The sequence below is a fragment of the Coloeus monedula genome (genome assembly GCF_965178545.1).
Source record: "Coloeus monedula genome assembly, chromosome: W".
Taxonomy (NCBI): Eukaryota; Metazoa; Chordata; class Aves; order Passeriformes; family Corvidae; genus Coloeus; species Coloeus monedula.
This window is the reverse complement of record NC_138821.1, coordinates 26,238,746-26,382,924: the sequence shown is the minus strand read 5'-3', so window position 1 is coordinate 26,382,924 and position 144,179 is coordinate 26,238,746. Positions and strand designations below refer to the sequence as shown.

Here is a 144,179-nt window from a genome sequence, read left to right as displayed (position 1 = left end):
TATCTTATCAAACAAAAAGAGGGAATTGTGGATACAAAAATGCTGCTAGCAAGGATTTTCTTGGTATTTTCTAAGCCCGTGAGAGACTTTTTTCTCTCACAGAAGAGGTAGCAGAGTTATGTAAACAACCAAACACCTGCAGCCTTGAGAAGTCTTGTTTATGGTATAGTAGAAAAATATTTTGACAATGGATGTTTTAGGATTTTAGCCAATCACCCCAAGGGGTGGCTGATCCTTTGTCCAATTAGACTATGAAGAAAAAAGTCTATAAAAGAGTTTGTAAAATAATTAAATAAATAAATCTTGCTGCACAATTCCTGCCTGATGGATCTTCTCTCCTCCTCCCTATGGCTGCGGGACATGGTAATATAACTTAGGACATTTATTTTTTTTTTAATACCTTCCGACCCAAACTGTTCTATAATTTTATAATGCAAAGTCGATAAATAAAGAGGAAGGTTATGGGGAGAAATAAGATAGAATTGGGTTGTGAGCTGTAAAACCTGCCTGCAGAGGCACATGGCAGCACACAGAAGCTTGTCTCCACCGGACCCTGGGGGGAGGAGGTGTCACATGGCAGACTCCTACGGAGAGGAGCCTGCTAGGAGCTGACAGATGGGTGAACAGCAAGTGATCATCCCATAAAAGGAAGTGTATTGCTGATGTGGCGACATGAGATAGGTCACATAGTGAGAATTGCCATCTAAGGAAATACTGTGCCTTAGAAAAGTGTATAAAACCAGCTCATTCCTTTGAATAAATTATTCAGATTCCCTGCCAGTCTGGGTCCGTGATTCAATTGCCAACGGAAGGTGGATGTCCTCAGGACTGGGGTTTTCCAGGCTGAAGGCAAGGATTGTATGACAAAGATCTGGGCAGGTCAGCTGAAAAGGTTGTTGAGTTCCCCTTTGGAGCTTGCATCTATGGATGTCAGACACACAAGGACAACTCCAAAATGTTCTCCAAAACTGGCCCCAAGTGGTGTGATATCTTGATTCAATTCACTTCCAGCAATTCCCATGGCTGTAGAAGGATGGTGTTTTTTGGTTTTTTTCTTAATTAAATTTCATTGATCTTGATGGAATCATTAGTGAGGAAATTATTCCAGGAACATAGTAAAAAGGTCAGAGTCTGTCCCGAAATTTTCTTTTTAAGCAGGAAAGAAATGCAGAAACCTAAAGCAGTGCCTTGGAGAATCAAACCCCTCCTAAGCTCAGTTTAATCCCCTCACTTCAATGATGCTAGTCATGCTGCACTGCAGCCTCAGAAAGCGGACTCATGCTCCATGTTTCCCTGTATAATTGCATTTAAATCTTCATTGCTTCCATGCATGCTTAAGTGTTATTTATATTGGCTTAATGATCCATTGAACAAATATCGTACTTTGGGAAGTCTACTTTGCTTATGAACAATTACAGTTTCTCCAGCGTTCAGTGATGCTAACCACAAGGAAGAGGACTACAGTGCAGAGCTGGCTTGGAGTAGAGGTGTGGGGCTTTTGGGGGTATGGGAAAGGGCTTTTAGCAATATTGACAAAACCCTTTCTGGTTTTGTGTACTTAAAAAAATATTTTGATGACATTCAGAATGTTTTTTTTGTTTGTTTTTTGTTTATTTTAAAAAAGAAATTTCTGTAGGAACCAGAATTAATTTCTACCTGATCGCACTCAAGAGGGGATTCCTACCTGGCAGGATTTACTCAACTGGAGCCAAATCCTGCAAATACTTCTAGAGTTTTGGTGCTGTGGACAGGCTTCAGGCCGTGAAGCATATCCCATGAGCAGACCTCATCTTCCTCATCACAGACACTGTGTATCCAGTTGTGCACATTGAAGCACATTCCATGATGACCATGTGCTTGGCCAAGAACAGAAGATGTGGCCCTGGCCTCTTTGCCAAATAGCCTGGTTCTCAGTTGTCCTCAGCCCTGGGATGGCCATGGGGTGGGAAGGAGCCAACAAATTCCCTCCCAGAAAACTGGAGTTGCACCAGGACCTTGGGAATGGGGACCAACAGGTTTACCCAAATAGGGTCTTTGCAGGCAAAAGGCACAGTGAAAGAAATCCCAATGCAAGGGAAGAGATGGGATTTGCTACCCTTCAAAGGCAGATTTCAGCTAGATTAGCAATGAGATGCAATGAGCAAGGTGGTGCCTTGCAAGCCTATCATTTCAGCACACAATTAATTTAATTAATTTTTACTAATTCAGTTGGGCAGTTGAGTTTATTTTATCCTTCCAGTTTGCTATATGTATTAGGTGAACCAGAAGATATAGGTGGGCAGAGACCATCCCATGGTGAAATGGTGCACAGGGAGGATTTAGGGCCATCAGGGGGACCACAGGGACCTCCCCTGACCCTGGCAGCATTTGGAGCTGTGAGACACCACAAGTGCTGGCAGAAGTTCAGGTCTGCATGAGTGGGAGGACAGTTTTGTGTTCCATCTAATTAGGTTAGCTGGATCTGCCAGAAATGTGTGCTGGCTCTTTCCAAAGTGGTCTCTTGTGTCTTAAGACCTTGTCTTGGGGTGACTATGATGTTGTATCCCACATGTCTGCCCTATGACCAGAAATTAATTTTGTGCCTTTCTATGCCTTTAAACTGAACGAGAGAGGGGGAAGGAAAAACTGAGGGAACTCTTCAAAGCAGTTTGTTTTCAAGGACACAGATAAAATCTCTCTGCGTTCTGCTGCAACGAGAGAGGAGCAGGAGCAAGCACTGCTTGCTTTCCAGCCAGCTTTCGGCTTTCTTTTTCTCCAGAGGGAGATGGAGAGTTGAACTTTTGTTTTCTTGGGACTTCGTTTTTTCCCTTCTTCTTTTTTGGACTGTTTCAACATCAGAACACATCGGGATTTTTCCACTGAGGTGAAGGCCCTGGAGGTGGGCCCACCCCGTCCCAGCTCTGAGGAAGAGGAGAGAGGCTACCTACGGAAGGACTCTGAAATTTTCCCACATTTTCTCTCTACAGCGAGAGGTTCCATTATTTAGCATTATTATTCCTTTCCTGTGTGTTTGTTAAATAAACAGTTTTTATCTCTTTCATTTTCCTCCAAGGAAAATTCATTTTTTCCTGAACCTGGTGGGGGAGGGCTGGTTGTAACCTGCTTTCTCTCAGAGGATATTTTTCCTCCAAATTTGTCCATACCGGCACAGACCTATTATTACCGCAGGCCTGGGCCCTAGGGTATATCACCGTGTCCCGCAGCCGTAGGGAGGAGGAGGAGAGAAGATCTGGCAGACAGGAATTGTGCAGCAAGATTTATTTATTTAATTATTTTACAAACTCTTTTATAGACTTTTTTCTTCATAGTCTAATTGGACAAGTGTGGGAGACAGAGGAGTAGAAACTCCTGCAATTAAAGGAGGCTTTGATTTACAACCCTGGAAGAGACTAGGTCTGGCTTAATTGACAGAGATTTGTGGACTTTAAGCAAAAGGATTACAAACTTGTGTTCCTATCATTATAAGTAAAATTGTACACTGGGTGTTTTGGTGAATGGTTTTAAAATATAATAGTGTGATTTTATATAGTTTAAGTTAAGAATGTAGATGGTATAAGAGAGACATCTGTGTGTACGTGACATGAGAAGTTATTGGTCAAGACATAGCTGCATTGTAGTGAGAAGTGCCACAGGTGATAGGTCATAAATCTAAAACAAAGTGTCATTTTAAGTGCCTATTGGATTAGAAAGTTATAAATTACGATGTAACCCTAAATCTTGTGACTAGTGGCCATTATTCGGAGGTATTGTAAAATCTCATGCCTTGACTGATGCGTTTGTTATTTTAAACAATAAATTTGTGTAATCGCGTAGTCCCATCCCTGAAAGTTATTTCCTCTGACACGTGAACGCACGGGAAATTTGACAAGTGGTGCCTGGTGTGCAGCGGATTTACGGCGCAGAGGTCAGAGTCAAGATGAAGAGGATTCCCCTGGTCGACGTGAGTTGAATTAACCAAACCCTGAAATGAAGGGTGATCCGGCGGAAGCTAAAGCTGAAAGGAAGCTTGACGGAGGGTCGCGAGCCGATTTCTCCCATAGCACGCTGGTAAGGACAACTGCCTTCAACACTGAGTGGAGGCAGGGACTGGGTAGGTTAAGAGATGGGTGAAAACATTTCAAAAGAACAAAGGGATGTTTATAATAAGTTAGATGCCTTACTCAAGTTACATTCTAAGCATCTTCCCAGCAGGGAAGTGAAAAATTTATTGCTTTGGGTTTTCCGTAATTGCCCTGATGTTGACTTTGACCTTCTTCTTACTAAATCAGTTTGGGATGATATTGCAACTAGACTTTACAATCTCGCTTCGAAACGCGATAAGGCGGCAGCTATGTTAATCCCTGCTTGCCAGTTGGTGATAGAATTGTTGAACAGCTCAGTGATTAATGGCGGCTCCGAAATTTTAACTGCGCCATGGGCTCCCTCGGAGTTGCCCCCTCCGGCCGCTTCTGCTATGGCACCCGAAAGGGGAGGATGGTAAAGAGAGGAGGGGGGAGCCCTCAGAAGTGATGTATGGTGCCAGAGGGCAGGAGGCCCCAGAAATTACATCTCAGGAAATGACAGCAAATGAAAAGCAAAGATGGATGCCCCCATGACAGCTTGGAGGGTTGCCAGTAGCACAGCAGATGTGCAGACTCAGGATGAGTGTTTACCATCAGTGGATGAATCTAATTTAAGCCTTCAAGATATGGGTAGGCTTTCCTCTGCTGATAAGCAGAGAGAAATAAATCTTTGGCAAAAGCCTGTCTCCAGCTAGGTGAAAACACCCTAAAGCAAAGATTCTACATTACATGGATGATCTGTTAATCTCAGCACCAACACTGAAGGAGGAAGCTCGTGACAGTGTTGTAACAGAGATTAAAAGGGCTAGACTTGAGATCTCTACGTCGAAAATACAGGAAACTCCACCATGGAAATATTTAGGATGGCAAATGATGGAAAAACCAATAAGGCCACAGAAAATACAGCTTTGACTTAAAGTTCATACTTTACAAGATTTGCAGCAGCTTTTGGGAGAGATAAATTGGATTAGAGTTACTTTAGGGATTACTAATGATGAACTTGCTCCAGTTTTTGACTTGCTAAAGGGAGATTGTGATATTACATCCCCAATAATCCTTACACCTGAAGCTCTAAAGGCACTTGACAGAGTAACAGAGGCTTTTCAGAAAAGACAAGCACATCGTTGTGTAGATTCACAACCATTCTTCCTTGCAGTACTGGGGGGAAAAATGCGATTGTAAGGTCTTATATTTCAATGGGATGCTTCTGCCAAAGATCCTTTATTGATAATAGAATCGGTCTTTTTGCCTTACAGATCTCCAAAAACAATCTTCACAATGATGGAAACGTTAGCTCAGATTATAATGAGGCAGGTCAAGGTTGTTAACTATGGAAGGCAAAGAGTTTGCGATAATTTATTTGCCTCTAAAGAAGCAATATTTTGATTGGGCATTACAAAACTCAGAAGAACTTCAAATTGCATTATTGAATTATCCAGGCACCTGTTCTATTCATTTCCCTAGTCATAAATTATTTCAGGCAAAACTAAGCTTTAGAGAAAGACCACTGTTAAGTGAATTGCCTTTGGATGCTGTGACAATTTTTAGTGATGGATCAGGAAAGACACACAGTTTGGTGGTAACGTGGCAAGACCCAGAAACTAAAACATGGAAACAGAATATTCAAATACTAGAGGGTTCAACCCAGGTAGTAGAACTTGCAGCAGTAGTTAGAGCATTTCAGCTTTTCCCGGAGCCTTTTGATTACAGATTCTGCTTATGTTGCTAATATAGTTAAGAGAATAGAAGCATCAGTTTTGAAGGATGTTAGCAGTAATGCTCTGTATCGTCATCTTAAATATCTTTATACACTTGTGCAAAATAGAACTAATCAATATTTTGTCTCCCATATTAGGGCTCATTCTTCACTCCCAGGATTCCTGGCAGAGGGCAACTCCAGGGCTGATAAGTTAGCAGTTGCCATAGTGAACACCTTGCCAAATATTTTTGAACAAGCAAAGTTGAGTCATGCCTTTTTTCATCAGAATGCACAAGCTCTTATGAGAATGTTTCCAGAGATCAGGCTAGAGCAATTGTAAATACCTGCCCAGATTGCCAACTGGTGCAGCCTCCTGTCTCCATGGGAGCAGTAAATCCTTGAGGGCTACAGAGTTTGCAATTGTGACAAACAGATATCACTAAATATCTGTCCTTTGGAAAATATAAAAATATCCATCTGTCAGTGGATACATTTTCCAATGCAGTTTTTGCTTCTGTACACACAGGAGAGATGGCAAATCATGTGTGTCAGCATTTTTTGCAAGCTTTCACTTCCTTGGGGGTACCTCAAGAAATAAAAACAGATAATGGTCCTGCTTATACAGCCAAGAAGGTAGCCACATTTTTAATGAATTGGGGTGTTTGCCATACTTTTGGCATTCCTTATTCACCCACGAGTCAGGCAATTGCAGAAAGGACACATCATTCCTTGAAACGTATTTTAGATCAGCAAAAGGGAGATCTAGCACAAGCAACACCACAGATGCGATTAAGCAAAGCCTTGTATGTTTATAACTTTTTGAATAGTTCTTCTGCAGAGCCTGATCCTCCAATATTTAGGCATTTCTCTAATAGCACACACACAAGATTAAGAGAAAATCCTTTGGTTCTGATTAGAAATCCAGAAACGGGACAAAGAGAAGGTCCATTCCCATTAATAACCTGGGGTAAAGGATTTGCTTGTGTTTCTACAGGTACGGGACCTAGGTGGCTTCCTGCGAAGAATGTGAAACCATATCACGCGCAGAAAGAAGCTGACAACTCTACGAGTAGAAAAGAGAGCATGCAGATGTGAACTTCGCAGAGACTACAGCCCATACCTGCAATCTTTTGTTTTATTGTTAAAGCTGTAAATTTTAGGTTTTAGGTCAATGTAAGAGTGCATAAGCAAATGTGTTGTAAAGATCTTTTGGCAAATAATCCTCATTTTTTTATTTAAAGAAGGTATAAAATATTTTTGTGCCTCATCATTAGATGAAGTGAAAATAAAATTGGGAAATACAAAAAATATTCTTACAAATTCGTTTAGAGATTGAGATTTGAGAAGGAGTCTTTTGCCAAGAGAACTTTCAAGAAACATGAAATTTAATCAAATGTTAAGTTTGTTTTTATCTGTTTGTCTTGTTTGCTTTCAGTGGTGTAGCTTTGCCAGTCGATCAACCTAAGACCAATGTTTGGGTGACTTTAGCTAATGCTTCAGGGTTGGATACTCTATGTCTGTCTACCACAACTCCAGAAAATCCATTTTCAACTTGTCTAGTCAATGTTCCAATAGAAAATTGGCCAATCCCAGAGAAGATTGACAGGGCCTTACGAGGTACCTTTGCAGGATCAGAAGTTTGGGAATACTATACCCCAGTAAATACATGGGAATGGTGGACTCCCTATCTCCCTAAAACCTCTGATGAACCTGAAGAATTGGAAATCCTTGGTTCTGTAAAAGTAAAATTCTGTGTTGAGTTCCATTCTACAAACACTAATCAATCACTGATGAGAGATGTTTCTCCACATCACCCTAAGAACCACTCTTTTTGGTGTAATAGTACTTTTGTAGTCTCACCTGTACCTAGCTCTATTCCTCTGCAATTACCAAGAGGAATGTTTTTTGTATGTGGAGACAGAGCATGGCCAGCTATCCCTTCAAACATTAAGGGTGGTCCGTGTAATTTGGGAGAGCTTACATTATTTACTCCTAATATGAAGACAATTGCCAACGTGAGACACAAAGATCTACTCCACATCAATATGGACCAGAGTGTAAAGATGATTTTACCCCATGGGGCTATGGAAAAAGGCTTGCAACATCTCTTCTTATGCCACCAGTTGCCTCAGTAGTTGTGTTAAAGCAGTTGGATTGGTTGGGATGTTGGCTGAGTAAACAATCTAATGCCACGTCCCTTGCATTAAGTGGCCTTTTAGCAGATGTCAAAAATGTGAGGCATGCAACTTTGCAATATAGAGCAGCCATTGATTTTATTTGCTGGCCCATGGACATGGATGCAAAGACTTTGAAGGGATGTGCTGCATGAATCTGTCTGACCACTCAGAGTCTATTTATAAGAGCATATAACAACTTAAAGAGGGTGTGTCGAAAATAAGAATCAATGATGGAACTTGGCTGGATGATTTGTTTAGTGCATGGGGTTTAGCATCGTGGGTAAAGAAAAGTCTTAAAACAGGCCTATACATTTTAGCAGTCATAGTTCTCATAATGGTGCCTTATCTGTTTCAATGTGTACAGCGAATGATTGATAAATCCATCAGAGATTTTTTGGTGCAGAAAGGAGGCGGAGATGTGGGAGACAGAGGAGTAGAAACTCCTGCAATTAAAGGAGGCTTTGATTCACAACCCTGGAAGAGACAGAGATTTAAAGATTTCAAGTAAAAAGATTACAAGCCTGTGTTCCTATAAGTAAAATTGCACACTGGGTGTTTTGGTGGAGGGTTTTAAAATATAATAGTGTGATTTTATATAGTTTAAGAATGTAGATGGTATAAGAGAGACATCTGTGTGTACGTGACATGAGAAGTTATTGGTCAAGACATAGCTGCATTGCAGTGAGAGGTGCCACAGGTGATAGGTCATAAATCCAAAACAAAGTGTCGTTTTAAGTGCCTATTGGATTAGAAAGTTATAAATTACAATGTAACCTTAAATCTTGTGACTAGTCACCATTATTCGGAGGTATTGCAAAATCTCACTCCTTGACTGATGCATTTGTTATTTTAAACAATAAAATCGTGTAATCATGTAGTCCCATGCCTGAAAGTTATTTCCTCTGACACGTGAACGCGTGGTAAATTTGACAGACAAGGATCAGCCACCCCTTGGGGTGATTGGCTAAAATCCTAAAACATCCATTGTCAAAATATTTTTCTACTATACCATAAACAAGACTTCTCAAGGCTGCAGGTGTTTGGTTGTTTACATAACTCTACCTCTTCTGTGAGAGAGAAAAGTCTCTCACGGGCTTAGAAAATACCAAGAAAATCCTTGCTAGCAGTATTTTTGTATCCACGATTCCCCCTTTTTTGTTTGATAAGATAACAACTCTACTATTAATCCTAAATAGAAATTTACATCAGTTATTAATTCTAAATATGTCCTTAAGGCTTTAACTATCTGACTCCATAACAAGAAATTCAAAGTTCAGTCTCTGCTTGTGGAAGGACCATCCCAGTCTCTGCTTGTAGAAGGACCATCTGCCTGATGGTTGACATCTTGGTCATCATCAGAAGAGTCATTAGGCTGATGATCTACATTCTGGTCGCCATTTGGATGGTTGGCGTTCTGGTCATCATTTGGAGGTGTCCTGTTCTGCCTCTGGTGCCGTAGGTCAGGGCGAATGCATTTTGCAGGTAGCCACCGTACCCAAGTATCTGTGGAAATGCAAGCATACCCACGACCCCAAACGATAAGCTCATGCTGGTCTTCCCACTAGTTAGTAAGTAAATTCCATACCCAGGCTTTTGCCCGGGGCAGTTGTGTCTCGCCTGAAGACTGCAATGAGAGAAAATTATTCAGAATAACAGGATTATTTGAATTTTGTGGTACTGTAAGGTGATTAATTGTATACAAAGCTTTTTCTAGTTGGCTTCAGTAACCAAATTCAAAGGTTCCTGTGAGAATCATTGAAAAGCAATGATAACAGGACTTAATTCAACTAACTGAACAGAGCCTGACTCGGATTGGTGTGTTAGCCACCGCAAAGGCAGTGTAGGATACTGTGCGTCCTTACGCACAGTGACCCCTGCTAAAAATTTGTCCCGATCCGTACCCCCCAAGCTGCCAACACATCCCGTCCCCAAAGGTTAAGGGAAGTGGTAGTAACATAAGGCCTAATTGTCGCTGTGTGCCCCTCTGAGTCCTTCACCACCACAGGCTGTTCGCTTAAATAGCTCTGTGTGGTTACTCCTACTCCTGTGATGACTAATCCCACAGGGGATAAAGACCATGAGGGAGGCCACGCAGAGAAGGAGATGATAGTTACATCAGCACCCGTATCAATCAAACCTTGAAGCTGAGTCCGGGGTGGACGGGCGTTCAGCAGGATCCAGGTACATGTCATCTGTGGCCTTTGGTCAGAAATGTCTGCAGTCCAGAAGGCCTGCGGAAGTCCCGTAGATCCACTGCCGTTATCTTTGTGAGTTTGTTGTTCTATCCTGGGGACACAAGACTTAAAAGGCACTAATTTAGCAAGGCAGGTCTTTTCAGGAATAGTTACAGGGGGTTTTTGCATGGAGACCATAGCACAAATCTGACCTTTAAAGACAGCGTCCATAACTCCTGAGTGCTCTAAGATTCCTTGATGGGCAACATCAGGTTTTCCCACCAGCATTGCACTGGATCCCTGGGGTAGGGGTCCATATGCATCCAAGGGAACCTTATAAATACTGCTAGAGTCTAAGACGACTGCAGCTGCGGTATGGACGTCAAAACCGTCTGATCCCTGGATGCCGTTTCTAGGGTGGCTGAGTAGGCCTGTGCCTGTACCTGTGCCACTCTCTGGGGGAGCAACTGCATCGGAGAGCAATTCCCCCTCCTTGCACCCCGGCGGAAGTTTCCTGACAAAGGCCGTCCCTCGGCATGAGTTTGGGATCTACAATAGTCCGAGCAATGCCCTGGCCTGCCACACCTCTTGCACTGGGGGATCGGTGTGTTTTCTTTTTGGCTCGGATTAGGCTGCTTCTGTTTTTTCACCTGTTTTGGTTGCTTTGGTTCACAATCAGAAGATGCGTGAACAGGCTGCAGGAATGCTGACAAAGCAGACCTTTTCTGGTTCCCAGATCCCACCTTAGTGCAGGCTTCGACCGTGTCTATTACCTCAGGGTGTCCTGGTAAGGTATGTATGATTTTTCTGCACTCTTCATTTGCGTTCTCTCTCACTAACTGCCTTAACAACAACTGTCTTAACCCGTCATCCTCAACCTGCTTCTCGAGAGAAGCAGCGACTTTTCCTACAAAAGAGAGGAATGACTCTGATCTCCCTTGAACTATTTCAGTATATCGCTTTCTAGGCGCAGACAACTCTATGGTTTTTAACAGGGCAGCCATGCCGACCTGTTGAGCTTGCTGCAGGATGCTAAAGTACCCTGTAGGCTGGGATCGGAGAAGGGACCAGTCCCCATCAAAGCATCTGTTCCCACTGTCCGTCTAGGATCGGCAGCAGGGAGCTGCATATTCCCTAATGCAGCCTTGTCGGCCAGCTTTCTCCGGGTTTTCTCCAAAACTGTAAATTGTATAGGTTGAAATAGAATTTGACCTAAGTGTCTGATATCAAATGGAGCAAGCAAATCTGTATTTATCACCCTTATTATCTGCATAACCTCAGCAGAACCTAGCCCGTGTTGTGTCACCTTGGATTGCAGATCGTGTCCAACCTTCCAAGCAATCACCTCATGCTTGCCATGCTCCCCTGAATTTGGGAGAGCGTTATACACTGGGAAAGCTTGGATCTCCCCTTTTGGGGAGTCACTACCATCCTGAACTTCTGGCATAGCCTGTGGATGGAGTGTAACAGCTTCCCGATTACCCCCAGTATCCTCAAATCTATTTGGCATTCTAAGTGTTTCCAATAATTTCCAATCTCCCTCCTCCAATGCTTGCATTTTAACTGACTCTAAGAAGCGATTGTAGTGGGTCGGACACAGTGTTACTGTGCAGTCCTGAAAGGTCCAGGGGCGAGACTGGAGCAGCCTTTTCCTTCGCTGCCCGGCTACGGCAGCTTTTCGCCCCGGGGCCAGAACCTCATCTGCCTCACTTCCTGATGAGGAATCATCAGGCAAAGGCAACTCTGAGATGCTGTGAGCGAACAGAGGTGGGCGGAGAGGGGCACATTGGCTAGGTTGGCTAGGGGCAGAACAGACAGCACAGACTACAGCTGCGTGCGCTCAAGTTTGAACAGCAGCCTCTTTACGGGATGCCGTCTCGGGCGGTTCTGACCTAACTGGTACTGGAGCTGCTGTAGCTGTCTCCGGCGCTGCAGCCATGCCCGGCGCTGCACCCGTCTCTTGCTCTGTGGCAGCGTTCAGCGCCGTCGCTGAGGGTTCCGGGTTTGCCGGCGCTGCTGGCTCCTGTGCAGCAGTCGCGCCAGCGCTCGGCACTGCTGCCGAAACTGCTGCCATTTCTCACTCCCCGGCCACGTTCAGCACCCCCGCTTCTGGGTTTTTCCGCGGCAGGGCTACTTCGGGGTTCGGCACTGGCCGCGCCGCTTCCTGGTTCAGAGCCGTGCCGCCCGTGGGAGACGCGGGCCCGGCGCACCCTGCATGGCGGGGTGCCTCTGGCATCTGCAGCAGCTGCTTTTGCAATCTGAACAGTTCCTCCAGCTGCCGTGATATGTTCCGTAACTCTGTCAGCAAAGGCAGATACTGTATTAAAAGGTCGACAGCTCGGTTCTGCAACTGCGCAGAATAGTCCAGCGCCAAGGAGGGCAGCGGACCACACCCAGGTAGTCTTGGTGCAGTCACGCCTGGGGCTACGCCGGCCAAGAAGGTAGATCCGGGTGGTTTTGGCTCTGCTGGCGCATACACAAACGGGCTAGGAGCCGCCATGGCCCAATTCGCTAAACCGCTAATTCACGGCCCTGGATAAGCCGTGGCCGCCGCTGAGCCAAGCGGCAAGGCATACTGCGCGCCCTCCCGCTGCCCCAACACCCCCACCTCTGCTGGCACGGGGTCCCTGGGGGCCGCGGAGCCCTGCGATTGTGCAGGGTGAGGCGGTGCAGGCTCTACCTGTGGAGCCGGGGGGGTTTTTCTGGATCCACCATCACTTGCCCCTGAATCCGGTCAGCGGGGTCCCCTTCGGACATTCCTCCGTTGCTCATTACTGAAATAGGTGAGCCAACTCTGCTGCCACAGTCGAGGTCAGTCAGCAGAATAAATAACGAACGCCAGGTTCGGTATAATTCTAATGCTGCTGGGTCCCCAGACGGGAGTTTGTGCCAGACAGCACAGCCAAGTTCCTGCCATAAGGCAAAGTCCAGGGCAGTATCTCTATCCATGGAAATCCCTTTTTAAGGTAGCCCAATCTAATAATTCCCAAACTGAGTTTTCAGGAACGGAGGTGTGCATGATGCTAAACACACCTTTCCAGACCATTACCACAGCGTCAGTTTGTGAGCCGCTGTTTGCCATTTCTCAGTCCCGTCAGACCTCCCGGTCCCGGGGGGAACAGTGTACCTCTAGAAAAATTCGGCTTGGCTCGCAGCAGCAGGACACTTCACAGCGTGCAGATCACTTCGGGCAGCACCAAATATTACCGCAAGCCTGGGCCCTAGGGTATATCACCATGTCCTGCAGCTATAGGGAGGAGGAGGAGAGAAGATCCGGCAGACAGGAATTGTGCAGCAAGATTGATTGATTTAATTATTTTAAAAACTCTTTTATAGACTTTTTTCTTCATAATTGGACAAGGATCAGCCACCCCTTGGGGGTGATTGGCTAAAATCCTAAAACATCCATTGTCAAAATGTTTTTCTACTGTAATATAAACAAGACTTCTCAAGGCTGCAGGAGTTTGGTTGTTTACATAACTCTGCTACCTCTTCTATGAGAGAGAAAAGTCTGTCACAGAAAATAGCAAGAAAATCCTTGCTAGCAGCATTTTTGTATCCACAACCTATCTTTTTGTGCTTAGTTTGGCAGAGTGGAAAATTTAATCTTAACCTAATTAGTTTCTAAGTTGCCAAATATCCTCAAGCTACCAGGCATCAACTTTCCCAAAGGGAGAAAACAACATAACTCACCTTTATCCAACACTTGACACTACTGGAGTCAAGAGCAGGGAAACAAAGGATCACAAATTGCTTATTGTCTTGGCTTGAAGTTCAAGAGTTGATTATGACACAGCTCTAATTAATAGTTTATTACTTGTAACTGACCACAGTCTCTTTTGTTATCATTTAATATTATTAGCTAAAGGTTTGCTTTGAATGCAGAATGTGGTTATCTTTAAAATCAACTTGTTCCACTTTCTTTGGTTTTCAAACAAGGCTGCCCTCCAGCCTGTCACTGCTATGTTCCCTGAGCATAGGCCTATTGGTGTCAGTGGCTTTTCACCTGACACCAAATCATTGCCATGCTGTTGCTCTGATTACTTGGTCACAGGTCATATGGATATAAATACTATTTTCCAATTCTCATAAATGGGTCATTAATCATGTAAAGATCAGCAAGCTCTTTAAAGCTAGCAATTACCATCCAAATTTACTTTTTCAATTTTATACATCTGTCTCTGCCAGCATAGAATCACAGAATCATTTTGGTTGGGAAAACCATCTAAGATCAAGTCCAACCGTTAACCCAGCACTGCCAAGGCCACCACTAAAGCATGTTCTCAAGTGGCACTTCTACACATCTTTTAAATACCTCTGTCTTGGTTTGAAAGACAGGTGTCTGCCAAGGAAGGCAGAAACCTCCCTTGGAATGGAAAATATGATCCCCTTCCCTCGTAACTATTATAACTTTGAAATTAAGGGGCTTTCAGGCGAAGATATGGAAAAAGGAATAATAGTTCTTTACTAGTATGAATATGTATAACAAGGCAAACAAAACAACAATGACTGCAACCACAAACAAAATCAGAAAACCAGCAACAGCCTTCTCTTGGCTGTGAGGCCCTTTCCCCTTTGGTGTAGTTATGGTCACAGCTGGAAGGGGCGCTGTTGGCTCCTGGTCAGGCAGGGCAGGTGCGATGATTCCCTCACCTCACTGTGGCGTGAGCTCAGCCACATCTCTCTCACGTGGTAACGGTGGGTGGGCTGGATGGCGAAATGGGTTGCAGCAGGAACCTCGGAGTGGCAGCTGGGATGGCAGAGGCAAGCACACCCCGGGGGTGGCAAACAAAATGTAACAGAAAACTCCGAAGCATTAGCAGGAGCCATGGGGGTCAGGTGGACACGGGGTGCTGGGTTAAAGTGTAGTGAAAAAGCCCGAGGCAGCAGCTGAAAGCAGCAGGGCTGGGCAGCGGCAGACGGGCTTCTCCGTAGCAGCTGCCGCACACAGGCAGGGAGATGTGCCCTCCGGGAAGGGGAGGGGTTTGGGATCCCAGGTTTTTCCCCTGAGGCACCCGAGTAGATGGTGAGGGTCCTTTCCAGTGCGATCGGGTGTTACTAAGGTCCCAGTTCAACAGCTGCTCTTACGAGCAACAGCTCACCCACAGTAAAGAAGAAAGCAGTAACAGGCTGGACTCCGCAATGGCAGCAAATTCTCCCGAGGTAGCAGCAGCTCGACCGTTCCCCTCCGATTCCGAGAGCAAGAGAGAGCCAGGAGCTGAGCTCAGCCCCTGACTCCCCAGTGAAAATCTCATGGTATCTCTGCCCTTCCCAAGAGAAAAGCCCCTGGCTAAGAGGCTGCAGCCAGCTGCACCCCCCTCCCCCCACCTTGGCCCCTTCTTTTGTCTCATTTAAGTACCGGTTGTTATTATCTCTTAGGCAACAGATGGGAGAAAATTCCCTGAGAGAAAGGAAAAAAAAGAAAAAATCCTAACCTCCAAGAGTGGAGTATAGCGAAATCCCGTATTTCACAATATTTTAACTCAAAACCCATCTGCAGTAAAATTTCAGTTTGCAATGCTAAAAACAGCTGTAACCACAAAAAAAAAAAAAAAAAGTTTGAAGGTTAAAACACAGTTCACTGTGCCAATAATTCAGAGCTACAGATGATTATTAACGTCTGAATTTCACACCCTCCCACTTCAACATGAAAAGTCAAGTTGGACACATGAAAATCAAAAGCTTAGTGAAGTATGGTAGTTGTGATTTCTAGTTTTAACTGTGTTAATTAGTTTAAGCTATTATTCCTAAACATCCAAACTGACTACTTTGATAGGACCCAAGAACCTATCAAGGCAGTGTTGTGATTTAGGAATGGTATTCCCAAATGTAGTGTTCCCATTAAAACACTCCAAACAACGCTGCTTGCTTACTTCCCTCTCTGCTTCCACCCTGTGGCAGGAGAATTAGAAGCACAAAAGGAAAAGATCACAGGTTAAGAACAATTTACTGGAAACAGCAATGAGATAAGGAAACAAACAGTAACAGCAACAATATTAATAACAGGGTGTACAAGGGAGGCAAACGATTTACATGCAGTTTGCTCACCAGACAGAGCCTGGCAATACCTGACTGACTGCCACGCTATGCGACCTTAAAGGGACCCCTTCCCCTGTCTCCAGAAAATGACATGAGGTGGTATAGAATACACTCCAGGTCCTATCCATGCCCCTTCCTGGCTACTGCAAAAATTAACCCTGTTCTGACTGGAACAAGGACATTATCCACCCCTTTTTCTATACCATCTACATCATGCCTAGATCCTACACTTTCCAACTGTATGTACATACACACACACACACATATATACATGTACAAACACAAGTATAATTTCCATAGTCAATTGCCATCCCTCCAAAAAGTGTGCTGGGTTCATTTAGTCCATGACTATGGGTTCTATCTACACTAGATGTCTTCAAGGGAAGGAGGGCTGGTGTGCTGTCAGATGGCTGCAAACTGCATCAGGAGCTCACAACTGGTGTATCTGGAACAGTCCATCCTCATTGTCCATGGTAGTTATGGCATATAGTGGCAGTGTCATTCAGAAACAAATATCATACAATTCAACATTGTTGACTGTTCTCACCCAAAAATCAAAACCTGTTAAGGTACACATGGCGTTTCCCTGTCCCTCTGATTATCCCCCAAGTGTACACAGATCCTTGAGCAAAAATAATCCCACAGCTGGTTTTGACTTTGCTTGAGGCAGGACTAATCCAAACTGTCTTCCCTAACATATTCCTCATAATGCACCAGAGGAACTTTACCCCCTTCTACAGTATGTGGAGGTTTTGATTGGGCAGGGCCAGCTTGATTGGTAGTCTCTAGTGTTAACTAACCAGGTGGCCTTCGCTAAATGTAGATGCCAATGTTTGAAAATCCCACCACCAATTGCTTTCAGTGTGGTTTTTAACAGTCCATTGTACCGTTCAACTTTCCCAGAGGCTGGTGCATGATAGGGAATATGATACACCCACTCAATACTGTGCTCTCTGGCCCAGGTGTCTATGAGGCTATTTTTGAAATGAGTCCTGTTGTCCAACTCAATTCTTTCTGGGGTGCCATGACACCACAGGACTTGCTTTTCACAGCCCAAGATGGTGTTCCAGGCAGTGGTGTGAGGCACAGGGTACATCTCCATCCACCCAGGGGTTATTTCTACCATTGTAAGCACGTAGCCCTTGCCTTGGTGAGTTTGCGGAAGTGTGATGTAATTGATCTGCCAGGCCCCCCCATACTTATATCATCCACCATACACAGTCTTTACCCACTTGGCCTGCTTGATCGCAGCGCATGATTCACAGTTATGGATAACCTGGGAGATAGTTTCTATGGTTAAGTTCCCCTCCTTGACCACGAGCCCATCTGTTGCATCTCTTCCCTGATGACCTGAGGAGTCATGGGCCCACTGAATCAGAAATAATTCAGAATTATGTTGCTGTATTGGTTTTGCACAGCCTGGTTTTTGGTAGCAGGGGGGCCACAGAGGTGGCTCCTGTGAGAAGCTGCTGGAAGCTTTCACCATGTCCAGCAGAGCCAATCCCTGATGCCTCTGAAGATGAACATGCTGCTGGCCAAAACTGGGCCAATGAGAGAGAGGTTGGTAACGCCTCTGTGATAACATATTTAAGAAGAAAATCAAAACAAAGGGCACACAGTTTTCTTCTAGTCAGAGAAGAGGAGGAGGTGAGAACATGTAAGGGAAAACAACATGGTGACACCGAGGTCAGTGAAGAAGGAGGGGGAGGAGGTGCTCCAGGCGCCGGAGCTGAGATTCCTCTGCAGGCGGTGGTGAAGACCATGGTGATGACCATGGTGAAGCAGCTGTGCCCCTGCAGCCCATGGGGATCCACAGGGGATGCAGAGATCCACCCGCAGCCCATGGGGGAGGTGCCCATGCTGGAGTGGGTGGATGCCTGGAGGAGGCTGTGATCCAGTGGAAGACCCAGTGGAGAGGGGGCCCTTGCTTCCAGGCTGGAGCAGCCTGTCCTTGGAGGACTGCACCCCGTGGAAAGAGAGATCCACGTCGCAGCAGTTTTAGGAGGACTGTTTGCCCGTGGGAGGAATTCACGTTGCAGCAGGTGTGGTACGACTGCTGCTCGTGAGAGTGGACCCACGCTGGGGAAGTTCACGGAGAACTGTCTCCTGTGGGAGGGACCCCACGGTCTCACAGGGGAAGGACTCCTCTCCCAGAGCAGTGGAAGAAAATCTTGGTGATGAACTGACCAAAACTCCCATGCCCTGTCTCCCTGTACTGTCGGTGGGAAGGAGGGAGGGGCTGGGGGGAAAAGGTGTTTTAAGGGCTTATTTTACTTCTCATTATCCTCCTCTGATTCTGTTAGTAATAAATTCAGTTTGCAACTTAAGTTGAGCCTGTTTTGCCCTTGAATTGTTATTTTCCCATTCCTTATATCAACTCATGAACCCTTCGTTAATTTTTTTTCCTCTCCTCTGCCCAGCTGTGGCAGGGGAGGGTGAATGAGCTCTCTCGTGGGTGCCTGGCATCGGGCCAGTGTCAAACCACAACAGTTGCCAGTCCAGATTCACCTGAGACACTTTAATCTTGTGTTGTGGGTTGATGCTGGCCTGATGCGAGGCACCCACAAAGGCTGCTCACTCACTCCCCTCTGCAGCTGGACAGAGGAGAGAAAATTAATGAAGGGTTCATGGGTTGAGATAAGGACTGGGAGAGATCACTCATTAAATACCATAATGGGCAAAACAGACTTAAATTAGAGATATGAAATGAATTTATTACTAACAAAATGAGAGCAGGATAAGGAGAAGTAAAATAAGCCCTTAAAAACACCTTCCCCCCCTCCTTTCCAGCTCTACCTCCTCCCCCAGCGGAGCAAGGAGACAGGGAATGGGGGTTATGGTCAGTTCATCACCCGTGGTTTCTCGTGCTGCTCAGGGAGAGGAGTTGTTTCCCCTGCTGCACTGTGGGGTCCCTGCCACGGGAGACAGTTCTCTGTGAATTTCTCCATTGTGAGTCCATCTCGTGAACAACAGCTCTCTCCACACTGCTGCAGCGTGAGTCCATCCCACAGGCGACAGTACCTGTCAAACTGCTGAAGCGTGGGTCACTCTTCCACAGGGTGCAGTTCTTCAAGGACAGGCTGCTTGTCTCGGTTAAGAGACAAGTTTAGGAGAAAAACAGTCTGGAATAAGTGTTTCATCTAACAAAAAAAAGGGTTCCAACAATCCCTTTCTGTCAATAAGAAATGAATACTAGTGGATGAAAGTGAAAAAAACCCCCAAGCATTTATTGACCAACAAAGTGCCCACACGGCACAGTAAAAGGTAAATAAATACTTGATATTGAACTGTCAGACCTTCCCCTCCCCCCCCCCATTGGAACAAAACCCCAAAATGACAGGGAAAGAAAAAATAAACAACCAAAAAAACCCCCCTGCCAAGGTGGGGGGGGGGGGGGGGAGAAAGATGGCACTGGCTCCTGTCTCAGGGAATAAAACCAAAAGGTTCACATAGCAGCTCAGGCAAACAGATGGGAACCTGGTGAATCTCTGGTGTTGGTCCCCTCTTTACGGCAGATGAAGCAGGTGGGTTTGGTGTCCTTTCTCTTGCTAGCTCAGCTTTTTCAGAGACGTGGGGCTGAAATGGAGCAACTCCTCACCTTTCCTGCTGGTCATTCTCTCTGATTTCGGACCAAAATCAAACCGTCCAGGTCACTTCAAAAAGCTGATGAAGGATTGATGCTGCAGCCTCTGCAAGGCCAGGGAAAGAAAAAAACTTCTGCCTGGGCTAACAAAAAAAAACAAGCTAGCCAAGCAAAAGACCCAGACCGCATGGCATGCCGGATGCCTGGGGAGTGAAGCTTTGGAAAAGACCTCTGAAGAGCCCCAAGGCTCCCCCCTCCCCCCCAGACCCACCTTAAAGTTACAGCAACCATTTTTGGGCATAAAACAGATGGTCAGGGAATAGACTAATCATCATAAAATCACCCCAATACACTGCTCCAGCATGGGAGCAGGGGCCCTCTCTCCACGGCTCTCCTCCGGGCTCACACCCTACTCTAGCCATCCACCTGCTCCTGCGTGGGGCTCCTCCATGGGCTGCAGGTGGATCTCTGCATCCCCCATGGACCTCCATGGGCTGTGGGGGGACAGCCTGCTTCACCATGGGCTGCAGAGGAATCTCAGCTCCTGTGCCTGGAGCACCTTCTCCCCCTCCTTCTTCACTGACCTTGGTGTCTGCATGTTGTTTTTCTCATGTGTTCTCACTCTGCTCTTCTCTGGTTGGAATTAAAACTGTGCCATCACTTTTTGTTTATCTTTCTTCTTAAATATGCTATCACAGAGGCATTACCACTATTTCTAATTGGTCCGGCCCTGACCAGCAGCACATCCATCTTAGGAGCCACCATGGATTGGCTCTGCTGGACATGGAAGAAGCTTCTAGCAGCTTCTCACAAGAGCCACCCCTGTAGCTGCCCCTGCTACCAAAAACCAGGCCATGCAAAAACAATACATCTTGGCAGCATGATCCACCTGTTTGTTGTGATGTTCTTCAGTAGCCTGACCCTTGGGTATGTGTGCATCTACATGAGGTACTTTTACAACCAGCTTCTCTAACCGGGCAGACATGTCTTGCTACAATTCAGCAGCCCAGATGGGTTTCCCTCTGCACTGCCAATCTATCTTTTTCCATCAGTCTAGCATCGATCACTCCCACAGAGCATTTTCTACCATCCACAAATCAGTGTAGAGCACTGGCCATTTTTTAAATTCAGTGATATCTAAAGCCAGCTGGACGACTTTCAGCTCTGCAACCTGACTTGATCCTTCTTGTCCCTCAATAGCTTCTGCGACTCACCATGTATGACTCCATATGGTAGCTTTCCATTTTCTATGTATCCCTACAATATGGCAGGAACCATCAGTAAAGAGAGTGTATCTCTTAATTTTCTGGTAGCTGATTATATGGTGGGGTCTCTTCAGCATGAGTGAGCTTTTCTTTCTCCTCTGATAGTCTGAAATTTTCTCCTTCAGACCAGTTCATGATGACTTCCAAGATCCCTGGGTAATTGGGGTTACCTATTCAAACTCGCTGTGTGGTCAGAGCAATCCACTTACTCCATGTAGCACCAATGGCATGGTGTGTAAAAGGGACTTTCCCTTTGAACATTCAGCCCAGCACTGAAGTCAGGATGCCAGGAGGAGCTGTGCTTCGATGCCAATCACTTGTGAAGCACCTCAAAGCCCTTCATAAACTGCCAGGATCTCCTTTTCAGTTGGGGTGTAACAGGCCTCAGATCCTCTGTATCCCCAACTCCAGAACCCCAGGGGTTGTCCTCGAGTCTCTCCAGGTACCTTCTGCTAGAGGCTCCAAGAAGGACCATTCTCCCCAGATGTGGTATAGAGCACGTTTTTCTCATCTTATCCTGTCCTGAATGGCCCAAGGGCTACTGCACAAACAATCTACTGTTTAATCTGTTCAAAGGCTTGTTGTTCAGGACCCCCCTTAAAACTGTTCTTCTTCTGGGTCATGTGAAAGAGAGGTTTTACAATCTGACTGTAATCTGGAATACGCATCCTCCGAAAACCCACAGTGCCTAGGAAAGCCTGTGTTTCCTTCTTGCTGGTCAGTGAGGACATAGCTGCTATTTTGTTGAACATATTTATTGGAATCTGATGACATCCATCTTGCTATTTTACTCCTAAAAACTGAATTTCCTGGGCAGGTCCCTTGACCATGCTTTGCTTTATGGAAAAAACGGCCTTCAGGACAATCTGGATTATCTCCTCCCCTTTCTCAAACACTTCCTCTGCTGTGTTGCACCATACGATGATGTCATCAATGTATTGCAAGTGTTCTGGAGCGTCACCCTTTTCCAGTACAGTCTGGATCAGTCCATGGAAAATCATGGGGCTGTGTTTCCACCCCTGGGGCAGTCAGTTCCAAGTGTACTGGACACCCCTCTAGGTAAAAGCAAACTGTGGCCTGCACTCTGCTGCTAAAGGAGTGGAGAAAAACGCATTAGCAATGTCAATGGTGGCACAACTTTGCTGCCTTGGACTCCAGTTCATACTGAATTTCCAGCATGTCTGGCACAGCAGCGCTCAGTGGTGGTGTGACTTTTGTTCAGGCCACGATAGTCCACTGTAAGTCTCCACTCTCCACTGGACTTACGCACTGGCCATATGGGGCTACTAAAGGGTGAGTGAGTCTTGCTAACCACTCCCTGTCTCTCCAGTTCATGAATCATCTCATGGATGGGGGTCACGAATTCCTGGTTGGTGTGATATTGTCGATGGCTCACTGTTGTGGTAGCAATCAGTACCTGTTGTTCTTTGACCCTCAGCAGTCCCACAGCAGAAGGGTCCTCTGAGAGACCAGGCAAGGTATTCAGCTAATTTCCTCTGTCTCCAAAACAGCTATCTCAAAAGCCCAACAATGCCCTTTTGGGTCTTTGAAATACCCTCTATGCCAAGGATGCACAGGGCCTCTGGGCAAGTCACAATGGGGTGGTTTTGCCATTCGTTCCCAGTCAGGCTCACTTCAGCTTCCAGTACAGTCAGCTGTTGGGATCCCCCCGTCACCCCAGAAATAGAGGTGGATTCTGTCCCTACATATCTTGATGGCATCAGGGTACATTGTGCGCTGGTGTCAACTAAAGCCTTATACTCTTGTGGGTCTGATGTGCCAAGCCATTGGATCCACACAGTCCCATAGATCCAATTATCCCTTTCCTCCATCTGTCTGGAGGCAGGGCCCCTCTAGCTCTGGTCATAGTACTCGTTGCTCACTTCTTGTAAATATGAACTGGAGGTCCTTTCAAGAGGATCACAAGTGACATCAACCCTCTGTATTGGATCTGACTGAGATAGAGTTCATTTTTCCTTAGCACCCCTCACAGTTCTGTGCTTTGCATTGATAGCTGGAAGGGTGTTAATAACAAACACACCAGTGTTTTGGCTACTGCTGAGCAGCGCTGTCCCTCTAACATTCCTTCCCCCCCCCCCCATCAAGAGGCTGGGAGTGGGTAAGATTCTGGGAGGGGACACAATCAGGCCAGCTGACCCTAATTAACCAAAGGGATATTCTATACCATATGACATCAGCTCGGATATAAAAGCTAAAGGAGGGAGGAGGAATGGGGGGTCATTCATTATTCTACAATGTTTGCCTTCTAGAGCAACTGCTGCACGTGTTGAAGCCCTGCTTCCTTGGAAGTGGCTGAACATTGCTTGCTGATGGGAAGTAGAGATTAACTTTTTCCTTTGCTGATGTGCACGCAAACTTTCACTTGTTTATTTCTTTGCTTCAGTAAATTGCCTTATCTCAACCTCCTAGTTGTTTTCCATCTTATTCCCCCTCCCCTGTCCCACTGGGAAAGGGAGTGATAGAGTGGCTTAGTGGGCATCTGGCACCCAGCCAAGGTCAAACCACTACACCTTCCTCTTCTGTCTGAGGACTTGACCACTGGAAACTGAAGCAGCATTTATCCTTGAAGGATTTCTTGCAGTGCTTGTTCTTCCTCTCAACTCACATCCCCATGCTGTTAGGGCAGTGGTGGGTTTTCCATTCCACTTCCTCATGTCCTCTCTGTGGCCATGTAGGTAAGACCACAAGTTACCTCGTGGTGTGTATCCTTTTTCTTGAGCAGGGGGGCACTTTCTCCCAATAGCAGAGACTCTTGCTTGTACTAGTGGGGCATGGGACACTTCTTTAAATTGCTGGTAGTCCTCTTTAAATTGATGGAGGTCCTTGGACAGTCTTTACACAGATGAGACACAGGCCCATATAGGGTAAGAGAGACTTTCTTCATATTGCCAGAGTTTGGTAACCAAATTATCCACTCTTTGTTCTGTTTCTTTCATTGACATCAATGCCAATGAGTTGATGCATGACAATGGCACTCTCCATAGGAACTTCCGCTGCATGGTTTGTGTACACTTGACCATATTTGGATTTATAGGGGATTGTTCATTATTTGAATCCTTAAAGAGTACCTCCAGCACAGCTAATTCTCTCAGGTACCGGATACCTTGCTCCATGGTGTTCCACTTGTCTTGGTGCACTACTAGATCATCCTTGAAAAGATATCTTTCCCTCAAGCTAGACAGGAGTTGTCTCCAGAGGCTGAGAGTTTCTATTCTTTTTGCAATCTCCTGGTCAATGCCCACATCTTGGGTCAGGGATCCCAGTTGCTTGGCTTCACTACCATCTAGTTTCATATCGTGGGCTGCAACATCCCAGCATCAGAGCAAACAGGTCACCAGGAGCTCACCCAACTGGCAGTTGAAATCTTTTTGCATATCTCACAGCTCACCTAGGAATAGGGATTGGATGATTATCTCTGGCCCTGCCTCTTCCTCCTGCTGTGAGGGCCCTACTTCTTCATCCCTAAGAGAACTGATTTTGTCTTGGCTTTCTTCCTCTGTATAGGGGCAACTGCTACCAGCACAGGTTGTTCCTCTGGTTCAGCTGCAGTTTGAGTGGTCACAGTGCCTGTTGGTCTGCTTTCCTCCTCCTCCTCCTCCTCCTCCTCCTCCCCCTGAGGGTGCTGTCTAGTAATGGGCAGTGTCTGATAAATAGTAGCCAGGGCCTAGCACCTTGCCTAACTTCGCGCCTCTCTAGAACTGCCATAGCATTTTTCTTTCCAATATACTGCCACTTTATCAGGGTCCTGTAGTTGTTCAGGGGTGAACTTCCAAACCATCAGAGCAGAATAGTCCTTCAAAAGCTGGCTGATTTTCTCCCACCTTCCATGCCACTCATGATTATCCACCCTCAGGGCAGATCTCTGAATGACCTTCCTAAAACTCTCTTGTAACTCTAAACGTGGTGTGGACCTCACTGAGGAGACCTGGCAGACATAGCAACAAGAACACGCTTTCCTTAACATCCAAAGGGAATTCAAAATTCTCAAAACCTGTTGTAACAGGCCTGAAGGAGGAAAAGGGGGTGAAAAGCTGGGGAAATTCATCCTCCCCTGTTCCCCTCACAGGCTGGGTACGATTATTAAAGGACTCCTAGAAGTAGCATGCAAGGTAAGGGCAGGAGGGAAACACTGAAGACATCTCAAATGACCCTCATTGCCCAAGATGTTCTGTCATAAACTGATATCGCACAGTACATCAACAAAACACTCCTGATCCCTCTCCCTGTTCTGAAAAAGTTCATCACGAGGAGCACATGTTGCATATATGAGAATATATACAGGGTTAGGTAGCATAACCACGTGAACAGACCAAGCAACATTGTGACCAGTCGCTCTGTACCTAATACAACAAATGCTTAGATCAAATTTGGTTCCAACCTGCTCTGGTAAAATCTGTTGTTATCTCAACCCTTTGAGCCCCAAATTGGGTGCCAAATAAGGCTGTCATGGTTTAGGAATGGTATCCTCCAATTTAGTGTTCCCATTGAAACACTCCAAACCATGCGCCACTTGCTCCCTCCCCCCTTTCCCTTGTGGCAGGTTGGAGAGGAGAATTGGAAGCATAAAAGGTAAAGATCATGGGTTGAGATAAGAACAATTTACTGGAAACGGCAATGAAATAAGGAAAAAAAACAGTAATAGCAACAATATTAATAACAAAAGTGTATGAGGGAGGTGAATGATTCACACATGATTTGTTCATCACACAGAGCCTGGCAATACCCACCCACCCACCATGCTACATGACCCCAAAGGGACCCCTTCCCCTATTCCCAGAAAATGACATGAGGTTGTAAAGAATAACCTCTGTATGCTAGCCATGCCCCCTCCTGGCTACTGAAAAAATAAACCCTGTCCTGGCCAGAACCAGGACAGGCAGATATTCATACTTTATGCATTTAAATCAGGCACCTCAGCCAACAGCCTAGGTTCTCTACCAGAGAGCAATTCAGAGCCCCAAATTCCGACTTTACCTCTCTGTTCTGATTATACAGGTAGTCTGAAATTAAACTATTTATGCTGCTTGTCTGCAATCAGTCTCAAGGAGGTTAAGTTCTTATTAAGCACAATGTCCTGAATAAGAGCAGGAAAACACTACAGCTCTCGCTGCTCTAGATTTATATAACAGCACCTGAAATCCAAAGTACTCTGCAAGATGCTAAGGTAACAGCGGAGAATTCCTGTTGCAGAGAGCTTATCACCTAGATAGGAAACATGCACTAAAGGGGGAAATACACAGAGAAAATGCTCTACTATCAATTCTCACAATTTAAAGCCACAAGAGTCCAGGCATTTGACATTGTTCTCAAAGCCTCAGCCCTGAAACAACATTGAAATGAAATCAAGTTTTTCTTTGGAGGGAAAAGGGTTCTTAAATGTTAGCTCAGCATACCCAAGTTGCCAAAAGGCAACTCAAAAATAATTTTTAGGCCTGGGTTTTTACATCAACTATCTGATTTTTGATTATTTGGCTTTGGCAATACTATGAAAATCAAGCTCAGACAGGGCTAGTGACAAGAGAGAGATCAGAAACCAGGGTCACAGAATCACAGTCCAAACTTAAGGCACCAATTACATACAGAGTTTTTCCAGCTTCACAATACAGATAAGCAGCTGGCTACCCATACGTTAAGCATCTCCATTTGAGTACTCCCTGCTTGGTAACTATTTTATTTTACAAAACAGCCTCATTGAAAAAAAAAATTACTCTTCATATGTACTTTGGACATCAGTACTTTGGCAGAAGAGAAGAGGGATGAAGTCACATTCCTTACATACCACAGGCATTCCGCATTAAGATGCTTGAGCAGGCACTGGTCAGATTTTGAAGAGCAGAACAGCAGTGGGATAAGTCAGAAAGGCACTGGATTAAGAAACAGGAGTAGGTAAAGTTACTCAAGAACTGACAAAAGAATTTAAATGAAATACAGGCAAGCAAATGTTTCAAATGCAGATAAATTCCCTTGTGCCACTAAGCTGTGGCTGAAACATCAATTGCAGGTGACAATGTCTTAGTGGTACTAACAGAAGTTTAAAAAAATGACCTACATAGACTGAGATCGCCTTGCATGCAGGCAGCACCACAGGTCCACAGATAATGTCTGCGGTGTCCTTGTCTACTTGGAAGTGCCCACCAAAAAAAGGGTATGGTCAAGGTTATTAATTACAATGTTCAAGGCAAAGCAAGTAATATTGCCATAACTGAAAGAACACATACAGAAATCCACAGCAAGAGGACTACAAAATTAGGTTATCCAACTGATTCAAGTTGCAAACTGCTCATAAATGCAATGGGAGTCTTTCACCCAGACAAGTTGCTCTTATCTGTTTCACAGGTGAAAATAATCATCTGGGCTAGTAGAATGCAATTTGATTGTGGTAGGAAAAAGCAACTGCTTTAATAAACTTGATTGAGAGCAGAAATCTGTATCACTAAACACACATAGATCCAGAACCTGCACAACGGCTGTATGAGAAGTGATTTTAACATCTAAACTATACCTTTCCAGCCACAACATGCAGGACAGTTGTGCCATTTATTTGGGTGGGTTAGAATGACTCCTAACCTTCAACAGAAAATATAGACAGCAATTAATAAAAAACCCAACCATCATGAGAATTAAAAGTTTTATTAGTGTATTCACATATTAGGCAAATGCAACACACATGAAGCTTATTTCTTGGTTCACAAGTTCTACCAATACATTAGTCTAGTGGTAAAACTAGCATAAATTGGTAACGGCTTTGCCAATTTTTGAAAGGTGTCTGGCCCACTTTTTCAAGGCTTGATTTTTGGTATTGCTTCTATGCCCTAGTCATTATGGCATAAAAATATCCATCACTATTGTCAATTCAGTTAACAGATTAAAAGCTGTAACACTGGCCCCATTTTTGTTCTAAAAGCTATCACTAGCTGTACTTACAAAGTACAGTACTAGTGCAATGGATGAAACAATGGGAAAAACAGACAAAGACAATCCTGCTACTGCCACAATAACAAAAGAATGACAGCTAGATCACAAGCTTGTTAGTAAGATATATATTTTTCAAGTCAGAATAACCCTTCTATACAGCTTCCCAACCCATCCCCAACCCAGACTTATTTGTAGAATATATTTCAGAATATTTTTATTATGGTGCAGCTGTAGTGTCCAAGGGTTCACAATAACATGCACTGTCGCAAAGAACCTAGAAGTCCTCCTTTGCTGGTCATACCTCAGCAACCACTATCCTAGAGGTTTTGCAGAAGCAACTACTTTTGATAACAAGACCCATTATGACAATGAATGTGTATGATCTGGTATGCAAGTAAGCTATACAAAGCCACACAGATCAGAAATTTAAAATCTGTTACTGAAATATATTAAGAAGATGCATCTATTAAAAACCTATATGAAAAAGTAGTTTACCTTGGGAAAGAGTTTTTCAAGGTATTTACCTCCAAAAACTAAAACCCACGATTTTTAGTGACATCTGTTCAATGAAAAAATACAGATGTAAGGGGTAAGCCAATAACCTTGTGTACTTAATCCAGTATCCAATGCTATGATAAATTCTCATTCCATGAGAAAAACCACTGACTTCAATGATTCAAGGTAAACAAAAAAGTCCCAAATTACACCATTGCCAGCAATAATGCTGGCACCAGATTCATCAACTCAGATGGGTAGAGAAAAGTAGATTCTTAGTGTGATGGATACTTGGAATTTATAATATGAATTGATTTAGGCCCCATTAAGTATATAAAATATCTTAAGATTTCACAGATGAATCTCAAGACATTTCTTTCCCTTCCAATTGAGGGATTTTCTTTAAGAAGGCAGCAAAAAGTTGAGCTTTTTATGTTTAGGACAACTCAAAAATCTGCTTATATAAAAAAAATATAAAAGAATAAGGGAGTAGAGTCTTGGAATTTTATAAGAGATTTACCTAAATCAAAAAAACCCAAACAACTATTTATGGGAACTAAAATGTAGAACAGCACAATACTGTGATATTTAAGATCATGAGGCATTACCTATACATATACTTAGTTATTCATGTTATTGATAAACCATTAGGACACTCAATTATAAACCTAATAAAAACACCATGAAGAGTCTTGAGAACAGTCCCATCTTTCTGACAAAGACATTTCTATACACTAAATTTTCATCTAGTAGCAGAGTATAGGAAACAGAATCCACAAGGTGCTTTAATTGATGAGACCTCAAGTGCTGTTTTTCTTTTTTTTTCTTTTTTAAAAACCTTTTTAGATAGTAAACAGTTCATGGGGACCACACACAAATACTATGACAGACAAGGTGTTATATTAAGTCTGTTGATTAGACTTGATATTTAGCCCACTGGTAACAGAGGAAGGAGTTTTACGACATGCTGGAGCAGCGTACTGAAGGGGAGCCCATCTGAGTCAATACTTTGTCCAACCATTGTAGAGGTCCATTCAGATGAAGTTCAATCCAGCAAGGAGTGCTTGTTACTGTTTGCCGCCTAGAAAATAAAGAATAGGGAAGTCAGAAAGCAGCTTTAGCTACCATAAAGTTCTCCATCATATAATCAAATCTGTTTCCATCTATATCTCGTACACAGAAAGATAAAAATCCACAACCATTACCATAACTACTACTAAACTTTTTTCAGACAGTCTTTGAAGAAAAAAAACCCCAACAAAAACTCCAAAACACTCCACATCTGTAAGACACATCAATAATTACATGCTTGTCCATAATATATCAAGAATATTCTGCTCTGGAGAATAAGAGCTTCAGCATTTGCTTCAAGTACGCCTCAAGTACCACACCAAGAGCTTTACATCTAAAAAGAAATTCAAAACTAAAAATTGTTCAACCAATGTGGTGTTCACATCACAGCTGTGTGCAGCTGCATCACAACCTTCAAAGAGTGCACGCATAACTGGGTTTGAATTTTGTAGACAATTACTGAGAAATACAGAATAGAAACACTTGACTCTGCGCTATCAGCATGGCCAAACAGCACAATGCTATGATGATCATAAGGTCTGGCTTTTTTGGAGCAAATGACAAGATAAATGTATAAGGAAACTGCTAGACGTCAGAAACACTATGTCAAAACACAGTGTTTGGTTATACTGTGCTAACTGATGCTATCTCAAAGGAACACAAAACGTTTATCTCCAATTTTCTGTAATCTTACACTTCTACATGTGTTTTGTACTGCAACATTCTCACACAAACAACCAAAATAAAAATTGTGTTTCCGTTGTCTTCTATATAAATTTACCTATAATTTTTCACAATAGAATTAATTAAACACCATATAGCAAGTCTCAGTAAAACTGAAGGGCTGACAATCAAAACAACTTCATTCACTCTCCCATATATCCTTGTTTCAGAGACCTGTTCAAAAATTTTCCTTCTCATCTCCAAAGTAAAAAATCAGTATCCGACATACTCTGCCTGAAAAATCCTGTTTTTTTCACTGTACCTGCTCCAGGCATGGGAGTTTTCCCCAACTAGACTGCCAAGACTACTGTTGCTAAGCCAGTTTTTCCTAGTAATTCTAGCTATCCCAAAGTCAAAGCAAGAAGACATTAAGATTCAAAGGCAGCAGATTAGTCAGACACAAACCCAGCCCCTTCATTTTTACTGTTGGCACTGCAACCCTTTGCTTTAAGGAAATCTGTTTATATAAACAAAGGAACTGAAAAGGCAGAAAAATTAAGCCAGAGAGAAGATGAATTTCCAAATTTGTCAGTGATTTCATATTTTCTAGGAAAAGAAAGGAGCTGGAGTCTGTGCACTCTCAGCACTCTGAAAAACATTGTTATCTTATCCTCAAATGCCTATGCCAAAATAAAGTGATCCAATAGAAACAACCTAAACCACAGGAAATATAATTCCATTTAGTCTCGAATCCTTTCCCAAAGAAGGAAGTTCATTATTCCAATGCTGTTAACTCCCCTACAATGTGTTCCACAACACGCTTCCTCAGAATTTTATAACTGGTTCTGTTCAACAACCCTAGCTTTGCACTACACTGGAAGAAGTTGATAAAAGAGCAACAGTTGCTTAGCAGCTGTTTCAAAGCTAAAACTCAGCCTCTTCTACCCACAGATTTCCAGTTCTCATATCACTAAGTCTGTTTGCTGTAATTACCTCTCTACTGAACTCTCTTCAGAAGATGATCCTAGACCTGGATAGTTGTGATAACGTGAACACTTGACTGCTGTATTGGGTTGACCCTGAGTTGATGGACAGTCTTTAAGACCAATTACGCTTCTCACAATTTACATATTTAAACCGCACAGAAAGGCGGGACTTCCCCTTTTGGTCGGAGCTCGCTTGCTGGGAGGTGGGGGCAGCTCGGGGCCTCCCGGCCCCGCCGGGCCGGGCCGGGGCCACTGCCCCTTTCCCCCTTTCCCAATGCTGCGGCATGGACCCTGGGTCGCTGGGGGGGACTGCCTCAGAGCCGCAGGCAGCTAAAACCAGCCATGGACTGCTCACAGCTAAACCCATCCAGCGCGGCTTCTGGGGACCGGCGGGTCCTTCTCCTCTCCATGCGGAGCCGGCGGAGTCAACGGGAGCCGGCAGAGCCTCCTGTCTGCAGCCAGCACACTTCGTGCTGAACTGAAGAAGACACCACGCAGCCAGCAGCACAAAGGGAGCGAGGCTTTCCCCACCGTAAAGGCTGAACAAGAACACCCTTCAACATGGCCGCGTCAGAGTCAGAGAGAAAGAGAAGTGAGTCACGTGGGACGGAGCTGAGCATGGCGACGGGAGAAAAGAGGGCGGTGCCGCGATTCTGGCGCGCAGCTTAAAAGAAACCTTCTTGCATGCCGTGGTAAGAAACTGTAATACCACAAACTGTTTGTCTCTTTAATCCATTTGAAGAACATGGGGGGATGGAGTATCTTCGTGTGCCTGTGAAGATTGTGAAGAATGCCTATGCCAGGCTATATAGAAGTAGTAAGAGGCTGCTAGAGACTTGCGGCGAAGAAAAGCCTTTGTGTGCAGGCCAAAAGAACTTATCCTTAAAAAGATGAATAACCCCATGTGATGGCCCATGTTTTGTAGTGTGAAGGAACTGTGAGATTTTTCATGGGAGAGATGTTCTACACACAGCAGATTGTTTGTTTCTGGGCGGATCTGCTGTTAGTGGCAGTTTGGGAACCACGTGCAACTGAAGGAAAAACCCTTTTTTCCCTTAAGTATAAGAGAGAGACTTTTCAAGAACTGGAACACTGACTAACATCCCATGTTCTGTTATCCCTTGTGTGAGCTAGGTAAAAGGAGAGAAGTGCTGGAGGGGGGGGGGATTTGCTTTAATTTTGTTTTGTTATTGTCTCTTTACTTTTAATTCTATTAGTAATAAAACTCTTTCATTGTACTGCAACTGTTTAAGGTTTGTGCCTGCTTTGCTTTTCTCCTAATTCTTATCTCACAGAAGGAAAATAAGTAAGTAATGAATATTTTGAACCAAAACCACTACATTTAATTAGTGTTTCTGCCCGGTTTTGAGCTCAACCCACTACAACTGCTGATCTGAACTTCTACCACCATCCTCAATTCTAGCAAACATATGTTGAGCAAAAAGTTGTAAACTATTTCGTCTACCAAGCTTATAAGCTTGGTAAATAAACAAAATGTATCACTTTGCCATACCTATGCATTTACCTACATAGCATAAAGTGTAAGTAATGCTTTGCCTTTGCCCAAGCCTGTTCTAAAAGAAACCTTTTTGACATAATGATGAAGCACAGAAGTTTTAACAAGAATGATGGATTTTGCAGTGCCTCCTGGTCTATTTTGACAATTCAGACTACATTCGTTTAAATTCAAGGTTGTGTTTGCAGGAGCAACCTCTTCTTGCTTTAATCACAACTGCAGCATAACTTACAGGTTTTGTGCATCAATACTTTATTAGCACCATCTTAAATAGAGATGCGAAGTAACTAGTTCAGCATTATGCCAGTAATCAGTTTTTGTGGTGTTCTGGAAGAGTTTGCACTGCAGTATTTTTAATCCTATGATCTCTGAACAGTTTATAGACTACTAACAACAAACATTCTTCCTCCTTAGAAACAAATTTACCAAAAGGCTCCCCACTGTTTTAATTCAGCACTTACACTCCATTCACTTCAAATTGTCTCCATATAATCTGACTGATTAAGCCTCTTCTGTTCTGATTTGAATGTTGTATTTAATTATGTGTAAGTGTATACATACTTCTTTTGAGACAAATCCAATAGTTCTTTAAACTTGAGCCACATTCTTTTTTGTGTATCTTTTACTAACAAAGAGGTACCAATTTATTCCATTACTCAAATTTCTCATTTCATCCAATTAGACTTCTACAAAATTGGTTTCATTTATCTGAGAAGCCTCCCCCACATACTGATGCTGCTATTTACATGCATATATTTCAAGAGCAGATAAAAAAAGCAAACCCCCAAGATTCAGAGTGGAACCTACACACCATTATTCAACCTCAGAAATTATATGGATTTTTAAAAAGTCATTATGTATTACAATAGGGTATTGATATGTCAGACTTCATTCTTTCAGGGGACAATTTCTAGAGAGGTTTAAGGAATTTGTTTAAATAAAGAATACAATTGAAATATATTAAAAAATCAGATAAAAGGCTATTTTTTCCACTCAAAACATTTTTTAGCAGTTTTACTACATAAACAGTCTTCTTACTCCCACAAAGTTTTTTCCAAGTTCCAAAATATTTGTCATCCCTTAAATGCATGTTCTCCAGCTGTTTCATTCTGCAGAATGCGCTCCAAATGACTTCAATTCTTTCTGTCAGATACTATCAACTGCATCCCTCACCACAACTTAATGAATTCATTATACTTCACACAGAACAGGACAGAGACCAAAATGACTGTACATCTAACAAGCAGCAAATAATCTCACAGCACAAACTGTGAAAGTTCTAGATATTGTCAGTGATTTTTCTATAATAAGCAAGCAAGCAGAACCAAGCGAGGAAACAGAACTTTGATAACATTCCTTGCTCAACAGCTGATTGTAATACTAAAATCACTTTCTGGTCTTTATAACTTAAAAACTCAATAGCTGATGAGGGAGAAAAAGGAAAATATGGGGTTCAACTTGCAGACAGCATGTCTACAGTAGCAGTAAGAAGCCTGTAGGTACAGCTTTCAAACCAGACAAAAATAGTGCATTAGTGAAAGAAGAAAAATTAACTCTAAAATTAAAAACAAGTTTCTTACCTGTATTCAGCTCCCCATCCTTTAACAAAACTCATTCTTATGGTACACATTCTAGTAAGTTGATAAACTGCTTCAAAACCCTGATTCACAGATTGAGCCAGAAGAGCAGCGAATTCTTGGTTATTAAAGATTTTTAGGTTGCATCCTAAAAAGAAAAAAAAGTCCAAAGAGTACAATCAATCAATGAATACACAGAAGCCCAAAACTATGAAGAAACTATGAAAAGGAAAGCAAATGTCCACTGAATACATTCACTGAATATTTTTACACAAGACCTTTGGTAAGCTACTAACCTGGTGGAATTTTGCACACAGTTGCAGGATGCCAGCCATATCTTTGATTACAGTTGGGGCTCTGAACAAAAATAGCGCTATCACTTAAGCACTCAGCAAAAACTTCTCCACCAATGTAATACAGACGTACTCCCCTTCCTGTAGCAAAATTCAAAGGAACTCTAGTTATGATATGACCCAAGCAGATTAACAAACAAGAGAGTATTTTGTTTCAGAGAAGGCCAAGGTTTTTCTTTATAACAGAAACAGACATCAATTATCTACAGGACAACAGTGCTGGGCTGACAGCTGTAGCAGGAGCAGAACACAATTAACTCGCATTTTTCCTCCCACGAACACACAATATTTGAAGGAGAAGCAGAATAATTTTTGGTCAGGAGTGAGATAGAATTTTCTAGCCATGTAATGGCTTGTAACCAAATACAAATTAGAAAGCAATGTTCATTACCAAATAACTTTTTACTTAAAGAAATACCAGAATTGAAATAAAAATATTAGGTTCAACAGAGTTAAAACTTGTGCTAGTATTAAAGCATTGTATATGAAGCAGCACAGGCCACTATGGCAAAAAAGGAAAACACTGTACCACTTCAACACTCTCTGCTTACATGCACCCACACTATTTCACAACCCACTGCATACCCCTTTCTCTGTACTACTTGAACAAAACCAACAGGACTTCATTTAGCCCTATTACAACATAAGAATTATTATTGTTCACTTTTACATTGTGATTTTGTTCTCTCTCTCTGAGTGGAAAAAACCCTGCATGGGTTATTTCTAGCAGAAGATAAGTAATGCACAATTGAGCTCTCAAAGAAAGCTATTTATAGTTAACAGGCTCTTTAAAGGCCATAGTTTCTATTCCCCCTTTTCTTTAAAACAATTTTTCAAACAAAATGTGAATTGCTCTCCTAAAAAAAGTGAGAGCTCCTTACATTTTTGCTTTTCCTCATCATTGATCATTTTGATCAGTTAGCACAGGCTTAGCTTGGGCTTCTGCACATCTAAATTTTTATTAGACAAGCATTTGGATTTAGCATAGAGGGAATCAGAAGGTTCTACTAAAGAGATTGAAATTTTTACTAAAAATCAAACCAAAAAACCTCATGAGTGTTGCTAAATAAAAGAATTCAGAAAAAAAAAGGGTAATTTATTGAAGAACCTAAAGCCAAGACACTGCATTGTAGAAAACAATATTCTTTACTAACCATTACAAAGAAAATCTTAATCATGTCAAAACAGCATGTTAACTGCAGGTTTTCCCATTTCAGAAAAGCATTCAAGTACTACCAATGTTCATTCTGCATTTTATAAATTAGGATAAACTAAGCAACATGCTAATATTTTGCAATTAAAGCTTAAATTTCAATTATAAGCACCTCTGAATACAAACGCTACCTAGGGCAGAGCAGTCTAACAAGGAGCCTGAAAGCCAAAAACCTGCCCCTTGGGATACTTTGGTGCATCATCTTTTTCCAGAAGGCAGAGAACAGCAACACGAGCAACAGAAATCCTCTACAGTTGAGTGGCTTCCTCCTGTGCCGCTTGCATCCTGACAGTTGTGTGACTGCTGCTACCACCAGTTTAGTGACTACTGATCGAGGAAAGGGAGCTCCTTTCAGCTCTAGCCATCACTACATCTCTTCCCAATTGCAACAGGCTGTGGTAACAGAAGCAGCTATATTTCTCCCCAATTTCAGAAGCAGTGATCTCTCTATCTTTCCGCTTCTGTCCTTAGGAAGAGAGATCAAGGTCTCTTTGGCAAGCCACAAGAGAGAAGTTCTATGGCTGACTGCACAAGGGTGAAAGGAACCCAAAACACAGATCTGCTCATCCTACCTGGATCATTCCAGATAATTTAATGTCTAAAATGAAGTTAAAGATCAGAGATCTTTACCTATATGCCGCCTTGTCATTTCCACTGTAGCATTTCTGTTTACATTGGAAAGCAAACCTAGACAAAATCGTTCTGAATTTGATGGATCTGTAAAGCCATCTACAGTCAGGGAAGGCTGGGATGCATGGAAGGTTTCTCCCACCCTCTGATTCAATTCATAATATGCTATTGAACACCAAAACGCAGGCTCCGAGTACGTAACTGGTTGCAAGTCTAAAAAAAAAAATTAAAAAACAAGCTTAATACAGAATTCGATGCTGAAAAGAAATCTATCTGCCCTGCTATTTGTCTCTCCCAGAAACAACAGCAGTAATCTCCTCAAATTATATTTTACTTGCTGTCATTTTTACCTACTCCAGTAAACAGAATGGAATTTAGACTTTCACACAAAGGAAGGAGGAGGGGAAGAAGGGGTGATCTAATCTGACCACAGCTCATTTAGTTCAGTACTTGCATTTTGCTTGGCAAAATAATTAAGCTAATGCTGCTGTGAGTGCCAGATGTTGAGGCATTTCTGTTGCTTTTCTGTAACGTGCAAACATTTTGGCAATGATAAAGAAAAGATTAAACTATCAAACACTGAACCACACAAAGGAAAATAATATGAAAATTATGTTTCCTTGTATTACACTAGATCTTATACCATCTCTTTATCTAAAAGTAGTTCTAAGCTCCTTTTACTCTCCCCTATGAGAGCTCAGTATCTTCCCTGTGCATCTTCAGCTTTTCCTGAGCTGCTTCCCCTTTTTACCTACCCTAATTACTTACTAAGCGTTCTGAACAGCATTTTTCTGTCATCATTGCTTAAACAAACCCAGGGGAATCTGATCTTCCTGAAGCATTTATACAAATACACAGCAATAGCACCTGATCAAAGCAGGTGGGCAACTAATGTGGGACCAATGATTGTGTTGCAGTTACAGGTGAAACAGTACACGAGAAGAGTAGCAGAACATATATACAAGGGAGTCAGCAAGTCTGGGCAGCACTATGGATTGGCTAACATCCTTTAAACTATTTATTTTATACATGCTAGTCCTGCACACACAACCATATTATTCTTTCTCTTTGCTAGGAACTCAACAGTTACAGAAATAGAGTAGTAGTTAAGAAGTTATTTACCCAGCCCTATTATGTTTATCATCAGGAAGTCAACCCAACAGTCTCCTCCTAATACAGTTCTTATTTTTTTAAAGTACGTTTTCGGTTTTAATGTAATATAAACATAAAGAAGAGTCATCACACAGAGAAACAATTAAAAGTATTTCCACCTTACCCAGGCTATGATTAACTGGAGAAAGACTACTAGGAGACAGCTCTGCTGGAGATCCTGTTGAAGCAATACAGATTGTTTCATAGTAAATGACTCTTGTTATTTCAGATAAGTAGGAATAACCATTATCTAGATATAGTTTTACACTGAAATTCTTCAGAATAAGAAACCTCAGAAATCCTAACACCACTTTTCCAGCATATCACACACTTAATGAGAATTAAGACTGCATTTAATTTTCCAGACTCATGGGACCCTACCCCTCCTCATAAAGACTTAATTAACATCTTAGTGTTGTATTTGGCAGAGCTTTCACTTCATGCACACTCTCTGAACATAACTTTATTTATGTGCTTGTCACAGAATCATAGAGTGGTTTGGATTGGAAGGGACCTTCAAGACCATCTCGTTCCAACCCCCCTGCCATGGGCAGGGACACCTTCCACTAGACCAGGTTACTTAAAGCCCCATCCAACCTGGCCTTGAACACTTCCAGGGATGGGGCAGACACAGCTTCTCTGGACAACCTGTGCCAGTGCCTCACCACCTTCACAGGAAAGAATTTCTTCCCAATACCTAATCTAACCCTGCCCTCTATCAGTTTGAAGACATTCCCCCTTGTCCTATCACTCCATGCCCTTGTCCAAAGTCCCTCTCCAGCTCTCTTGTAGCCACTTTAGGTACTGGACGGTGCTCTAAGGTCTCCCTGGAGCCTTCTCTTCTCCAGGCTGGACAACCCCAACTCTCTCAGCCTGTCTTCATAAGAGAGGTGCTTCAGCCCAGTGAGAAGGTAGTGACTTCTTCCCAAATTCAGTGGAAAAAAAGCTAAGAAAAAGTGGATGAGACAAGCAAGATATTGCCTCTATTCTCAAAGGAGAGGGTTTATCTCTAGAAGAACAAGCTGGATTTCCTCATTTGAGATTATTTTTTCCTGGAAGGAGGAAGGAAAAAATTTAGAAAAACATGAACTCTCCAACACAATTTGTGCACTAGTAGACAAAATACAAAGAGGCTTTGCACAGAATCATTCCTACAATGATTGCTGATATCAGGCTTTTTAAATTAAGGTAGCCATTATCACATAGTGGGAAAATATTGCAGTTCTTTCGGAAACTGGTGCAGTTGATTCCAACTAACTGAAAAAGATTGCTAACATTAGCTAACCAAATACACTTGTCTGCCAGCACATAGCAGGATGTTCTTATCCAGCACGTTAACTGTTCTTTGACCAAGTCTAAAGCCAACCACATAATCTAGAAACTCTTTCATACAAAGGCATGGATGCTTAATATTTCTACTACTCTTTCCATAGAGCCTTCCATACAAGAATTGATTTGAAACATGGCAGAAGTGATAAGGTGCCAGAGGTAAGAGACAGGTTCTCAAAATTCAGAGTCTGTAACTTGTTTAGGCCAACAGACATTGCTTCAATTAACCTGTTTCAGAAGGTAAAGTTGGGGATGGTTAAAACAAATCAGCTATTAAAATCTGATGAAGACTTAATTAGACCTGTATGCTTTCGTTACAAAACAAATGTAATGTACTTAATATGGCACAGAATGTTTTAAAAGCATTCCCCTAACAAAATATTAATTTGTTCACTAAAGACTGAAAGTGATATTTTAAACAGAAAACACCAGGTTGTACAGAGGAAAATTGCCATCATCTTTTAGGCTGAATTCATGCTGCTATGCAGAGGGATCACAGCTCACAGCTAGTAATCCCAAGTTTTGAAAGTAGCTACCTGTATCCATGCTTTGGTTCAACTGCAGGTCATTTGTTTCTCCATCTTCACTGATATACCCTGGAGGTGGTGTTTCTGTCAAAAAAAACCAAACAAAACACCTAATGGTTCAATGACTGGGGAAATTTGTAAGATTTAGCATTTGGGATTTTTGTTCTCAAGTCCTCATGAGCTCCATTCAATACCTAAATACTTTATTAGAATGTCATTTTGCCATCCCTTTCTCCTTCCAGTAGGTCTTCAAACATTATCTGCCTTAATTGTCTATGTAAAATGTATCATCTCTTGTATGCCAGTCAACTGTTCAAATATATAATTAACAGATAATACTTGTCTTTTCCATTTAAGACAAGAGACATTCACTAGAATAAGTAACAGTTTTGCAATTGTGATCAACAGCTTTCACATTTAGTAGCATTACAAATGAAAAAAACCCCACATCTGGTGACTTGCACAAAAAAAAATCATGTGAGCTGTCTTTATGTACTATAACCATCAGATCAGATACCCTCCCATGCCTTATAGATTTGAAGGTTACTTTTCAGTTCAATCCCCAAATCAATTTTTCTTCATTACCTAAAAGTTGATTTCACTCAATAATAACTATATTATTTAGTCACATTGCACAAGCTCTATTATCATTATTACTTCCAAGCTCTATAAAAACAATCATCTATTCTTTTAACTAGCTTTCTTTAAAGATGGAGTTTGACTAACCAAAGCAAACTCAGTAACAAGTTTGAAGCATTCTAAAACTAGAAACTTTGTCTAATTCAACAGAAATATCTTCAAAACCCAGAAGAGTATGCATGTTCCTTTTCTCCATTTAAAAGGTACTTTGTAATCCAGATAATTTAGCCAACTGCCTTTCAGGAAATAATTTTCTTTGAACTGGGCAAATGTCTTTTCCTACATGGAGTTGGACTTCAATGATCCTTGTGGGTCCCTTCCAACTCAGGATATTCTATGATTTTATATATTAAAGGCAAAACCTGGATTGCTTTAGTGAAAGTGTTTGAAGCTAACTATGTCTACAATCGCCTTAGAATTGTGTCTGAGACATCTGAGGGATTAAATACATTTAATTACATTATTATCAAACAGCAGAAATTTAAAGCTTTTTGCCTAAGAATTAAAATAAAATTATATCAAATATCATGTCTGAGATTTACAGCAATATAGTAAGGTCAGAAGGAAGCCAGCAAGAGGAAACTAGATTAAGTCAGCTGATTAAAAAAATTAACCAAAAGAATTATATATTTGGTTCACTCTGTAAAACTAATGATCTAAATATAGATGTGACAAAATTCAAATGAGAATTTAAAAGGACGATTAAGGGAAATCGTCACTATCAAGAATTATTATAACAAAAATCATACTAATTTTGAACATTTTTATTGAATTCATTGTGATAAAGTGGACTCCACCCTTTTCCAAATCATTCATTATAGTTAATCCCACAGCCATGGTAAAAGGTCAATAACAATTTCCAATCCAACCCACGCCTCTTGTTTCCAGTTGCTAATCTAGAGTCTTTGGCACAGATTATTTTCCTTAACTAATCTCTGTTTGAATAAAGATTTCCTCCACCTAGTAGTATTAATGGAACAAACAGCCCCAACAGCAATCCTGCACCTTCATGATTGCCATCTTCCCAGCTGTAAGTGAAATCAACCTCTCTGTAGACCATGTACTGAGACAGTATTGTGGTGCAAAGCTACCACGGTTGTTAGTCTCTGGCCTACCCCTAAAGAAAATGGTTCTCTGAAGCAGGCTGTCAAGACACGACAGACTTATCAGAACCTAGCTAAGTGATCAAGTCAGCAAGGTCAAATAAAGTAAGATGCCATGAACACAACAGGAGGGTGTCAGTGACAAAGAGGCAAGGTGTGGTTAGCTGCATAAACATTTGAAAATCATGTGAATGACCACAATCACCTTGAACATACATCCTGCGAATAACTACCTAGCTGCTTTAGCTAATTTCCATAGCACCGGATTTGCAAATGGTAGCTTTCCAGTAAGTTGTTAGTAAATGCTATCAAAAGCCCTCTGAGTCAAAAAAGGCATACATCAGTTAGGAAAGCAGCACCAATTTCCATCCCCTTAAATTGCTCTTTAAAGATCTGCTGTCCCTAGGTGGCAACAAACATGGCCCAGATTAAACAGATGAGAACAAATTTATTGCATTTTTAATGCCATTTAAATTCCTGGATACATTTAAAGAAAACACAAGCAATATCCTGTAGACACATAGATACAATTTCTAAATTGCACATATTTGAGTTTCAAGTAATTTTATTCTTCAAGAGAGTCCAGATCTGAATTAGCAGCTTATTCATAACATAGCTGCATTAAACATTGTCTATCACTGCTCTATGCCCAGAAATTAATTTTGTGCCTTTCTGTGCCTTTAAACTGAGCCTGAGAGGAGGGAGAGGAAAAACTGTGTGAACTTTTCAAAACAGTTGTTCAAGGACACAGATACACACTCCTCTGCGTTCTCCTGCTGCGGTAGCAAGAGCAGAAGAAGCACCCTTCTTGCTTTTTGGCCAGCTTTCAGCTCCTTTTCTCCAGAGGGAGGCAGAGAGTTGAACTTTGTTTTCCTGGGACTTCGATTTTTCCTTTCTTCTCTTCTGGACTGTTTCAACATCAGAACACATTGAGAGAATTTTCCACCGAGGCCCCGGAGGTGGGCCCACACCAACACAGCTCTGAGGAGGAGGAGAGAGACCACACCTACAGAAGGACTCTGAAATCTTCCCAGGTTTCTCTCTACAGCAAGAGGTTTTATTATTTAGCATTATTATCCTTTTCCTGAGTGTTTGTTAAACAAATAGTTTTTTTATCTCTTTCACTTTTCTCAGAGGAAAATTTTTTTCTTTTTTGAACCTGGTGGGGGAGGGCTGGTTGTAACCTGCCTTCTATCAGAGGATATTTTCCTCCAAATTTGTCTAAACCGGCACAAATAATTAGTGGCGCTCAACGCAGGGCTTGAAAGAAAGTGAAAAAACCTGTACTAATTACATTTTGGGTTGGATTTAATTACTTTGTGTCATAGGTTAGCAAGCTGAGTCTCGGAAGTGATGTTCTTCTTACAGCTTCCCCCCATGACCTAATAGAACCTATCAGATGGCCACTTTGAATATGGACAATTCTTTAAGCCACTTAAAATTGTGACCGCCTCTGTGATACACAAGAATAGACAAACTCCCTCCCCCCCCAAGCTCTCTCTCGTTTCCGGTGCTGGGACAGGTGGCTGCAGGCCCTGTGCAGGGTCCCGTGGGCCCGGCCAGGCCCTGCTCGGGCCAGGCCGGGCCGGGCCACGGCTATCCTGGAGTTGATGGACCTGTTCCATCCATGGAACACCCCCCACTGCCTTGCTGTGGGCAGCTGGAGCGGCTTGGCTCTCCCCCCTCTCCACCTTGATAAGCTACATTCCAGCTGCAAGGCCGAGGTGAGATTAACCCTTTTAGTGCTGTGAAGAGCTGAAAACCTGAGGAAAGAGAGAGAGGAGATGCTTAAAGCTGAAATTCTGTTGTGAAGCTATGATATGTCAGAGTATCCCATTGTAATTTCATGAAGATATGGGGGGTGGAGTGTTCAACTCGTAAGCAAAAGCACCTGTGCTGAGATAGGCAGATGCTGACGCAGCTGTAATTTCATGAGAAGTTTGAACAGGGAGAGATGGAAGCGATGAGGACTTTTGCTCCAAATGGGAAAGGAGAAAACCTCAGTTCCTAGAGATGCTCCCAGAGATAGTCCTAACGATGAAGATGAGGAAGACCCTTTGCTCCCAGGGAAGGAGAAGGGCCTCTGTTTTTGTTTCTAAATGGCTCAACCTTAAAATTGTACCCCAAAAAACTTCAAGAGTGGACCCTCGAAAGCAGTTGCGGGAGATGCTGCAAGTCGGGGGAAAGGACTCACATCGCGAGCAGAGAGACTTCTTCCTAAATGGACTGAACAATATTTGGAAGTGGGCGGCTGTCTCGTTGTGATACTGTTTTCATAGCATGAGCAAGAAGAGACTTCTCTTTCTAAATGGACTGAACAAGGTTATTATGGAAGTGGTAAACAGACTGAACATCTTAAGGGTTGTCTTTTTACATTGTCAGTGGGAGAAGGGAGGAAGGTGGGGGGAGGAGGAGAGTTCTGAAGGTATGGTATAATTTTTTTCCCCTCTTTTAGGTCTGTTAATAAACTTCTGTATATTCTTTCAAGTTTGGTGCCTGCTTTGCATTTCTCCTAATTCTTATCTCACAGAAGATAAACAGTAATGAGTATTTTGGACTAAACCACTACACTTTGTGTTGGGGTAAAGTAGTCACCATGTTGGTTGAGTTCATAATGTCTCTCTGGCTTGAGGTACTAATGCCTTTCTGGTCCCTAGGCCTGTTTGCCTATCCACAACTTGCTCTGATCTTGTCCCTGATACGTAACTTTAGCAGGGGCACGAATCCAGATTTCTATCTTGCTGTGCTCGGTGATAATGATTTATAATAGGAGGTACTGGCAGTTGTTCGGAGTGTGTATGATATGTGGTTTCTCTGTCCTAACCCCAGTCCTAGTTTCAGTGGACTGTTTTGGGAGTTTATTAGTAATTGCACCCAGTTTGTTAGAAGACAAGGAGATGGGGTTTCCCAGCCTTTCATCTCCTTTCCCTTTAAATTTGATACATTATCTTTTGAGAATGTTCAGTTTCCTCTGGATGTTAAAGAGACCACCTTCCTAGTATTTTATCTGTTAAGCTTCCTCTATATGGTTTGCAGCTTGTCTAGAATCAGAACTCAGATTTCCAGGGTGACTGATGAGACACCTGACCCAGATGTGGAAAATCCTGAGCGGTGTGGGGAATAGGAGGATATGGGCCAAATCCTGAAGAAATTCTCTGACCCAATAACTTGGAACTTTCCCCCTGAACAAATTCAGAACCCAGCTGAGGTGGGGAAATATCTGAAAGAGAAATGCAATGACAATTCTAATGAGAAAAAGCTCATTGCAATATGCTGGGCCTTGGCATATGCCTATCGCACACTGCTAGGTACTGGAGAGCAGCAGGTAAAGGTAGAGGGGCAGGAAGATAAATCAGCAGACACCCCAGTCACTCAGGCTGCAGCCAAACCAGATGGATAGTCTAAGCCATTGACAGTGGCTCCCGTCACGAGGAAAAAGCACACAACCAAAACTGATCGCCCAGTGAAAGATGATGATGATGTGGGGGAAGGAACCTCAAAGCCATCAACTGACTCAGGTACAGAAACCATTACTGAGTCCATGCCCATAAAAGACCTTCACAGCCTAAGAAAGGACTACACTCGAAGGTCTGATGAATCCATAATAAGTTGGATGGTCCGTATTTGGGATGCGGCAGGTGATGGTGTAATGCTGCACGGTGCTGAAGCGAGGCATTTGGGATCCCTGTCACGTGATCCGGCTATCGACCAAGCGATGATAAGGAGGGCTGACTCTGTCAGTCTCTAGACACGGCTTTTGACAGGCGTGAATGAAAGATATCTGTGCGCAGATGATTTCTATATGCAGCAAACCCAGTGGAAGACCATAGAACAAGGGATCCAACGCTTGAGAACCAGAGGTGGTAGAGATTGTCTACACACATGACCCAGGATTGAGGAGTCCAGATAGGGTCAGAGTTGATGCAGTGATGTGGCAAAAACTCATATGACTTGGGCCACAAGAATATGCTTCTCCTTTAGCAATAATGAAACCAGATGACGGTGGGAATGAGACCAAGCAGGATATGGCGACGAAGCTCCGAGCATATGCAGATTCCATGCATGGCCCAACACATGCAAGAATCGCAGCTGTGGAAACATGTCTGCAGAAATTGGAAGGTAAGATAGAGAAGAATCACCAGGAACTCAAGAAGGAGATTAAAGAGGGCCTTCTCCAAATCTCAGTGGTACAGATCAGAGATTCTGCTACCAAACACAGACGTTCCACAGAGAGAGAGAGAAGGTACATCCCACGAAGTGAGCTGTGGTATTTCCTGTATGATAGTGGGGAAAACATGAGGAGGTTAGAGAGACAACCCACTTCTGCTCTGGCAGCACGAGTGCGTGAATTGAAGTGTAGGAATCAGTCTCATAATCTGAAGGTCGTGATTTCGATCCTCACACAGGGCACCATTTGACACTAACCGTGCTGTAATTACACCTCCCCTGATGAGGGAGAAATTTAGAGTCTTTGCCAGGAGTTCGGGACACGAACGACATTCAGCCTTCTCTACTTTCAGATAGTTGTTTATTAAGTCTTATCGGAGAAATAGAGCCACTTAACGTGACCCAGACATAGCACAGAGCAGAGAATGCAGGAGAATGCCAAATTATCAAGATTTACACAGTCTTTTAAAGGTAAATTAACCAATGGTCACTAAAAGCGTACATTATTTTTACTTTTCCACCAATGTATAATAAATCATCTTGTCACGCAGACAGGAACTGAAGAATTATTTATCCAATCATCCCAAACTACTTCTACTGCAGAATACGGAGTAGTAGTACAAGAAGAAAGTCTGGAGAAGAACAACAATCGTCCATTTTGAAGTATTTTGCTTTTATCTATTTACTATATTATCAAACCCAAATCCTCTAAATTTTTCACCCTGTGACAATCTTACATAATATTCTATCACCTAGTTCACACCAGTGTAGATTCTAATTCTTCCCAGAGGGTAGGCAATTTTCTCCAAGGACGAAGGTAAAAAAAAGTGTTGTCCAGGGGGGTAGAACCCTTCAAAACAGGTAGAGAAATATTCTCTGCACTCTGGGTTCCTACATCAAGGAGCGCAAGACTCAGAAAGGAAGTTCCACCAAAAAGGAAGAAGCTCGAATTTCCCATAGCCGAACTGCCAGAAATGATGGAAGAGAAGATGACACATCTGATCCCCTTGAAGGAACCTCTAAGATGTATGCCCAGGGAAAGAAGGATAACCAGGCATAGAGGGGCCCTGCCTCTAGCCAGGCAGAGGCCAGGGAAAACCGTGTTTTTGGACTGTGTGGATTCATTGGCCTGGTACATCAGAACCACAAAAATATGATGCTTTGGTTGACACTGGTGCGCAGTGCACAATAATCCCATCCCAACATGTGGGGGCAGAATCTGTTTCTATTGCTGGTGTAACAGGTGGATCACAAAATTTGACCCTGGTGGAAGCTGAGGTGAGCCTGACTGGAAATGAGTGGAAGAAACACCTCATTGTGACTGGTCCAGAGGCCCCGTGAATTTTGGGCATAGACTTCCTCCGAAACAGGTATTTCAGAGACCCGAAGGGACTCAAGTCGGCTTTTGGAATAGCTGCTGTGGAGACAGAGGGCATTAGGCAATTGAACACTTTTCCTGGACTATCAGAGAACCCGTCTGCAGTAGGCCTTCTGAAGGTGGAAGAACAAAGAGTACCAATTGCTACCTCGACAGTGCATCACCAACAGTACCGGATAACTCAAGATGCTGTGATTCCCATCCACAAGATGATCCGCGAGCTGGAGAGCCAAGGGGTGATCAGCAAAACCCACTCACTCTTCAACAGTCCAATTTGGCCTGTGCACAAATCGGAAGGAGAATGGAGATTGACTGTGGACTATCGTGCCTTGAATGAAGTGACTCCACCATTGAGCGCTGCTCTGCCGGACATGTTGGAGCTCCAGTACGAGCTGGAGTCCAAAGCAGCGAAGTGGTACGCCACTACTGACATTGCCAATGCATTTTTCTCCATTCCTCTGGCAGCAGAGTGCAGGCCTCAGTTTGCCTTCACCTGGAGGGGCATGCAGTACACCTGGAACCGACTGCCCCGGGGTGGAAGCACAGTCCCACCATCTGCCATGGACTGATCCGGACTGCACTGGAAGAGGGTGAGGCCCCAGAACATCTGCAGTACATTGATGACATCATTGTGTGGGGGAACACCGCAACAGAAGTGCTTGAGAAAGGAGAGAAAATCATCCAGATTCTCCTGGAAGCCAGTTTTGCCATCAAGATGAGCAAAGTCAAGGGACCTGCTCAAGAGATCCATTTCCTGGGAGTGAAATGGCAAGATGGACGGCATCAGATTACCACTGAGGTCATCAATAAGATCACAGCAATGTCTCCACCAACCAACAAGAAGGAGACGCAAGTTTTCCTAGGTGCCATAGGTTTTTGGAGAATGCATATTCCTGAGTACAGCCAGATTGTGAGTCCTCTCTACCTGGTTGCCCGCAAAAAGAACGATTTCCATTGGGGCCTTGATCAGCAACAAGCCTTTCCCAGATCAAGCAGGAGATTGCTCATGCAGTAGCCCTTGGCCCAGTCAGGACAGGACCAGAAGTGAAGAATGTGCTCTACTCTGCAGCTGGGAACAATGGTCTGTCCTGGAGCCTTTGGCAGAAGGTGCCTGGTGAGACTCGAGACCGACCACTGGGATTCTGGAGTCGAAGCTACAGAGGGTCTGAAGCCAACTACACTCCAACAGAGAAGGAAATCTTGGCCGCTTATGAAGGAATCCAAGCCGCCTTAGAGGTAATCGGCACTGAAGCACAACTCCTCCTGGCACCTCGACTACTGGTGCTGGGGTGGATGTTCAGAGGTTCCCTCTACCCACCATGCCACCAATGCCACATGGAGCAAATGGATTGCTGTCATCACACAGCGCACCCGTATCGGAAAACTGAATCGCCCTGGGATCTTGGAAATAATCACAAATTGGCCTGAAGGTGAAAACTTTGGTCTCACTGATGAAGAAGAACAAGAACTAGTGACGTGCTGAAGAAACTCCACTGTACAACCGCCATCAGAAGACACACGCTACGCTTTTTTCACCGACGGTTCTTGTCAAATTGTAGGGATGAAACGAAAGTGGAAAGCAGCCATATGGAGTCCCACACAACGGGTTGCAGAAGCTACTGAAGGAGAAGGTGGATCGAGCCAACTTGACGAACTGAAAGCCATCCAGCTGGCCCTGGACATTGCTGAAAGAGAGAAGTGGCCAAAGCTATACATCTACACTGATTCATGGATGGTAGCCAATGCTCTGTGGGGATGGTTAGAAAAGTGGGAAAAAGCGAATTGGCAGCGTAGGGGAAAACCAATCTGGGCTGCTGAAGAGTGGAAAGACGTCACTGCAGGGGTGAAAAAGCTAGTTGTGAAAGTCCGCCATGTAGATGCCCATGTTCCCAAGAGTAGGGTTAATGAGGAACACCAAAACAACAAATACATAGATCAGGCTGCAAAGATAGAAGTGTCACAGATAGACTTAGATTGGAAACACAAGGGACAGTTGTTCCTAGCTCAATGGGCCCATGATGCCTCAGGTCAGCAATGCAGAGATGCCACCTATAGGTTTGCACAAGATCGAGGGGTGGATCTAACCATGGACAGTATCTCCCAGGTTATCCATGATTGAGACGTGCGCTGCAATCAAGCAGGCCAAGCAAGTGAAACCCCTGTGGTATTGATGCCATGAAGATTTTTTGCCTTTTCTTTTATACCCCTATTATACCTTTTTACAACCTCTATATTCCTAGTGCTTTTTCCCTACATTCTTGGACTTGTTTGTTCAGCTAGGAGACTAAACATTTTAGAAGCTTCGTAGCTAGGGATCAGTGTGCCCCAGACCCCAAGGTCCTCTCCAGAACACATTCTGTAAACCAAGATAGAACCATCCAGGGGAAGGTTCCTTGGGGAGGGGGGCTCACTTGAGCCTCTCATTGGGGAATCTTTGATAGATATGCTAATTAGTAAAACCTATAATGCTATACCCGATCTTTGAGGGCATACTCGGCAGGGTGCATCTTGATGCATATGACCTGGACGTGCACCTAAGGATCCTTAAAATAAATACCAAGGTAAAATCCCTTTTCCCCTTCTAACCGTGTATGACTCTTGATTTTAAGACCAGGAAAAGGCATCAGTTGCTGGCGACCACGAAGGGACACTAAAGACCTTGAAACTCGCAGTCTTGGGTTGGAACACATCTTGCTTTGCCCCTCTCTTTGCCGGCAAATTACAGAGGGGCCGGAGCAACAATCTGTGACCAGGACTTTAGGACCCAGCACGGAAAGGCATCAGTATGGTGGGTGGTGGTCCAAATACAAGTATGGAGAGGCCTGGCAGATTGATTACATCACACTGCCTCAAACACGCCAAGACAAGCGCTATGTGCTCACAGTGGCAGAAGCCACCACTGGATGGCTGGAGACCTACCCTGTGCCTCACACTACAGCCCGGAACACCATCTTGGGTCTTGAAAAGCAAGTCCTTTGGAGGCATGGCACCCCTGAGAGAATTGAGTCTGACAATGGGACTCATTTTAAGAATAGCCTTATCAACACCTGGGCTAGGGAACATGGCATTGAGTGGGTGTGCCATATCCCTTACCATGCACCAGCTGCAGGCAAAGTGGAATGGTGCAATGGATTGTTGAAAACCACCTTGAAGGCACTAGGTGGGGGAACTTTCAAAAATTGGGAACAGCATCTAGCAAAGGCCACCTGGTTAGTTAACACCCGAGGTTCCACCAATCGAGTGGGTCCAGCCCAATCTGAACCCCTTCACACACTAGATGGAGATAAGGTCCCAGTAGTGCATGCCAGAGGTCTGTTAGGAAAGACTGTTTGGGTTAATTCTGCCTCGAGTACAGACAAACCCATCCATGGGGTTGTCTTTGCTCAGGGACCTGGTTGCACATGGTGGGTGATGCAGAAAGATGGAACAACACGTTGTATACCAGAGGGAGATTTGATTGTTGGGTGAAAACCACACGTAATGTGAAATGCCTGTATACCACTGCTTGCTGAGTGTCACTGTCACTGTTTGTATACAGCTGTATATATGTATATATATGTGTATGTATTAATGTGTGTGTGTAGAGTTAGAATATATTAGTTGGGGCATTGAGTCTACCATATGGGATGAGGGGTGGAATGTCTTGGGGTGACTTTATGATGTGTATCCCATATCACTGCTCTATGCCCAGAAATTAATTTTGTGCCTTTCTGTGCCTTTAAACTGAGCCTGAGAGGGGGAAGAGGAAAACACCGAGCGAACTTTTCAAAGCAGTTGTTCAAGGACACAGATACACACTGCTCTGCATTCTCCTGCTGCAGTAGCAAGAGTGAAGGAAGCAGCTTGCTTGTTTTTCAGCCAGCTTTCAGCTCCTTTTCTCTGGAGGGAGATGAAGAGTTGAACTTTGTTTTCCTGACACTTCGGTTTTTCCTTTCTTCTCTTCTGGACTGTTTCAAGACCAGAACACATTGGGAGAATTTTCCACCGAGGCCGCAGAGGTGGGCCCACACCGACATAGCTCTGAGGAGGAGGAGAGAGACCACACCTACAGAAGGACTCTGAAATCTTCCCAGGTTTCTGTCCAAAGTGAGAGGTCTTATTATTTAGCATTATTGTCCTTTCCCTGTGTGTTTGTTAAATAAATAGTTTTTTTATCTCTTTCACTTTTCTCAGAGGAAAATTTTTTTCTTTTTTGAACCTGGTGGGGGAGGAGTGGTTGTAACCTGCCTTCTATCAGAAGATATTTTCCTCCAAATTTGTCCAAACCAGCACAAACATTTATGAGAAAATTTCAGCTTTACTTGGTTTTACACTCCAGGCAACTTCCTGAAGGGATAGGAAACACAAAGTTGGGGCAGGAAACAAAGTTCACTGATTTTATATTTCAGTAATAGTACCAGCTTTTGGGTGCACTGTAGCAGGTTAGTCTTGGGGTAGGGAAGGGGCAAAGAACGGGAAGAAGAAATTCTTTGATTTCAATATTGTTAGGTTGTTCTCTCATACTAAAGAGACAAAACTGTGCACACAATATTAACAAATACCCAAAGCAGACCTTGATCGATTGTGAACTACAGATCAAAACACTAAGTCACTGATTTGCAACTTAAAGTTTTCTCCACAAACTACGTGGTGAGATTGAGTAGTAAACTGCTGTTCAATCTCCAATATGCAGCACTTGGCAACCCCTATATGCTTGTAAAACAGATTGAAAGCATAAGACAAAGGTCTATTTTTCACTCATTAGCATTCTGAATCTTAAATAAGATACTGAAACCAAGTAAGCAATATAGTTTCACACAGGATCGTGTTCTGCAAACTGCAATGTTCAGGTATTTCTATTGGAATTAATACACAAAATCAACTAGATCTAACTTATTGGCACATCTTACAATTAATTTGATCACTTAGGAGCATAAAATTACCATCTTTGTTTCAGCAACACAATGTTAAACGTACTGTTTACAGCAAAAGTTAAGAAAATACCTGGTATGTAATTGCTCTGTGGTTCAATTCCAGCTGGAAAGTTAGTGTTTTCAGGAATGGAATGGGTATAGTCATCGAGAGGCGGCAGTTCTGTTAGAATCTCAGTGTGCCGTGGCACTAGTACAGGAGGCAAGACTGGAAAAGCAAAATTCAAAGCATTAGTAAGACCCTCAAAATACACGCTTCTGTGAGCTAAAAGGAAAAAATATATATCTAAACCATCTAACAATTTCTTCAGATGTTTTGAAATTTTCTGAATCTCAGTACTGCTGGTATTACGATTGTACTGCTAGTGGTAGAAGCAGATTCCTGAAGTGCCTCTTGAGTAAGACTATTCCACATTAGCAAAGGTGAATCATATCTGTTCTCCTTTTCAGTCTGGGTCGTATTTAGCCATGTGGAAACTGCTAGCAGTCCTGGAAATGTTTATTGGGGTAAAGGTATCTCCACATTCATAAAGATTTTTCAGTAACTTTACTATTAAAAACTATCAGGGGTGGTTTTCTCAAAAGCTGTATCTCTAAGAATCTTGTACTTTTGGCAAGAGAAAGCATAATCTTTCTCTTTTTTCACTTATAACATTATGCTGATCGAGTATGTACAGATGCTATACAAAGTCAGAAGTAGTCTTCCTACCTGGTGTCTCCACTCTCTGGTAGTGGTAAGGGTTTACACATACTTCATCCTTTTTAAGATTAAAAGCATATTCACAGTTTTCAATTGCTTTAAGTTCATGGTGACTGTGAAGATCTGGCCAGCGCCACAAACGACAGTACATAACATGTGGCAATCCTTTACGATGAGATACCTGTAGACGGCCATCGAGAGATCTGGAGGGGAAAGATGTTAAAAAGTTTTTACAGACCGCATGCTCTTAGTCACTCAAGCAAGAGTGTACACCCATAGGATGGAGAGTTTATTCATTCTCAGAATTCAGTGGATTGATACTGCTAGTGACATTTATATTCTTGTTGAAAGGCTTCAAATGTGATAAAAATGATCATATCAGTAGTCTCTTAACTTATATTTGAGTTGCTCAAATCATTGCCAGTGAATTTAGAATTTATTAAAAGCCACTTTACCTCCAACCAAGTGTTTAGGATGATTGCTTCATATATTTTTTAAATGCAGAAGAGAGTTGTTAAAAAAAATAATAAAATCACACACTTGATGGTCCCTTCTGCTACTAAACCTCAAAGCTTTGCTGTGGTATAGATGCTTTATGGCTTTAAGTTTAAGAATTCCCACAGGACTACAAATAAGCCTATAAGCAGTCAGCTGCCCAAGTGATCCACATGGCAGTATAACTGTAATGCAAAAGGCATGAATGCACATCTTTTAAGGACTGTAAAGTTTATCTTCTTGACTTTGTCTGCCTTACTACCAGCTGAAATCGTTTTGCTAGTTTTAAGACAGACTGCATATGCTTACACAAATGCAGATGTTTATGATTGTTATGGGATGGGAGACAAACCTCAATACACAAATCAAGTAATGTAACATGAAAAAATAAAGACCCTGTTTAGAATTTGCCTGCCATTAACTACTGAAGAATTGACAAACAATTCTTTAGTAGCTCATATCTGAGCCAATTAGCAAGATTTAACTGAAAGCTTGTGACATACAAAGCAGTTTAAGTACTTTGTAAGATTAGGTCTAAAGAATCAAGCTTCCCAACTTTGTCAATATAAATACCAAATCATATTAGAACTTGCATTTAACAAGTCTTCCCATTCTTTCAATAGCACTGTCATGAAAAATCAATATTGCAGAATTAGAGTTTAATTTCTCAAAACATCAGCTTATAACACTTGAATTTCTACACTGGCAAGCAAATATTTTAAAATGCTGTACCATGAGAGGCCTAGGAAGCATTTATTCTATTTTACAGCTAAAGCATCCCATTACAGACCCTCCAAAGCCAAGCCCTCCCACAAGATTTCTATGATGCAAGAGGGCAGAATATTCACCTGGTTTGTTCAGAGAAGCTGTAAAGGCCTGTTGTATCCCACTGATCTATCGTGTTTGGTGTACTCAGTCCCCAAATTTCAGAACAAGTGCTGTGCATAATAAATTGAAAACAAAAACAAAAAATTGATATGAATATGGAACATGGTTATTCAAAACACTATGGTGTCAAACATGGAAAAACGTACAGGATACTTCCTTTCACATAGAAGATAGAGCATTGTTAGACTTGTATTTAGACTGACATCTCATGCTATATTTTCTATATGAAGGAGGCTATCAAAATGGAACAAGTGATTCAAGGTAAATGATAAATGTTTTTAAAAGTTAAACAAGTTCTCTGCTTTTAAGTAGTCAATACAGTTGTAAAGTTACTTAAAACAGGCAAAACTTCTTCAGCCTAGCTCTTAAAAAAATCAGTTTTAAAGGGTAGTTTCTGGGTTTGTTTCTTGGGGTTTTTTTGTTTGTTTTTAAACATAAGCTTCCCTAAGACTTCAAAAAAAATGCCATGTATGTCTGAAACTGAACATCACAATCTAACTTTCATGTACCACCACTTAAGCATTAATCTCATTCTTCATGCACATACTAATTTGCTGCTTTCCCCAAAAGAGGAAAATTCAGACTTTAAAGAAAAGCACATTGTAGCTAATACTTCTCACTGTTTTCTGTACTCTCCTTGATTAAAGAACTAAATATTCTTTTCTATGGTATACAAAACACAGAATGTTTAACACAGTTTTACAGTATAGTATTTTAGGATTCAACTACAGGATAACAAACCTTTAATTGCTAAATCAAGGAGGAAGAAAAGAGAGACAACTAATTTTTTACCAAACTGGTTCAAGGACAAGATCACAACAGTAAAGAAAAAGGAGCCTTCAGTCATAGGCACAAACTAAAAGCAGCATCAGATTTACACAAAGCAAGAAAACAGCATGGGATTGTAAACAGAAAGCAGACTCAGAAGCATAAATCCAGCTCAGCTCTATCACTGACTTACTCTGTGACCACTAAAAACGGACAGTTTATTTTTTATATGTGACATACAACTAGACTTCGCACCTCAGAAATTATGAGAATTTGGTTCACAAGCAACTTACATCTCCACTTCCTAAATACAGAGCCTGAAGTTTGACTGTCTGCTACAGTCCCTTTAAAATGAATAGCCTCTGAAAAGTTGCAACAGAAAGAAAAGAATCCAAGTTCACCAAACTCCTGGTTTTAAATATAGGTGTTGCAATTTAAACTACTAAACTTAGATGATACAGTCACGAGTTTGGATTGAGTGCTTAAGGGAAGTGAAGTAGGTATTTTTATTTCTCCTCCCTACGCAGGGAAAATTCATTAGTGTTATGAAACAAGAAGACATAAACATAAGTGTGGGCTACTGATGAAGGGAATTAATGGTTCTTGTCCCCTTCTTGCCTGTCCCAAACACCTCATTTTTAGTGCCATTCCAGGGAGGCTGAAATGTTCATGCAATTGATCAGCAACCCAAATTAATAAACTGGCTATCTGATCACAGAACATACATGGCAGAAAATTTAAGTTTTGAGAGTTACTTTTCATCTAGATCACTTCTATTCACTGTAGAGCTACATGAGCACTACAAAGGAGGAATAAGACTATAATTGCGGACAGCAGCCTGCATTTATCACAAATAAAATTGTTACATAAAATATGGCCTTTGACATTTTACTGATTACGGACACAAGTAAAGTAAAATCTTGTACTAGAGAACTTTTTGTCTAGTAGAGAGCAGCAGTGTCAGACGAGAAGGCCCATTCTCTGATTTAGATCCAGCTCTTCAAAAGAGCCAACTCTCCTGAACAAGTTACATCTATCTCAGACACAGGCAGCATCACAGATCTCTAGAAAGAGTGGGCAAAGAGGGATCCTGAGCATCACTGTATCAGCAGAGCCTAAAGCCTCTCTTTTATACATTCCTAAGATGTCTCTAGGATGGTAGACTGCCAGAAGCTGCATAAGGATTAAAATAGTTGCCCTGAAGACACATAGGGAGCCTGTGGGATGCCAGGGAGCATTCCAACACTGTACTGTGTCCTTAAATATTCACCACTACTGCTTGTAAGACAGACCATCACATACATTAAATTAGAAGAACAATGAGCAGACACAAAGTCTGCTGCATATTAATTGACACAGTCATCTCATTACCTTTGAGCAGTGGATCCTTTATACAAAGCAGTGCTCCAAAGCTGACACTGTTACAGATTACACATTCCCAAAATTGTGGGGTGCATCACTGGTGTAAGCATGGCATGCCACACATTTGCTGCACAAGACTTAAGACAGCACATGTAAAAGTAAAATTTCACAGCTCCTGACAAAGCATGATGAATAGGAACAATATTTTATATTGCTAACCTCTTCCCTCTATAAATATTCAAACTATCAAAGCTGACAGCTTATTTCATAACCTACAGAAAGACAAACGGCATCCTGAAGTGACTGCAACAGAGTCAAAGGTTGCAATGAAGCTCAGGAGACCATTGAGGGAAGGCAGGCCAGGAGGTACAGAAAAAGTGAACAGTTAGAGCAAAACTGCTCTAATATTCAGCAGCTTACATGATATGCTATCTCCCAGGATGTATGTCTGCTTAGAGTTAGGATTAATAGAAATTTTTTACTGGTTCATCTACACTATGACTGTAGTGGTTTGGTCTAAAATACTCATTACTGTTTATCTTCTGTGAGATAAGAATTAGGAGAAACGCAAAGCAGGCACCAAACTTGAAAGAATATAAAGAAGTTTATTAGCAGACCTAAAAGAAGGGAAAAAAAAAAATTATACCACCTTCAGAACACTCCTCCTCCCCCCACCTTCCTCCCTTCTCCCACTGACAATGTAAAAAGACAACCCTTAAGATGTTCAGTCTGTTTACCACTTCCATAATAACCTTGTTCAGTCCATTTAGAAAGAGAAGTCTCTTCTTACTCGTGCTATGAAAACATTATCACAACGAGACAGCCACCCACTTCCAAATATTGTTCAGTCCATTTAGGAAGAGGTCTCTCTGCTCGCGATGTGAGTCCCTTCCCCCGACTTGCAGCTTTTCCTGCAACTGCTTTCGAGGGTCCACTCTTGAAGTTTTTTGGGGTACAATTTTAAGGTTGAGCCGTTCAGAAACAAAAAAACAGAGGCCCTTCTCCTTCCCTGGGAGCAAAGGGTCTTCCTCATCTTCATCGTTAGGACTATCTCTGGGAGCATCTCTAGGAACTGAGGTTTTCTCCTTTCCCATTTGGAGCAAAAGTCCTCATCTGGTCCATTTCTAGGGACTGAGGTTTTCTCCTTTCCCGTTTGGAGCAAAAGTCCTCATCGCTTCCATCTCTCCCTGTCCAAACTTCTCATGAAATTACAGCTGCGTCAGCATCTGCCTATCTCAGTGCAGGTGCTTTTGCTTACGAGTTGAACACTCCACCCCCCATATCTTCATGAAATTACAACGGGATACTCTGATATATCATAGCTTCACAACAGAATTTCAGCTTTAAGCATCTCCTCTCTCTCTTCCCTCAGGTTTTCAACTCTTCACAGCAATAAACGGGTTAATCTCACCTCGGCCTTGCAGCTTTGCAGCTGGAATGTTGATTTTTTCTTATCGAAGTGGAGAGGGGGGAGAGCCGAGCCGCTCCGGCTGCCCATGGCAAGGCAGTGGGGGGGTTCCACGGCTGGAACAGGTCCACCGACTCCAGGATGGCCGTGGCCCGGCCCGGCCTGGCCCAAGCAGGGCCTGGCCGGGCCCGCTGGCCCCCACACGGGGCCCGCAGCCACCTGTCCCAGCGCTGGAAATGAGAGAGAGCTTGGGGGGGGGAGTTTGTCTATTCTTAAGTGTGGATCACAGAGGCGGTCACAACTTTAAGTGGCTTAAAGAATTGTCCATATTCAAACTGGCCAGCTGATAGGTTCTATCAGTTCCCAGAGGAAGCTGTAAGCACCCCTTAGCAAGGACATCCCTTCCGGGACTATGCTTGCTAACCTATGACAATGACTATACTCAACTCCAATAATCCACAATCAAACACAGAGAGTCTGCAGGAAATCAACCCATACGATCAATAAAGTCAGCTCAAAATAGCTTTTACTGTTCACTGGAAGAAACATCTGAGGAAATAAAGTGGTCTCTCCACTCTCCTGCTCACATACAAGATCCATTGCCTGAGATGCAAGACTGTCCCCCCCCACTACATCACCCAAACAGTAAACAAGGCCTCTTAATATTCACACACATACACACTAAATCAGAATGAAATTCCTCACAACCCTAAAAAGCATACTTCATGCACAGCACTTCCATGACAGACCACAATATGTTCATTCATACGCAAGCAATAGCCTGACAGAGGGCAGACATATCTATTCATCCCAGAAAGGTGGTGCTGGAAAGGTGACTGCATTCTGAAAGATGTTTAAACAACCACTATAAACAACCACTAAAACCCTCTGAAAGGGAAACAGGAGTACAGAATTACTGTCCCAAAATAAATAGGAGGCATTCTTTCCTAAATCTACCTTTCTGAAGCATCCAAAACTCCTTGTGAAGAGTCCTTTCTATGCCTTATTCCATAAAGAATTTAGGAGAATCAAGGATTAACATCTGTACTCATAATTTAAGTCTTGTCTGGAAACATTCCCATGCTCTGGAACATGATCATTTATGTTAGAAAGCAGCTAGGATGTTCCCCAGCACTGGGCCATGCCAATTACTGTTCTTCCACACAATTCCCAATTTTGTGAATGGCACATCATCAGAACCACTTCAAAGATATTTACATATGAAGTACCAGAAACTCTATACAGAAGTTGCTAAATATCATCCCAATTCATACATAACTGCAGTTCCATTTTCTTCTTCTTTAGTCTCAAAGCAGAACTGTAAAGGAGCTTAAAAGGCACTGAGTTCAGTTGACAGCCTCCTCTTTACCTGAAGTGGTAGCACTAGAAAAATGGCAAATAAAACCTGAAATGCAAATAGCATCATGTTGTAGATGAACGTGCTGGCTACAGCACCAGATGAACCCCAGAAATTGAGACTACTGGGGTCCTCCCAGGCTACCCACTGCCTCAGGTTTTTCTTCAGCCTGAATGGAGTGGCGTTATCCTGGTCAGAACACCAGAAATTGAGTTATATTAAAGACATGACACCTCTTGAAAAAATTTATTCCACCAACAAGTGGTGCCGAGACGAGCACCTTATCCCAGCTGAGTCACCCATGTATCCCAAAGTACTTCCTACAGGTATGTTCCTGATTTGCGGGAATCGGGCGTGGTCCGGAATCCCATCCCGGTTCCGGGGGGGACTGTGCACTCTCGGCAGGCTTTCTGTACTAACACCCAACAAAACCCAAATTTTGTATTGGGAAAACCATACTCAATTGGCCCGCCAAAAGAGAGGAATACAGCAATTAGACTCAAATTGTGATAGCAAAATTGTTAATTAGTCAACGTCTAAAAGAGTCGCTGCATCACTTTTCCTGCCTTGGGTAGCAGCAGCAAAGGCCCTGGGCCAAATTACTCACCTTGAGTGCTGGCTCGGAAAGCATGCTAACTTAACATTGAGTGCCCTCTCTCAACTACTTGAGGATGAAGAAACCACCAGGCACGCAACACTGCAAAACAGAGCAGCAATTTATTTTCTTTTATTGGGCCATGGACATGGCTGTGAGGAATTTGAAGGTCTGTGTTGTTTTAACCTGTCATCTCATAGCCAGAGCATCCACGTGACGATACAGAAAATGAAGGACCAAATTAAAGAACTAAAGATAGAAGGAGACGCGGATTGGCTCGGAAATCTTTTTGGATGATGGGGACTTGAAGGATGGGTGAAATCCTTAGTCAAAGCTGGACTGTGGGTGATTCTAACAATTTTTATGGTTTTAAGTTTGTTTGGGTGCCTTAAGAAGTGCCTATCTAAGTCAATAGGAGAGGCTTTTCCTTTAAATAAGGAAGGGGGAGATGTTGAGGTGTCTGAGCCAGCGACTGTGATGGCGGAGGGGTCAAAGAACTCCGAAGCAGCAGAGGCCTATTGGTGGGCCAACTCTGAAGTTTAAGAGCACCCCCTAACTTAGGGTGAGAAAGGAAAAGCCTCTCCCATCAGGCTTTGTGGTGCTATGCAGATTGGGTCTGGTTGGCTCGTTGCCCACTTCACCCTTCCCTTCTCCCCATTGGCTCCCATTCCCTAGTCCCACCTTTGTACTGCCCCTGTGCCCTCAGATCACTGGCCCCTGGTGCTCTACCAGGGTATAAAACCCTGGACACTGCATTGTTCTCTCGTCTTTCGTCCCTGGTTACCTTCACGGAGCTGCAATAAACCTTTGTCCATGGAATGCTATACGAGGACCCCTCCTGACTCTTTTGTCTCTGGTAACGCGTGAGCTATCCAGCTTGAGTGTGTGTGTGTCTCCATGCCTCCAGCTGCACGGGTGAAGTTAGCCTGCTAGTGTGCTACACGGCACCGCTGGAGCAAATCCCCTGCCCGGGACACTTTCGGAATAATGCAGCAAACTCTCCACTGACCACGCGCTGCGTTAGCATCACGCTAGTCAAAGCCCACATTATACAGAAATCATTACAGAATGGTCTTGGACATTTAACTTGCTTATTTGCAAAATATTGCACTGAGCCACTAACATTTTTACTAAATCTTTTATATCTTTTAGAATCTACAGCCACTAACAAGTTTGCCAAGTCCACGTTCAAGGCAATCGTCTCCATTTGTCTTTTTTCCTGCATCTTATAATCACAAGCCTTTCTTCCATTTAATCTAATTTGTCTACCCCTACATTTTCTGAGGCATTTGTAGTTCTGGAGCTGTGACTGAAATGAAAAATAATTTCAGTAAACCATGACAGTACCCCATTTATCTGTTTTAAAGTGGGAGATGAAAGCTTTCAAATTCTAGAATTCTTATGCAAAGTCTTCCCTATAGATGTGAGCCTGACATTGGTTTTCACTCACATTTTCACTGAAAGACTGAACAAGAAAAATGCAACAAAAAATATGATCAGGTTTTCACTTGAACTGGAGAAGTTACTTAGCACAGGGACACAAACACCTTTATACCAGCCTAACATTTACAGGACTTACTACCTTGACTTAGTACCTTTGTCAGGGGGGTAGAAAAGAGGTGCAGAATTTGCTTTGAGAGCTACACCAAGCTATTCAAACAAGAGTTATAGCAGTAAGAAATGACCACTAGATTTATAGAATCCCATTTTTTCACAAATGGGCAAATGCCAATGCATTAACATTGTTCATGGCTGCTTGTGTAAAATTTGCCTGAGAAAACAGGTTGAAGTCTGCAGATTGAAGATCTGTACCTTGCATACTAATTGGTTTTTGGTTGTTTGGTTGGGGTTTTTTGTGGTTTTTTTTGTTTGTTTTCCTGTTTTTAAAATCTTGCTATGTAAGATCTTACATCCAAGACTTCACACAGCAACATATGGAGCAGGAAACCAAGGCAAGACCACCACTATATTGACTTCAGCTCTGGTTCATCACTGGTGATGCTCCTGTGAAGACACTGTCCCATTACACTCCACTGATACTAACTTTGAGAAAAGGATCAATGAATTGATGGATGAAAGAATAGAATCCTTCCTCTCATATCAGTTATCTTCTTCCTGATGCACCTAAGGTTCAAGAACAGCTGGGAGGGAAACATACCAAACCTTTGGAACTAGTTCAGAGAGGGTCTCAAAGACAACAGTAAAAGGAAAGCCTGATTTGACAAGCTTAGGTGTAATATAGATGAAACAAAGTCGGCTATTAAAAAAGTTCATTGGCTTACATACAGTATTGCATTCAGCACAGACAGTTCCTACTAAGACTGCCAAATTCCACCTTGGACTTCTGGCGGGCAGACTTTGGCCTGTTTAGGACATTTATTGACAGAGTCCCTTGGGAGTCAGTCCTGAAGGGCAAAGGCATCCAGGAAGGCTAGATGTGGTTTAAAAAGGAATTGTTAAATATTCAGGAGCAGGTCATCCCCATGTGTAGAAAGACAAGTTGTCAGGGAAAGACCAGCCTGGTCAAACAGAAAATTTAGGCTGGAACTTAGGGGAAAAAAAAAAGAATCTATCATCTCTGGAAGGAGGGTCAGATAACTTGGGAGGACTATAAGGATGTCATGAGGGACATATATAGGGAGAAGATGAGAAGGACGAAAGCCCAACTAGAACTTGATTTGGCTGCTGCAATTAAAGACAACAAAAAGTTTCTATAAATACATTCACAGTAAAAGGAGGGTCAAGGAGAGTCTCCATTTATTGAATGCAGAGGGTAGTGTAGTGTCTGGGTATGAAGAAAAGACAGAGGTATTTAATGCCTTCTTTGCCTCAGTCTTTAATATCAAGACAAATTGTCCTCAGGATTACCAGCTCCCTGAGCTGGAAGGTATGGACCAGGAGCTGAGTGAAGCCCCCATAATCCAGGAGGAGATGGTTAGTGACCTGCTATGCCAATTAGATACCCACAGGTCTATGGGCCCAGATGGGATCCACCCCAGAATAATGAGGAAACTGGCAAAAGAACTTGCCAAACCACTCTCAATCATATACCAGCAGTCCTGGTTAACCAGAGAAGTTCCAGCTAATTAGAAATTAGTAAATGTAATGCCCATCTACAAGAAGGGTTGGAGGGATGATCCAGGGAACTACAGGCCTGTCAGCCTTACTTTGGTGCCAGGCAAGGTTATGGAAGAGATGATCCTGAGTGCCATTACATGGCACATGCAGGACAATCAGTGGATCAGGCCCTGGCCAACATGGATTTACAAAAGGAAGGTCCTGCTCGACCAATCTGATCTCCTTTGTCCTGAGTAACCCAAAATGTCATTGTATTCCATATGTATCTGTGCCCAAATTTGTTACTGTCTCTTTAAGACCCTGTAGCTCAGCCAGAAACATAACGGCAGGACAGGGGGTGCCCAGGGCTTTTAAAAGTTGGACCATGCAGGAAGCCCTCTCTCTTGCCATTTTGGCTCTCTCTCTCTTTCGCCTTGTAGCTCTTGCTCAAGGCAGAGGCTCCCTTTTGTGGTTTATTTTCCGTTTCTCTCTGGCCTCTGGAAGGGGTTGTTTAAGGCAGGTTTCTGGACTCACAAAAGTAGCAACTCAAGAAGCTGCATTTCATGATCAAAAACTGTTTCAGAGTAAAATTTGCAACACCTGTCAACAGTGCGAAGCCTAAGCTGGTCCAGGGTTGGGCTGCCATTCATCAGTGCCTGAGAGTCCATTTTCTTCCCCCCCATGAAAGCGGGGACCCAAGAGAGCAGCGCCACCACCGGCAAAGTCCAGCGGGTGGCAGGCGGTAGCAAGCAGTAGCACTGACCCCCACAAATGCCAGCAATTCCCATCTGCCACTAAACTGCTTCATAAGCTCCTACCTTCATAGTTTTTTTTTTTCCAGGGGCAAGGGTGCACCGAGTGGGGTTAGTCTGCCATCTCCCTTTTGTCTCACAGACCACACAATCACCTGAAGAGCACGCTATCTTGGAGGGAGGGCTGCTGCTGTCTTTTCCCTTTGTCTCTACATGTAGAGGGATTCATTGTGGAACAGGGGCATATGATACCCCTGGAAAGATTGGACAACCCAGGGTGTCTGAGGAAAAACCCCTGAACTGGCCCCTGGCTGCAAGCAAGCCTGGAAAGCATCCGGCTGCAGGCAGCCCTGAAAGTCCTTGGCAAAGTTATACACTGGTCAGCTCCCCCGCAGATTAGACGCCGTCTAAAGGGACTGGGCGTGAATCTTTGCAAAAGTAGATATAAGCTTGTATAGTTAAACAATAAAGCAGAGAACGATGATCAAATTGTATCAGTGTTCGTGTCATTACTCTGGCTAGCTCTTCAGCACTCGGGCCCCCCCCAAACCTGGCACCTGAGCAGGGACTGGAGTGATTTTCGTTTAAATGCAGTTTGTTTTCGCCTAAATGCGTTTCGCTTAGATGCGGCTTGTTTTCGCTTAAATGCAGTTTCGCTTAAATGCGGCAAGACTCCGAATTATCGCAACGATGGTGAGAAGCCTGGAGAGCTAGAGCGGGAGTGTCCCGGCAAAAAAGTTGAGTGGAGCTGGAGACTGGAGCTCGCGCAGCCCAGCGGGCCCCCGCAGGTAAGAAGCTATGAAATACGAGGCTGCCACTCGTCTCCTAGCCAGTATCCTCTCTAAGAGAGGCAAGACCATAAAAGATCGAGATCTCTATGCCCTAAATACATGGACCCGGGAACAAGGGTTTTTGAAATGCACTTCGCTTTTGTTCTCGACCGAAGAGTGGTGGGAAGTTGGAAACAGACTGTGGCTGTCCACAATAGAGGGTGGAAAGGAAGGTAAAGAAGCAAAAGTTCTCGGATTAACATGGAGAGCTGTGACTAATACCCTTGCAGAAATGAAAGCAGAGAGGAAGGTGGCCGTGGCAGCCATAGAAGCCCTGGGGGGTGGCAGCCCCGGAAAAGAAAGAGAGGGGGGTCTCACGGAGCGGCTGCCGGAGGCCAGGGTGGAGTCCAGGGTTGCGCGATTCTTCGAGCTGATTGCAGGTCGACCGATGAAGGGAACAGCAGCACCTGTGCGTTAGCTGCGGGAGCTGCTGGACGTGATGAGGAAGCAAGTTACCCCACAGACGCCTGAGGGAGAAATGGTCACAAAGGCGGAAGTACAGGCTCCCAACTCTGGGGGCGGGGCGCAGACGAGCAGAGGAGAAACAAGCAGTCCTAGCTGCAGGCCGAAAATGGCAGCACGCCACCCCCCTCTGCTGGACAGCAGATCATCGTCCGACTGTGAAGCAGCCTCCACGACTTTGTCGCCCACAGAGCCAGAGACAGCCAGGGCTACCGGGGGTCAGCCCCAAGAGGAGGAGAAGCACCGAGAGATGATGCATGAATTAATGAAGAAGCTTGCTGAATTGTCTACGCGTCAGGACGCACTGGAGTCTAAGGCTTGCAAAACCACACCATCAGCACTGTGGCGTCCTGTGGACCCACTGGTCAAGACTTCCACCAGAACTCCTACGTTCCCATCCGGAGAACTGGGCACAGGGCCTATGGCCCCTCCCTTCCTGCAAGAAGAGGTGCACCCATCGCCTCCGTCAGACCCGACGGCAAGGACTGATCCATTGCAAAGGAGATGGAATGGAGTTGTCCGTAACGCAATTATTGAAGGAGATTGGCAAGCCGTAGATGCCCTAGCCTGCACTGTACTGATACAGGGGGACACTGCAAAGTGGGAACCCCATGACTGGAAGATCTTGCAGCAAGCAAAGCAAATGGTCACCACACACGGCTTACGGTCCGAAGCTACACGGAGCATCCTGCAGTTTACAGCAGATGTCCTGTGTCCTAATGATTGCATCAGCATTGCACAATTGTTGTTATCCCCTTCACAGTTCCTGCTCTGGGAGCAAACGTGGAAGCGGCTAGCGCAAGAAGAAGCTAGAAAACACCAAGGTGATACACAAGACCCACTGTATGCGATCCAAGCCAATATGCTAACTGGGAGCGGGGCTTATGGAGTAATGGTGACGCAGCTGACCATGCCCGTAGTCATTCATCAGTTGTCACAGACTCTTGCCCATAAAGCCTTGTTGTCAGTACCCGAAAAGAAGAAGTCACCTCCGTTTGCAGCAGTCCGACAGAGGCTGTCGGAGCCATATGGTCAGTTCATTGACCGTCTGTCAGCAGCCTTGAAGGATGCAACTGAGCTCTCTGAAGAGCTCCAACAGCAAATGTTCCAGACCCTTGCCTTTGAAAATGCTAATAGGCAAACTAAGACGATTCTTGCCATGCTGCCGCAGGGAGCAGGAGTAGACGAGATGCTCGTGCGTGCTACCCGCGCGGAACAGTCATCTCAAACAGCTGCGTTTACCGCAACACTGCAGAATGTCCTGCAAAAGCAGGGACAAGTCATTGCCGCAGCACTGACCGGAGGGGCACAAAGGAAAAAGGGGGCGAAGGCCGCTGGCTCACCTCCTGGTCCCCAGATGGGCGCAGTAGCCTGTTTCTGATGCGGTGAAGAGGGGCACCTGAGGCGCACTTGCCAGAAACCGGTGTGGTGCCACAACTGCAATTCCGGCACCCATGCCACCATAGCATGCCGCTGTGTGGGAAATGGCCAGCGCAGCGCGGTGGGGCCACGCGCCAGGACACAAGTGAGGGCCCCAAAGAGCCACGAGTCGAGTGCAACCCTGGTGGTTTTCTTCAGCAGAACCAGCCAGCCACCCGAGGGAGCCTCGGACTGGACGTGGCGACCTCAATAGAAGTCACACTGACGAACCACCAGGTCGCCCTGATCCTGACCACAGCCAAGGGCCCCCTGTCATGAGACGGCCCTCGTCTGGGTGGCCTACTCGTGGGGCGGTCATCAACCAGCCGGCAGGGAGTAGTGGTGCTCCCTGGAGTCATCGACGCCGACTACACCAGCGAAATTAAGATCATGGCCTATGCACTGCAACCACCTGTGTCTATCCCATAGGGCAGTCGCATTGCCCAAATCATCCCCATTCCCCTAATGACCAACAAGGGAACCAGCAACAGCAGTGTCCACGGAGACCACGCTTTTGGGTCCTCTGGGTTCAACGTGTTTTGGACATTGAACTGGCCCAAAGACCTCAGCGGCAAGTGATCCTGCGAAGGGGGGCAGAAGCCATCAAAATACAGTTGCTTTTTGACACAGGGGCCGACGTTACCATAATTAACCAGGTGGTATGGCCACCTGGTTGGGGACTGGAAAAACCAGCAGCCACGCTGGTAGGGGTGGGAGGAACACAAATCCCCCAAGTAAGTGCAACCCCAATTACCCTAGAGTTTGAGGACAATCAAACCATTCTGTGTCACCCCTATGTTATGAAGCTGCCTCAGACCCTGCAAGGCCTGATCGGACGTGACATCCTTGCGCAGCTAGGCCTTGTGCTCACCATAGACCAACATTTATGCTGATGGCTGCTGCTGATCAGCCGCCCATACGGGCTCTCACCTGGTTAACAGATGACCCTGTCTGGGTCAAGCAGTGGCCGGTAACAGACGAAAGGCTGAAGATAGTAGAACAGCTTGTTGCAGAACAGCTAGCAGCAGGACATAAAGCCTTCGGTCAGCCCATGGAACACCCCCATCTTTGTGATCCCAAAGAAGTCAGGAAAATGGTGCCTCCTTCATAACCTTCGACAAGTGAATGCACACATGCAAACTATGGGGGCGCTGCAACCTGGGCTACTGGCTCCTACAATGATCCCAGCGGGATGGCAAATCACAAAAGACTGCTTTTTCACAATCCCACTGCATCCAAAGGACACAGAATGTTTTGCCTTTACAGTGCCCACAAAGAATCGCAGTGAGCCTACTAACCGCTACGAGTGGGTTGTCCTGCCCCAGGGAATGAAAAATTCCCCCATGCTGTGTCAGCTATATGTTGACTGGGCACTACGTCCGATTCGACTACGCTACACAGAAGCACTCATCTACCATTACATGGATGACATCCTGATAGCTACTGCTAAAGAGTTACCAGATAAAGAGATGCAATGGGTCAGAGAGCAACTGTGTGAGACTGGATTAGAGATCGCCCCCCAGAAGATCCAGCGGACTGCACCATGGAAGTACCTGGGCTGGCTCATATCAGACTTGCAAATTAGGCCCCAAAAGATCGAGCTAAACACAGAAATCTCCGCGCTCCATGATGCACAATGGCTGCTAGGAGATCTGCAATGGGTCCGCGAAGTCGCGGGAATCACGAACGCCGACCTCGCCCCCTTCCTGCCATGGCTGCACGGGACGAACGCTGCCAAACCTCAAGAATGCTCCCTGGACCAAGCAGCAGCTCTCGCCAAGGTCGCAGATAAGCTGTGGCACGCATGGGTGTCGCGCAGAGAAGAAGGGGTCCCACTCGCCGTCCTCATCACCCTGATCGGCGCAGCAGGTTCACATGCCATCATCCACCAATGGCAAAAGAAAAAGGGGGAGGACATGCGGATTCTCGAATGGATCTTCCCGCCGACTCAGCCACGCTTCAGACTGCAGTTCAGGGTAGAGATGGTGGCGCTTTTAATCCGAAAGAGTTGCGACCGAGTGGTGGAGTTGGACGGCAGGGAGGCAGAGGACATCAGTATACCGGTCCAGACAGGGGACTTGGAGTGGATGCTACGCCATGCGGAGGCACTGCAAGAAGCTCTGTTCGGATTCACTGGCGTGGTCCATAACAAGCACCCACAGGGAAGGCTGGCGCAGTTGCTGGGGCACTATGAGTGTAGAACGGCCAGTACTAGGGTGCACAGTGTTCACGGATGCGGGGAGGAAGACGAAGCAGGCCGCCTGTGCGTGGAAAGAGAACAACCGCTGGAAGACTTATGTCATAGCAGGAGAACCGGCTGACAGCTTGCAAACACTCGAACTGCGCGCCGTGATATGGGCCTTACAACAGTGGTCGAAGGAACTGGTGAATGTAGTCAGCAATTCACTATATGTCGTTGGAGTAGCCCAACAGATCCATGATGCAGAAATCCGGCGTACTAACAACGAACATTTGGGCAGACTGCTTATCACATTGCTGTTGCTGCCTGCTCTGAGCTTCCCCTCCCCCTCCCAAAGACACTTGCTCCTGCCATGTGCTCTGAGCTCCTTTGTTCTAAGCACGGGCAAAACCAAATGTAACTCAAACTCTTTAGCAGTGTCTGATTGGCCGGTCACCCCAGGTCCGCCCCCAGTCCTCCCCTTTCCCCTTCTCCTAATAAGAGACCATCGAGGGAGGCCCTGCCCTCTCTTGGCTCAGCTACCTTCCTGTGAACATCTCTTGTTGTCTGTCTCATTTGAAAGCTTCTAACTGCAGAAAATTGAGCGAGCAGAGAGCTATATTTCTCCCTCTTTGCTTCTGCTGATGGTATTTGCTTTGCAGCTGATGCAAGTACCAATTTTAGAGCTACTAAAGTGCTAGATTGCCCGTGCTACCTCTCTAGGCTGCTCAAGGCTTTCTAAGGCATTAAACTACTAGCCTAGCCAGTATAAAGCTGAAAAGATACCTTCCACACATTGCGGCATACCCTGCAACAATGGACACACCCCTACTGTATCCTGCACGTTCGGAGACACCAGTGGAACATCGGGCTGGGAGAGGCCAATGCCCGTGCAGACGAGGTGGTGACCTGTGCCCCCATAGTGCATCTCCCACCTGCGAGCACTTTTGAGCAAGCCGGATGTAGCCATGAGTTGTTCCACCAAAACGCAAAATCCCTGCAGAGACAGTTTAGGATCCCGCTGTTAGCAGCGAAAGGCATAGTGCAGGCTTGTCCCCACTGTAGCCATCACGGCCCTGGGTTGGGTGTGGGAGTTAACCCCAAGGGTTTGAACGCTCTCGAGCTCTGGCAAATGGACATCACTCATGCCCCTGAGTTCGGCCGACAGCGCTACGTCCATGTAACAATTGACACTTTTTCACATTTCCTGTGGGCTACTGCTCAGACAGGAGAGAAGGCATTGCATGTGGAGCGGCATCTGCTCTCTTGCTTCGCAGTAATGGGGATACCCAAAAAGATCAAAACAGACAATGGGCCAGCATACACCAGCGGTCGCCTAGACAGATTTATGCAGCAGTGGGGGATAGAACATATCACGGGGATCCCACACTCGCCCACCGGTCAGGCAGTGGTAGAGAGAGCCCATCGTACACGAAAAGAATATCTGGGCCAACAGAAAGGGGAAGAGATGGAACCAAGTAAGCAGCTAAGCAAAGTGTTGTTTACATTGAACTTCCTCTCTCTGGCCGGGGATAGGGAGGAGCCTCCAGTGGCAATCCATCATCAGACGGTTTGTAGGGGAATCGAACAGGCTCTTCCAGGAATAAGTGTTTTGTACCGTAACCCTCGAACAGGTTTGTGGGAAGGTCCCAGCCCAGTGCTATTTAACGGCCGAGGATATATGCGTGTTTCCTCCCCAGAGGGACCACTGTGGGTGCCCAGCAAGTGGTGCTGTGCTATGCATGCAGGACCCCGAAGCAAGAAGGTGCAGTCAGCATCAGCTCCTGAGGAAAGTAACGCCACTACTACAACAGCTGGAACACTGGGATCCCCGTCCTGAGAAGCCTTGGGAGAGGCTGCAGATGTGGCTGAGTGAGGGGACTGAGAACTTGCCAGGTCCACCACTCTCTGTAGTGGGGGAAATAGCGAGACCCTGTGGCGAATGTAATGGCTGCCCTGGGTGGTTGCTAGTGACTTGCGGTGGTTGTCGGCGGACCCTCTGGACACACAAGCTAACGTTAGAAAGCGGGTGGCATATGTGCCCGCCTTGTGCGGACCGTGATCAAAGGCGGAACCAAGAAGGGGAGTTGCATAAATTCTTGGGTATAGCACCAGACACAGAGGTAGAGTGGGGAATTGTTTTTGACTGTCTTGAGACAAGGGCATTGGTGGACATCTTCGATCGGCTGTCCGCCCATTTAGACTGAGTGAAGGCAGTATGGAGTGTGGCAGTGTTAGGGCGAGAGTGTAGCACACAGGTTCGTGTCCCGCGGCAGCATGTGGTGGCCCCCCAAGCGCTGGGAAGCAACAAAGCAGCGCTGGGCCCGCAAACATTCTGAGAGGTTTGCTTCTCGTAAGTATCCTACCCGGGTCCCATGCAATGTTGACAGCAATGCAAAAGAGACAAAACATGTGGGTCACCCTAGCTAATTTAACGGGGCAAGACTCTATGTGTCTGAGCCTGGTCACGCCAGGGGATCCATTTTGCACCTGTTTAATTGGGGTCCCATATTTTAACCCGCAAGACTTCCGAGGGATGCTAGACAACAGCTCCCTGATAGGGAACGCCACAGGCAATGGCAATTGTTCAGGGCTGATCGGACTCAAGCCTGCGCAGCAATGTGCCTGCTGGCAAGGTGCATTCTTGAAAAGCATCAATCAATGTCACCATGGGAACACCAGAAGAGTTAGATCTACTGGGTTCCACAAACCAAACTGGGGATGGTTACATGACATTCGAGTTGCCCACCACCAGTCAATTAAATGTTAATAGGCGCCTTTGGGCCACTGTTGACCCTCTTGCAGACTGGTTTCTGAGAAACTACGAATCCGAAGCAATTTACCCCCAAATCAACCTCACAGGTCAAGGCCCAAAACGCCTCCCCATTGGTACGTTCTTAATATGCGGGGACTGCGCGTGGAGTGGGGTTCCTGCCAGCCCACATGGGGGACCGTGCTACTTAGGGAAACTCACCCTGTTCCATCCAAACCTGCATCAACTCTTAAATAACACCCACCCCACTGAAACCAGGGTGCGGCGTTCAGTCCATGAGCTCAAATGTGAAAGGACTGAAGAGCCCGTCTTTTGGAGTCGGAGTACAATTTGGCTAGCATCTATGTTTTTACCTGGTGCTTCAGCAGCTAGGGCGCATGCAACATTACTCAAACTTGCTTGCTGGGCGAGGGATGAGCTAAACATAACTTCGCAGATGCTTGATGAGCTAAGCGCAGATGTTACTAGTGTTAGGCATGCAGTATTACAAAATCGGGCTGCCATTGATTTTCTACTATTAGCCCACAGCCACGGCTGTGAAGAGTTCCAAGATATGTGCTGTATGAATCTTTCTGACCACTCTGTCTCAATTCACAAGCACCTCTCTGACCTCCAGAGGGGCCTGCACAACCTTGGGGAGACAGACGACCCTATTGGAGATCGGCTTAAGGGTCTGGGTATCACTGGATGGCTGTGTACCTTGGTAGTAGAAGGCTGCCGATTGCTATTTGTAGTTATATTAGGCTTAATAATATTTGGGTGCATTTTTTCTTGCATTAAAGCGGGGCTGCGAAAGATCATCGACCAGGCCTGGGTTGCCCAAAAAGAAAACGGGGGATGTGTAGAGGGATTCCTTGTGGAACAGGGGCATATGATACCCCTGGAAAGATTGGACAACCCAGGGTGTCTGAGGAAAAACCCCTGAACTGGCCCCTGGCTGCAAGCAAGCCTGGAAAGCACCTGGCTGCAGACAGCCCTGAAAGTCCTTGGCAAAGTTATACACTGGTCAGCTCCCCCGCAGATTAGACGCCGTCTAAAGGGACTGGGCGTGAATCTTTGCAAAAGTAGATATAAGCTTGTATAGTTAAACAGTAAAGCGGAGAACGATGCTCAAATCGTATCGGTGTTTGTGTCATTACTCTGGCTAGCTCTTCAGCACTTGGGCCCCCCCAAAATCTACACACATGGCAGGCACCCTCTTGGGGAAGGAGACACTTTGCCATTTTGGGTTTCTCTTTGTTCACAGGGAGTCTGCAGGATTTCCGCAACTATGTAACTATTGACAATAACTTATTTTTTGCCTGTTGCTGTTTCATTTTTTAGTAAACTTATTTTTTCACTTATAGCTACTTGTATTAGTTTCTCCTTATTGGTGGAAAGGGATTCGTTAAAACTAAAGAGATAACTTATTTCGGAGTGTCCACTTTAAATTGTCTTAAACCAAGAACCTTCTATAACAGTGACCCACTTAGTAGATGAGGGAAAGGCTGTGGATGTAGTCTATCTAGAGTTCACTAAAGCATCTCACACCATCTCCCACAGCACCCTCTTAGAAAAACTGGCTGTTTGTGGCTTGGATGGGTGGGCTCTTTGATGGGTAACAAACCAGCTGGATGGACAGGCCCAGAAAGTTATGGAATATGGAGCTAAATCCAGCTGGCAGATGGTTACTAGCTGTGTTCCCCAGGGCTCACTTTTGGGGCTGGTCCTCTTTAACATCTTTATTGATGATCTGGATGAGGGGATCAAGTGCATCCTCAGTAAATTTGCAGACAACACCAAGTTGGGTAGGACTGTTGATCTGCTCAAGGGTAGGAAGGGTCTGCAGAGACATCTGGATAGACTCAATCAATGGGCTGAGGACAGCTGAATGAGGTTCAATAAGGCAAAGTGCTGGGTCCTGCATTTGGGTCTCAGCAACCCCATGCAGCGCTACAGGCTGGGGAAGGAGTGGCTTGAGAGCTTTTCAGCAGAAAAGGACTTGGGGGTGCTGGTTGATACCTGGCTCAATATGAGCCAGCAGTGTGGTCAAGAAGGCCAATGGCATCTTGGCCTGTATCAGAAATAGTGTAGGTATCAGGACTAGGGCAGTGATTATCCCCCTGTACTCGGCACTGGTGAGGCCTCACCTCAATTACTGTGTTCAGTTTTGGGCCCCTCACTTTAAAAAGGACATCGAAGTGCTGGAGCATGTCCAGAGAAGGGCAACAAAGCTCATGAAAGGTCTAGAAAATATGTCTTATGAGGAATGGCTGAGGGAGTTGGGTTTGTTTAGTCTAGAGAAGAGGAAGCTCAGGGGGACCTCATCTCTCTCTACAATTACCTGAAAGGAGGTTGTAGTGAGGTGGGGGCCAGTCTCTTCTGCCATGCCTGCAGTGAGAGGACCAGAGGAAATGGCCTTAAGCTGAGACAGGGGAGATTCAGATTGTATATTAGAAAAAATTTTCACTGTTTGGGTGGTCAGGCATTGGAATAGGTTGCCCAGGGAGGTGGAAGAGTCACCATCCCTGGAGGTGTTCAAGAGGCATCTAGATCTGGCACTGGAAGATGTAGCTTAGGGGTTACATTGGTATTTCTGGATGGTGTAAGAACTTGAAAGGCACAGTTGCTCATCTCAAACACTGTCAAGGCCATGGAAAGAACCTGCCAAAAGCCACAAGAACAGGAACTTGAGATAAGCACAGAGGGGAGGAATTTGTGACAGGAAGGCGCTAATTCCAGGCCAGGCAGAGGTAAGATCTGGCTAGCACATGCTGGTTAATGCATCTGGACAAAAATTCCAACCATGGCAAACTGTGGGAAAGAAAGCAACTGCTCATACACATATCACCCCAAGTTATAGGAACACCATTCTGATCACCCCATGCATACCCAGAACTTGGACTGTCTAAAGCTGGTACCCCCAGAAGAATGACTCTGGGACCCCCAAAACAAAGAAGCCCAGGGTGAAGGAGAACCCAGAGGATGCTGTTGGATCCACAGGTGGTGACTATCTTCTGCTCTCTCCTCTTTTCTCTCCCTCTTTTGATGCCATGATGATTTTTTGCCTTTTCTTTTATATACCTTTCATATACCCTTTTATATAGCTTTTATGTATCAGTGCTTCTAGCATGCATACTTGTAATTCCTTAAGCCAAATAACTTAGCATAGTCCTAATATTCCGTTAAGCCAGGAGACCAAACATCCTGGAGGCCTCGCAGTTGGGGCCAGAAAGTCCTATGCTATCCTGAGAAACCAAGGTCCTCTCTAGAACACATCCTGTAAACTGATAGGCCCATCCAGGGGAGAATTCCTCAGGATGGGGGAATATCATGCTATTCATTTAAGCTTCTCATTAGGGAATCTTTAATAGATATGCTAATTTGCAAGGCCTATAAATTGTATACGTGAGCTATCGTATGTGTGCATTTTGGCACATTCCACCTGGACGAAGTGGTGCACCTTAATGATCCTTAAATAAATACCGAGGTAAAAACCCCTTTTCCCTTAAACCGTGTTTGGTTCTTAATTTTAAGATCAGGGAAAGGAAACACTTTCTACTTCCACTTTTCTCTCTCTCCCTCTCCTCATGCATCCCTGTTTTCTCTATCTCTCTTTTCTCTCTTTCCTCCTTTCTCTCTCCTCCTTTCTCACTCTCCTTTCTCTCCCTCTCCTCCCTTCTCTCTCTTTTCTCTCCCTCTCCCTCTCTCCTCCTTTCTCTCCCCCTCTCTCCTCCTTTCTCACTCCTCTCTTTGTTCCTTTATCTCCCTCTCTCTCCTCGCTTCTCTCACTCCTTTCTCTCCCTCTCCTCCCTTCTCTCTCTTTTCTCTCCCTCTCTCTCCTCCCTTCTCTCTCACTCCTCTCGCTCCTCTCTCGCTCCTTTCTCTCCCTCTCCTCCCTTCTCTCTCTTTTCTCTCCCTCTCTCTCCTCCCTTCTCTCTCACTCCTCTCGCTCCTCTCTCGCTCCTTTCTCTCCCTCTCTCTCCTCACTTCTCACTCCTTTCTCTCCCTCTCTCTCCTCGCTTCTCTCTCACTCCTCCTTTCTCTCCCTCTCCTCCCTTCTCTCTCTCTTTTCTCTCCCTCTCTCCTCGCTTCTCTCTCACTCCTCCTTTCTCTCCCTCTCCTTCCTTCGCTCTCTCACTCTTTTCTCTCCCTCTCTCCTCGCTTCTCTCTCTCACTCCTTTCTCTCCCTCTCTCTCCTCGCTTCTCTCTCTCACTCCTTTCTCTCCCTCTCTCTCTCCTCCCTTCTCTCTCACTCTTTTCTCTCCCTCGCGCTCACTCCTCTCTCCCTCTCTCCTTTGTCTCTCTCACTCCTCTCCTCCTTTCTCTCTCTTACTCCTTTCTCTCCCTCTCCTTTCTCTCTCCTCCTTTGTCTCTCTCACTCCTCTCCTCCTTTCTCTCTCTTACTCCTTTCTCTCCCTCTCCTTTCTCTCTCCTCCTTTGTCTCCATCTCCTTTCTGTCCCACTCCTTTCTCTCTCTCACTCCTTTCTCTCCATCTTTCTGTCCCACTCCTTTCTCTCTCTCACTCCTTTCTCTCCCTCTCTCTCTCCTCCCTTCTTTCTCACTCTTTTCTCTCCCTCACTCTCACTCCTCTCTCCCTCTCTCCTTTGTCTCTCTCACTCCTCTCCTCCTTTCTCTCTCTTACTCCTTTCTCTCCCTCTCCTTTCTCTGTCCCACTCCTTTGTCTCTCCTTTCTCTCTCCCACTCCTTTCTCTCCCTCTCTCCTTTTTCTCTCTCACTCCTCTCCTCCTTTCTCTCTCTTACTCCTTTCTCTCCCTCTCCTTTCTCTCTCCTCCTGTCTCCATCTCCTTTCTCTGTCCCACTCCTTTGTCTCTCCTTTCTCTCTCCCACTCCTTTCTCTCCCTCTCTCCTCGTTTCTGTCTCACTACTTTCTCTCTCCTTCTCTGCTCCTTTCTATCCCTCTCTCTCTCCTTTCTATCCCTCTCTCCTCCTTTCTGTCTCACTACTTTCTCTCTCCTTCTCTGCTCCTTTCTATCCCTCTCTCTCTCCTTTCCATCCCTCTCTCTCCTTTCCACCCCCCTTATCCATCTCTCTCTCCTTTTTCTCCCTTCCTTTCTCTTCCCCCTTTCTCTCCCTCTCTCCTTTCTCTCCCCTCCCTTTTTCTCTCTGTCTCTCTCCTTTCTGATGAAAAACCTTTTGTTGCTTAAGGCCCCACTTGAAATGGTTCTTCTTTCGGGTCATTTGATAGAAGGGGCTCAGAAGCTGGCTATAACCTAGAACATGCATTCTCCAGAACCCCACAAGGCCTAGAAAAGCTTGTGTTTCCTTCTTGTCGGTGGAGACAGTTGCAATTTTGTTAACCACCTGTCCTAGGTTACAATGTAAGATGTAACCAAAAGCATGTATTCTATTATCATCTTCACAAGCTGTTAAAGCAGGTGGGGCAATGTTTGTTTTCTCCTACCATGACCCATCCTTGATAACTCCCTCCGGGAGCTATCTCTGTTTAATAGGCAATCAGGGACCCACAGCATGACTCATAGAATTACATCAACCCATTGTGAGATGCTCTGCCCAGGGGGATAAGCCAACCATTCCCACCTGGATATAATTTGGGGTTTGGAAAAGCATGAGCAGTTCTTACCTATGGGACTCCCAGAGGACAAGAGCTACACCACTGGACTTTCAGGTGAAGACCAGATGCTTTTCTACAGGATCACCGCTTCAACAGGACCACTTCATCTGGACTGCTACCACCACCCTGACTAACAGGGTGTCAGGTTGTATCCTGACGCTGTCAGTGTTCTTGTACTATTGCATTTATTTTAATTTTCCTATTAAATTATAATTCTGACTTGTGATCTCCCACTGGTTTGTTTTCAAACTAGCACACCACCTCTGTAGGCACATGACAGCATCCACCCTACCATTTTACTCCCAAGGTCCTTGACCTTCCTTTTCTTTTTGGCAAACTCAGTTTTCTGAAGAATCTGAATCATTTTCTTTCCTTTCTCAAAGAATTCTTCTGCCTTATTGTCCCACACAATGTCATTATCAATATACTGTAGATGTTCAGGGGCATTGCTTGTTTCCAGTACAGTTTGGATCAGTCCATGACAAATAGTAGAGCTGTGCTTCCACACCTGGGGCAGTAGATTCCAGGTGTATTGGACACCTGTCCAAATGAAAGCAAACTGTGGCCTGCGCTCTGCATCCAAAGGAATTGAGAAAAATGCATTGTCAATGTCAATTGTAGCACACCACCTGGCTGCCTTCGACTCCAGTTCATATTGGAACTCTAATATGTCTGTTACAGCAGCACTCAGTGGTGGCGTTACTTCATTCAGGCCACAATAGCCTACTGTTAACCTCCACCCTGCATCAGACTTTGGCACTGGCCATATGGACTATTAAAAGGCAAGTGAGTCTTGCTGATCACTCCTTGGCTCTCCAGTTGATGAATCAGCTCACAGATGTGAGCCAGGGAGTCTCAATTTGTGCAATATTGCCACCAGTGCACTGTCTGTTGGGGTTTGACACTGACTAGAAGTCAGGCACCTATGAAAAACTATCCACTTACTTTCCTCTGCTATAGCTGAGCAGAGGAGAGGAAATTAAAATGAAACCTTCGTGAGTTAAGGATTAGGGGAAAAACACTCTAAGGCAAAACAGGTTCAAAACTTAAACAGTATAGAGAAGATTTATTATTAACAGAATTAAAAGCAAAAAGGGTAATGAGAACTAAAATAAACCTTTAGAACACCTTTCATTCCCAGTCCCTCTCTCTTTCCCATCAACTGTGCAAGGAGACAAAAACATAGGGGGGTGGTGGTGAAGAAAAGAGGGGGGAGCCCTTGGAAGTGACATATAGTGCCGGAGGGCAGGAGGCTCCAGAAATTACATCTCAGGAAATGACATCTTCGGAAGTGATGAAAGCAAAGATGGATGCCCCCATGACAGCTCGGAGGGTTGCCGGTAGCACAGCAGATGTGCAAACTCAGGATGAGTGTTTACAATCAGTGGATGAATTTAATTTAAGCCTTCAAGATACAAATAGGCTTTCCTCTGCCGATAAGCAGAGAGAAATAAATCTAAGGGAAAAACCTGTTTTAACAAATTGGAATGTTATACATCGGGAGGTATCTAAAGAGGATGATTTTGTCCCAGCCTGTAAATCGTTGTTAGCATTGCCGGTGAGGTATGGGAGAGGAGGAGCAAACCCAAAATGAGAAGCCCTAGCACATGATGACATTAAGGATTTAAGGAGAGCTATAAAGGAGAGTGGTTTGGGATCTCCCTACTTTAAGCAGCTGTTAAAAGCAACTTTAGATCATGTGGACTTAACACCTTTTGACTGTAAAAACATTGCTTCCATGCTTTTAACTGATTCGCAGTATTTACTGTGGGATTTAAAGTGGCGCTGACTTCGTGGAAAACTGATAGAGAATTATGCAGGAGGTCCTAATGCAGCTCTGACACTTGCACAACTGGCAGGAGATCCACCTCATGACAGGCCAGAAGATCAAGCAGATCTGGCAAGGGCGGTCCTTGCTGACCTCAAAGAAGCAGCTAAAAGGGCACTTTTGCAAATCGAGCCTGTGGGTTCTCCACAAGGTGCCTATACACAAATCAAGCAGGGTTCTACCGAGACCTTTTCTTCTTTCATTGATCAGCTGACCCAGGCTTTGGAGACACAATGTGAGGATGATGTTGCTCGTCCAATTTTATTATGGAATCTTGCTTATGTTAATACTAATGAGGAGTGTCAGCGAACTATTAGAGCTTTACCAGGGGTACAACCAAGTATTTCAGATATGCTTGAAGCATGTAGTAAAGTTGGTAATGCACAGCATACGGCTGTTGTCCAAACTGATTCATTAGGAGAAAAACTGGAAAGAGCTATTACCAGTCAAGCTGAGATGATGGACAAAAGGCTTTCTGCTCAAGCTGAGATGTTGGATAAAAGACTTGTAACAGCACTTAACGCTCTTGCTGTAAGCAATTCTTGAGCAATGCCACAAGCTTATACAGCTAAGAGATAAGGGACTTCACCAACCGGGACTTCCTTTGCTCTCTATGATTCCCAGAGATTGGCCTTTAATTGCCTTTGGATGCTGTGACAATTTTTAGTGATGGATCAGGAAAGACACATTGCTCGGTGGTAACGTGGCAAGACCCAGAAACTAAAACATGGAAACAGAATATTCAAATACTAGAGGGTTCAACCCAGGTAGTAGAACTTGCAGCAGTAGTTAGAGCATTTCAGCTTTTCCCGGAGCCTTTTGATTACAGATTCTGCTTATGTTGCTAATATAGTTAAGAGAATAGAAGCACCAGCTTTAAAGGATGTTAGCAGTAATGCTCTGTATCGTCATCTTAAATATCTTTATACACTTGTGCAAAATAGAACTAATCAATATTTTGTCTCCCATATTAGGGCTCATTCTTCACTCCCAGGATTCCTGGCAGAGGGCAACTCCAGGGCTGATAAGTTAACAGTTGCCATAGTGAACACCTTGCCAAATATTTTTGAACAAGCAAAGTTGAGTCATGCCTTTTTTCATCAGAATGCACAAGCTCTTATGAGAATGTTTCCAGAGATCAGGCTAGAGCAATTGTAAATACCTGCCCAGATTGCCAACTGGTGCAGCCTCCTGTCTCCATGGGAGCAGTAAATCCTTGAGGGCTACAGAGTTCGCAATTGTGGCAAATGGATATCACTAAATATCTGTCCTTTGGAAAATATAAAAATATCCATCTGTCAGTGGATACATTTTCCAATGCAGTTTTTGCTTCTGTACACACAGGAGAGATGGCAAATCATGTGTGTCAGCATTTTTTGCAAGCTTTCGCTTCCTTGGGGGTACCTCAAGAAATAAAAACAGATAATGGTCCTGCTTATACAGCCAAGAAGGTAGCCACATTTTTTATGAATTGGGGTGTTTGCCATACTTTTGGCATTCCTTATTCGCCCACGAGTCAGGCAATTGTAGAAAGGACACATCATTCCTTGAAACGTATTTTAGATCAGCAAAAGGGAGATCTAGCACAAGCAACACCACAGATGCGATTAAGCAAAGCCTTGTATGTTTATAACTTTTTGTGCCTCATCTTTAGATGAAGTGAAAGCAAAACTGGGAAATACAAAAAATATTCTTACAAATTCGTTTAGAGATTGAGATTTGAGAAGGAGTCTTTTGCCAAGAGAACTTTCAAGAAACATGAAATTTAATCAAATGTTAAGTTTGTTTTTTGCTTTGTTTGTCTTGTTTACTTTCGGTGGAGTAGCTTTGCTGGTCAATCAACCTAAGACCAATGTTTGGGTGACTTTAGCTAATGCTTCAGGGTTGGATACTCTATGTCTGTCTACCACAACTCCAGAAAATCCATTTTCAACTTGTCTAGTCAATGTTCCAATAGAAAATTGGCCAATCCCAGAGAAGATTGACAGGGCCTTACGAGGTACCTTTGCGGGATCAAAAGTTTGGGAACACTATACTCCAGTAAATACATGGGAATGGTGGGCTCCCTATCTTCCTAAAACCTCTGATGAACCTGAAGAATTGGAAATCCTTGGTTCTGTAAAAGTGAAATTCTGTGTTGAGTTCCATTCTACAAACATTAATCAATCACTGATGAGAGATGTTTCTCCACATCACCCTGTCTATAAGAACCACTCATTCTGGTGCAATAGTACTTTTGTAGTTTCATCGGCACCTAGCTCTATTCCTCTGCAATTACCAAGAGGAATGTTTTTGGTATGTGGAGACAGAGCATGGTCAGCTATCCCTTCAAACATTAAGGGTGGTCCGTGTACTTTGGGAGAGCTTACATTATTTACTCCTAATATGAAGACAATTGCCAACGTGAGACACAGACAAAAAAGATCTGCTCTGCATCAATATGGACCAGAGTGCAAAGATGATTTTACCCCATAGGGCTATGGAAAAAGGCTTGCAACATCTCTTCTTATGCCACCAGTTGCCTCAGTAGTTACGTTAAAGCAGTTGGATCAGTTGGGATGTTGGCTGAGTAAACAATCTAATGCCATGTCCCTTGCATTAAGTGGCCTTTTAGCAGATGTCAAAAATGTGAGGCATGCCACTTTGCAAAATAGAGCAGCCATTGATTTTCTTTTACTAGCCCATGGACATGGATGCAAAGACTTTGAGGGGATGTGCTGCATGAATCTGTCTGACCACTCAGTCTATTTATAAGAGCATACAACAACTTAAAGAGGGTGTGTCGAAAATAAGAATCAATGATGGAACTTGGCTGGATAATTTGTTTAGTGGATGGGGTTTAGCATCGTGGGTAAAGAAATGTCTTACGACAAGCCTATACATTTTTGCAGTCATAGTAATAGTTCTCTTAATGGTGCCTTATCTGTTTCAATGTGTATAGCGAATGATTGATAAATCCATCAAAGGAGATTTTTTGGTGCAGAAAGGAGGGGGAGATGTGGGAGACAGAGGAGTAGAAACTCCTGCAATTAAAGGAGGCTTTGATTTACAACCCTGGAAGAGACTAGGTCTGGCTTAATTGACAGAGATTTATAGATTTCAAGTAAAAAGATTACAAGCCTGTGTTCCTATCGTTATAAGTAAAATTGTACACTGGGTGTTTTGGTGAAGGGTTTTAAAATATAATAGTGTGATTTTATATAGTTTAAGTTAAGAATGTAGATGGTATAAGAGAGATATCTGTGTGTACGTCATATGAGAAGTTATTGGTCAAGACATAGCTGCATTGCAGTGAGAAGTGCCACAGGTGATAGGTCATTAATCTAAAACAAAGTGTCGTTTTAAGTATCTATTGGATTAGAAAGTTATAAATTACGATGTAACCCTAAATCTTGTGACTAGTTGCCATTATTCAGAGGTGTTGTAAAATCTCATGCCTAGACTGATGCATATGTTATTTTAAACAATAAATTCGTGTAATTGCATAGTCCCATCCCTTAAAGTTATTTTCCTCCGACACGTGAAAGCGCGAGAAAGCGACAATGGTGTCTCTGTGAAAGGCAATATATATGCTAAAAATTGTAGTCATGTTAGACAATATCCCCATTATAAGCAGTCCATACAGCCTCCCTTTCCTAATCCTACCTTTCCCTTTTCTCCTGTATCCTATTACCCCCATGTTGGAATTGTAAAAAGAAGAAAGGCCCAGTGGCTCTGGCGGGGAGAGAAAATTGCAGTCCAAAACCAATGTGGTTGATAAGAGCAAAACTCCGTTTATTAGCAATCCAAAGGCACTTATACAGTATACCAGCTCGTTACCTCTTAAGTCGCTTAAAACTTATCAAAGCGCATTTCTACTTCTACGTAATTGGACTTGCGTTGGCAAGCTTCTACAGTTATGATTAAAAGAATTCAGAGTTTACCTCCCCTTCTCTGGGTCTTATCTGAACAGCTGCAAATCTTCAAACTCCCTCTTTGTTCCCAGCCCTGTTTTTTTTACACAAGAATTTTCTCATGGAGAGTTTTTCTCACACACAGGCTTTTTGCTTACAGGCCTATTGCTACAGTTCTTTTATTGATCCCATAATTCTATCAATGATCCATGCCCCTGATCCTTTAATAATTGCAACAAATTTCCCCTTTTTCTTTTTGTACAAGCAATACTTGATTGGTCACAGATGTAGTGACTTTGTATATTATCTTTTGCAAGCATTGGAAGGCAAGGTGAATACACTATTATTAATAATATTACTAGTCCTACAGTAATCAAATGCTACACAATTAAAACTAGCTATGATTTTTAAATGTAGTAACTTTAACCATCCCTCTAAGTTGAGACCATCCTCTTTTTTCTGTAATTGTGTAGTTAATTGATGCAACTCACTTATCTGCTTGTGAAGTAGGAAAAAGTGGTTAGAGAGATTTGTACGGCACATACCTTGGAACTTTTCACAGCCGTGGCTGTGAGCTAATGGTAGAAAATCAATGGCTGCTTAATCTTGTAATATTATATGTCTAACACTAATAACATTCACACTTAACTCATTAAGCATTTGCAAAGTCATGTTAAACTTATCCCTCTCCCAGCAAGCAAGTTTAAGCAAAATAGCGTAAGCCCTGGCTGCTAAAGTACCAGGTAAAAACATAAATGCTAACTAAATTAACTGCTTTCACTTGATCTAAATGGGCAGACAGCTGATTGAAAATGCCTGCTAATGCTCTTGTCTCAAGACAGTCAAAAAACAATTTTTCACTTTACTTCTGTGTTTGGTGTTATACCCAAATTCTCTTATTACAACGATCACAAAGTATTTTAACCCAAGTTCTACAGTTCACAAAACCACAGTTAAAACAGTTTCTTGACATAAGGTGAGCCCTTATTCCAAGTCATGTTTGTAGTCTATATACAGAGGGCACAACTCTGGTTAGTGATGCAGCGATGACTTGTCCCTGTTGTTGCAGGACATTCTGCAGTGTTGCAGTCCACGTTCGTTCCCAGAGCAGGAACTGTGAAGGGGTTAACAACAACTGTACGATGCTGATGTAATCATTTGAACCCAGGACATCTGCTGTAAAGATAGACTGCAAAATGCTTTGTGTAGATAAGTCAGCAAGCTTTTTGATTACTTTTTGTATCAGTTCTTGGTGTTTCTCCCCATCCCGGGGCCGACCCCCGGCTGGCTTTGGCTTTGCAGGTGACGAAACCGCAGAAGCCGCGCTGCTGCCGGACGTCTGGCTGTTCAGCAAGGGGGGGTTACTCTCTGCTGCTTTTGGCCGGGTTTTAGGACCTCTCTGTTGCTCTGCCGCCTTCGGCGGGGCACCAGGACTGCCTGTGTCTCCTTGGCCCGCCTGCGCCCCGCCCCCTGGGTCTGGTGTCTCTGCTTCCACGTTCGCAGCCATTTCTCCCTTGGCCGTCGGAGAGGTAACATCTGGCTCTGCCGAGTTTAACAGCTCCTGCAGTGAGCGGACGGGTGCTGCTGTGTTTTTAACCGATTTTCTCGCGGCCAGCCCAAAGGACCGTGCTACCCCGGACTCGGCTCCGGTCTCTGCCCACTGCTCCGTCAGACCCGCGTCTGTTTCTTTCCCAGAGCTGCTACAGCCAGTGCTGCCACTCTCTAAAGTCTCTATGGCAGCTACAGCAACTGTCTCTTCTGTTTTTATTTCTGCGAGAGTGCTAGTTACAGCTCTCCAGGTGAATTTGAGAGCTTTTGTTTCTTTAGCTTTCTTTTTAAATGATCTTGGATCAGCTAGTTCCTTATAAAGGTGTACTTCTTTAAGTCCCCGCTTTTCTAAAAAGCATAAACCAAGGGCCACCTCTGTTTCCATAACTGCATCCAACTGCACTGCGTCCCACCGCAATAACTGCGTCTAACCGCAAACAAAATCTGCGTCTTACTGCTGTCCCTGCTGTCAGGGTCTTGCAGCCTTCAGGTTTAGCCCTTGTCAGCCGATTCGGCGGACCCCTGATGTCAGGTCAGCCCAGACACGGATCAGACACTGGCCTGCAGGTGCTGATCTTTTGCCCCTCAAGTGCTGCTATATCGGGGCCACGTTGGCTCCCACCGAAGTCAAAAAAAAAAGAAGTGCCAGTCCCAGTCCGAGTTCCGAGTTCGGGTGCCAAATGTTGGAATTGCAAAAAGAAGAAAGGCCCAGTGGCTCCGGCAGGGAGAGAAAATTGCAGTCCAAAACCAATGTGGTTGATAAGAGCAAAACTCCGTTTATTAGCAATCCAAAGGCACTTATATAGTATACCAGCTCGTTAACTCAAGTCGCTTAAAATTTATCAAAGTGCATTTCTACTTCTACATAATTTGACTTGCATTGGCAAGCTTATACAGTTATGTTATGATTAAAAGAATTCAGAGTTTACCTCCCCTTCTCTGGGTCTTATCTGAACAGCTGCAAATCTTCAAACTCCCTCTTTGTTCCCAGCCCTGTTTTTTTTACACAAGAATTTTCTCATGGAGAGTTTTTCTCACACACAGGCCTTTTTCTTACAGGCCTATTGCTACAGTTCTTTTATTGATCCCATAATTCTATCAATGATCCATGCCCCTGATCCTTTAATAATTGCAACACCCCCAGTGTATTTCCAATCCATTTATCCACCCATGGTTTCCCTCACAAAACCATACCTTTTCCAATTGTTTCCCCAAAAATCCCTTTCCAGTGCCAAGTGGAGGATGACGAGGGTGGGGAAAGAATTTAACTATTTCTGTTTAGAGTTCCAACAGGTACAAATGAAAGAAACCCTCTCCTGCCTAAGTTTCCCCACAAAGCATGCTCAGAGTCCTGTCTCCCTTCTGCTGACTCAGTAGGGTGGCTTGTTTTGTTTAGAAACTGTTCTTGTTATCTCATGTTTATCCAGTTGTTTTCAATGTTGTTTTAAATCTCTTTTTGTTAAAAATAAACGGGTGAAGTGTTGGGGTTCCTCCCCCCTGGTGTGGGGCCCTGGGAGAGGGGCCCTGGGATAGAGGCATGGCCTACGGGGTTTCCCTACTCCCTCGTCAACCTCGTTCCCCATTGGTTCTTTTGTGTTCCCCTGCTCGGGAAGGACCCTCTGGTCCCATGATTGTTCAGTTCTTGGCCAAGTCGCCGACCAGGCAGCTGGAAAAATAAACCTCTGAAAATATCTACCAAGAATGGGTCCATATATTCTTTTCCACGGGCCTCATTGTCTGATACACGTGTTGCAAGAATCCCCACTGCAACATTACAGTGACACCAAATTCAAACAATCGTGTTATTTTGAATAATTTTTTCTCATTGCAGTCTGTAGGCGAGACGCACCTGCCTCGAGTGAAAGTCTGGGTACGGGACCTCCTCACTAAGAAGTGGGAAGGCCCGCATGAGCTTATTGCTTGGGGTCGTGGGTATGCTTGCGTTTCTACAGATAATGGGGTACGATGGCTACCTGCAAGATGCATTTGCCCTGACCTGCAGCACCAGAAGCACAACAGGCAACCTCCAAGGCAACCTTCAAATGATGACCAGAATGCAGATCATTCATTGAATGATCCCTCTGATGATGACCAAGATGTCGATCATCAGCCTGCTCCTTCTACAAGCAGAGACTGAATTGCAGAGACTGAATTTCAAGTTTCTTATGTTATAGAGTCAGAATGTTATGCAGAATGTTAGAGCCCTTAAGGCTATTCAGAACTAATGACTGGACGTATAGCTGGATTCGCTAGATGTATCTCCCATGGCATTGCTGGAGAATCTCTCTGCTTCTCCAAATTAGTATCTGATTTGGATTTAGCTTGGTAACAGCCATGACCAAATGGATCCTTTATGCTGTGTTTGTTCTCCTTGCTGCAAGGGATTCCGCAGAGGATTACAAATGCTACCTTTTTGGTCTTTAAAACAAAAAGGGGAAATTGTAGATGCTGAAAAAGTTAGCAGAGAAATTTTCCTGCTTTTTACAGCTGCTTGTGAGAGTCTCCTTTCTCACGCAAGCTAGCTGTAAACGGTGTCGAGGGTTTTTGTAAACCAAGACTTTGTCTCACAGGTGCAAACTCGTTATGCATAGTCTTGTTTTCCACACTGAAGAAAATATTTTGAAATAGGCGTAGCATTCAGCCAATCACTCTGGGAGGTGTATGGTCAAGCACCCAATAATGTCATTTCTCTATTGCAAACCAAGTTATATAAACGAGGTGATAATTAATTAAATAATGCCATTTATCCTGGACTTGAATTCCGTGTCGTTCTTCGTGCTGTCCCTGCGGACAACAGTGACAAACATGATACCCACAAGTGCTCTTGCCTCACATGCAAGTGCTTAACAGTTAAAGCAGTTTCCCAGGACATCCAACAATTTCTTTTCCTCACTCCACCTAGCAGGAGTCAACCATACTCTACCATCATTTGCCCTCTGCTGAGGTGGCAGTTACCCTGCTCTCTCTCTGTCCTATTGCAGCCAAAAAGATGAGAGTTTTAAAGGCTTGAGGAACATTAGCATTCAAATAAACAGTTATATGTCTTCTTGCTAGAAGGAGAGCTGTTTAAATCCTGATTGGAATGTCTGTGGTTGTTGGTCCAAACATTGAAGGTTTCCCACATGATGAAAGACACACTAATACTGGGCTCCAGTGTTGGTGTGACCCAGCCCACTGCGGGGCTGGGGCAGCGTGATGCCAATCAATCCCAGCCCATCCCCTGGATCGAGTTCCCTGAAGAGGCAGATTCAGAGGGTGGGTCAATGGGCGGTTCAGAAGCCTAAGCCGCACCCCCTGGGCGGTGCCCGGGTACAAGCCGCCTCCCCCGGTTCGGGAAAATTCTCGGTTACTCGGTCGTTCATTGGTTCTGTTATAACTCCCGCCTCTCGGTTTACCCCAGTGGTTCTTGTTACATTGTATCCTCCCCCTGGCTTGTAACTCATTGGTTGTTTTCCCCTTTCACCGGGGTTTTCAAATTCCCTATAAAACTGAGGGAAAAGACTCAGTATCGATCCCATCACATCCCATCACAATCCCATCGCATACCATCCCATCACATTGGATTCCAGCCTTCCGTGCTTGTTCAGGTTGCGAAACTTCTAACAATAAGCCTGTTAGAAGGCAGACCCGAACAGCCTCTCTCTTACTTTGTCTCCAAGCTAACGTGAGCTGACACTATCAGCTCCTGACCTGTTCCCTCTGCCGAGAAGCCAGCCAGCTAGCCCAGCAAGCAGCTCTTTTCCTGATCCCGAAGTCGCTTCTGCAACGGGCAGAAGTAACGCAGCTGGACTCTCTCTGACCTGGGGCACACCAGAGCTTGTGCCTTGACCACCAAACCCTGCGTTACTCCAGTAAAAACTTCTTATTATTAAACAGTCTATTACAGCATTTTTAAAACGGCTGCCACCAATGCAGCCTGCAACAGGTACAAGGCCTTCTGTTCTCTTACTACATTCACCTAATTTGAGATGCATAGGTGACAGCAAAACATTGATTTTTTGTTACTAACTGTGCTTAGACAAGGCATCAGTCTCCAAGACAGGTACATGGGACAAGCAGAACATCAGGCACTCAAAATTTAAATACAAAGGAACTAAAAAGGTATTTCATTATTAACTTTGTGGAATTCATCAGTATGACAAATTTGAATTCTTTCCCTGATATGGCTGTTAAGTTTATATTCAAGTCCTCCCCCCCATAACAGAAGAGGAGATTTATTACAGAAAGACAGTAAAGATCTATCAATAAGCTTTGGTGATTGGAAGCTGCACTGCTGTAGGCTTACACTAACACAGCAAGGTTCAGAAGCCAATCTTGGAAAATGTAGTTGGAGTCCATGAAACCAACATTTAAGTTATCTAGTAAACAGAAAATGCTTCAACCAAACACCTGAGAGTCAAACACTGCTTCAAGCACAACTTTCCACAGCACAAAGCTGCAAGATTCCATGCCAGTTGTCAGCTTTTCTTCATCTTCAAAATTGCAAAACTACAGCATGAGGTACAATTATTTCAATTATACGGCCAGGAACTAATCAGCATACGAAAAAGTATATCTCCGGGTGGAGGTAGACCTTATCTGGAGCCATTAACACCACTCCTGGGTGATGATCTGGATGATGATGGAACTGATTAACATCTCGGAGTCGTTAAACGAGTATCCCATTCCGGGAACTAAGAATAACTGTTCCAGGAATCGGAGATGGACCATTCATCATCCAAGATGGACAATTCATCAGACCCAGGAAATGCTTTGTGCAGTCCAACTTCGGGACAAGAGAACATCATGAATATGCTAAATTGCGAGAAGAATAGAATTAATTCGGACTCTGCCCAAGAACTGTATAAGAAGGAACCAGCCGAAGCGACATTCATGAACTTGGGGATCTGACACGATAGAGGTCAGATCTGTGTTCACCCAGCACCGATCCCAGGCTCGGGACTGACCTTTTTCCAATCGTGGCTTTCTGTGTGACTGATCTTTCGGCTGCGTAATAAAATCTATTTCTTTATTAAATTTAATTTGGCTGAATTTCTTTACCTCAAATGGTGACCCCGATGTGATTCAATTTGGGGTATCGCTGACCCTCTCTCCGTCTGGGAGGCACCCCGCTGGTTCTAGCGGCCTGGTAGGATAGGTGGGTTCTGGAAACCAATTGGACCACCAAACTAAATTCAGATCAGTGCCACGATCGAAAAAGGGGGGATAAAAGGAGCTCTCGGGGAACTCAAGGGGGGATCCAGAATAGGATCTCCAGAGCTGCGGCATAAGGTGTTTCACTCAGAAAACTCTACGTGCATGAAGAACCCACGCAGGAAAAGGAACCGTAAGTATTGCGTGGTGGAGTGAAGGGTGATCGAGCGTGTGAGATGTGATATTATTACGAAGCGAGTGGGCAGCCCAAGATCGCAGTTCCTCTCTCCCACGAGGGAAGAGGTCGGTCGCGGGGGAAACGAATGAAACGGGGTAGAACCCCATTCCACACGTCAAACCCAAATAACTTGGGACATTCGGGGGATTGATCACAGGAAGGCCAGAAGGTAAGGGGACGTTCCCTACAAGTTCGGGGAATTGGTAAACCTTCTGGTCTCGGACTAGGTAGTCCAGGTAAGGAAAGTAAGTAATGATTAAAAAAATAGGTACTGATTGAAGTCGAGAGCTGTTACCAGCGGAAAACCCCCAGAGCAGTTCACTGTGGGGCCAGTAAATGGGTAAGGAACAAAAAGTAGGTACCGATTACAGTTTAAGAAAAGGAACGTTAGCGAAACAATTCTTTTAGGAAAAATGAGACAAAAGAAAAGCAAAGCCCAGAGAAAATCTCAAGAAAAATCCGCGGAAAGAAAAGAACCAGGTATACCTGAAATTCCCAGAGATAGTCCCTTATGATGGATGTTAGAACATTGGTGGGACTGTCCTGAGAGGAGAAGTAAATCTAAAGAAAGGATGATATATTATTGTGTAGAAGTGTGGGAAGGTAAAGAGATCAGAGAACATCTAATTTGGCCCATGTTCGGCACCTCTGAGAAATGGACGTGCCGAGCCTTAAGCAAATATGTGAACACCAAAAATACTCATAGCGAGGAAGAAAAAGATTAAGCTAAAGTATGGGAGTTCGCTAAAATGGAGTTACTCCCGATAAAAACTCGTTTGGGTCCCAAAACGCAGAACGGAGTGTGGGATCCCTTAGATAACCTACCGCCCCCATATTTGAACCCTCCGCACCAACCTGTGCAAATTCAGGGACCCCAAAGGGAAGGTGCAGCTGCGGTGCCGGGACAGGTTCCAGTACTGCAAATCTATCCCCTGCTTCCACCCCCACCGCCAGTGGAGGGAAGATCTAGCTTCTCCCATTAAGGGAACCCACCCCCCCCCCCCGCCAGCAGAACACGACTTCAGACAAAGAAAGCCGGCGGAGATTATAGTGAAGGGGAAGAAGAGAAGCCTAAATTATTTCCCCTAAGAGAAGTATCAACAGCGCCAGGGGTTATAGGATTTGTAAACATACCTATCAACACAGGGGATGTAAGGGCATTTAAGAAAGAAATGGGAAAGCTAATGGATGATCCCTTAGGGGTGGCAGATAGGTTGGATGAATTTTTAGGAACTAGTATTTATTCATACAAAGATATATGTGCGATATTAAGATCATTGTTTAACCCTGAAGAACGGGAAATGATAAGACAAGCTGGAGTACAAGACTGGGAGCGCAGAAACCCACAGGGAACGTCAGGGACTCTGAAGCGGCCAATTCAGAGTCCCGGGTGTAATGCACAAACAGAGGAAGGGAGACGGAATGTGGTCGACCTAAGAAATATGGTAATACAAGGAGTGCGGGAGGCGATACCCAGAGGACAGAACACGAGCAAAGTGTTCGGGGAATACCAGGGAAAAGATGAAATGCCTACTGAATGGCTTGAGAGATTAAGATGAAATTTACAAATGTATTCCGGGACAGACCCAAATTCTCCAATCGGGGAAGTCCTGTTAAAAATGCAGTTCGTAGTGAAATCATGGGAAGACATCCGGAGAAAACTTGAGAAAATACATAATTGGCAAGAGAAAAGTATACAGGAGTTACTCTGCGAAGCTCAGTGGACGTATATGAGGAGGGATGAAAAAAAGCAGAAAGCACAGGCAAGGGTATTGGTGGCTGCAGTAAGGGAAGCCCAGAAACAAGAACATACCCCAGACCCTGCAAGCTCAACACAGAATACTGAGTCACCGAGGAGGCAGTTTCCCATCCAGAGACAAAATTCAGAGAACCGGAGAAATACATCGGGGTGTTTTTACTGCGGGAAGAAGGGGCATTTTAAGAAAGATTGTAGAAAAAGAATGAAAGATGAGAGGATCTTTCAGGAAGACTAGAGGTGTCAGGGGCTTTTTAACCTGGGGTCCAGAACATCCCGAGAGCCCTTAATAAAATTGAAAATAGGACCCCAGAAACAGGAGCTGATGTTCCTAGTAGATTCAGGAGCTGAACGAAGTACGGTTCAGCGGTTACCATCGGGATGTGTTGAGCAGAGAAACCATAATAGAAATCGGGGCTAAAGGAAAGAAAGCCCTTTAAAGTTCCAGTTATTAAAGATGTAGAAATAGAATCAGACACCAGGGTATGCCTGGGAAATATTTTATTAGTAGAAGAAGCAGATTATAATTTGTTAGGGAGAGATTTGATGGTGGCATTGGAAGTGAGTCTAATTGTTCAAGAGTCTCGGCTTGTAGTGAGTTTGTATAAACTGACAGCAAAGAATGAGAACAAAATAAATCCTAGAGTCTGGTACGCAGAAGAGGAAGCCGGAAAATTAGAAATGACGCCCATTCGTGTTGAAATTGAGAGACCAGAAGATCCCATTAGGGTCAAGCAATATCCTATCCCAATGGAGGGAAGAAAAGGGTTAAAACCAGTAATAGATGAGCTAATAAAAAGGGGAACTCTAGAGCCTTGTATGTCCAGGCACAACACGCCTATCCTAGCAATACGAAAATCAGACGGAAGTTATAGATTAGTACAAGACTTAAGAGCAGTAAATGCAAGAACCAAAACCTTATTCCCCACGGTCCCCAATCCGTACACTTTACTAAGTAATATCTCCCCTAAGGATACCTGGTACAGTGTGATTGACTTGAAAGATGCGTTCTGGACTTGCCCCCTAACTGAAGAAAGTCGGGACTACTTTGCTTTCCAGTGGGAAGACCCAGAGACTAATCGAAAACAGCAACTGAGATGGACCTCTTTGCCTCAAGGGTTTGTGGACTCACCAAATCTTTTTGGCCAGGCTCTTGAACAATTACTTAGCCAATTTGAACCTGTAAAAGGAACTAAATTGCTACAATATGTAGATGATTTATTAGTGGTAGGACCAATAGAGCTTGATGTAAAGGAAACTACGATAAGATTATTAAATTTTTTGGGAGACAAGGGACTAAAAGTCTCAAAAACAAAACTCCAATTTACTGAACCCGAGGTAAAATACCTGGGACATTGGCTAAGGGAAAGAAGAAATTACACCCCGAGAGGGTAGCAGGAATTGTAGCGTTACCCTCCCCTTGTACAAAAAGAGAAATCAGACAGGTGCTAGGACTCATGGGATACTTTAGACAATGGATTGAGAGCTACAGCGAAAAAGTAAAATTCCTGTATGAGAAACTGACTACCGATAGGATAAAATGGACAGAACAGGATGAAGAGGGATTTAAAGAACTGAAAGAAGCCCTCATGACAGCCCCTGTTTTGAGCCTCCCAGATATGAAAAAGCAATTCCAACTATTTGTAGATGTTAGCAATCATACTGCCCACGGAGTTTTAACCCAGGACTGGGCAGGAATTAAAAAACCAATAGGATATGTGTCGAAGCTCCTAGACCCCGTGAGTCAGGGATGGCCAACCTGTTTACAAGCGATAGTGGCAGTGGCACTCCTAGTGGAAGAGGCAAAAAAAGTAACTTTCGGAGCACCTTTAATAGTATATACTCCCCACAGTGTTAGGAGTCTGCTGCATCAAAAAGCAGATAAATGGCTCACTGATGCCAGGCTCCTGAAATATGAGGCTATGCTGGTCCACTCCCATGAATTAGAACTTCGAACAACTACAGCACAGAACCCTGCACAGTTTCTGTATGGGGAAGCCCTGGAGACGCCCACCCATAATTGCGCTGAGATAGTAGAATTATAAACAAAGATAAGGCCGGATGTGGAAGAAAAAGAATTAGAGGAAGGTGAAAAATGGTTTGTGGATGGTTCTGCAAAAGTGGTAGAAGGAAAGAGGAAGTCAGGATATGCGGTAGTAGATGGCAAAACAGGGAAAGTAGTAGAGTTGGGACCTCTGAGTGCTAGTTGGTCGGCTCAGGCATGTGAATTATATGCCGTGTTGAGGGCATTGAAAAGATTGAAAGGGAAAAGAGGAACAATTTTTATTGATTCTAAGTATGCTTTTGGTGTGGTACACACTTTTGGAAAAATTTGGGAAGAAAGAGGGTTGATTAACACCTGAGGACGAGGGTTGATCCATGGAGAAATAATAAAACAGATCCTAGTTGCTATTAGGGAGCCAGAGGCGATCTCGATAGTACATGTAAAGGGGCATCAAACGGGAATGCAGTTTCGGACCCGAGGAAATAACTTAGCCGATAAAGAGACAAAAAGCGCAGCTTTGTTACAGGTAAGTACCCCAGAGATTGAGGAAAGGGAGGCTAGGGAATACCCCCCATGCCCTTCCAAAAAGGAAACTGAGGAATATCTAGAAATGGGAGGAAAGCTGGAAGGAGGTAAGTGGAAATTACCTGATGGGAGAGAATTACTGCCTAAAGATTATAGTAGAAAAATTTTAAGGAGATTACACCAGCAGACCCACTGGGGGGCACGAGCCTTAGCAGAACAATTTTTAAGGTTTTTTGGATGTAAAGGAATTTATGAGTTAGCCAAGCAGGAGGTACAAGGATGCATGACATGCCAAAAAGTAAACCAGGCTAGATCTCAACGAGCAGTGTTGGGAAGTCGCCCTGCAGCCCACCGGCCTTTTGAGAGAATTCAAGTAGATTTTACAGAGTTGCCTAAAGTGGGGAGGTATAAAAATCTGTTAGTATTAGTAGATAAATTAACACATTGGGTAGAGGCTTTCCCAACCTCTAGAACTACAGCCCAAACCGTATCAAAAATATTATTAGAAGAAATTATATCCTGATATGGCAGAATAGATTATATAGACTCAGATCAGGGGACACACTTTACCTCAAAAATTATTAAGCAATTGGCCGAAGCTCTGGGAATTCGATGGGAATATCACACTCCTTGGCACCCCCAGATTTCGGGTCAAGTTGAAAGAATGAATCAGACACTAAAAGCTCAATTATCTAAATTAATGTTGGAAACGAAAATGTCATGGGTAAAATGTCTCCCCTTAGCCTTGTTAAATATCCGAACTATGCCACATTCAGAGACAGGGCTGTCACCTTTCGAAATGTTATACGAGATGCCAGTAGGACACCCCGGGATAGAGGATGGACAAATACAACCATACCTAATAGAAATTAACAGAAATCTACAGGAATTGAGAAGGCGTGGGCTGGTAACTCAAAATTCACCTCTGGGATTCGCTATCCACAAGATGCAACTGGGAGACAAAGTACTTATATAAACATGGAGGGAGACCCCTCTCACACCTCACTGGGAAGGTCCTTTTCACGTCCTCCTAACCACAGACGCAGCAATTCAGACAGCAGAGAGAGGTTGGACGCACGCTTCTCGAGTGAAGAAAATAGAACTTCAAGAAGAGACACCTGAGTGGAGGATCACTTCTTCCCCAGGGGACTTAAAGATAAAACTGCGCCGGCCCAGCAAATGACCAGGAGGGACCAGATAAGTTGTATCATAATTGGTTGTCATGTACAACCATGTTCCGGTTTGGCCAAATTTAGAAATATATCCTCTGAGAGAAGGCACGACCACCCCTCCCCCACCAGGTTTGGGAAAAATAAATTTTCCTCGAAGGAAAGTGAAGGAGATAAAACTATTTATTTAACAAACACACAGAAAAGGAAAATAATGCTAAATAATAAAATCTTTCGTTGTGGAGGAAAAACCTGGGAAAATGTTAGAGTCCTCCCTCTGGTCTCCTCGGAGCTGGGGCTTGGCCCAGGGCCAGGCCCTCTGTGCCCGGTGGAAAGTCCTCCCGATGTGCTCTGATGTTAAAGCAATCAAGCAGTCCAGTAGAAAAGGGAGAAAATCAGAAATTCCAGGGAAGGAAAAATTCAACTCTCAGTCTCTCTCTGGAGAAAAAGCAGCTGAACCACTGGCCAAAAAAAAAACTGTCCTGGGAGCAGCCAGCCGGGTGCTTCCTCCCTCCCCTGCCCCAGCTGGGAAACAAATTGCTATCTGTGTGTGTGACCTTGAACAAGCTGCAAACTGCTTTGAAAAAGTTTTGCTCAGTTTTTTCCTTCCCCCTCTCAGGCTCAGTTTAGAGGCATAGAAAGGCACAGGAATTAATTTCTGGGCATAGGCAGCGATATGGGATACGCATCATAAGGTCACCCCAAGACAACATGTTACCCGTTTGGCTCTTTTGAGTGCGAATATTGTCACGAGGTTCAGGTTACTCATTGCCAAAGGGGCTATAGACCCAGAGGCTTGTGTACAAAGTGTTTAGAAGAAGAACAAGACTTGACTAGCCGTGTTTTACAGCTTGCTACAAATTTGGGTATAATAGAATTGGATTCTTTAGAGTGGTATCGCCTATACAAAAACAGAGTAAGGGGAAAATTGGACTTTGGCACAGATTCTGACTGTCGAGTGTCGTAGGTTAAATAAAGTACCCTGCGGGACTGACACAGTTAAACTCTCTAGGTGGGGTGTGTACAAAAGGCAGTATGCAGCTCGATCTGGCCACAGGATCCCAGGACAATATTCCTGCTACCAAGAAGATGGTTTACCTCGCCGCTGGTGGCAACCCAGTGGACGTAGGCACAGGCAGAGGGATGCATCTGTGGGGATTCCTGATGGTTCTGAGCCTAGCCATATGCCAGACAGCTAACCTACAGCCGGATAGCTGGTCCTACACTGAGGGGGAAGACCTCACCGAGAGGTATAAGCTGTGTCTGCCAAGCCTCTTAAAGGAAAAGGGTACATATCAAGTCCCAGAGGTCTGTGAAATCAGAAAGAAAGGCGGGACCTGTCATATAAACGGCACTCGATTCCAAATATGTAAAACAAATGGGGTAATTTTGTGCTACCCCCAAGTTGCAAGCTCTAAGCACGGGCAGTCAAGGGCATCTCCTATTAAAAGTAGACACCACCTTAATAGATATAAAAGAGAAGTTACACAAAAACCTATTCCAACTTGCAACCAATGTAATCAGACTGTTTAGATTGGAGGAAAAATGAAATCCATTTTTGTGGCCTACTTTCAGGTTAACAATCTGTGTTATGATACCTCTACATTAAGCATGTGTATTCTGGGTGGAAAAACCTACTGGGTGGGGCAAAATTTAAAATATCAAGGTAAACTGACCCTGGGCAGTGAGTCTGTTATATTAGATCTGCTTGAAGAAAGTGACGACAGGGCATGTTTGAAATATGACAAAACCTTCTGTTTCTCAAGAAACAAAGAGGGAATGGACCCAGAAAATATAATATCGTCAGAACTTAAAAGAAAAGAATCCGAAATGAGGAAAAAGAGGGTGGAACAAGAAAAATTGTTAACTCTTAGCAAACAGTATGATGAATTAGAGAAACAGTATAACGATTGGGGATTACCGGCCCCCAACCAAAATTTGTTCATAGATTTAATGCAGGAAATTGCCACCGAGCTAGGATTATCTAATTGTTGGATCTGTGGGGGACTAAAATCTGCCGAAAAATGGCCTTGGAAGGGTGAAGGCTTAGCTCCAGAACAGCTCTTAAGATGGGACGAGGGCCAAATCTCAAGGACCATACAAAGACCTGACAGGTGGGTCCTAGATCAACAAGTGATAGGGACCATTTGTATTAGCAGGGAAGGAAATGAATATACCGAGGTCGTGGGATATACTCCATGTATATCCACCCTCACCGTAAATTCAAATAATAAAAGTAAAATCTGGCAACCGGAACCCCCTGCAGGCTATTGGAGTCAGAAAAAGGGAAAAGAATGTGAATGGAACAACCAAATCAGTCTATGTTGGCAAAAAAGCCCTGGAGCTAACCCTTATCAATCCCTAGAAAATTTAAAAGATTACTGGCAGGAACCAGAGAATACAAAAGTAAAATGGAAAGCCCCCAGTGGTATATATTGGATTTGTGGGGAAAAGGCATAGAGTGAGCTGCCTAGGAAATGGAAAGGCTCATGCACACTAGGAATGATTCGACATTCCTTCTTCACGCTTCCCAGATCTGAGAGCGTTCTGTTAGGAGCTCCCTTATACGAGGCCCTGAACAGAAAGAAAAGAGAAATAAAGAAAGAAATACCTATAGCTGGTGAGAGTCAGAAATGGGGTGAAGAAGAATGGCCGGCGAAAAGAATAATAGAGTATTATGGTCCTGCAACTTAGGCCCAAGACGGGAGTTGGGGATACAGAACCCCAGTTTATTTGCTCAATCATCTTATAAGGCTCCAAGCTGTTGTGGAGATAGTATCCAATCATACCTCAGATGCTCTAGAACTGCTAGCAAAACAACATTCCCAGATGCGAGCCGTTGTATATCAGAACCGAATTGCATTAGACTATTTACTGGCTGACGAAGGGGGAGTCTGTGGAAAATTTAATGAATCTGAGTGTTGTGTGGAAATTAATGACTATGGTAAAACTATAAGGGGGCTAGCTGCTGAAATCAAAAAGGTAGCACATGTCCCAGTTCAAAAATGGAATTCTATTTTACAAGCATCATGGTGGGATCGACTATTCGAGGGTGCATGGTGGAAAAAGGTAGTATTTTTCATCTTATGTTCAGTGGCTGGGATAATGTACATACCTTGCCTAATACCATGTTTTATTAGACTAATCCATTCAGTGGTACAGGGCATGCAGTTAGCGGCAATGCCCATGGATCCAGAACTAGCTGTGAGAAATTTAGGTAAAACTTCTAGGATCTCCAAAATTATGAAACTTGAAGAAAAATCAGAGAACAGAAGGGTGGCCAAGGCCCTATTAGAATTCGAAAAACAAATAAAAGTAAACGAGGAAAATTTATAAAAAAGGATTGAAAAACCAAGGGCAAAAAGATTTGTTAACTGTTTATGTTCCAAGACCTAATGCCGGTGTAATAAAGTTAACTAGACTTAAAATTAAAAAGGAAGCATGAATTAATGTGTTCATATAAAAGGGGAGGGAATTGTTATAAATGAAATTGGTAATTCGTGCTTGCGTATATAAATGTATATATTAATTGTACAAATAAAAACGCCTAAGCCCAAACCCCAGGCCGGGGATGGAGAAAATTTCGCAAGCCTTGGCAGCAGCAGAGAAGATTATATGGCCAGGAACTAATCAGCATATGAAAAAGTATATCTCCGGGTGGAGGTAGACCTTATCTGGAGCCATTAACACCAATCCTGGTCGATGATCTGGATGATGATGGAACTGATTAACATCTCGGAGTCGTTAAACAAGTATCCCATTCCGGGAACTAAGAATAACTGTTCCAGGAATCGGAGATGGACCATTCATCATCCAAGATGGACAATTCATCAGACCCCAGGAAATGCTTTGTGCAGTCCAACTTCGGGACAAGAGGACATCATGAATATGCTAAATTGCGAGAAGAATAGAATTAATTCGGACTCTGCCCAAGAACTGTATAAGAAGGAACCAGCTGAAGCGACATTCGTGAACTTGGGGATCTGACGCGATAGAGGTCAGATCTGTGTTCACCCAGCACCGATCCCAGGCTCGGGACTGACCTTTTTCCGATCGTGGCTTTCTGTGTGACTGATCTTTCGGCTGCGTAATAAAATCTATTTCTTTATTAAATTTAATTTGGCTGAATTTCTTTACCTCACCACCAATCAGCACTGCAACTAAATCAGAGTAAGTAAACCAAAAAAAGTAGTAAACAAGACATGGGAAGTTACTTTTATTAAATTAGCAGGTATAGATTACAAGCAGGATTAAATCAGTAGGTGACAAGAGCCAGAGAGCGATGAAAGCTGATAGTTGTGCAGACCTTCTAGCCTTGGTGCGGTGAAAGCCATGGGACAGGTTAAAAACTCAAGGCAAGAACAAGAAGCAGAGATGAAACAAAGCCCAAGGCAAGAACAAGAGGCAAACATGGGACAAACAGGACGCCATGACCTGAGCCTCTGGCACAAAAGGATGATTAGCCAGGACACCACTGTCACAAGAGGGAATCTGCAAGGACTTGATAGTGTTGCTATGGGAATGGGGCAGGGGGGTTTGAGCCTATGGATTTGCCCAGGAGTAGTAAACTATAAAACGCTGGTAACTTGTACAATAAACTGGCTTTGCTTGCTACACCAGCAGAGTCCGTGCCTCTTCAATCTCCGCAAATGGTGCCTCTCGTGTAAGGAGAGCGAATATTGGCCTACAGATGCGCATCCGATGGGTAACCCCACAGAACTTGAAGTGCCACTGAAAGGAAGTGGGAATTCGGCCGATCAATCCCTTCAGGTTTTGAAGGTGAGCTGTGGGGAACATGGGGGGTAATATGTTCTCAGAAGAGAAGCATGTTTATGAACTTATGTCTAAACTTTTGAAGAAGCAAGGGAAGTCGGTTGCTTCTTCCTCTCTTAAGCTGATTTTGCTCTAGACTGAATCACAGGTTAAAGGGTTAAGTCCTAGCACAGCTTTTTCAGCGGAACTATGGGATGATGTGGGGGTGAGACTTTGGGACAAAGCAACTAAAGGTGACAAATTAGTAGCCGAATTGTTACCTGTTTGGAGAGCAATTTTAGAGACTCTTAAAGCTCAGGAAGCTGCCGAGGAAAAGTTGGCTCCTGCCACTGGTTCTGGTCGCAGCTCCCCCGTGCCGCCCGCCGCGCCACCGCCCGCTGCTTTGCCCGCCGCGCTGCCTGCCTTTGCTGGCTCTGCTGTGCCACCCGCTGTGCAGCGCTTCCCCGCCTCAGCCCCCCCGGCGGCTGCAACTCCCTGCCAAAGTACCGCAGGAGAATCCCTGCCGCCTTTTGTCCTTCTGCCACCCGCGCGAACACAAGCCACCACTGCTCCAGCACGGGCTCCTGCAATGGAATTTGCTGCTTCTGATGGGGATTCGGAATTTGGAGACGACCCCTTTGATTCTGAAACTGTAGATCCTGAGAAGGAGCCTGATCTAAATCGCCCTAATTTACATAACAACTGAGGTAAGTTGAAACAAAGAGCATTGGAATGCAAATCAACAGCTCGAAGCTTTAACATTTGACAATCTTACTGGAAGGGGCCAGCACTCCGCACCAGAAGCCCAAGCACGGGATATCCCGCGCTAAGCCCTAAGTGATATTAAAGATGATGCATATCGCACTTTCATGAAAGTCCCCGATGTTAGCAAGCTGCAAAAGTCTTTTACATCCATAACCCAAGGGCCGAAAGAGTCTTACATGCAGTTCATAGACCGAATGCGACAGGCATTAGAGACAGGTATCACATCAAGAGGCCCACGATGTTATTCTTTTAAAATTGGCGGTTGAGAATGCAAATTCGGACTGCCAAAGAGTCTTAAGGCCACTTAAAAACCCCACCATTATAGAAACGGTTGAAGCTTGCAATCTTATCGGAACTGTGGAGTACAAATATGAAGCCATGGCTGATGCCTTTGCTGCTCTTAAGGTGGCTCCCGATCCCGCGGGACAGACTTGTTTTGGCTATGGAAAACCAGGCCACCTTAAGACTTCTATGCCTTAAAAGGAGCAAAGTCCAAAAAACCCGGAGTTTGCCTGCGCTGCCGAAAAGGGGGGCATTTTGCTAATCAGTGCCGCTCTAAATATGATATTGACGGCAAACCAATTCCAGGAAATGCGAAACAGAGCACAGGTCGGCCCTGCACGCAGACACGAATCCCTTAGCCGACCCCCTCAGCAGCAGCAGGAGTGTTTCAGCCTTGCAACTAGCCACCTCCGGCAGTGAGGGCTTGGACCTCATTGCCGTATAGACAGTAAATATCTTAGACTCCTCCGTCCATGTGACCCCCACAGGGGTCAATGGACCTTTAGGACAAGGATGGAGTGCATTGCTTTTGGGGCATTCCTCAACTACTTTAACGGGACTGTTTGTACTTCCAGGTGTAATTGATGCAGACTTTTTAGGAGAAGTCAAAATCATGGTTTGGACTCCCTTCCCCCCATGTACTGTACCCCAAGGGTCCAAAATTGCTCAGTTAATATTTTTTACAGCATCAATGCCTTTGCAAAGATACCACTGGGTGGTTTTACCCCAAGGGATGAAAAACAGCCCTACAAATTTGTCAGTGGTTGGTTGCACAGGCCCTTAGCCCAGTACAACAGGCAAAGCCTCATATGTTACTACATCACTATATGGATGATACTCTCATTGCAGCAGAAAAACAAGAAGACATGAAGGAAACCTTGGCCCTTACCACAGAAGCTGTAAAATGTGCAGGATTGCAAATAGCACAGGATAAGATTCAACAAATGCCCCTGTGGCGATATCTAGGTTGGCATATTAGACCCCAAACTGTACAGCCACAGCAATTAAAAATTCAAAACAAAATTTCTACATTACATGAAGCACAGAAATTACTAGGAGTTATTAATTGGGTAAGGCCCTTGCTGGGAATCACAAATTCAGATTTAGCTCCCCTTTTTGCAATATTAAAAGGACAGCCTGACTTGTCTTCCCCAAGACATTTGAATCATGAAGCACAATTGGCCTTGCAAAAGGTAGCAGATGCCATTGCCCACAGGCAAGCGTCATGATGGGCACCTGATCTTCCATTTTTCACTGATTCTTTTAAGCCCTCCACGACAGCCACGTGCATTGTTGTACCAATGGGATCCTAATACAGCCGACCCTTTGCTTATCATTGAATGGATTTTTTACCTCATCAGATGACAAAGAGAATTGTTACTCAACATGAAATGTCTGCACATCTTATCATTAAGGCACATCAGAGATTGCAAATGTTGGCAGGTCATGATTTTGAACAAATTTGTGTACCTATAACTACTGTTTATCTGGATTGGCTTTTACAGACATCAAGACCTTTTCAGACTGCACTTGTTGATTTTTCAGGTCAGATTACCCTCCATTCACCATCTCATAAATTGTTAACTACTAATTTTAATATTGTTTTAAAACCCAAGCACAGTGAGACACCTTTACAAGCTCCTACACTATTTACCAATGGCTCTGGACAATCCCACAAATCTGTTTTACTTTGGAGGGACAATGAGACTGGTACACGGGCCTCCGATGTGACTGTAGTTTCTGGGTCTCCACAAATTGTGGAATTAGCTGTAGTCGTTCGTGTTTTTCAAAAATGGCCCACACCTTTAAATTTGGTAACAGAGTCTGCTTATGTTGCAGGTATTCTTGAAAGAGCTGAAGCTGCTGTTTTGAGATAAGTTTCTAATGTTGATCTTTTTCAGTGGTTACAATTAATTTCCCTTTCAGACACCAGACAACATCCTTATTTTGTTATGCATTTTCGCATTCACACAACTTCACCTGGTTTTATAGCAGAAGTAAACCGACAAGCTGATTTGCTTACCTTACCTGTTCAGGTACTTCCCAATTGTTTTGCACAAGCCAAACTTAGCCATTCCTTTTTTCACCAGAACGCTGCAGCTCTTTGTCGCACATTTGCTTTAAAGTACCAACAAGCAAAAGACATCATTGCTGCTTGCCCTGATTGTCAGTGTCATAATTTTGTGACAGGCTCACCAGGAATTAACCCACGTGGCCTACAAAGCCTCCAGGTATGGCAAACTGATGCCACTCACTATCCTGAATTTGGCTGCCTCAAATATGTTCACTCATCTATTGACACCTTCTCAGGTGCATTATTTGCATCATGCCACTCAGAAGAAATTGCCAAAGATGTGTGCCGCCATTTTTTGGCAGCTTCTGCAGCTTTAGGGATTCCCCAGCAGATTAAAACTGATAATGGTCCTGCTTACACTTCTCAACTACTTTCCTCCTTTTTCACACTATGGGGAACCTCTCATATTACGGGCATCCCTCACTCCCCCACAGGACAAGCAATTATTGAATGTGCTCATTCAACATTTAAGTGTCTTTTAGCACAACAGAAAGGGGGGGATGCAGGGGTGTACATCAATGGAAAGGCTACACAAGGCACTGTATGTTTTTAATTTTTTTAATTGCTATGGTGATAGCAAGGTTCCCCCTATAATAAAACACTTTTCTACTTCTAAGGAAACGTCATTACACACAGGGCAGAAAGCACAAGTCCTTGTAAAAGACCCAGAAAGTGGGAAAATCATAGGTCCATTTCCCCTCATTACATGGGGAAGGGGTTATGCTTGTGTTTCCACAGATACTGGTCCTCGTTGGGTTCCAGCCAAGAACATCAGACCCTTCATCGAACAACCAGCTGATCAGAACACACAAAAGAATTAACATCCTTGACTCAGTAATATATAGATAAAGACTCTAGTATGCGGGCACAGCTATGGCTTGCCTGAACACTTGGAAGTCTTCGCTGAACAATGGCCCATTACACTGGCCAAATATTCTAGTAGTACTCTTGTTAAAAGATAAAGTTTGCTTTATGCTAACAAAAGCTTTTTTAGTATTAATGCTTCTTTCTGTTACTTTTGCTTGGCTTGTTAATCAGCCAAAAACAAATGTATGGATAACTTTAGCCAATCTAACAGGGCAGGATAACTTATGCTTGGCCACGGCCTCTCCTGAAAATCCATTTTCTACTTGCCTTGTTGGTTTACCTTTAGATGAGTGGCCACGTCCCTCTCAAGCTCACATTCTTGATTTGGAGAATCATGCCGATGCTTGGGACCAATGGGTCCCATATCTCCCTCATGCAGCTCTTGAACCCAAAGAAATAGAGCTTTTGGGGTCCATAAAAATGGACCTCTGTATTAAGTTTAATTATTCCGGGAGCAACTAATCTAAAGCATGGGATGTTTCTCTGACTCAGCCTATATCTAGAAATGCAAGTGCTTGCTGCAATTACACTACTAATATTATCTCTTGCTCTACTAATGCTCCATTATCACTACCAGCAGGAGTGTTTTTTATTTGTGGAGACAGAGCTTGGGCTTGTATTCCATCACATATTAAGGGAGGGCCCTGTATTTTGGGGCGACTCTCACGGTTAACACCCAACACATCCATGATTTTGCAACACAGATTACCGCGGAAAGAAAAGCACAGTCTTCATGCGTTTGCCCCTGATTATGATGATAGTCTCGACTTTTGGTCACTACAACGACGTTGGGCAGCCTCTTTTTTTGCTCCAGGAGTAGCGGCCGGAAAAGCACTGGGATTGTTAAACAAGCTAGGCTGCTGGCTAGCTCGATAAACTAATGCTATTTCGCTTGTTTTAACAGGATTGTTAACTGATGTTGATTCAATTAGACCTGCTACATTGCAGAACAGAGCTGCTATTGATTTCTTGCTTCTAGCGCACAGACATGGATGCGAAGATTTTGGTGGAATGTGCTGTATGAACCTTTCTGATCACTCACAATCTATTCATACGAGTATTAAAGCTTTACAAGATAATGTAGCCAAATTAAAAGTAGAAGATAGTGCTGATTGGTTTAATAGCCTTTTTGGAGACTGGGGGATCACTGGATGGGTCAAAAATTTAGTTAAGATGGGAATGTTTATATTAGGGGTGCTGTTAATCATAGTGATATGCTTGCCTTGCTTGATCCAATGTATTCAGAGATTGATTAATAAATCAATAAAGCAAATAATGATCGTTGAACAGAGAGGGGGAATTGACAGGAGCCAGAGAGCGATGAAAGCTGATAGTTATGCAGACCTTCTAGCCTTGGTGCGGTGAAAACCATGGGACAGGTTAAAAACTCAAGGCAAGAACAAGAAGCAGAGACGAAACAAAGCCCAAGGCAAGAACAAGAGGCAAACATGGGACAAACAGGACGCCATGACCTGAGCCTCTGGCACAAAAGGATGATTAGCCAGGACACCACTGTCACAAGAGGGAATCTGCAAGGACTTGATAGTGTTGCTATGGGAATGGGGCAGGGGGGTTTGAGCCTATGGATTTGCCCAGGAGTAGTAAACTATAAAACGCTGGTAACTTGTACAATAAACTGGCTTTGCTTGTTATATCCAGCAGAGTCCGTGCCTCTTCAATCCCTGCAGTAGGGAGCCTATTAACTAGCTATTTGTGTTCAAAGCTGCAGCAGTAAAAGAACTGCAGTATGTTGTTTATCCTAGAAATTCTTTGTAAGCTAACTCCCTGAGCAACACAACCAGGAAGGGTTTTTTTCTGTAAAATTGCTCTGGTTATCATAAAACATTCACACCAGTAAAAACAGCACTCAGGTATTTTGTTACAGTACCAATAAAAATAAACTGGCTAACTTCTACAGAAGAAAAATATAATGAGGAGAAGAATCTTTGTCACATTGAATAGTTGGCCTGATATAAAGGAAAATTACTACAGTAAACCAGGGAATAGTTTAGAATTGACTGAAGCCAACTAAAGCCTTGATTCCATTATTGGAGGGAAAATAAATACTATTTATGAGATAATTTGGGGCTCAGTATTGACAATAAACCACAGTCAACATTTTTCTTTAGTGATTAATACGTCTTCTTAATGGTAGCATGAAGTGCCAGACACAGACATTATTCTAACTAGTTAGAGCTTTATACTAGGATTCACTAAGCAGGTAAGTCACTAAAGTAATCACAAATAGCTCTTTTTCATTTGCTTAAAACTCAACAGTCCTAGAATCAGTTGTTAACCTGACAAACAATAAATGGCATATAAATATCAAGCAAGCTTTAACACTTATTTTTGATTCTGATTCTTCCTGCTTACCATTAAGACAATCCTAATGAGAAGGAACAGTAACTTGAACTTGTGCAAATTCCAACAACATTTTTTCACCCATAAATTTGCTTTCCACATCACTGATACTCCAATGGGAACAATACCTTAAACTTACTCCCTAAACAAATAATACAGCTTATACCACTGAGGCGAAGAAATTGCATTATCCTACACCTTACAAAAAATCATCTCAATTTATAGACTGAAAAATGACAGAAAATTAAAAACTTGTAAGGTTATCTGAGAAAAAGCAGCAGAGCCAAGGCCAGAATCCACATCCCCTGAGCCTTTACCCAGTGCTCCAGTTAGTATTCAATATAGTTCCCAAAATTCAATGGTTTTTTCCTCCTGACTTGAGAGACAATCTCCTTTGAACTATACAGCATTTTGCTACTGGCTAAATATCTTGTACATTTATATTTTTACATGTTGACCTACCTCGAAAGACATACTGATACTTTCTGCTTGGCACACCAACTCTAACAAATTATGTGGGTAAGTTACATGGCTTCCTGAATTGCGCAAGCTTAAAACTGGTAGCCCTAAGTATGTTTAATACTCCAAGACTTCCTTTTCCAGGATGACATCATTATAAGATGCTGCAACCTGAACTATGTCTACATTAAAGCTTAACCTTAGTTATAGCAATTCAGTCCTCATCACCACCTGTACAACAAACCAAGTTATCAGCTATATTTTAGTATTTATAATTAAAACTCAATTACACTTGAACACAATCACTATTCTTAACTTCAGTCAACACTGTTAGAAGGCTAGAAAACTTAAATCTTCAAATTCATCTTCTAAAGAATGACTGACTTGCAAGGCCCTAGCTGCTGTAATACACAGTGTCTGGGCATTGCCCTACTGATGCACATATGTTCTTCTGTATACAGATATCAAAATGACTTGGGTTGAAAAGGACCTTAAGACCATCTAGTCCCAACCCCCCTGCCATGGGCAGGGACACCTTCCACTAGACCAGGTTGTTCAAAGCCCCATCCAACCTGGCCTTGAACACTTCCAGGGGGGTGCAGCCACAACTTCTCTGGGCAACCTGTGCCAGTGCCTCACCACCCTCACAGTCAAGAATTTCTTCCCAATATCTAATCTAACCCTGCCCTCTGTCACTTTGAAGTCATTCCCCCTTGTCCTATCACTCCATGCCCTTGTCCAAAGTCCCTCTCCAGCTCTCTTGTAGCCCCTTTAGGTACTGGAAAGTTGCTATAATATCTCCCCAGAGAGAGGGAGATATATCAGAATATATCAGAAGGGTCCTGCTGCTAATCAGCCAATCAAGTAGGAAGCATTGGTAGAAGAAAAATATGCTATTAGAAATCCTGCATCCTACACTACATATGAACTACACTGACACTATGAAACAAATAGAAGAAAGCAAACAATTTAACTTTAGGCTATAATGTGGAAGTTATGTCGAAAGGGTTAAGGGAACAACAATATGTAACTTCTTAGCTTATTCTACTTTGACCATTCACTGCACTCTGTTACACCCTCATCCATGATGGCCCTCTCAATGAACAAGGACCTCAAGACTGTTGACCAGTTCACAAAAAATTTTATTAAAAAATGCTTTTTACTAAGAAATTACTGTTTTCACAAAAGGCTTCAAAAAGGCATTTATCTCAAGTCAGTTTCTGAAGACAAGCACCACAGACATCATACCGTTATTCAACTCCTTCCCTGAATAAACATTTAAAAAAAAAAAAAAACAAACAAATTGGGAATACTAATGCCAGAAAAGCTGATATTTCCATGTGGTTAGTTTGTCTGAACAGACTTCTTTTTTTTTCTCATCAGCTTAAAAGAAACTGAGAAATTTGTGAGTGACCACCAGTTCTCATTTTTAAGTTTAATTTGGTAATAAAACATGAACTAAATTGATTTTTAAGATAGTTTTTTAGCTAAAAGAAATGCATAAGAGTAGTTTGTAAACAGATGCAGGAAATCTCACAACACTGTCTTATTGATTGCTAACATCAAGCTTAGGAATTAAGTTTCATAGAGACTTGAAGTCAAACCCGACAAGAATTTTTATTTCCCATTTTATGTCCATACAGCATCTAAAAGTGTTCTGCAACCTAGAGTTTGAACATGTCATTTTACACATATGTAATTAGGGCCAGCATCCTTGTGTCTATAACCACATCATCCTGAAAATTTAGGAACTATGAAGAGCTGGAACCATTTATCTTTGGGTTCAAGATTGTCTTGGAAAACCAGGTGCCAGCTTCTGCCACCCCAGCTCTGTGAAAGGCTCCAAGGAAATTAGTAGAATCTCTCAGAGCACTCTTGTTCTCTCTACACACTAATCCAGACTGCACAATACAGCACTACAGAACATGGACCAGTTGAAAGCGGTCATTGTAAAATTATTGAAAGAAACGCTCAATACAGATTAAAAGACACTACAAAATGTCAGAAAAACACTCCTAAAGTCAGCTGCTTCACACTCACCACTTTCAGAAACAACAGACTGCTTCTCTCACAGGATCATCTTACATTTTATGTTCAGGCAATGCAGGTGGACTCTATTCACCAGACAAGCAGCTGCCTGGCTGTTTCCTAGGCTGGAAATTTCGGCTGCACAACACCATTTACTAAGAGGAAGTCAGGAAGTTACACAGTAAGCTGCCGGAGGAGTACATACACATGGGGCCAACTCCAAGATGAAGAAATGTCACACACAACAGGAAGCTACTGCAAAGCACACCATCACTCTGTCCTTACTGCCCTGTGGAGGCCAGAGCCTGGTGCAACACACTTACCACCAAGAACTTGCTTTAGTCGTTTACAAAGAACGTAGAGACAACATTCAACTCCCACCATAATTACAGAACTGAGAAAAAGAAGGGCAATTTGATCCTCCTGCTATGCCTTTCCAGTTAACACATCCAAAGTCTTCACAGCACCAGCTATCATAAGGAGGATAAGGGGATTTTGAAGCTAATTTTGGCCAACACTCCCCAAAATATCAACTATCTCTTGCCACATTTCCAGGAAAGATCTCTCTGGATTTCTTCTAAAGCATTATTTTAATTGAAATTCCAACAAGAGAAAAATCAGAGGGGGCTCTGCTTCATCCTCAATAATCCTGTCATAAGAAAAGGGAGTCAGTTTATAAACTAACAATTTACAAGCACATTCTTCGTGTAACCTCAGCAATAAAAATAGTATATTCTGATGCACTGTTTAAATAACTATACTTATTTTAGAAAGCTTAAGATGTTCAACTATAGTCTTCAAAAATTCATAGAACCAATTTATAGCTAAGTGAATGCATGCAGACTGAGATATGGCATATGCCATGAGAATGTTCTTTATACATAGCAACTCTCTACTTGTGAGCTATGATTAAGAATCAATGTCCATCTCCAACTTGAATAGTGAATTATCCCAGCTCTGCTACAAACTAGCAGACAGTGCCAAGTTCTGCTTCTGGGAAAATAGACTTCACCTCTGTCTGGATAGCAATGTTATTTTAGGATCTACCGTGTCAATCCAACTGCCTGCTGTTGTCCCGTTAACGCACTCATACCTTAGCAGCAGATGTTGGGAACTCTCCTAAAACAGTCTCCAGAGGAACTTTCCCTTCCCCTCAGTGTAACTGTTGAAACCACACATTTCCTATGGCTTTAACCTGTATTGCTATACTCTGAAGCAACCTATTTTGGGGAAAGATGCTAAAGCTTGAAAACAAACTATTCTAAAAGCCACATTAGCTTGAAAACTCTGCCCTACTGGTGATCAAAAGCATCCCTAAAACTAGGTTATTGCATGCAGCTATGTGGATCACTTTCCTGACAAATATTCCCAAGGAATTAAAGAAAACATGCTAACAAGTAGCACAGGTTATATTCAAGAAAAACTGTGCTCTTTACACCTAAATTAGAAATTATTTTTCATTCAGTTATGAGAAGAAAAGGCCTCAAAATGTCATAATTTTAAAAGATTTTTTTATTCTGAAACAGCAGTTCCAAGCCAGTTATCCCATCTTTGCCTAGTTTACTTCTGCTGTTAACTCCTTTGTAGACACTGTGATCAGCACTAAAGTTCCATGTATGGAGGCTCATATTAACTAATAAAGAGAGTGAGCCTTCAGAAAACAATTTTAACATGTACCATAAGCTATGCCTAGGCTGCTTATCCTTAGTGCCAACTCACTGCAGGGAATGAAAAAAAAGGGCTGCAGGACAAGCAAACAAAGGAATAACATTAGTATACTAGAGAAATTAATAATTTCTTTAGAGAATTTTGACCATGTGTGTTAATTTGGCATGGCCTGAATTTTTGGTAGCAGGGGGAAGGCCACAGAAGTAGCTTCTGTGAGAAGCTGCTAGAAGCTTCCACCATGTCCGACAGAGCCAACCTCTGATGGCTTTGAAGATGGACATGCTGCTGGCCCAATTAGAGAGGTTAGTAACCCCTCTGTGATGACATATTTAAGAAGAAAATCAAAACAGCACATGCAGTTTTTTCCCAGGGGTGGCAAGACACTGCCACCGGAAGCCATCCCAACGCTGTGCGCAGCGATGCGGCCGCCGTAGCCACCACCATCTGGGCACAGCCCATGGCGAGCCTTGCCTGCCTGGCCACCCCTAGCCATGCTGCACTGCAGGCAGGAAGGCAGGGGTGGTGGCGGCGGCTTCTCCTTCCTGGCGCCCCGCATGAAGAGAAGTGTTAAACAGTGCCAGCGCTGCAGCAGCCACTGCTGCCCATGCAGTGGCGGCAGGGCTGCCAAGCTGGCCATGAAAACATGGCGAGCGATTCCCCGATGCAGAACCTAGACAAAATAAACCTCTCGGCGCTGCGAGATCCTGCAGAAATCTTTGAATTAGTGGAATTTGTTGGCAATAGTACCTATGAGCAGCAGTTTTTCTTCTAGTTGGAGAAAAAGGAAGTGAGAACATGTGGGGAACAACATGGCGGCACCAAAGTCAGTGGAAAGAAAGAGGGGGAGAAGGTGCTCCAAGCATCGGAGCAGAGATTCCTCTGCAAGCTGTGGTGAGGACCATGGTGAAACAAACTGTCCCCCTGTAATCTATTGAATCCATGGGGGATGCAGAAATCCACTCGCAGCCTGTGGGAATGGTGCCCATGCCGGAGCGAGTGGAGTCCAGAAAAAGCTGTAATCCAGTGGGAGACCCAAACAGAGAGAGAGGGCCTTGGCTTCCAGAGACAGGGAGAGAAAGCCCTTGCTTCCAAACTAGATGTCGTGGTTTGACGAAGCTAAGCGTCAAGCACATGAAATCTGTTATTTTTCATAAGGGGAAAATAAAATATTGAGGAAAACTGGAGAGCTGAGAGGTAAAACAGGTTTAAACTTAAATAGTTGCTGTACAAAGAAAAAGTTAATTACTAACAGAATTAAAAGTAAAAAGAAATAACAATAAATTAAAGCAGACCTCCCCTCTCTTCCAGCACTCCCCTCCTTTTACCCAACTCGCACAAAGGAAAACAGAACATGGGATTTTGGTCAGTGTTTTAGTTCTTGAAAAGTCTCTCTCTTATGCTTAAGGAAAAAAGGGTTTCTTCTGCTTCACGTGGTTTCCAAACTGCCACCAGCAACAGACTCACCTGGAAATCTGCTGCAGTGAAAAAACATCTCTCCCATGAAAAATCTCACAGTTCCTTCACACTGCCAGACATGGGCCATCACATGGGGTTATTAATCTTTTTAAGGATGAGTTATTTTGAGCCTGAACACAAAGGCTTTCTTCTTCACAAGCCTCTAAAAGCCTTTCACTGCTTCTATATAGCCTGGCATAGGCACTCTTCACATCTTTATAAACCGCACATGAATTCCTCATCTCCCATGTACTTTAAAAAAAATGGATTAAAGAGGTTTACAGTTTGTGATATTAGTTTCTTACCACGGCCTGCGAGAAGTATTTTTAAGCTATGCGCAAAAAACGTGGCGCCGCCCTCTTTTTTCCTGTCGCCATTTTCAGCTTTGTCTCACATGACTCACTTTGTCTTTCTCTCTGACTTTGAAGCCACCATGTTGAAGAGTGTTCTTGTTCAGCCTTTACGGTGGAGAAAGCCTCGCTCCCTTTATGTTGTTGGCTGCATGGTGTCTTCTTCAGTTTAGCGCAAAGTGTGCTGGCTGCAGAAAGGAGGCTACGCCAGCTCCCGCTGGCTCCGCGTGGAGAGGAGAGGGACCCACCGGTGCCAAGAAGCCGCGCCGGATGGGTTTAGCTGTGTGGCAGTCCATGGCTGGTTTTAGTTGCCTGCGGCTCTGGGATAGTTTCCCCCCCCCCCCATCCCCAGTGACCTGGGGTCCGTGCCGCGGCATTGGGAAAAGGGGAAGGGGAAGAAGCCCCGGCCCGGCCCAGCAGGGCCCGGTGGCTCGGAGGCCTTCCCACCTTCCGGCAGGCGAGCTGGAACAAAAGGAAATCCCCGCCTTGACGCGCAGTTTAAATATGTAAAATGCGAGAAGCGTTATTGGTCTAAAAGTCTGTCCATCAACTCAGGTTCAACCCACTACACTAGAGAAGCCTATCCTTAAAAGACTGCACCTCGTGGAGTAGTGACCCACGCCATAACAGTTTTGGGAAGACTGCCCCTGGGAGGGACTCACGTTACAGCAGTTTTGGCAGGACTGCTGCTCGTGAAATTAGAACAACGCTGGAGAAGTTCACAGAGAACTGTCTCCCATGGGAAGGACCCCATAGCATAGCAGAGGAAAGACTCCTCTCCCTAAGCGAACAAAAAAAGATATCAAGTGAGGAACTGACCAACCCCCCCCCCCCCTCCACCCTGTCTCCCTGTGCTGTCGGTGGGAAGGAGGGAGGGGCTGGGAGGAAAAAGGTGTTTTTAAAAGCTTATTTTACTCATTATCCTCTTCTGACTGTTAATAATAAATTTACTTTATACCTTTAAATTTTAGCCTGTTTTGCCCTTAAAGTGTTTTCTCCCAGTCCTTATCTCAACTCATGAACCCTTCATTTTTTTTTTCCCCCTCCTCTGCCCAGCTGTAGCAGAAGAGAGTGAGTGAATGGTTTTTGTGGGTGCCTGGCATTTTAACCAGTGTCAAACCACGATACCGTGTAAAATGGTCTTGCTTTCACATGTTTGATGAACTTTCATCAGATTCTGCAGTTTTAGTAGTAATACTTCATATAAAATAAATCCCTAATACAGTCATCACATTATACAAATGTTCGCATGGAAGCAGAACTCAGCCTGTGATATGGATGTACCCAATTACAGCTCAGGAAGGACACAGTCAGTTCTGCACTAGGTTTCAGACATGTATGCTCTAGAGGAGCACAGGATAACACAAAGGAGTCTAAACTCAATGCTTCCCTTCCACTAGCTTTTTTTCAGTTTTAAAAACATAGGAGCTATAACATTCCAGGCCAACATTATCTCAAACCTGCCCCAACTAAACACTTATTAGTTGTACATTATCAGGCATTTTACAAAAGCAACTGCATTTGGCAAGTCTTATTTAAAAGAAGCAAGAAGACACAAAGCATATCTATAATCTTTTAAAGACAGAAAAGCCACACAGCTGATCACACCAAAATAGTGAGATTATGAAACTAGTTATTTGTTTCCCTGCTTTGGGTTCCAATATTCTGTACTGTCACCACTGAAAGACCTTTTTAAATAACAAAGATAGACTATGAATATGCCATTTGACTATTCATTATGTGGCATGGTTTGGTTTGTTAAAGGCTTGGATTTTAGCTACCACTAATTACAAAGTATTTATGGACAGGGCTCTGAGCAACCTTGTTTAGAGTTAGTGGAAGGTATCCCTGCCCATGACAGGGAGGTTCAAACTAGATGATCTTTAAGGTCCCTTCCAACTCAAACCATTCTACGATTCTGTGACTCTATTTCAACAGAATAATCCATGATAATAGGGAAGAAACTGCTCTATTAGAAGACTCATATAAATGGTGAACTCCCATGCCAACACTTAGTTTCCAGATACTCAGGGATTATGTGATTAAAATCCCACTGGCTTGCTGGGAGGATTCAGCAAGATAACTACAGATTACTTAGAGGGCTAGTGTCAAAAGGACCTCTGTACTTATTTAGCCTCTGCTCTAGATTACTGACCCACTTATGAAGAGCTAAGCATCCCTGCTGTGCAATGTCAACACCCACTCCATCTGTTTGCTTCTGCTTTCTCAGAAACTCTATTAGTCTGCATAAGAAGTTCTGTTAATTACCACATGAGCAGCTTTTGCATAGCACATGCAGTAACAGCCTCACTTAATATGTAGTCATCTTGACAAACAGCATAAAAACAGAGCAATCCTAATTCAACAGGATTATCAGTGACATACAGTAATATATAATATGCAGATTTCTGAAGAAGCAATTTAATACAACTTTTGTCCAAGCTGCTCTCAGTTTTGAGAAAAGCTTGTAGGTGTTTAGTTGCTTTAGGTTTCAATGATGAAAAAGTATACTAGAGTTAAGTACTGTTAAAACTCTCTGGAAATCTCCAAGGGGACCAGAAATTTGTGAAACCACAAATGAAATTTCTGTTGAGGAAATAATGCAACAGTGGCAAACAGAAACATCCCACAACATTTGTCAATACCTACACTAAGTATTAGTAAGTAAATCTAAAGGAAGTTTTAAAAACCCACACAAAACCAAACAGAAAAACCCTCCCTAAGCAAAACAAGGTTTGGAAAGTTAGTCCAGCTGCCACATCAGAACTACCTTTCAGCATCTTAGCACCTCAAACTTCCTGTTGACTAGGAAGGAAAAAAGTTCCAAATTCAGCATTTTATTATTTATCCCGGCTGATCTGCAGATCTTTAAGACATTCATTAAATAGGTCTCAAGCAGCAGTGTCGTTAACTTACTAAATCCAAGAATAAGAATCTCCAGAAGTCATTACAGTACTGAGTTGACATTTGTTATTTCTTGGGAACCCAGACTCCTGCTATCAAAGTGAAATAATATCAACAGTCCAAAACCTAACTATGAAACTCAAGAATTCTGGCAACCCTGATATAATCTCACCCCTTAATACCAAAGCCATTTCTTAGTTTAAAATTAAGCCTTGTACAGTTGCCAACATCACTTCAAGAGTTCTCTAGCTACCAGCTTACTCCTAAAGTAGTTAAGAAAAGTAAAACCTAGGTCCAGTACTTTTTACAGCTTACTGGAGGATAGAGGAGAACAGTATATCACAGCACAGCAAGAATTGCTGGTCACAACATGGAGGCTATACAGAGCTATCATAGAGCTTTTTATTCTGTTTTAAAGTATTATTTAGCATGTCACACAAAAGGTCATGCAAGCAGAAGGACATACCCAAAGTAGACTAGGAAAACAATGGTATATTAGCATACTGTTTGTATCCTCTAGAAAAATTAGACAACTATTCTTCTGAAATACCAATATTTACTGCCCCAGTACCCTTGCAGGAGAGCTCTAGAAGATAGATACACATTTTATATCAAGTGAATCTCTATATGGGATATATAGCTTTTGTCATGAAACACCTCACAATTAAAGCATTTTGTCTTTATCATGGTAAAGACTTGCTAAATACATAGTCATCTTATGTCAAGTCAAGAAATACATACCCCTACAGGTTCCAATCTTAGTCTACTGATATACACCAAGACAAGAAAGAGCTAATATTTTATTTCCGATTGTTTTCCAGCCAGCAAAAGGAAGAAAGCAGAAGGGAAACCCAGAGAATTTTGGAACTGCTCTAGGGAAGAAAATACAAGCAGAGGGCAGCATTAGAAACAAAAGGTGGATAGACAAGAGAAAACACAATTAAAGTAGTCATTTATTCAGAGCATACTCATGATTTTCCCAAACAGCTGTATCAAATCTAAAAGAAAACACTAGAACCATTATAAGAGCTATAACACAATTGATATATGGAAATCATTAGTGACACCAGTCAAATCTAGTTTGTGCTATGATTAATACAAAGTTTAAAAGTAGTTGGGATGAATGTGCTAATACAGAAATTAGGGTCATAAACCAGATGCAGTTTCTCTCCCCTAGAAATTATTTTAAGTGTCAAGGCACTAAATGCCCAAAATATTCCCATGTCACCAGATCCTCTTTTTCATAGGAAAACACACCTGTGAAGTGATTTGATACTTGTGTTGCACATAATTAGCTTGCACAGGCATCTTAGTGGTATTTCTGTACAACATGAATGGAAAACAGACCGCATTATACTTACAAACATAACCCTTGCCCCTCGCACAGCAGTTGCCATGAATTAAGTTGAGAAAGACAAAGGGGTAGAATGCAAGTTATTTACCTAAATGCATATACATATCAGGAGTGGAAGAGCAGTTATAGAAATACTCCAAGTTATTAAATAAAAAAGCATTTACATTAACCAATAACAAATAATTAAAATGGTCTTCAGACAGTCTGCCTCCAAAGACAAAACTTCAAAAAGGAGAATGGATACAGCTTGTACAATTTAACTGAAACTACCAGATACAACAGAGAATAAATAGATGACTGAAGTGTTGACCAAGGAAAAACTAGTCTTATGTTTAAAGTGAAAGTTCAAGTATGCCACTCTGATTATAGACAGGGTTATTAAATAAAACCATAAGGCAGTGCTACAAACTAAGAACTGTGCTAGGCATGACCAGAATACACTGAATTTGAATATAAGTAGCAATTAAAATTGAAACAAAGATATTATTAGAAATTGTAACTTTACAAAGCATGTAATCCAGTTATAAGCAAGCACTATATAAAAACCAATATAGGTTTTAAAGAATTTGTAAAGAATCAAAGCATGCAACTGATTTTTTAGTCATTTGTTCAGATAGCCTAAACATCCATTTACTTATTTCCTAAGTAGTTGTAACAATTTCAAACACAACAGCACTTACCTTGGAATCGTCACACATTTTGTACTGCAATTCTGAGTGGTAATTGCCTTCTCAAGCTCATCCAGCTGTCCTGTTTTCTTTAGCTTCTTGACCAAGCTTTTCACTGCTTTTTCACACCACTTTTCATCCTGACCATTCTGCTCACTACCAGCAGCTCCTCCAGAGCCACCAGCAGATTTTTTCCATCCCAGAAGTCTCTTCACAACTGGTGGAGTGAATGGCAGTATGGATGACATGACTTTCACCAGACAGAACACTCAGCAAGCAATAAATTAGAGATTCCCGTCTGATCCCTAAAAACACAAACCAAAACAGACACATTAGCACTGAGGTTTCACATGAAACAAATACCTTGCTTTGGACTTTTTATTACCAAATGCCATAGGGCACTGCATCCTAAAATAAGTCAGATAAGTCTGCATAAAGGTTAGGTACTTCACCAATAAAATTCAAAGGCAAGTTTGCAGCAGACTCTTCGACAGTTAGCACAGACTAAGGTTACTGTTGGATTGGACATTTAATTTTTCCTCAAGTCTTTCCTGGCTAAATCAACTCCAGAAAAAACAAAAACAAAAACAAAACAAAACAAAAAAAAAAACAAACAAACAAAAAAAAAAGTTAACTTTAGTCTAGCTTTGCACCTAGGCTGGCTGGGTCTATTAATTTATTAAAATTTTCCACAAGTGATTGACAAATTGTATACAGATATATGTACATTCTGCCCATCTCCAAATTAATTTAGCAAGCAAAACTGTGTTTGAAATGTCATTTAGTCATGACAGCTTGACAGAAGTCTTCCAACAGCCAGCCATTTCACAAGCCTTTTCTCCTTGTTTGTCATGCTTTAAATAACTACCAATTTTTGTTCCACTGGGGACATCAATTTGAAATTCACGTATAAATCTGGTAATAAGCTTATTCCCATCTTTCAAGCTAGAGTTCAATGGCATACAGATAATTAATCTTCTCAACTGGCAGTGCTCAAAATCATCAAGTCTTTCAAAATTTATTAAAGGATAGTTAAAATCTTACTTTGCAGATACATGGGTAGTAGAACTGTCCATTTTCAGTTTTGATCGCCTTTCAGTATCAACTACCTGGTCAGGATGTTTATATGAAATGAAATATTAGAAGAGATGCTGAAAGTTGGGCTATGTTTAACATTCACTACAACTTGCACTTCAAATCATTTAAAAGAAAAATGATAGCCATTTAGAAAAAAAATCTTGGTTTTGGAGCTTCTATTAGACTAGTTTTATGTATTAAAATATAAGCCCCAAACCAACCACATTATTTCAGGCAGACAGCTGTTAGAAATTGCTCAAGTACATAATGGTCTTATGGATAGAAGTATGGCATTGAAGTCAAAAACAATCTTATTTCCAGGCAACAAATTCCAGAAAGTTCCCGTATTTCCAAGCTGTATAAGTTAGTTCGGTCAGCTGAAAAAACCTTGGTTTAGCTAAAACTTAAGACTAGGTTCAGTCTACTCAATTTGAGCTTTCAAGGCAGCTTACATGCCTCTACATCCTGTACAGATACACTCCTCACTTCTATCCAAAACACACCAATTTAATCTTAATGAAGTTTCCCACCTGCAAAACAGCATGGTTGATTTGGGATACTTCAGGCTACAGTATTTATGGCTAATTTATGCCTTGTCACACCTTTGCAGTTTCACTGAGAACTGTCAACAGACACTAGATTATATTCTACAAGTAACTTTAAATCATAACTTTTCAACTTCCACAAAACAGAACATTCAGTAGGCATGACATTTCAGTTTCAACTAAATTATACCTCCATAAACCAGCTTCTGAGAGCACCTCAAAACACAGGTGAAGCAAGAAATGTAGTTTTCTTGGATCTGGGAGACAGAGGTTCCAATTAACAGGGACTCAAGATTAACACTGGGAACTTTATGCAAGCCATTCAAAATAATCTATCCTAAATAAGAGAATCATAGAAATTTTCAAATTAAACACTGACTAGGACACTCAGGGTACAGTTTCATAGGGAGACAAGCCAACCCAACAGCTTCCTGCCACAGGAAGCACAGCCCTCCCTTTCTTCCCTGTGGCACCACTACCACCTCTGCATCTGTGCTAATACCTTTCCACAAAGACTCAGCTAGATAACCAAGTAAAAACTGGTCCATTTAGGGGTGGTTTTTGTTGGGTTTTTTTTTTGCTGAGTTTGTTTTCTTTCAGGTTAACAAGTTGCAGCAGCTCACACAGAGTACTGTAAGTACTCCAGCTGATGTCAGGGGAGTTACAGAAGTATGTATGGAGGACTCCAGTCCCAGCCTTCAGCAGCCATTTTAGCACTGACTGCTTTGCTGGAAATGCAAATCTGGGCATGGACTATTAACTTAGATAATTTATTTTGGTGGCAAAGCCAAATAGGTAGTCTTACACTCCCTTTTTCACATGTTCTGAACTGTTACTGAGTAACTCCAGAGATGAAACAGGAGGCTTGCATGGCCTCTACTGTTTTAACAAACTCTCACACTAGGTTTCTGAAACAGGGAATAGCAGTAACTCTGAATGTTATAAAAAGACTTCAATATTTGACCAAGGCCAACATTAGATGCTTCAGAGGCATATGCAAGAAATTGAAAAAGACCAAATCAAAGAAGATAACCTCTTTTGCTTTAAGGATCCCATTTTAAATACTAGCAATTGATGGTATAATACTTGAACATTAAATTCAGTGTTGAAAGGTGTGGGCAACCAAGTACCACTATCACTGCTTATCCACACACCAATTCTTCTCCCCATCTATGGAGTTCACTGAGATATAATATATGTATTTCTGTTTAGCTTCAAATTTGACACCTTTCATTGCCCCAGAATACTCCTTTGATTGTCAGCCTTATAAAACACACACTTCAGTACGGTCTCATTTACCACCAAGGTAAATTGCCTATTCTTCCAGGCCCTCTAAACATTCTCAATGCTTTTATCCAATTTTTCAGCTTTACAATACTCCTTGTGATGAGGTGTCCAATTTTGCAGTATTCTCTCCCTTAAGACTGATCTATGTATCATTTTCTGTATTCCTTGGTGTTCTTTTTTTTTAAACCAAGATTTGCCTTTCTGCTTTAAATGCACATTTGAGTAATTTAAGTCTTGCAGCAGGAAAGAATTTAGAAGCCACATACATTTCAGTTTTTCTGTATATTTGAACTCTCACACTATTTTGACATACTCAGAGGGGAAAAAAATATAAATCATTATTTTCCCACTTCCAAAAGACTAAGCTCAGACCTAACTAATTGGAAATTTCCAGATACTATACTTTGTTTTAACCATTTCCCTTACAGACATGTGCTCATCCAGCTTCTCTAGAAGCTGTCAGCGTTTGATCTGCTACCCCAGTGAAAAGTAGCTTTAAAAAAAATATAAACCACAAAGGGATACACTTAAAGAGCCCTTTATTATAATGACTATTACAGCTTAGCATCTGTTTAAAAAAAAAGACACAACAAAAAAACCCCACAACATACACCACAGCTGCAGACTAAGTCTGGGAGGTTTAAACTAGCTTCTTCCTTCTAGCTATTGTTTTGCCATGTCAGGGATTTGCCAGGAGTATCAATAAGAATTTCATTAAGTTATTCCAGTAGTGGCCCTGTATCTTTCAAAGGGTAAGCAGAGAAAATATGACACAAGTAGGACAGAACTTCATTCCTCTTAATACTTCAGCCATTGTGATGGCTACTCACAGGAGAGCAGCACTCTGCTCCAAGCCTAGAAGAGACAGTGCAAAGTGCAAGGCATGGTTAGGTTGAATTATGAGCAATTTAGATAAATGCAAATTATGCAAGGAAAAAGTAGCAATAAAGAAATTAATAAGAAATACCCTATTCTGCCAGGAGTGGTACATACAGCCTAGCGCTCCATCTCCAAAGGTGGGAAAAGGACATGCTACTCAAGGAAAGCACAAGAACCTGGCTCTTTTCTGAGCCTGTTCTCATAATTCTTCAGCATCTCAAACTGTTACAGCAGTAAATAAAGGCTACATGCCTACCCATTCCCTTTAGCAGCCATTTATGGACCTCCTGCCCAAAAATTAATCTAACCACTTTTTGAACTTGCCTCTACAACCTCATGGCAGACTGCACCAGAATTTAACTGCTCACTGTTTAAAGAACTACTTTTAGCTATTTTCTTTATCATCTTCTTAGTTTCAAAAAGTGTCTCTTGTTCTATTGCTGCAAAATGTGGAATATGTAAAATTTTCTTAAGAAGGAATGTTCTTTGATCTTTATATACTTTCAAGCCTAACCAACAAGAAGGGAGATTTAATCCATGAAACAGAGAGCAGCTAACAAGCTCTAAGTGATGTCTGGGTGTTAGAAAGACAAACTACTTCTTGGTAGAATTGCCTTGTTAAGGTTTAGGGCTCGACATGTTTCAATGATCTCAGACCTAGGGGGAGGTTAACAAAGCTTGGGAAGAAGGATGTACCACTGATAGTGGACACAAAGAATGCAGAATTTATGGGCCACAAGGACATTTGGCAGACCTCCCAAGATAAGGGAAAAACTAATAAAGCCAACTCAGCAACTCCTGAATCAGCTCCGGCTGGGTAAAAGGTAATTCCAGCACAGGGAGATCACAACTACAGACTCATGAACCACTGACCCAAGAAACCCACTGACTCAAAAGAAGAGAAAGACTGAGCATGAAGAATAATTAGCATTAGAAGCAAGGGAATCATTATCCAATAGAAGACAGAATATTAATTAATAAGAGAACTATGTAACTTGTAGCCAATGAACACTAATTCCTTTGTTTGCTAAAATGTTTAAATAATAAAATATAAAAATAAAAAATAATATAAAATATAAAAAGTAAAAAGTTTTAATAGTTGGTGTGCTTGATTTTTGGAATACCACTGAGCACCCAGGCTTGTGCAACTCTGAAATAAATAATCAATGCCTCCCCTGAGTAATTATTGGCTTGTTGCACATCAGGTAACAAATCTGATTTTTGTGGACAACACTACCACTGCAAGCTTTGCTGAAAAACTGTATTCATCTTGCCTGCAAGCTTCATGATTCTGTACATTTGAATCACATCCCTCCCTCAAATGGAGGGCTATCATCAGCCTTTTGTCACAAGGAAAGTATCTGAACACAGCCCATACAGTTTGGGATGCTCCTCTGGAGAGATGCCAAGCCTGAAAGCTTTACTACTTCAATTAAATTACAAATGCTCAAAGACATTGGCTAAGGACTGACCTAAAGACCACAGAAAAATTGTATCAGTCTATGGTTATCTTCTCATTTATCTTTTGGGTCATATTATCCTAAAGCTCTCAACATTATAATTTAAATAAAAAGTACAAAGAAATCTACACCTCATGAGGAATTTGGCCATAGAAGGCAAAGTGCATATCTGATGCTAAATACCTAGCAGCAGCTCAAATAAAAATGAGGAGCCCTACACCTGTGTTGGGTTCTAAATATCTACCCAGTCTCAGACACCATGTTTATGGTAATAGGTTTACGAGTCACTGTTGCAGCTCATTTTTGACCAGCAAATTCCATTTCAATTAATTAACTGTAACTTTTGCCTTCAAATTGATACAGTAATATAGGTTTTGATCTTTGTTCCTAAAGAATCATCCTTTTATACACTGGCACTGTTGATACTAGCCTCTTGCTAAAAACATTCCTCTAGTTTTTTTGCCTTGTACACTTTCTTCATTAAAAAAAAATATATAAAATGCTTTTTCCCCAAACACACCCTGAAGACAATCTTTGCCAACAATGCAAGAAACATTTCCACGTTGCTAAGCTGGCTGCAAATTACATACATGCTAAATATGTAATATCCCCTCTTCCTTGCAATATGGTTTTTGTGATTTCCTTGTAGTCTACAACCAACCATCTCAAAAAAATGAGTACTCATTTACAGGATTTTTAAGGATTTTAAGTGTGCTTCACAATCACTTATTCTTTTCACTGACTCTTCCTTCGCTCACTCTCTTCTACTGAGGCCCAACACCACAGCCCAAATCTGTTTTTTAATTCCCATGTACTATTTTCAATTTCCACTACAACACACCAATATACAGGGACTCTAAGTAACTGCAGAGAGCTTTTTAAGATTCCTTTCTGAGCTCAACTATAGGTGAACTATTAGCATCAAGGCAGCAGTGCAATACATAGCAGAAAACTTCCACTATTTTATCCCTTTCCATGTTCTCTGGATTAGGTCTTAAAACTGCAGCTTTGAATACTCAAGGTGCACTCACTGTTGCCCAGAGAGGTACAAGAGTTTCTTTAGATTGACGGAACACAGGGAACACATGCTGTTATTCCCAACAGATTAATACTGGAAAAGCTATAAACTGCCTAACTCTGGTGAGATTTATTTCATCTCTGCCTCCATAGTATCTCTGCTTCCTGATGCACACGTTTCTATAGTTGGTTAACAGTGTCATAGTTGGCAGCTTCTAAAGTCACAACTTGAGTCATGTCTGCTATTTATTCCATTCTACTGTGGTTCTCTGGAACAAGTATTAAATATTGAGCCCATTATCCCAGCAATAACTAAGCATAAAATACAAAGTAAACCTTAAAGACAGCATGCTATCAGACTAACATCTTCAAGAGAAATTTTTCTTTCCTGAGTGTCTGGAACATACTATAAACACACTGGTGCTACCAAAAGTAACAAGTGCTTTCTGGCTAATTTATTCTCAAACCTTATGCAACATATTTCATATCAGTCTACTTATTCATCTTAAATTTGAAAACAAAGAAATCTGATCTCTCCTAGTTTTACTAGAAGTATTGTCTTAGAGGAATTTCATTTGCAAGAGCCGTTCTGGAATAAAGAGGACAGAAGTTAAGCACCTAAGGAAAGAAGATCAAGGAAAATAATTAATGGTATTTGAGAGAGAGTCTACAAGCTCATTTCCTCATAATTTTAGTCCCATTTTTGAGATTTTTTAAGGCAATTTTTTTTTATTATTCCTGGAATTTGGACACGATTCTTTATCAATTTCACCAGCTGCACAATGTTTCAGATCTTTCAGAAGACAGGGGTATATCCATCCTTTCCCTTCACATGTGCCCCTGTGATATTACTGGTTTCACAATAGTGACATTAATTGAAGCATGGTCTATTTAAGGCAGCATCAAGACTAGGTTAAACAATAGTGGGAGTTGAAGTTTTAAAAGGCATAGCTTATGTAGTACTTGCATGTCTCCTATATTAAGTCAAAGTCATTAAGACTTAGAAAAACAATAAAACAAGTATTTCATCTTGCATTGAATACAAGAAAAAACAAAACTAATTTATTGTCTGCTTCTTGATCCTTCAGGCTGTTATTCCATCCAAGGAGACAGTTTATTCTCTGTGGAATCTGAGAAAGTTCTCCTCCATGTTAATGATCTCAACTTGCAGGAAACCTGAATTTTGCATGAACTTCAAACTAAAATCAAAGCCAGTTTTTTCCCTTTCAGATAGAACACACTCTAGTTACATTACTCAGTGTAACAGACACAAGAAGACATTTCACTTCTATTGCAGCCACAATCCTTCCAAAAACTGCCTTTTGCAATTCCATAAGGGCTAATTCTTTCTCTACAAACGAATATTAGACACCTGGTTTTGTCATACTGGAGAAGCTCAAACCTACTTGTCACATAAATACTTTTCTGAAAAATAACCACACAAGAAAATGAGATGGCGCTCACCTTCTCTCCTTATATTTCAGTCATAGTAGGACAGCTTCAAGTATTTCCTTACTGGTTTTTGGGTGTTAGGGTTTTAGGGTTTTTTTGCTTTGGAGGAAGGGGAATACAGCCCTACTGAGCAATACCCTCAAATCCACCTCCCAGTTCAGCTTTTTCAGCCAATTAGCCCAGCAGTGGGGAGTGGCTCTGAAGAGCTCCCTCCCAAGGGGCTCCATCTGGCCAACTGTCTTGGGGTGACCTTATGATGTGTATCCCATATTGCTGCCTATGCCCAGAAATTAATTTTTGTGCCTTTTTATGCCTCTAAACTGAGCCTGAGAGAGGGAAGGAAAAAAACTGAGCAAAACTTTCTCAAAGCAGTTTGCAGCTCGTTCAAGGTTACAAAAAGATAGCAGGTTTTTTTTCCCCAGCTGGGGCAGGGGAGCGAGGAAGCACCCGGCTTGCTGCTTTCCAGTCAGTTTTTGGCCAGTTGTTTTCAGTTTCTTATTCTCCGGAGAGAGACTGAGAGTTGGACTTTGTATTTCCTTCTCTGGAATTCCGGATTTTCTCCCTTTTTTACTGGACTGCTTGATTGCTGTAACATCAGAGCACATCAGGAGGACTTTCCACCGGGCACAGAGGGCCTGGCCCTGGCCCAAGCCCCAGCTCCGAGGAGACCAAAGGGAGGACTCTAACACTTTCCCAGGTTTTTTCCTCTACAGCGAAACATTCTACCATCTAACATTATTTTCCTTCCCATGTGTTTGTTAAATAAATAGTTTTATCTTCTTCACTTTCCTTCGAGGAAAATTTATTTTTTCCCGAACCTGGTGGGGGAGGGGTGGTTGTGCCTTCCCTCAGAGGATATATTTCTAAATTTGGCCAAACTGGAACACCAACTCAGCCCAAAGTTCCAAGGAGTAAAAAGCCAATGTCCTGGTTGAGCTTTGACATGAGCCAATGAGGCAGGCTGCTTGTGATCTGGGGGAACAGGAGCAAGGAAAATTCTTGCTCTGGGTCGGCTTTAGAATGAGAATTTCAAACATGCCTACAGAGACTCAACATGCACAATTTTTAAGTATACTATGCTCTAGTATTGCAATGCATCTTGAAACTCTGCATAACTGTAGTACCTTTATATAGCTCACTGAAAACAGAATTACCCACCTACTTTGAAAGTAGACTTTTTTCCTCTTACTCTTTTCATGAAGTTTGATTATGAATTGTTGGGGTCCCTCCCCTGCCATGGAGCCCTGGGAGAGGGGCCCTGGGGGGGAGGCACGGGGTTTCCCTGCCCCTGCTCAGCCTTGTTCCCCATTGGTTGGTATGTGTTCCCCTGCACGGGCCGGGACGCTCGGTCCCGTGACTGAAACAGTTCCTCGGCAGAGCCCCGGCCATGCGGCTGGAGAAATAAACATCTCTCTGAAACAGCTATCAAGAATCTGTCTGTCCATATATATTTCCTTTCCACGGGACTCCTGGTTTGGTATATGCATGTTGCAGTATCCCCACTGTAACATAATGGTGGAGATTTGTGAGCAGAACGATCCCCGATCCCTAAGCGACTGATTTGTGTGAGTAAACCCTGGAAACTTTGGATTCCTCTTCTTGGTTTTGCTTTGCTATTCCATATCTAAACTACGGAAGAACCGTGGGAAGACTCTTGGCTTTCAGAGCCACATATGGACATTTATCTCAAAATGATTCTTGAACAACGATTTGTAAATTTTAGCTTGATTCAAGCTCAAAAAGAACTGAAACACTTCCTGGCATGGTTGTTAAAAGAACTTTTTCTATGTTTCTTGGGATTTAATTCTTACCAAGGGCTTTTGGAAAACCATTTGGACACAGTTAATATTGGAGTCAAAATATATGCCGATGGAAGAATATTTTCGTGAATATTATTTAATTACCGAGACTGTTGAGCAATGTCAGCTGTGTCTTGGCGAAGGGAAGCCTGGCGCAGGGACCGTGCGACCCAGGCCACGTGCACCGAGCCCTCTGCGAGCAGCAGCGAGGCAATTCCCGCGTGCGGGCGGAGCCAAGCGAGACGCAGTGTCGGCAGCAGAGCGAGGCGCGGTGGGACCCGGCGGTGCCCGCCCGGTCCCGCGCAGCGCGTGGTGGAGCGAGCCCCGTGAACGTCCGACCGAGAGGGGCGGTGCGTGGGCGGCGGCTGGCGGCGGTAGAACGGAGCCGTGCCCAGCCGAAACGCGCGCTGGAGCAGGGCGCGGGGGGGGTCGTCGCTCGGGGGCCCGGCCGAGACGTGGGTACAGCGCCTGGCATCGGCAGCGAAGCTGCGACCAGAGGAGGCGACGCACGGAGAACTGAGCGGCGCGGCCCGGCCCGGCCCGCGCAGCCCCGAACGCGACCCCGGGAAGAGCGCGCAGGCACCAGCAGCCCCGACAATTCCAACACGGGAGCGACCGAAAGAGAGAGCAAAGACGCAGCGAGACAGAAAACAGCAGCCACTCGGAAAAAGGAAAAGATCATAGTACCTAAGATCTTAGGGATAGTAAAATGGTATAATGTTAAGCAAAATTATGGTTTTATAACAAGGTGTGACAACCAGCAAGACATATTCGTGCATAGAACTGCTATTAAAAAGAATAACCCTGAAAAATGCATCCCAAGCTTGGGAGATGGAGAGGTGGTGCAATTCAAAATTATACAAGGTAGAAAAGGGTTACGAGCATCGCAGGTCACTGGGCCTGATGGTGTTCCTGTAAAAGGCAGTATATATGCAAAAAATCGTAGTCATGTTAGACAATATCTCCATTGTAAGCCCCCCCTACAGTCTCCCTTTCCTAATCACATCTTTCCCTTTTACCCTATGTCCTATTACCCCCAGTGTATTCCTAATCCGTTTTTTCATCCATGGTTTCCCTCACAAAACCATACCTTTGCCAATTGTTTCCCCAAAAATCCCTTTCCAATGCCGAGTGGGGGATGAAAAGGGGGAGGGAAGAAATTAAACCCTCTCCTGCCTCAGTTTCCCCACAAAGCATGCTCAGAGAGTCCTGTCTCCCTTCTGTCAGCCCTAAGATGTTCCACAGAATCTGTTTGGACATTTAAAGACTCAGGAGGGTGGCTTGTTTTGTTTTGAAACTGTTCTTGTTATGTTTATCCAGTTGTTTTCATTCTCCTTTTATTAAAATAAAACGGGTGAGGTGTTGGGGTCCCTCCCCTGCCATGTAGCCCTGGGAGAGGGGCCCTGAGGGGACAGACACGGGGTTTCCCTGCCCCTGCTCAGCCTTGTTCCCCATTGGTTGGTTTGTGTTTCCCTGCGCGGGCAGAAGGACCCTTGGTCCGGCGACTGTAACAGTTCCTCGGCAGAGCCCCGGCCATGCGGCTGGAGAAGTAAACATCTCTCTGAAACAGCTATCAAGAATCTGTCTGTCCATATATATTTCCTTTCCACGGGACTCCTGGTTTGATATATGTATGTTGCAGTATCCCCACTGCAACAATTAATCAAATGAGAAAACTCATATTTCTCGTACACAGAACTAAAATAAGCACAATCATCACATTAGGAAAGCTTCAGAAGTTAGATTTTTTTTTTTTCAGTTACTAAGGACTACTGTAAATGACATCCAAATGTAGTAATGAAAAGCTATATTGCTATTAGAAAATTGCACTCTATGTAACACATGCATTCATGGTATAGTAAAATTGCATGCAACTGGACACAAGAAGAGATGTTAATTTTACTAATCTTTGATGAAATTACTAATAGGACTGATGTATTTTAGCAACTCTCCTAGAATTGCAAATGAGGAGAATTACAACTGCGGTCAGCCAATTCACCTGTCTCTGCAAAGCAGCAAACTTCTTCCACTTAGTGTTATGAGCAACCTAACAGTATTGCGCCTTAAAACAGAAGGCCATAATAGCCCCACAAAAGCACCAAAGAAGCACTCCAAACCACAGCAGTTTAAGCCCTTACCTCATTAATTCTAACTAAATTTTTTCATGTGTAACAAAGTGCCAACTTCATTATTTTAGAAAATAAATACTCCTGTGCTAAATTTGACAGGAATATTCACAGAACTGGTTATCAGGTACCTAGGTACCTGTTTCAGTTTTTATGTGTATAGCTTAGCAGCTTCTCCACTTCACTAAACCCCAAACAATTGCATTTAACAATTAGTTAACGAAAGATCCCTTTCAATACGGGCCAAACGTAAACATTTCTCAAACAATCCCCCTTGTTACGCAGAGTTCACTTTGCATAAGCTCGTATTGCTCCAGTGTAATTAAATCTAGCTTGAGCCCCAGACTAAACTGATAGGAGACCCAGGAACTGCTCTCTCTCAGTCTTTTATTGGTCTTACTTGACCACTTATGGCTGTCACCCATCATAATAATAAAGAGTCATATGGAACAAAGCCTTATTGTTTGTAACAGTTTCTCTATTGAAAGTGGAGAAGAATGTTTAGGGAGGTTTTCTGCAGTAGCCAATTTCTTCTAGCCCAGAGTACTGAACACAGGGCTGCCTGTACTCTCTATTCTATTACAAAAAAAACCTAATCCCATCGCATGACCTGCAGCTATTCAGTTTAACAAATCAACAATTACAAATATTTTGGCAAAGTAAGCTTAGGTATTGTTTGCCTCTCAGCCACTTCACAATCAGTTTATGGCTTTATGATAAAAGTCATTAAATCCAATCTGAAAAGCAGAATTTACAGCTCACTTGGCAAGTCAGGCCTATTAATAGATGCTTTCAATTACAGTGCATTTATATGCACAATCATTAAGGCAGCATTGGATACATTTGAAAGCTCAAAAATTTTTGATAATAATCGAAACTTTTGTGCACTGTTCTTTATACAAACAAAACTTAGGCATTCATTTCAGTCTCAAGCAGAGATCAGAGTCGTTATCCAGGAACTACTACAAAGCCAGTTCTCACAGTACTTTTGTGGGAAAGGTAATAGAGGTGGAAACAGGTTTTTTAAAGTTGTGTTTAGTAGCAGAGATTTCTTTGGAGCTCAAATAAACTCAATTATATCAACTGCTGCTCAGCACTTCTGAAAGATCAAGTGGAACAGGAAAACAGAGGACCCAGAAGGGGCTTTCATTTGGAGATTCACTATAATTATTTGATTTTGTTCATGAATCTAGCTTCTGGGTGGAATAAAAGATCAGTTAAGAGACCAATGATTTTAAACTCATTTTTTCAATTGTGATGCTCTTTTTAATCATCACGCAGAACCTCAGGAAAGTTGATGAATTCTTCTCCAAGATTATATTACACACACCCAGCTTCTTCCATAAAGAAAACTGGATCTTCAAACACTCTCATTCCTTTTGGTGACTGTCAGTGTAGTCTGACCCACACAACTGCAGAACAAAAATCAACTACCAGGTTACTCTATTAAACATCCCAATATGCTCTTAAATATGTGCTTAGACTTGTCTTTGAGTTAAGTTTAAGCCACCTTAAATGAGACCCTCCCCTTTCTCTCTTTAAAGGCATTTGTAACTAATGCTATCTTTCATCATGATAGTGCTAAGCAAACGGGGAAGGGACTTCATAAACCTCCTCTTTACTTACATTCTCATTCTCCTCTAATTTACTAGAGTTTGTAAACATTAAAGTTTCAAAGGTATACCTCAGAACAAACGCACAGTCAATCTATTCACACAATGCAAGCTCCAACACTGCAATGAAGCATAGGAAAGAAGAACAATGTTGCTGTTTAGACTAAGGGAAGCCTTTCACTTTAACAAGAGTGGGTTTTGTTGGTTTGGGGTTTTTTTCCAGTTTGGAGAACAGAGCAAAGACTAATCAGTCTCTCACTAGAGAGTCCAGTCTCCACAGAAATAATGTCACAAATCAATCTGAAAGTTCAGGCCTCTAGGCTAAGAGGAGCACTTAAAACAAACCTGCTGTTATGTGTAGTCTCCTAACAAGCTGTTATTATAAACTTCTTTCTACATATGGAATCTGAATGATTTATAACCATGAACTGTGATAACATGAGCCCTACACGGGTTGCAGCATTCACTAGCACTATTTCCAGAAATAGTTTGATGGTAAACCCAGTAAGCAAAACTTTTTCTTAATGCTATCCACTTGCTTGTAAAAGATTTGAAAAGAGCACAACACCCTCGTTGGGGTTTTTTTAGTCAAAAACTGTGACAGACAAACGAAAATACACGGGACTAGGCTGCAGTATGAATTCCAGCTGTTCAATTCAACAGCTCTCAAAGACTATCACAAGAGCTCTTCACTCACCCACCTTTTAGCCATCTTTTATTTCCCCAGAATGAAGATTTAAAAGACTAGTATCACACTTTTTCTCTTCCCCTCCACAAAAAAATTACAAATAGGGACTCCACAAAATTACAAAAAGGAACTCTGCAGTAACACCAACTGCTTGCATTTATCACAACACAACTTCTCCTATGTGCTTATCTAGGTAGATGACATACTCAACAGATGATGTTTGTTTACATCTTACAATGCATGGATAGCCACAGCATTAAAACTAACACCATGAAGAAAACCACTAATTCGCATGCACATGTCTCATGTAGACTATGTATATTTCACATCCATGGCTCTAGAATACACCAAAAGAGCACTGGCTGAAGTGAAGCCTTGTAATCCTAAACACTTCTTTGCAACTTGCTTCTAGCTTTCTCCACCACCCTGGCACGAAGTCTTGCACACCTAACCTCTGTAAGAAAAAAAGTCCGGGCAAGAGAGGGAGGAGAGAAAAGAAAAGCATGTATTCTTTTCCCCCCCCCTCCCCTCACACACACACTGAGGGCACAGGCCAGCCCTTCCCACCCTTCAACACCCAGCGTCGAGGGCTATTCCGGCGTGTGAAAGGCGGAGGGGGTGACAGCGACACACCCCGCCTCGGCCCTGCTTCCCTACGCAGACCCTGGGAGCAGCCAGCAGGAGCCGCCTCCCTCCTCCCGCGGCCCTTTCCTTCCGCCAGGAGAGGCAGCCTCCCGAGCCGCCACCACCACCAGGGCCCACCGCGCCTGTTTGCCGCCCTCAGCGCCGGCAGCGCCCCACCACAACAAAGGGGGAAGGTGTGCGCGGGGAAGACGGCGCGGGGAGGAGCCCCTGTCTCCCACCGGGACCAAGCCGGGCCTAATCAGCCCATACACCGCCGACGGGGCACTCCTTCCCCCAGCGCGGCCGAGCCGCTTATCCAAACCACCCCAAGACCAACCTCCTCCTCAGCAAGCAGCCCAGCCGCCCTGCTCCCTCAGCGTTGCTTTCCCCTGCGCGCCCGCCCTCCCCACACCCATTGGCTCCCGCCCAGACCCGCCCCCAGCAGTGGGCGGGGAGGCGGCGCATTGGTTCGGCCATTCGTCACTTGAGAAACAGTGGGCGAGGATTGGGCAACGCTTGCCAAGGCCCGACCCCAGCCGCCGATTGGCGGATTGAGCCGCCAATCGAGTGCACGCGGCCCGGAAAAAAAAATAAGGAAAGAGAAAAAAAAACCTCGAGGCGAAGAGAGATGGATCCGGCTGGGCGGGGTGGTGCTTATTGATGACTTCTCGTTCCACGCGCCCGCTAGGGGTGGTTGATCAAGAAAGGACAATCGGAGCGGAGGTTTGAGTTACCCGCAGGCGCGCAGCCGCACCGAGGGTGAGCGCGCGCAGCTACTGTAACATTCCGCGCCGGGCGCAGGTGGGACCTGAAAAAAAGTAGTGCGCTGTTTCCCGACAGAAATTACCTCAGGGCTGGCACGGTGACACCACCCCCCGCTCCCCTCATCCGGACCTCCTGCCCTCAAGCGGCCGATAAAGCCGTAACTAAATCGAGGTTTAAATGTTCCTTGGATAAGGGAGGGCAAAATCTCTTCCCTCAGTCCGGGTACGGATGGGAACCACGGTGACCCCTCAGGGACACAATACTGCATAGTCCCCGCAGCTATGGTGAGGACAACATGGCCTGCTCCCCAGCCCTCACGAGGCCTCTTTTCCCGGATCGCATCCTGAATCTTTTGGTCGGCAGCAGCCGAATGTGAGCCAGCATATGCCCAGGTGGCCAAGAAAGCTAAGGGCATCTTGACTTATATCAGCAATAGTGTGGCCACCAAGACGAGAGCAGTGATCGTGCCCCTGTACTGGTGAGGCTGCACCTCAAGTCCTGTGTTCAGTTTTGGGCCCTTCACTCCAAGAAAGACATTAAAGTGCTGGAGCGTGTCCAGAGAAGGGCAATGGAGCTTGGGGAAGGGGCTGAAAAAGTCCTATGAGGAACGGCTGAGGGAGATGGGGGTGTTTAATCTGGAGAAGAGGAGGCTGAGGGGACACCTCGCTCTCTATAACTACCTGAAAGGAGGTTGTAGCCAGGTAGGGGTTGGTCTTTACTCCCATGTAACAAGTGACAGTGTCACTGAAATCGTTGGGATAAATGAGACTCCCTAACACTGTCTTTTTGATGTTAGCAAGTAAGATATTACTTTATTCTTGACCAAGAGGTGTGTGTGGGGCTGCCAACGTTCTGGCTTCCACACAGATGCCTATACAAAACTTTTTCACTTATTTATGCATTTTCAGCAAACAAAGAAATTAATATTCATTGGTTCTAAGTTACATAATTCTTTTCATAATTAGTATTCTATCCTCTATTGGTTATTGATTTCTCCCTCTTCATGCTAATCTGGTCCACGTTCTTTAGTCCTTTTGCTATCTTTTTCTCAGGCGGGGAGTCTCCAATTTTCCAGGCCTTAATCTCCTCTGTATCTTCTGGTGTTTTACCAGTGGGCAGAATTGGCACCAAAGATGCAGACACAAACTTAAGGAACAAGTGGAATTTACTATAATGCAAAACTGCAAAGAATTACAAAAGGATAAGCTAAGCAATGCACCTAATCATTACTATAAAACATTGCCTATAGTGATTAAGAAAGATACATCACCAGTTACCCTAATACTTTACTCCTTCATCCAGGTCTGCGCAACAGCTGGGGAAGCTCCTGTCACAGCGAAGGACTGGAGAGCCACTCCCAGCAACTGGGAAATCCTACATGGTGCATCCACCCACAGGCAAGGCTTCCAACTTTGCTGTGAGAAGGCCCAACTTTTATATTGTTGAATAAACAAGCTGACATAACTTCTAGTGTGGGAACATCTGGTTTCATCCTCCTCTTGGGTTCCTCCCAAAGCCTGGCCAGGGCTCAAGGATGAAACAAGGGAGTTGTCTTTGATCATACACCTCCAAACAAGGCCAGATGTCTGATTTCATGGCCTTGTCTGGTTTATAAATACGGAAAGGTAAATACATGTTTCACTAATGATACATATACCATATTGCTAATAATACTTCATTAATGAGTGGATACATATAACATTTGGTTGGAAGGTTCATCCAGAGGTCAACTTTGGCTCAAGGCCTGTTGTTCAGGCTTTAGTACTTCATCTGGTTACTCCAATGTCCTTGAAGTGCCATACATTTAAGATCCCAGATGCCCAGTATTCAAATCCTTTTGGCTTTGTTTATTGAAGCTTGTCGGGGTTAGTTTTAAAAAACTTAATGTTTCAGTGATTTAATGATCAAAGTAACAATAAGAGTCTGAAGAAACTTAACTAGTGCTGGCAAAAAGTGGGCGCTGCTTACAATTAATTAAAACAACTAATTAAAATTAGTTAGGAAACTTCTGTCATTTCCAACAATTTCCCCCTTTGGAAGTGATCTTAATTACTTCTTTTAAGATTACTTCCACTTAAATCATTGAGTATTTAGCAAGACTGAAGACACTAAAATGCAATAATCACTGTTAATAAAACTTATTAGGTAAAACATTTAAATTATCTAGTACCTTAACAATACTAATCAAGATTCTTAACACTAGGTAAACAAACTTAATTTTCAAAAAAATTCCATTATACAGAGTAACCAGCCATCTTTTTGAGATCTTTTTCAGTTTTAGAAAAGAGAGTTTTTGTTGGATCTATACATTCTCTAACATCCCATTTTGCAAATTTGGAATAAAATCCATAAACCAACAATTAATATCAAAACTATGATAATTATGCCAATCAGTTTTCTTGCGATTGCACTTAAATTTGGGATTCATGATGTTATTCAATTAAACACATCTTCCTCTTGATCCCTTGATATGGTCCCTTCCACCTTTCTCAGAGAAGTTCTTCAGTCCAGGTTTTGAGGTACACCCAGTCTCTGGGTTGGTATGGATGGGTGGTGATGTCCAGCATCATGGGTGCTGCCAGTACAATGTATCTGTGGAGAGAAGACATCACCTACCCTAGGGATATAACATATTCTGTTAGACACTGGTTCATTATTTTACTTTCCTGCTCAACTGAGATCTCCATGGGGTGTGCAAGTCCCATTTCACCCCTAACATTTTAGCTGGGCTTTGCACTATTTCAGCAGCGAAGTGTGAACCTCTGACTGATGACGTTCCCACTGGCACTCCAAACCTCAGGATAATTTCTTTCAATGATACCAGTCAGTTGTATGCTCAAAACTTGAGTCTTCAATGTTTCTACTATAGACTCTATTTCCCCATGAGTTACCTTATGTTGTTCCCCTGCAATTTTCCTCATAAGGTGTTGGGGAATTATCACCTGTTTGCTGGGTGTAATCCACTATCCTTCAGGACTCTGTTCAGCATCTAACAATTTTGCCAATTTTCCATCTTCAGCCTGATAATCAGCAGCCTCCTTGTCCAAATGCCGATATTTCTCAGGTAAGACCAACAGAATGTCTCCACCGGCAGCCTCCTTAGCTGCTTTGTCAGCCAGGCTATTTCCAATATTCACTGGGGTCTCTCTGAATTGATGAGCTTTAGAATGCATTATTGTCACCTTTTGAGGTAGCTATACCCCCTCTAACAATCTCTATATCGTTCATGTTTTGCGGGGGATCCTTGACAGGTTTACAGCCCTCTCACTTTCCAAATGGCTTCATGGGCATGGACCACTCCAAAAGCAAATTTCGAGTCAGTCCATATATTTACAGTTTTATCCTGTGAGAGCTCTAACGCTCTCATCAGTGCAATCAGTTCTACTTTCTGAGCCAATGTTTGGGGGGTTAGAACTTTGGCTTCTATTACCTCATGCTGAGTTACCACCGCATACCCAGCTTTTCAGATTCCATTTTTCACAAAGCTGCTCCTGTTCATGAAGAGTTCCCAATCCACTTCTTCCAAGGGAGTGTCCTGTAGATCATCTTGACTGGAGTATGCCTGTTCAATAGTCTGCAAACAATCATGGAGCAGTTCCCCTTTTTCCTGGGTCAGCTGTTAAGAACACTGCTGGATTCAGAAGGGCAGTTGTTGCTGTGACCCAGCCCACTGCAGGGCTGGGGCAGCGTGATGCCAATCAATCCCAGCCCATCCCCTGGATCAAGTTTCCTGAAGAGGCAGACTCAGAGGGTGGGTCGAGAGGCGGCTCAGAAGCCTAAGCCGCACCCCCCTGGGCAGCGCCCGGGTACAAGCTGCCTCCCCTGGTTCGGGAAAATTCTCGGTTACTCAGTTGTTCGTTGGTTCTTTGTTATAACTCCTGCCTCTCGGTTTCCCCCAGTGGTTCTTGTTAAATTGTATCCTCCCCCTGGCTTGTAACTCATTGGTTGTTTTCCCCTTTCACCGTGGTTTTCAAATTCCCTATAAAACTGAGGACAAGCCTCGGGGAGAGGATCCCATCGCGTTCCATCCCTTCCGAGCTTGTTCGGGTTGCTAAACTAACAATAAACCTGTTAGGAGTCAGACCAGAACAGCCTCTCTCTTCCTTTGTCTCCAAGCTAACGTGAGCCGATACCATCGGCTCCTGCCATGTTCCCTCTGCAAAGAAGCCAGCTAGCTAGCTCAGCCAGCAGCACCTTTTCCTGATGCCGAAGTTGCTTCAGCGATGCACAGAAGTAACGCAGCTGGACTCTCTCTGACCGGGGACACGCCAGAGCTAGTGCCTCGAGCACCAAACACTGCGTTAGGTTGGCGCACCAAGCGTGGGGCTCACGCGAGTGGATCCCTGCGACGTCGTGGCTGTCAGTGGACAGCGAGAAGAAGCGACTTTGGACTTGCCAACACATCTCGGTGCAGTCCGCTCTGTTTTAGGAGCGGTGCCCTGAGAGAAGGCTGCTAACTCCCACTGATTCTGCACTGAACTGACTTTGGAGAGCAGCCGTGCCTCAGAGAACCCCACCTGTGCTTTTTAGTTTGGGACCGGACGCCTTTTAATTGATTTCTGAAACTTGTGTATCCCCGGTCCCTGATATTTTGTTTCTTTTTTCGTTTTGCGGATGGCAGGTGGAAGAAGTGCTGAGAGGGAGATGGGATCAAAACTCTCTCAGCCCCAAAGAGAGGTTTTTCTCCAAGCTGCGAAATTCCTTGAAGTTAATGGGTTTAAATTTTCAAATGGTCTGTTAAAACAGTTCGTTTGCTGGCTTTTCTTTTACCTTCCTCAAATGTCTCCCACAAATTTAAAATCTCCTGCCTTCTGGCAGGCTGTGGGGGATAAGACTACTGATTTAAAGCGAAAAGGGGACTCCTCTGGAGAAAAAAATCTTTCCTCTAGTTCTAGTCCTTCGGGACTTGCATAAAATGGACCAGAAAGTAAAGAAAAGCACAAATCCCCTCACAGTTCTTCCCATATCCCTCCTTCCTCCCCTCCTGCTCCTCATCCCACTTCCCCTTCATTGGAAAAACCGAATGGGGTGATACGCCCAGAGGCACAGAGTTGCTACCTTCTCTCTGACCCCTCTCGGTCTTTTCAGCCACCGTGTCGGGATAGCCCTGGCCAGGCTACCTCGACCTCTTCCCAAACCCCATATCCTTCGCCCTCTTCCCCAGTTGTAATCCCAGAAATCTTTTAAATGCTGTTTGCCATTATCCTCCCCCCCACTCCACATGTCTGAACACAACGGCGCTGACCGCATGGCACAGTCCACCCCTTCCCCCTCTTCTTCTTCCCGCAATCCCTTTCAGCCTCCTACCCTCAACCCTTTCCTATCCCCGCCCCCAGAGGTGATGTCATCGGGTTCCTCCCACACGTTGGGTAAAGCTCCCTGCGTCAGGAATCCCCGCCCACCCTGTGACCACGCCTCCTGGTCCTCCAACCCTGCCCCCTGTGGAGGACTTCCTGGTTCCCACGCCCCCCCCCCCTCCGGTCCCCAAGGGGTAGAAACCGGAACGGACGCCATCTTGAAATCGGGTCCGGAAGTCCCCTCAGACCCCTCTTATCCCTTTGCTGCTCCTGTAACATATGATCGAACTGGCAATAATCCCACATGGAAACCTTTTGATCCTGCAGGGCTGAAAGAGCTTTACAAAGCCCAGAAAGGATTTGGGAGGGAGAGTCAGTACTTTAAGAACCTTCTTAAGATAACTCTCACCAGTACAGTGATTGTGCCACATGACCTCAAAAGCATTTTCTCCTGCTTGCTTTCCCCATCCGAATTTCAAATGTGGGAAGAAGGTTGGAGAAAGCAACTGAGAGAGGTCCTCCCGATTTTACTGCAGGATCCAAACAATGCGGGGGTTTCTATGGATCACCTCACCGGTGAGGGGTTATTAGCCAAGCCCCAGAACCAGGCTCAAAATACACCAGAGCCGGTCCTGAATGCTGTGAAGCAAGCGGCAGAGCAAGGGTTTTTAATGATGCCCCCTAAATTAGCACCTCAATTGAATTACACAGAGATTCGGCAACTGCAAAATGAGTCATTTATTGATTTTGTGGATGAACTGAGGCTCATAGTGGAAAGACAAGTGGAAGATCCAAAAACAAGAGAGCATATTATAACACAAATTGCAAAGACTAATGCCAATGATGCTTGTAAAAGAGTGATTTTGGGTCTTCCATTCGAACCTCCACCGACCCTAAGTCAAATGATTTGTGCTTGCACGACTTTAGTGCCTATTAATCAGCCAAATTTTAAAAACGGGGGGAAATTTAATAGCAACTGCAGCCGCTGCTGATGCAATAGCATCTCAGGGCGATAGAAATGCTAATCGGGTCTGTCACAGGTGTGGCAAACCAGGGCACTTGGCCTGAAACTGCAGGACTCCAATTAATCAGGGTTCCTGAGCTGTCTCCCCAGGGCAAATGTCATCACCTGCCGCCGATAGGATGCAGCCAAAAAACTGACCAGACCAGGTGGATTGGCAGGGCCACGCGGGGGAATGAATCATGAAACTGCCACCAGGAAAATGGTTACCACGACCACTGCAACTCAAATGGACTTGGTCTCACCCTAGAGAATCATCGTGAGTTGCAAGAATCTAAGAGACTGTATGTGTTAAAAAATGTTGAACATTCACCAGCTGATATTCGTGTTACACCAGAAATTGTTCAAGTGGGGCCATAAGGGTTCTTCACTGTAAACATCCAGTGTGTTAATCCTCCCTATTTTCTTGTTGGTAACCAAGTTGTAGCCCAAGCTATTCTCATGCCCAGTAGTCCACCACAGGACTACAACCCCTCTGTCTTCTGGGCTGAGGGAGTTGGGAACAACAAACCCATGCTTAATTGCAAACTGTCTTGCCAAGGCTCGGACATCAGCCTGGCAGGAATGACGGACACGGGAGCAGACATGACAGTCATTTCCTCCCACGATTGGCTGTCACACTGGGAGCTGCAGCTGCCAGAAGGTACCGTGGTGGGATCTATATCTGCCCAGAGAAGCAGGGCAGTTGTCCAAATCGAGGGTCCAGAGGGGCAGATAGCATCAGTCCATCCTTTTGTAATTGACTCTGGATTTACATTGTGGGGCAGAGATCTCATGTCCCAGTGGGGGACTCAAGTCGAAATTCCATCTCAACCCCAGAGTTTTCAATAAAGGCCACTGTGGAGTGACCCTTCCAGAAATTAAATTGGATCTCTGACGAGCACATCTGGATAGATCAGTGGCCTTTGAAAAAAGACAAATTAAAGGCGCTCACCGCAGTTGTGGAGGAGCAATTGAAAAAAGGAAATATCGAACCATCTAATAGTGCTTGGAATTCCCCGGTATTTATAATCAAAAAGCCAGGGAGAGACAAGTGGCCCCTCCTACACAACTTGTGGAAAATAAATGCAGTCATTGAGGACATGGGACCCCTGCAGCCCGGAATGCCTTCACCCTCCATGCTCCCTAGGCAGTGGAAGGTAGCAGTCATCGATATTAAAGACTGCTTCTTCCAGATCCCACTACACCAAGACGATGCACCCCGGTTTGCCTTCTTGGTACCTTCCATCAACCGAAAGGCTCCCATGCAGCGCTACCAGTGGCGAGTTCTGCCGCAAGGCATGAAAAACTCACCCACCATCTGCCAGTGGTATGTGGCTCGCATTCTGTCCCCCATCAGAAAGTTAGCAGCAAAGGCAATAGTGCTCCACTATATGGATGTTGCTTTGGTGTGTGCTCCTAACCAATCCTATTTAGACTGGACATTAGGGAAGGTAATCGAGGCCTTAGAGGCAAATGGATTTGAGATCCAGGCCAAAAAGGTCCAGAAAACCTCTCCATTTAAATACCTTGGACTGAAAATCCATGAACAGACTGTGGTTCCCCAACAAGTCAAAATTAATGATCACCCTAAGACCTTGCAGGAACTCCATCAGCTCTGCGGGTCCATAAATTGGGGGAGGCCGCTCCTAGGGCTGACGACAGAAGATCTCGCTCCTCTGTTCAACCTTCTGCAAGGGAAAGATGACCTCACATCACCTAGGCATCTAACAGAGGAGGTGAGACAGTCCATCTGTAAGGTACAGGAAGTGCTGTCGTCCAGCCAGGCACACCGCTGCGCCCCAGGTCTGCCTCTTCAATTTATTGTATTAGGGGAGATGCCATACCTTCACGGGCTGATATTTCAATGGGACGAGGTGCAGAGTGATCCTCTGTTAATCATTGAGTGGGTTTTCTTCTCGCACCAGCCATCCAAAAGTATCACAATGCCACAGGAGCTCATGGCTCAGCTGGTGATAAAAGCTAGATCCCACCTCCTCACGCAGGGTGTGACTTTACATGCATCTACCTACCATTGGCAACCGATTCACCTGATAACCTCCTTCAAAACAATGAGCACCTCCAATACGCCCTAGACAGCTACACAGGCCAAATTTCTATACACCATCCAAAACACAGACTGTTTACTTCAGTCTTCAAACTGATTCCAAAAGAAATTCAAAGCAGAAAACCATTAAATGCCTTGACAATCTTTTCAGATGGCTCCGGAAGTTCCTGGAAGTCTGTCATCACTTGGAGGGATTCTCGCACTCAAAAGTGGGAGTCTGATGTGTGTTGGGGTCTCCTCTCCCCTGCCATGTAGCCCTGGGAGAGGGGCCCTGAGGGCACAGACACGGGGTTTCCCTGCCCCTGCTCAGCCTCGTTCCCATTGGTTGGTTTGTGTTCCCCTGCGCGGGCAAAAGGACCCTCGGGGCCCGTGACTGTAACAGTTCCTCGGCAGAGCTCCGGCCATGCGGCTGGAGAAATAAACATCTCTGAAACAGCTATCAAGAATCTGTCTGTCCTATATATTTCCTTTCCACGGGACTCCTGGTTTGATATATGCATGTTGCAGTATCCCCACTGCAACAGATGTGCAGGTAGTTGAAGGATCCCCACAAGTGGCAGAACTTGCAGACGTGGTCAGAGCATTTGAGCGGTTCAGTGAACCATTTAATTTGATAACTGATTCGGCCTATGCTGCAGGCATAGTTTCCAGGGCAGAGAGAGCCTTACTAAAGGAGGTTGCAAACCCAAAAATTCATAACTTGCTTTCGAAACTGATTCAACTGATCTCCCACTGAAAGCAACCATTCTATGTCATGCATGTGAGATCATACACTGACCTGCCAGGATTTATTGCCAAAGGGAACAGGAGAGCAGATGCCCTAGCGATGCCCATCAAGTTAGCGAATATGCCTAACAGATTCCAGCAAGCCCAACTGAGACATGCAGTGTTCCACCAAAATGCTCCAGCTCTCATTCGAATGTTCCACCTCACTAGAGAACAGGCAAAAGCCATTGTGGCAATATGCCCCAACTGCCAAAAACACCAGCTTCCATCATTAGGTCAGGAGGTTAGCACCCAAGGCCTAGGCAGTTGCAAAGTATGGCAAACAGATGTCACCCACTTCCCCCAATTTGGCCGCCAGAAATATATTCATGTTTCTGTGGATACCTTTTCTGGTGCAACCTTTGCCTCAGCTCACCGTGGGGAGAGGGCCAAAGATGTCATCAACCACCTAGTACAGGCCTTCGCTGTGTTGGGGACACCAAATAAAATAAAAACTGACAATGGCCCAGCATACACCTCTGCAGAGTAAAAAACATTAATGAGTGAGTGGGGTGTGGATCACATCACTGGCATCCCTCACTCGCCCACAGGCCAAGCCATCATGGAAAGGAAGCATCAAACACTAAAAAGACAGAACAACAAAAAGGTGGCAATGAGATCGCTGCCCCCATCATAAGACTTTCCAAAGCATTGTTCACTTTGAGCTTTTTAAACTGTTCCTATGAGGAACCCGATCCTCCCATAATGAGACACTTCACAAACTGCCAAACATAAACTGACTGAGAGACCTGAGGTCCTAATAAAAGACCCTGATACTTTACAAATACATGGCCCGTACTCCCTAGTCACCCGGGGGAGAGGCTATGGGTGTGTTTCCACCCCAGAGGGTCCAAGATGGATCCCTGGGAAGAGGATCAAACCCTTTTTGAGACCACCTGCGGATGCCAAGCAAAGGAAAGAAGCTGCCACAGCCTGGAAAAGAAGAAAAAACAAGCCACCTGGAAAAAAGACTCCTCCTCCAGGCCTGAAAAACAAACCCTCCACCTCCCAGTCTCCTTAAAATGTGTCCCCCTTCCCAAAATGACCCCTCAGTTTTGTTTTGAAAGAGGGGGAGTCCAAGGGAGCCATTGTTATTTAAGTTAATTGTATTTGTATTAATTTTATCTCTGTTATACTTTTCCTAAAGTTACCACCCTTGACTGCATGATGACCTCCTACCTGCTGCTGTCCCACCTGCTTCTGCAGCTCCTCCTGTGCCACCACCAATGAGGTGAGGCATGGAACATACCACAGCCACAAAACAACGTGTGGGTATTGTTGGGGTCCCTCCCCTGCCATGGAGCCTGGGAGAGGGGCCCTGGGGGGGAGGCACGGGGTCTCCCTGCCCCTGGTCAGCCTCATTCCCCATTGGTTGGTTTGTGTTCCCTGATAACGCCAAGGACCCTTGGGTCCCGTGACTGCGAAGTTCCTGAGCTGAGCCCCGGCCATGCGGCTGGAGAAATAAACATCTCTGAAACATCTACCACGAATCCTTCCATATATACTTCATTTCCACGGGACTCCTGGTTTGAAATATGCTTGTTGCAGTAATCCCCGCTGCGACAGGTATCACTGGCCCGAGCCCTCAAGCAGACGGGGATATGCTTGGGCAAGGGTGGGGTGCAGGACCCCATGTCTTCCTGCCTGTAGTGGTTTGGTCCAAGATACTCATTACTGTTTATCTTCTGTGAGATAAGAATTAGGAGAAATGCAAAGCAGGAACCAAACTTGAAAGAATATAAAGAAGATTATTAACAGACCTAAAAGAAGGAAAAAAAAAAATTATACCACACCTTCAGAACTCTTCTCCCCCCACCTTCCTCCCTTCTCCCACTGACAATGTAAAAAGACAACCCTTAAGATGTTCAGTCTGTTTACCACTTCCATAATAACCTTGTTCAGTCCATTTAGGAAGAGGAGTCTCTCTTGCTCATGCTATGAACACATTATCACAATGAGACAGCCGCCCGGGTTGGTTCTCTGCTCACATGTGAGTCCCTTCCCCCGACTTGCAGCTTTTCCTGCAACTGCTTTCGAGGGTCCACTCTTGAAGGTTTTTGGGGTAGAATTTTAAGATTGAGCCATTCAGAAACAAAAGTTCTCTTCACCCATCTCTGGGAGCATTTCATCTCTAAGAACAGAGGCCCTTCTCCTTCCCTGGGAGCAAAGGGTCTTCCTCATCTTCATCTTTAGGACTATCTCTGGGAGCATCTCTAGGAACTGAGGTCTTCTCCTTTCCCATTTGGAGCAAAAGTCCTCATCTGGTCCATCTCTCCCTGTCCAAACTTCTCATGAAATTACAGCTGCATCAGCATCTGCCTATCTCAGCGCAGGTGCTTTTGCTTACGAGTTGAACACTCCACTCCTCATATCTTCATGAAATTACAATGGGTACTCTGACATATCATAGCTTCACAACAGAATTTCAGCTTTAAGCATCTCCTCTCTTCTCTCTTCCCTCAGGTTTTCAGCTCTTCACAGCACTAAAAGGGTTAATCTGACCTAGGCCTTGCAGCTGGAATGTGGCTTATCGCAGTGGAGAGGGGGGAGAGCCGAGCCGCTCCAGCTGCCCACAGCCCTGCTGTGGGGGGGGGGGGGGGGGTTCCCTGGGTGGAACAGGGCCCATCGGCTCCAGGATGGCAGTGGCCCGGCCTGGCCTGGCCCGAGCAGGGCCTGGGCCGGGCCCGCTGGCCCCCGCACAGGGCCCGCAGCCACCTGTCCCAGCACCGGGAACTAGAGAGAGCCTCTGCCTCAGGGTTTCTATTCTTAATTGTGCATCACAGAGGTGGTCACAATTTTAAGAAGCTCAAAGAATTGTCCATATTCAAACTGGCCATCTGATAGGTCCAGTCAGGTCACAGAGGAAGCTGTAAGCACCCCTTAGCAAGGACCTCCCTTCTGGGACTATGCTTTGCCAGCCCATGACACTGCCTTTTTGGTATTCCCTTGCACGCTGAGGAGTTTGTTGCCTACACCTATTACCGCAGGCCTGGTTCCTACGGTATATCACTGTGTCCCGCAGCCATAGGGAGGAGGAGGAGAAGATCCAGCAGGCAGGAATTGTGCAGCAAGATTGATTTATTTAATTATTTTACAAACTCTTTTATAGACTTTTTTCTTCATAGTCTAATTGGACAAAGGACCAGCCACCCCTTGGGGGTGATTGGCCAAAATCCTAAAACATCCATTATCAAAATATTTTTCTACTATACCATAAACAAGACTTTCCAAGGTTGCAGGTGGCTTGGTTGTTTACATTCCCTGCTACCTCTTCTGTGAGAGAGAAAAGTCTCTCACCGACTTAGAAAATAACAAGGAAATCCTCACTAACAGCATTTTTGTACCTACAATTCCCCCTTTTTGTTTTATAA

At 43.8% G+C, this 144,179-nt stretch overlaps 1 protein-coding gene across 5 annotated transcripts; it reads right to left on the bottom strand.

The window, feature by feature from the left end:
* Positions 1-26,590: 26,590 nt before the first annotated feature.
* Positions 26,591-131,303, bottom strand: LOC309584611 (mothers against decapentaplegic homolog 2-like). Of its 5 annotated transcripts, none has more exons than XM_082300727.1 (13): positions 131,251-131,303; positions 116,359-116,651; positions 53,687-53,776; positions 52,353-52,546; positions 51,717-51,851; positions 39,456-39,530; positions 37,715-37,768; positions 36,439-36,651; positions 34,539-34,676; positions 34,246-34,390; positions 29,411-29,510; positions 27,522-27,586; positions 26,825-26,883 (listed from the first exon to the last, which is right to left on the bottom strand). In XM_082300727.1, exons 2-12 carry the CDS (start codon positions 116,592-116,594, stop codon positions 27,557-27,559), a joined length of 1,410 nt encoding a protein of 469 aa, XP_082156853.1. In that variant the 5' UTR covers positions 116,595-116,651; positions 131,251-131,303; the 3' UTR covers positions 26,825-26,883; positions 27,522-27,556. The 5 variants fall into 5 exon arrangements, with proteins under 5 accessions (XP_082156852.1, XP_082156855.1, XP_082156853.1 ...); XM_082300730.1 differs by having other exon boundaries at positions 26,867-26,883; positions 29,438-29,510; XM_082300726.1 differs by lacking the exon at positions 27,522-27,586 and having other exon boundaries at positions 26,591-26,883.
* Positions 131,304-144,179: the final 12,876 nt, after the last annotated feature.

Excerpts from the sequence above, each read along its gene's own strand:
- LOC309584611 (XM_082300726.1), bottom strand. The coding sequence starts at position 116,594 with ATGTCATCCATACTGCCATTCACTCCACCAGTTGTGAAGAGACTTCTG. Across the intron at positions 53,777-116,358 it reads AAATGTGTGACGATTCCAAG|CACTTGTTCTGAAATTTGGG; the intron begins GTAAGTGCTGTT and ends TATTATGCACAG. Across the intron at positions 34,391-34,538 it reads TGTGTGCAAAATTCCACCAG|GATGCAACCTAAAAATCTTT; the intron begins GTTAGTAGCTTA and ends TTTTCTTTTTAG.